Genomic DNA, 144,179 nt, shown 5'->3' with positions numbered 1-144,179 from the left:
CCTCCCCACCCTCCCCTACCGCTCCCCCCGCCCCTGCCCCCTCCCTTCCCTACACCACCCCTCCCCTACCCCCCTCCCCTGCCCCTCCCCCGTCCTCCCCTCCCTCCCCTACTGCTCCCCCGCCCCTACTTCTCCCCCTCCGCTGCTCCTCTCCACCCTCCCCTACCCTCCCCTTCCCCGCCCTCCCCTGCCCCTCCCCCGCTCTCCCCTTCTCTCCCCTGCCCCTCCAGGCCTCTGAGACTCGGAGACACGCCGCCTCCCCTTCTTGAGCAGCACCTGGGGAGACCCCGCACGCACACAGCCCTGGGTTCGCTGCAGTTCGGTTCGGTAAGGACGACGACCGTGTGACACTCGCCCACCTTTGAGTGTCTGAGCCCCAAGTCCCGCGCTCATCAGAGGGCTTCCTAGAAATACTTGGAAGGAAGGAACGACCGGAAGGCCGGGCGTGGGCTCCCGAGTCGCCCCGTGTTTCCACCTGGAGGAACCCGGCCTGGTCGCCTCCGCTCCTTCTAGGAAATGCACTCGTGCAAGCAACCGCAGGGGCGTTTCTGAAATCTTGCACCCTCATACACCCGGGGCCGGTTCAGCAAACGTATTCGTTTTCATCAGACTCCTTTTCCGCTTCAAAGCCATAGTTCATTCATTCATTCATTCATTCATTCATTCATTCATCATTCAACAAGTACTAGAGGGTGCCCACCACCTGCCAGGTGCTGTGCTGAACAAGATACAACGTCTCTGTTACGCGGAGCTTACATTTTAGGGACATCCGGCTGGCTGGGTTGGTAAACGCAAATCTAGATCTGGGGATTGTGGGTTCCAGCCCCATGTAGGGTGTACATATTACTTAAAAATAAAGTTTTTAAAGTTTACATTTTATTTTTACAGATTTTATTTATCCATGAGAGACACACAGAGAGGCCGAGACACAGGCAGAAGGAGAAGCAGGCTCCATGCGGGGAGCCAGATGGGGGGATTCGATCCTAGGACCCCGGGGTCACACCCTGGGCCGAAGGCAGACTCTCCACCGCTGAGCCACCCCGGGCTGCCCTAAATCTTACATTTTAGCAGGGAAACACAGAAACACCCCAGTGCACAGTGAATGCTTTCATGTTGATAAACCAGTTGAGAGTGTCTTGCAGAGGTGCATCAGGACCCAACGGCTTTTGCCTGCTGGAGAAGCTGTCCCAGAGATTGTTGCCTTTGGTTAGGAGTAACCTAAGCCCAAGGGAGGGGAGCTTTGCAAGTAGAGAGAGCAGTAGGAGATCCCGGGGTGCTCAGCAGTTTACTGCCTGCCTTCAGCCCAGGGCATGATCCTGTGGACCTGGGATAGAGTCCCACATCGGGACTCTATCCCGGAGCATGGAGCCTGCTTCTCCCTCGGCCTGTGTCTCTGTCTCTCTCTCTGTCTCTCATGAATAAATGAATAAAATCTTAAAAAAATACTGGGATTTGAGAAATGCTTTTGGACATATGGGTTTTTGTTAAATAGAATTATCAAAGCATTTTCCATGTTGAGCATCTAATAAGAGTAATTAACAATAGAAAGGAAAAGAGTTATCATCTGTGAACTCGCTACAAATTAAACCCATTTGTGGGCACCTGGGTGACTCAATCAGGCCAGTAACCCTTGATTTCGGTTCAGCTCATCTCCTAGGATCATAAGATTGAGCCCCCTGTGGGCTCCGTGCTCAGCAGGAAATCTGCTCTACCCTCCCCTTAAATAAATAAATAAATATTTTAAAAAACCAAAATGCTAAACCTATTTGTTCCCTTATTTGCTCAGTCATTGAGCATCCTTGGTGGAGTGCCGGGCAAGAGGCCTCTGCCTTCGTGGGCTTGTATTTTAGTGTGGGAAGCAACACGGAAACAATTACAATAATGTGTAGTGGCCACGTGTGATGCCAACCCGGCGTCCACACCCCCCTTCCGCTTTCAATCAGAATCGGGTGGTTGCTCAAGTGTCCACTACTCTTGTGCAGCCCGTGTGCCCCTACCTTCAACTTGGCTCTCTTCCCATTTCTCTGAGGTTCTTTTCCAGGGATTAGAAGAGACCATGTAATCTCAACAGGTCAGAGGCTTCTGGCTGGCCAGCAGTCCTGAGCTGCCATTGTAAGTGCTGGCCACAAAGGGGCACAAGCAGCTCAGTGAACATTCACCAGGGTGTCCAGAGCATGCTCAACACTAACTCACAAGTGCCTCCACATGAAAAAGAAAGAAACCACTGGGAGGTTTTCTTCTGAGTTATAGAAAACAAGAATATTCCAAGAGATGTGTGGTCCGGGGGAAGGGAAGAAGGGATAGTTTCTAAAGCTATTTATCGCTAAGATGACAAGATTAATTAAAGGTGTCTCAAAAAAAAAAGTCTCTAGAAACTGTACATATTTTTGTCAAAGAAGGAATTTAAACCAAACTTTCAGATTCTCAGAACTTACCAGTTTCTTTCTTTCGTTCTTTTTTTAACATTTTATTTATTTATTCGTGAGAGACACAGAGAAAGAGAGGCAGAGACACAGGCAGAGGGAGAGGCAGGCTCCCCAGGACCCCGCCCTGGGCTGAAGGCCACACTAAACTGCTGAGCCACCCGGGCTGCCCAGAACTTACCAGTTTCTACTAAAAATACACAATCTTAATAGTTAAAAATTGAGGACATGAAGCCACTTTGTTTACTTGTGGATTTTATATTTACATTTATAAATTGTATTTTGCAATAACCAGAGCGTGAATTTGTATCAGATGGAAATGTGTGTTTGACATGATTGGCACTAGAACTGTATACCAGCAATTTCTAAATGACGGAACAGGTTCAGGTCAGAATGTTAGCAGTCTCATTGAGTGAGGCCCCCATGCTTACTTCTTAAAACTAGACGTCAGTAGTTATACGGAGGTGAAAATTCCAAAGAGATTTGTCCACTTAAACTAGGCCTGAGTGACTAATACTTTTCCAGTTTCTTGAGAAATAAGCCAGTATACTGATGAAAAAGCCTCTTAGGAGAGAAATTGTTTTGCCCTGGTGAAATAATTTGATTGAGAACTCTTAAGATGGGAGATTTGCGATTTTGGAGAGTTTTTCAGTAACTGTGGATGCTCCAATGGGAAGTTTCTGAGTACATATATACTAAGGATTATAGCATTCAGTACCACTTGCTTGAGTGTTTTCTCCTATTGGCCACACTCCTGCTTGGTAAGGTGTCATTTAAAATCTTACCATTTCTCTATAGCACTTTCTAAGTACTTCCTTTTTTCTTTTTTTTAAAGATTTTATTTATTTATTCATGAGAGACAATGAGAGAGAGACAGAGACACAGGCAGAGGGAGTAGCAGACTCCATGCAAGGAGCCTGATGTGGGACTCGATCCCGGATCCTGGGATCACGCCCTGAGATGCACAACCGCTGAGCTACCCAGGTGTCCCTCTAAGTACTTCCTACATGTATCATCAACTATTACAATTACATATTTGTTTCTCAGTATTAAAGCTGGAAGCCCTGCGGTAGTAAAGATCTGTCTGCCTTGCTCACCATTCATTATATCCTGTGTCCAGAATAACGCCTAGAACATGGTAGATGTGAAATAAATGACCACCCCTCCAAATACCAACTCTCTTATGCCTTGATTTTCAATAAATCTTTTTTTCTTTTGTACAAACCTCTATTCTTTGAGCCTCCATCTGCTGTCAGCCCCCAACCCTATTTGCATAAATGTCCCTCCCTTGAATCATTTAGACTAAATTCCAATCTTGAGTGTGAAAGGTGAAGCTAACTCCATGAGGGTGGACAAAGAACAGCTGCTGAAGAAAGAACATTTACACGGGAGCTGTAATGGGGGCAATTCACCCCCATCCTGAGTCCATCTCTCAGCCTTCTCTTGGTCTCTCTCTCTATCCCCCCTACTTCTAGCTCCCTCACCCCTACCTTCCATCACCACCAGGTTTGGAATCCATATTGAGCATCTACAACACTCTTCTTTTACCAGCATCCGTTATTGTCTTATATCCTTATATTTCCACAGCATCATCACAGAACACCAACCTTCAAGTAAACTTCTGAAAAAGTTCTCTGAATTTTTGTAGATTCAGAGTCATCAGATTCGTTCTCAGGACACCCTGTAAGTTCCTTTTCTTTGCTGGCTTCAGCTTCCTTCCCTACCTTTTGATCACTATTAAACCTCCCGCAGTCTACTTCTGGTCCTACTTTGTGTTGTTCATAGTATTTCCTTATGAGCCTTTGTGTGTGTGCGTCTGTACTGATCATCCTCTTATTCTTTATATTGGTTATTATGTATTCTCTTTTTCTCTTGGTCAGTCTCTCTAGAGATTTGTCAATTTTATTTATATTTTTTTTCTAAGAATCACACTTGGTTAATTTTTCTCAATGATTTTCCAGTTCTCAATTTCATTGATTTCTACTCTGTTATTTCCTGCCTTCTGCTTGTGTGATTTTATTTTTTTATTTTTTTGCTTGTGTGATTTTAATTTGTTCTTAAGTTTCTTAATGTGGAAGCTTGGATTACTGATTTGAGGTCTTTATTCTTTTATAAGTATTTATAATAGCTGCATCCATTAATTTTAACACATGTATTTTCATTATATATATAATTTTTAATTATATAAATATATATTTTTCTTTATTATATATATTGTTTTTAAATTTCCCTTGAGGGGCAGCTGAGTGGCTCAGTGGTTTAGTGCCGCCTTGAGCCCAGGGCATGATCCTGGAGACCCAGGATCAAGTCCCTCATCGGGCTCCCTGCATGGAGTCTGCTTCTCTCTCTGCTTGTGTCTCTGCCTCTCTCTGTGTGTTTCTCTTGAATACATAAATAAAATCTTTAAAAATAATAATAATAAAAATAAATAAATTTCCCTTGAGACTTCCTCTCTTTTGACCCAACAGTTATTGTGGAAGGCAGAATAATGTTCCTCTTCTCTCTCTGCTTCTGGCCCCTAATTACTGGAATCTATGAATACGTTATATTTCACCAAAAAAGGGAATTAAAGTTGAAGATAGCATTAAAGTTGCTAATCATCTGACCTTAAAATAGTGAGGTTATGGTGGATTATCCAGGTGGGCCCACTATAATTACAATGATCCTAAAGAGTGGGAGCCAGAATCAGAAAAGGAGGTGTGATAACAAAAACAAGGGGAGAGTGATGTGCTCCAGGATTGCCAGCTCAAAAGATATAGGAAGGGAATCATGAACTAAGTAAGGTAGGCAGGTGGCCCCTGGAAGCTGGAAAAGGCAAATGGGGCCCCATGTTATATGTCTTACCTATAGAAATGTAAGATAATAAATTTATTTGGTTTTAAACCATGAAAATTGTGGCAACTTGTTACAGCAGCAATATCAAACTCATAGTTGCTTATAAATGCCATTTAATGTCCAAATATTTGAGGATTTGCCATATGTCTTTCTGCTTTGGATTTATAATTTAATTGTTATGGTTTGAGAACATCTATGGTATGATGTTTATTTAAATTTGTTTTAAATTATCTCGTGGTCGGGGATCCCCGGGTGGCTCAGTGGTTTGGCGCCTGCCTTTGGCCCAGGGTGTGATCCTGGAGACCTGGGATTGAGTCCCACATCGGGCTCCCGGCATGGAGCCTGCTTCTCCCTCTGCCTGTGTCTCTGCCTCTCTCTCTATGTCTATCATAAATAAATAAATATTTAAAAAAAATTATCTCGTGGTCAAGAATCTGGTCTTAGTGAACATTCTATGCATATTGAAAGGAATATACATTCTTTTGTTATTGGGACAAGTTTGTTTTTTTATAAATGTCAATTAGGGCAAGTGAATTGAATTATTCAGATCTTCTCTACATTGATTTTCTATCTAATACTTCTGTGATGAAGTCTCTAATTCCAGTTGTGGATTAGTCTAACTTCTCTGTTAAGCTCTATCAGTTTTTGTTTTATCTATTTTGAATCTCTGTTGTTAGGTGCATATACATTTACTACTGTTAAGTCTTCTTGGAGAATTAATCCTTTTATGATTATATAATACCCCTCACTATTCCTGATATTCTTTGTTTTGAAGTCTACTGTCTGATATTAATATAGCTATTGTAGGAGCACCTGGCTGGCTCAGTTGGTGGAGCAGGCGACTCTTGATCTGGGATTTTGAGTTTGAGCCCCAGGTTGGGTGTAGAGAATAATTAAAAATAAAAATCTTTAATATATATATGTATGTATATGTATATAGCTGTTGTAACACTCTTTTAAAATACTTTTTTTTAAAGATTTTATTTATTTATTCATGAGAGACACAGAGAGAGAGGCAGAGACACAGGCAGAGGGAGAAGCAGGCTCCATCCAGGGGTCCGGACATGGGGCTTGATCCCAGTTCTCCAGGATCACGCCCTGGGCTGAAGGCAGTGCTAAACCGCTGAGCCACCCGGGCTGCCTTCTTTTAAAATATTTTTGATTATTGTTTGGATGGTATATCTTTTTCTATCTTTCTACTTTTAATCTATGTGTATGGATTCCTTATAAACAGTATATAGTTGAATATCGTTTTTGTTTTGTTTTGTTTAAATCTGGTCTCACAAACTTTGGCTTTTAATTGGTATTCCCAGTCTTAATTAAACCCACAATAGGTACTCTCAGTAAATGACTGCTGAGATCACTAAAAAAACTAGGTCAACAAGTATATTCTTGCTCAACTTCCAACTCTCCTACCTAATAATAAAAGGAATAAAAAAATAAAAAAATAAAAATAAAAGGAATAGCTACAATTATATAGTCTTTTCCATGTATCACACTTCTATTTACATGTATTTACTAGTTTAATTCCAGTAACAACATTATGAGATCAGTACTACTAGTTTCACCCCCAGTGTACAGAGAAGAAAAACCAAGGCACAGACAGGTTAAGTAACTTGACTAAATCACATTAGAAACATTAGAGCCAACTTCCAAATGCAAACGATATGGTTCCAGATATTAATCTCACACTATATGATCTATCTTTCATTTCAAATTCATGTTATAAGTATGATGTCTTCATGCATTGTCTTCACTTTTTCAGTAAAAAGAACCATCCGTTTCCATAGCACTCTTCAGATATAATTAAAAATGACCTTTATATTGCAAAATCCAGTAGATATGTCCTAATTATACGTCTAGCTCTTTCTACTACATTTGACTTTATTAGCCACTCCTAGCTAAACTGGATTAGGTATCTCTTTTCTGTGCTCCCATAAGCTTTATATATATTCTTTTTTAAAAAAATTATTGAGGGCTTTTTGTTGTTAATACATAGTGTAATATTGATTTCAGGTATAGAATTTAGTGATTCATCGCTTACATATAACATCCAGTTCACTCTTTTACCCCACCCCCTGCCTACCTCCTTCCATCAACCCTCAGTTTATTTTTTTATTGTTAAGAATCTCTTACAGTTAAAAAAGAAATAAAGAAAAAAGAGTTTCTTATGGTTTGCCCCCCCCCCGCTCTGCCCTCGGTCTTTTTTTTTCCCTTTCCACATGTTCATTTGTTTTGTTTCCTGAATTTCACATGAGTTAAATTATATGGTATTTGTCTTTCTCTGACTGACTTATTTTGCTTAGCATTATACTCTGTAGGTCCATTCATTCTTTTTTATGGCTGGGTAGTACTCCATTGTATATATACACCACATCTTCCTTATCCATTCATCAGTTGATGGACACTTGGGTTCTTTCCACAGTTTGGCTATTGTTGATAATGCTGCTATAAACATTGGGATGCATGTACCCCCTTGAATCTGTATTTTTATATCCTCTGGGTAAATATCTAGTAGTGCAATTGCTGGATCATAAGATAGTTCTATTTTTATCTTTTTGAGGAACCTCCTTACTGTTCTCCAGGCTGCATTGGTTTGCATTGTCACCAACTGTGTAAGAGGGTTCTCTGCATTCTCACCAACATCTATTTTTTTCTTGTGTTGTTAATTTTATCCATTCTGACAGGTATGAGGTGGTATCTTATCATAGTTTTGATTTAAATTTCCATGATGACTGGTGATGCATCTGTTAGCCATCTGGATGTCATCTTTGCAAAAACGTCTATTTATGTCTTCTACCTATTTCTTAATTGGATTATTTATTTTTTGGTGTTGAGTTGATAAGTTCCTTTTTTTAAAGATTGTATTTATTTACTCATGGGAGACAGAGAGAGAGAGAGAGAGAGAGAGAGAGAGAGAGAGAGGCAGAGACACAGGCAGAGGGAGAAGCAGTCTCCATGAAGGGAGCCTGACGTGGGACTCGATCCCGGGACTCATGCCCTGGGCTGAAGGCAGGTGCTAAACCGCTAAGCAACCCAGGGATCCCCTGAGCTGATAAGTTCTTTATAGATTTTGGATACTAACTCTTTATCAGATATGTCATTTGCAAATATCTTTTCCCATTCCAGAGGAGGCTGCCTTTTAGTTTTACTGATTGTTTTCTTCACTGTGCAGAAGCTTCTTATCTTGATGAAGTCCTAATGGTTCATTTTTGCTTTTGTTTCCCTTGCCTGCAGCAATGTCTAGTAAGACGTTTCTACAGTTGAGGTCAAAGAGGTTGTCACCTGTGTTCTCCTCTAGGATTTTGATGATTTCCTGTCTCACACTTATTTATTTTTTTGCTTTTTTAATTTTATTATTATTATTATTTTGCTTTTTAAGATTTTATTTATTCAAGAAAGAGAGCATGCATGTGAGAGGGAACATGAACATGCGTGTGAGAGAAAGAGAACACAGGAGGGAAGGATAGAAGGAGAAACAGAAGCAGACTCCCTGCTGAACAGGGAGCCCAATGTGGGACTTGATCCCAGAACCCTGAGATCATGACCTGAGCCAAAGGCAGACACTTAACCCACTGAGCCACCCAGGTGCTCTCCTATCTCATATTTAGTTCTTTCGTTCATTTTTAATTTATTTTTGTGTGTGGTGTAAGAAAGCAGTCCAGTTTCATTCTTCTGTATGTTGCTGTCCAGTTTTTGCAACATCATTGGTAGAAGACTCTGTCTTTTTTCCATTGGATATTATTTCCTGCTTTGTCAAAGATGAGATGACCATATTGTTGTGGGTCTGTTTCGGGGTTCCCTATTCTATTCCATTGATCTGTGTGTCTGTTTTTGTGTGAGTACCACACTATCTTGAACACTAGAGCTAAAAGTCTGGAATTATGATGCCTCCTGCTTTGCATTTCTTTTTTTTTTTTTTCTGCTTTGCATTTCTTTCTCAGGATTGCTTTAGCTATTTGGGGTCTTTTGTGGTTCTATACGGATTTTAGGATTGTTTATTAGCTCTGTGAAAAATACTGGTGGACAGGATGCCTGAGTGGCTCAGTGGTTTAGCGCCGCCTTCAGCCCAGGGTATGGTCCTGGGGTCCGGGGATCAAGTCCCATGTCGGGCTCCCTGCATGGAGCCTGCTTCTCCCTCTGCCTGTGTCTCTGCCTCTCTCTCTCTGTGTCTCTCATGAATAAATAAATAAAATGTTTAAAAAGAAAAAAAATACTGGTGGTATTTTGATAGGGATTGCATTAAATGTGTAGGTTGCTTTAGTTAGTATAGATATTTTAACAGTGTTCTTCCAGTTCATGAGCATGGAATTTTTTTCATATTTCTTTGTGCCCTCTTCACTTTCTTTTGTCAGTGTTCTGTACTTTTCAGAGTACAGATCTTTTAGTTCTTTAGTTCAGTTCTTTCGTAAGTTTTCTGTCGTTTTCAGAGTATGGATCTTTATTATTATTTTTTTTAAGTATGCATCTTTTAGTTCTTTAGTTAGGTTTATTCCTGAATATCATATTGTTTTGGTGCAATTGTAAATGGGATTAATTCCTTGATTTCTTTTTCTACTGCTTCATTATTGGTAAAGAAATGCAACAGATAGCTGTACATTGATTTTATATCCTGTGACTTTTCTGAATTGGTATAGTAGTTCTAGCAATTTTTTGGTGGAGCCTTTTGGGTTTTTTACATGGAGTACTATGCTGTCTGGAAATAGTGAAAGTTTGACTTCTTCCTTGCTGATCTGGATGCCTTTTTTTTTTTTTTTTTTTTTTTTTTTGCTGTCTGATTACTGAGGCTAAGACTTCCAGTACTATGTTAAATAGTAACGGTAAGAGTCGACATCCTTATCTTATTCCTGACCATAGAGGAAAAGCTCTCAGTTCTTCCCCATTGAGGATGATATTAGCTGTGGGTCTTTCATATATGGCCTTCATGATGTTGAGGTGTGTTCCCTTCTATGCCTACTTTTGAGGATGTTTTTTATCAAGAAAGGATGCTGTATTTTGTCAAATGCTTTTTAAATATCTATTGAGAGGATCATATGGCTGTTATATTCCTTTTATGAATGTGATGTATCATGTTGATGGATACCACCTCTGCAGCCCAGTAGTAAATCCCACTTGAGTAATTTGTGGTAAATAATTCTTTTAGTGTACAGTTGGATTCGTTTTGCTAGTATCTCATTCAGAACTTTTTGCATCCATGTTTATCAGGGATGTTGACCTGTAATTCTCCTTTTTAATGGAGTCTTTGGTTTTGGAATCAAGGTAACGCCGCATAGAATGAGTTTGGAAGTTTTTCTTCTATTTCTGTTTTTTTTGAACAGTTTGAGAAGAATAGGTATTAATTCTTCTTTAAATGTCTAGTAGAGGGCAGCCCTGGTGGCGCAGCGGTTTAGTGCTGCCTGCAGCCTGGGGTGTGATCCTGGAGACCTGGGATCGGGTCCCACGTCGGGCTCGCTGCATGGAGCCTGCTTCTCCCTCTGCCTGTGTCTCTGCCTCTCTCTCTCTCTGTATCTCTCATGAATAAATAAATACAATTTTAAAAAAAATATATTTAAAAATAAATAAATAAAATAAATAAATGTCTAGTAGAGGGCAGCCCCGGTGGCTCAGCGGTTTGGTGCTGCCTTCGGCCCAGGGTATGATCCTGGAGACCTGGGATCGAGTTCCGCATCGGGCTCCCTGCGTGGAGCCTACTTCTCCCTCTGCCTGTGTCTCTGCCGCTCTCTCTCTGTGTCTCTTGTGAATAAATAAATAAAATCTTTTTTAAAAAAAAGTCTAGTAGAATACCTCTGGGAAGCCATCTGGCCCTGGACTTCTGTTTGTTGGGAGATATTTGATTGCTGATTCAATTTCTTTGCTGGTTGTTTGTTCAAATTTCCTATTTTTCCTGTTTCAGTTTTGGTAGTTTGTATGTTTCTATGAATTTGTGCATTTCTTCCAGATTGCCCAGTTTGTTGGCATATAATTTTTCATAATAGTCTCTTATAATTGTATTTCTTTGGGGTTGTTTGTGATCTCCCCTGTTTCATTCATTTTATTTATTTGGGTCCTTCGCCTTTCGTTTTTGGTAAGTTCAGATGAAATGGTCTGAATATATCTGTGAAGTCCATCTGGTCATTCAAAGTGTGTCATTCAAAGCCATTGTTTTTTCATTTTATTTATTTGGGTCCTTCGCCTTTCGTTTTTGGTAAGTTCAGATGAAATGGTCTGAATATATCTGTGAAGTCCATCTGGTCATTCAAAGTGTGTCATTCAAAGCCATTGTTTTCTTGCTGATTTTCTACTTGGATGATTTGTCTGTTGCTGTAAGTGGAGTGTCTATTGCTCTACTACAACTGTATTATCAGTGGATTTCTTTATGTTTATTATTAATTGACTTATATACTTAGGTACTCCCACATTGGGGGCATAAACATTTACAATTATTAGATCTTCTTGATAGACCTCTTAAATTATGATATGATGCCCTTCAACTCTTTTTACAGTCTTTGTTTTAAAATCTAGTTTGTCTAATATAAGTCTAGCTAATCCAGCTCTCTTTTGCTATCCATTAGCATGACAGATGGCTTTCCATCCTCACTTTCTTTGTTTTTTTTTTTTTTTTTTAAGATTTTATTTATTGGGCAGCCCCCATGGCGCAGTGGTTTAGTGCTGCCAGCAGCCTGGGGTGTGATCCTGGAGACCCGGAATCGGGTCCCATGTCAGACTCCCTGCAATGGGGCCTGCTTCTCCCTCGGCCTGTGTCTCTGCCTCTCTGTGTGTGGGTGTGTCTCTATGAATAAATAAATAAAATCTTTGAAAATTTATTTATTTATTTATTTATTCATGAGAGACACAGAGAGAGAGAGGCAGAGACACAGTCCGAGGGAGAAGCAGGCTCCCTGTGGGGACCGCAATGTGGGACTCGATCCTGGAACTCCAGGATCATGCCCTGAGCTGAAGGCAGATGCTCAATTGCTGAGCCACCCAGGTGTTCCTCCGTCCTCACTTTCAATCTGCAGATGTCTTTAGGTAAAAAATGAGTCTCTTATATACAGTATATAGATGGGTCTTGTTCTCTGTTGTTGTTGTTCTTTAATCCATTCTGATAACCTGTGTCTTTTCATTGGAGCATCAGTCCATTTACATTCAGAGTGATTATTGAAAGATGAATTTAGTGCCATTGTGTTCCCTGTAAACTTGGTGTTTCTGGTGATGTTCTCCATTCCTTTCTAGTCTTTATCGCTTTTGGTCTTTGTCTCCCACTCAAAGAGTCTCTTTTAGCATTTCTTGCAGGGCTGGTTTAGTGGTCATGAATTCCTTTAGTTTTTGTCTGGGAGCACTTTATCCCTCCTATTCTGAACGAGAGTCTTGCTGGATAAAGTGTTCTTGGCTGCATATTTTTCCCATTAAGCACATTGAACATATGCCACTGTCTTCTGGCATGTCAAGTTTCTGTAGACAGATCTGCTGCAAACATCATCTGTCTTTCCTCGTAGATTAAAAACTTTTTTCCCTTACTGCTTTCAGGATTCTTTCCTTGTCTTTGTATTTTGTGAATATGTCTTGGTGATCGCAACTTTGGTTGAATTTAATAGGAGTTCTCTGTGCTTCTTGGATTTCAATGTCTGTTTCCACCCCTAGATTAGGGAATTTTTTCAGTTATAATTTGCTCAAATAAACCTTCTCCTTTTTCTTTCTCTTTTTTTTTCTGAGACTCCTATGATACAAATGTTATTACACTTTAAGGAGTCGCTGAGTCCCTAAGTCTGCATTCATGATCTGATACCTTTCTTTCTTTCTTTCTTTCTTTTTTCACCTTTTTTTAAAAAAATATTTTTATTTATTTATTCATGAGAGACACAGAGAGAGAGGCAGAGACACAGGCAGAGAGAGAAGCAGGCTCCATGCAGGGAGCCCAATGCAGGACTCGATCCCAGGACTCCAGGATCACGTCCTGGGCTTAAACTGCTGAGCCACCCAGGGATCCCCTCTTTTCAGCTTTGTTATTTTCCATAGTTTTATCTCTTGTATCACTGATTTGTTCCTCTGATTCGTCTGTCCTCCTTGTCATTGGATCCATTTGGTTTTGCATCTTCATTACAGCATTTTTTTATTTCAGCCTGACTAGTTTCTAGTTCTTTTATCTCTAAGTAAGGGATTCTCTATTGTCTTTAGTGCTTTTTCCAAGCCCAGGTAGTATTCTTATGATTATTGTTTTAAATTCTGGTTTCAGGGACCCCTGGGTGGTGCAGCGGTTTAGCGCCTGCCTTTGGCCCAGGGCGCGATCCTGGAGACCCGGGATCGAATCCCACGTCGGACTCCCGGTGCATGGAGCCTGCTTCTTCCTCTGCCTATGTCTCTGCCTCTCTCTCTCTCTCTCACTGTGTGCCTATCATTAAAAAAAAAAAAAAAAAATTCTGGTTTCAGACATCTTACTTGTGTCTGTATATATTAAATCCCTGGCTGTGAATTCCTCTTGTTCTTTCTGTTGGGGTGAATTCTTGTCTTGTCATTATGTCTGGGTCACTGATTTCTGTGCCTGAGAGTATTGGCTGCATTAAGAAGAGATCCCCTACCAAACAAAGAAAAAGAAAGAAAGAAATGAAGATAGATCCTAGTTATGTTTTGGTCTGCTTTTTAAAATAAGTTAGAGGGGATCCCTGGGTGGTTCAGTGGTTTAGCGCCTGCCTTCGGCCCAGGGTGTGATCCTGGAGTCCTGAGATCCAGTCCCACATCAGGCTCCCTGCATGGAGCCTGCTTCTCCCTCTGCCTGTGTCTCTGCCTCTCTCTGTCTCTGTATCTTTCATGAATAAATAAATAAAATCTTTAAAAATAAATAAATAAAAGAAGTTAGATCATGGGATCCCTGGGTGGCTCAGCAGTTGGGCGTCTGCCTTCAGCCCAGGTCATGACCCCAGGGTCCCAGGATCAAGTTCTGCATCAGGCTCCCTGCCTGGAGCCAACTTCTCCCTCTGCCTGTGTCTCGGCCTCTCTCTCTCTGTGTCTCTCATGAATAAATTAATAAAATCTTAACAAATAAATAAATAGAAGAAGCTAGACCCTAAATAAATAAATAAATAAATAAATAAATAAATAAATAATAAGATAAAGTAAAAAATAAAATAAAATGAAGCTATGTCCTATTTCCCCTAGAGCTGAAGCTTTGTAGCACTCTATGGTCAGTAGGCTTGGTGAGTGGAGGGGTTTTATTCTGGTCTTCCTGGGGAACGCCTGCCCCTCTGATTATCAGGGGGGACTTGCCCTAATGGAGATGCACCTGCAGTGCCCAGGGTTGCGAGGCTTAGTGTAAGCAGCTCTGGCCTCCACTGAGTGGTATTCTTCTGCTCCCTGAAATTTGTCATTGCTGATGGGGGTGGAGGAAATAGTGTTTCCCCACTCTCTTGTCCCTGGAATGGGGAGCTTGTGCCCACTGTTGTCCAGGAAGCCCTCACAGAAGAGCAAACAATCACTTCTCTGTGTCCCCAGCTTTTGCCAGATCCTCACCTTCACCCTGCCTGTATCCAAGCTGTCCTGCTCAGCAGCACATTACTCTTGTTTAATCTCAGGCATGCAGCTGGTTTCCAAAACTCCACATTTTAGAGATCCACATGGTGTGGACCAGCACTACTACCCGGGGGGACGGTCTTGCTGCACCGTGGCCAGTGCTGGCTTGCCCCAGAAATTGGTTGTGTGACTGTGCAGCAGTTTGGAGTTTATGGTAAAGCACAGCTAAAAGCTGGCACCGAGGTTTGCTGCCCTCAGCCTGTGTCTTTGTTCCTGACTAGGGAATGGGGCAGCTCAGTGGTGCCCATGGGTCCTTTGTCCCCATGCCCCCACTCCCAAATGCACTCCAAGCAGGGGAACTGCTTTTCCCCATGCGACCCAGGGGATCCCCAGACCATGCTGCTGGCTCCCAGGTCTCCACCCTCCTTCCCCACTAGAATACCACTAAGGCCACCAGGTGTGACCCTGGTGACAGTGTTAACCTCTGAACTTTAGACTCTGTGCTTCACTGTTTCTAAAAACTTGGGATAGGGCAGCCAGGGTGGCTCAGCGGTTTGGTGCAGCCTTCAGCCCAGGGCCTGATCCTGGAGACCCGGGATCGAGTCCCACGTCAGGTTTCCTGCATGGACCCTGCTTCTCCTTCTGCCTGTGTCTCTGCCTCTTTCTCTATGTGTGTCTCAAATGAATAAATAAAATCTTTAAAAATATTTTTTAATTTAAAAATAAATAAATTAATTAATTAATTAATTAAAATCTTAAAAAAAAAAACTTGGGATATTTATCCCCTCTCCTTTTCCTAGTTAATGATTTTGAGGAGTTTTTCTTGTGCAATTCCCGCATGCCCTCTCTCTCTCTCTCTCTCTCTCTGATCAGGGCTCCCTCCCCTTCACAGCACAGGCAGCTCTTCTCTCCTCCATATCAACTCTCCACAGCTCCTACCTTCCAAATATGGTAGTTCTTTCAGTCTCTAGTTATGCAATCTTGCTCTCTCAGTCCTCAGATTAATTTCTTGTGTGTTCATAATAATTTGATATTTATCTAGGTGTTTTTGAGGGATGAGGCAAGCTAGGGTTCCCTTACTCCTCTGCCATCTTAATTCTTCCACTATATATATTATATATATAATATATTATATATTATATATAACATATATATTATTATTATTGCAATCATGTGCTACGTCGTAATGAAATGTTAAGGAGCTCATCTCACTATCTTTTAAGTCCCCTGACATCAGAGACTTACTTCTTATTTTTGTATGCCCAGTCCCTACTATAGTGCTTGGAACATTGTAGGCATTTAAAAATATTTTGTTAAATTAATGAGTCACTAAAAACCATTTACTGATAATGAGTATATTATTTGTTGTTATTTTTATGCAAGCAAACATAAAAACCTCTCAAAGGCACTTTTATGAGCCACATTATTTATCAAGATTGAATAGAAAGGAGGTGAAGCTTGGCTGAAACTCAACCATTCCTCTCTTTTCTGATGGAATCCCTTAGGCTTCTCTGTGGTAACAAGAAATTAACAAGATTTGTCTTCTTTATGTCCTATAATACTCCCCTAGTGTGGTTTTCATTAAAAACAACAACAACAACAACAACCTCTAGTGAACTAGGGACTTGACAGTATTAATAACATCCTTATTGCTTCGACCCTCATGTGTTTTCTCTGCATTTAGGAACAAAGGCCTTTTTAAAAAACAAAATTATTTATTTATTCATGAGAGACACAGAAAGAGAGACACAGAGAGAAAGAGAGGCAGAGACACAGGCAGAGGGAGATGCAGGCTCCATGTAGGGAGCCCGATGTAGGACTTGATCCTAGCACCCCAGGATCACGCCCTGGGCCGAAGGTGGCACTAAACCACTGAGCCACCCTGGCTGCCCAGGAACAAAGACATTTTTATCAACCATTTTCAGATGCTGTATCTGTTAAATTCAAGGATATCAGGGACTGCTACAGAGAATCTGTATGATTAGGTCAAGGCTAGATTTCTGTTGCTCTGACATTCCTCCTCTCTAACTATGAACTCCTAAAAAGTAGGGGCGGCGGGTGGGGAATGAAACCAATGGACACAAGAAGCACAGGACTGTGATCTTTGGGCGAAGGAGAAACTAGGTAAGCACTGGGATTGCCCTGGCTTTTTGCCTGAGGACAATTTTTGGTTACAATGCAGGAAGGTCTCTCAGTAAGGTGAGAAGATAGAGATTGAAGTTTGGGGATGCCAAGACAGCTAAAATCAGTGGGATGGGATAGGAGAGAAAGATTGAAATCAGTCTTGTGCATGAAGGGTGCAACTAGTCTTGTGCGTGAAGGGTGCTCTTTGCATGAGGCCAGGCAAAGAGCAACTGCTAAGGAAGGGACATTTGCAGAGGAGCCCTAATGCAGAAAATTCCTAGAGCTCACACAAGGTTTGGGATTATTCTAGCGCCCATCAAACAGGATGCAGAGATCTCATTGAGTAAACGGGTCATTCAGGAGATATCTCAGAGGTCCCACCTTAGTGGTGGAGCTAAACTGGTTCTACAAGAAAGACTGCATATGCACACACACCTAAAACACTTCAAATCAAACCTTGAAAAGATGAATGTGATCCAAAAGTGATTTAACTACCTGCCTGAGTGAAGTTCGACACTCTTTAACGAAACACTGTACAACTTTTAAAAGGAGTATTACCCCCAAAAGTTGGAAAGGCAGAAATCAGATTTCAGGGATGTTGAGGCTGCTAGAACTTATGAGACAGAGACCTGGAGAGTAGGGCGCTACACAGAGAGAGACGTCTGGAGAACATAGAGGGGCCCCCTCAAATAAATATATGACTAAGTATTGATATACACATAAGTGGGAGGAATCTTTAAAAAAAAAAAAAGTGGAAAAAAAAAGTGGGAGGAATCTTGGAAATAGCCAAGGAAAGGAGTAAGCAGGACAATTCCTGGAGTTCCCACAGGACAGGGAATAGTTTGTATTCCCACCAGTCATGGTAGAGAGAGATCTCATCCTACACAGGCATTGGGTACAGACAGCCCTCAGAAGAGCCAGGCCATAGTAGTAGGGATAAAAGTAACAGAATAAAGTCTTTGCTGGACCCAACCTACCATAATAAATCTTAATAATAAGCCTGAAATGGATCAAGCTGATCCTCAAGTAGATTTAACACAATCAATACTTTTTTTTTTTTCAATACTCTTTAAAAGGATAATCTTTGTGTACTGTTGGTGGGAATGCAAACTGGCACAACCATTATGGAAATCAGGATGCAGTTTCCTCAAAAAAATAAAAAAAAATTACAATATGATCCAGCAGTTCCACTTCTGTGTACATATTCAAACTAATTCAAGGCCAGATCTCAAAGAGGTATTTGCACAAATGGAAGTAACCTGAGTATCCATTGACAAGAAAAAAGATATAGTACATACATACAACGGGATATTATGCAGCTTTAAAGAAAGGATATCCTGTCACATACTTCAACTGGACAAACCCTGAAGACATTATGCTAAATAGGCTAGCTGCAGGACAAAGATGGGCAGCCTGGGTGGCTCAGTGGTTTAGCCCCGCCTTTGGCCCAGGGGTCCTGGGATCCCCCACGTTGGGCTCCCTGCTAGGAGCCTGCTACTCCCTCTGCCTGGGTCTCTGCCTCTCTGTGTGTGTGTGTCTCTCATGAATAAATAAAACTATTTTTTAAAAATCACAATTTAAAAAAAAAGGACAAAGACTGTATGATTCCACTCATATAGAGTTTCTAAAGTAGCCAAAATTACAGAGACAAAGTAGGAAGGTGGTTGTTAAGGGCTTCGAGGAGGGGAAATGTGTATAGTTTCAGTTTCACAAGCTGAGAGGTTCCAGAGATCTATTACCCAGCCAAGTGAACATACTTCACACTACTGAACTGTATACTTAAAAATAGTTAAGATGGTAAATTTAATGTTACATGCCTTTTAACACAAAATCTATCCTCTCCAGTTAATCTGGAGAGTCATATATTTATGATATATGATACATTAAATATATTTAGTATCATATATTCACATATGTAAAACAGTTTTTTTCTCTATTCTAATACTTCGACCTTTTTGTCTTTTTATAATAACATTGATTTGATAGAGTATTTGTATTAAGTGCTCAAAATGTAATAAGACAACTCTCGCTTCATTGTACTTAATTTCTCTCATAATTTTCTTGACTCTTCTGTAGAATTTAACCTTCCATATAAATGTTAGGTGTATTTTATCCAATTCTATAGTACATATAATTGGGGCTACAACTAATTAATATATTACTGGGGAACCTGGCTGGCTCAGTCGGTACAGCATGTGACTCTTGATTTTGGGGTCATGAGTTCAAGACCCACGTTGGGCATAGATTAAAACATTTTTAAAAATTAATATATTGGGCCACCTGGGTGGTTCAGCGGTTGAGCATCTGCCTGTGGCTTAGGGCGTGATCCCAGTTTAGGGATCAAGTCCCACATTAGGATCCCTGCAGGGAGCCTGCTTCTCCCCCCGCTTATGTCTCTACCTCTCTCTCTCTCTCTCTCTCTGTGTGTGTGTGACTATCATAAATAAAAAATAATAATAATAATAATAATAATAATATATTACTTTTGGGAGAAATATTTCTATGCTAACTTTGCATCTGAGCATATAGTGTGTCTTCCCATTTCTTCAGTCTAATGTTTTTATGTTACACTTATCAATAAAATTTTATAGATTTCTCTTTATATGTTTAACCAATTTATACCTAAGTATCTTATAGTTTTTCCACTATATGAATAAAATATAGAATATTTTATCATTTTTTTATTTCTAGATGCCTGTTGCCAGAAAATTGAAACTGAGAAACCTAATGAATCTAGTATATATATTCCTTTGATCCATGGCCACATTACTAATCTCTTATTAATTCTACCAGTATTTTGTTGAATACCTTAGGTATATAATGTCATTAGCAGAAAAAGAATATTTAAACTGTTCTTTTAAAATTTGTATCTTAGGGATCCCTGGGTGGCGCAGCGGTTTAGCGCCTGCCTTTGGCCCAGGGCGTGATCCTGGAGACCCGGGATCGAATCCAACGTCGGGCTCCCGGTGCATGGAGCCTGCTTCTCCCTCTGCCTGTGTCTCTGCCTCTCTCTCTCTCTCTGTGACTATCATAAATAAATAAAAATTAAAAAAATAATAATAAAATAAAATTTTTATCTTAAATAGGGTGATTCTATTTCTAGTTTCTGATTTTAATTTTTTACCTAGCTTGCCATTTTTTTTAAGATTTTATTTATTTATTCATGAGAGATACAGAGAGGCAGAGACACAGGCAGAGGGAGAAGCAGGCTCCATGCAGGGAGCCCAACGTGGGACTCGATCCCAGGACCCCGGGGTCACAGCCTGAGTCAAAGGGAGACGCTCAACCACTGAGCCGCCCAGGCGTCCCTAGCTTGCCATTTTGAATACTAGCTGTGCTATTTTTAGAGGGTTTTTTTTTTTAATTTCATTTTTAAGTAATCTCCACATCCAGTGAAGGGCTTGAACTCACAACCCTGAGATCAAGAGTCATATGCTCTACCAATTTAGCCAGCCAGGTGCACCTGTTTTTAAATAAATGGTCTTTGTTATATTTAGGTAGTTTCCTTCTATTGTTGGACCCTGGCTCATGGGTGCCAACGTGGCCCGATGGACGCCCCAGAGACTCAGACCCCAGACAGGCAGATGCAATCAGCAAGAGGGTTTATTGAATGTTTGCGCAAACGGGCTCTCCGCCTCAGAGGAGGAAAAGAGCCCCGATTAGCAATTACAGGTATTTTTTAAAAGGCAAAAGGAAAGAAACTGCCTAAAGACAAAAGAACCGTGGGAGTCGCATGGCATCCAGGTTGATTTCGGGGAGGGTCAACATGAACCTATTCAGGGACATTCCAATCAGGGTGTGTGTGGGGGAAATGGTTTTCTTATTGTAAACAGAATGCTTTTAGTTGCTAAAATTTCAGGAAGGCGCCTGGATGGGCTGCCTCTGGATTAGGGCTGGCCCTACTTACAAGGGGGGAGGTTTCTTCATTCCCTCCTCTTGTTTGGGCTGATTTTAACCTTAAAATCTTAGGGAACATTTATTTCTTCAGTTTGGAGGGCCCGACATTGCTGAGTTAATACCAGAGCTTGGGTAATAGACAATCTTTCTCAGATGAACTGGAGCAGCCGGTTGAGGACGCAGGGGCCGAAAGTTAGCAGCAGGAGCAGGATAACTAGAGGGCCCATAATGGTAGAGATTAGGGTGGTCAACCAGGGAGACTGATTAAACCAGCTTTCAAACCAGCCCTGCTGGGCCTCCCGGTCCCTTTGTCTTTTATTTGACCTTTCCCTGAGTTTGGCCATGGAGTCTCTGATGACTCCAGAATGGTCTGCATAGAAACAGCATTCCTCTCCCAGGGCCGCACACAGTCCTCCCTCTTTCAGGAATAGTCAATCCAAGCCTCTCCTGTTGTGAAGTGCTACTTCTGAAAGTGAGGTGAGGGACTGTTCTAACTTAGAAACGGACTGCGCTAGTGTCCGTAGATCCTCATCTACAGCTGTTTGGAGTTCTATATAACGTTGTGAGTCCTGGATCAGAGCAGCTGCGCCAGTACCCACCCCAGCAGCGACCCCTAGTCCCAACATAACGGCTAAGGTTAGGGAGACAGGTTCGCGCCGAAAACGGGTGGGATGTTTATCATACTGATTTTCTAGAGTTTCAGCAGGGTGATAGAACACCCTGGGTATGATCTGCACCATGACACAGAAGTCGTTTGAGCTATTTAGAACCTTAGCCGACACACAGGGGGTGAGGCCTTTGTTGCATGCCCACCAAGTTCCCGGCTGGGGCTCCAGGTAAGAATCAGTCCCCAAAATCGGGGTGGTAGTGTTGCAGAGTCTCTGGTAGCCCCGGGGGGGGGGTGTTCCTATGCAGGTTCCCTGTCCTGTAACTTCTGTAAGGGTGAATTGTGGTTGGGAGTCGGGTGTGCATCCCTGAGTGCTAGTGATCCCTGAAGTAGCAATTCCCTCATAATAAGGGGGAGGGGAAGCAAGGCAGAGCCAGCAGGATTTAGTTACATCGGGGCTGGTTCGATTAAGGGCCAGGAATGCCCCTATGATAAGATTAAACAGTCGTTGTCCCGTCTCGGGTGATGACCGAGGGGTTGGAGTGACCGCGAAGTTAGTGGGTGCGGCGCTCCCTGCGGCTAGGGCCGGGGCAGCTCTTTGTTCCCCGAGGACCGCGTTAGGCCCGATCGCCACGGGGTCTGGGGATTCTATTTTTAGTTTAATTCTGAATATAAAACCATCATCTGTTCTTTCTTTGTATAACCTGAGTCCCCACGTATATCCATTGGCCCAGTAAGTAGCCCTTTTTCCGGGCTCCGTGAAGGATATCCGTAGGGGATGACACCACCCTTGGCAGGGCCCATAATTAAGGGTTTTCCATTTGCTAAATGTCGGGTGAGTATAGTTAGCCTTGACAGTGATATAATCCCAGGAGGAGGAGGGCCTCCATTCTGTATCCCCAGTAGTTTCGCACCCCCAATTTTTACAATAGAAATATTCCCCTCCTCCACAGGTGGGATTTAGCCTGCGATCCCTGTGGTGCCCGGGACAGACATAAAAGGGAAGAGTGCTTAGCATGGCCCTTCTGTCAGGCGTGCCACATCCTCCCCATGGGTCTAATCCCAGTCACCCTGGAGGGCTTTCTTGGTTAGGGGCTCTAGAGGTGTCGAAGTATCCCTCTAGGTCCCATGGGCTAGGGGCCCCTATGGTTAGCTTGCATAGGTCAGGATATAGGTCAGGCCACCAGGTTCCCACGGGGGCGGTCTTAGTTATAGACCAGACCTCGTCACCCCCAGACGTTAGTACCTGCCAGGTTAACCTTTTGAGGGCATGAGGGTCACCTTTGGCGGAGGTGAAGAGCGCTAGGAGAGGTAGGAATATAACAACTGTCATTGAACAATTTTTGAAAGTCTTATCTTGAGCGGGTTTTGGGTGCGGTGGAGCTTCCTTTGGAGCGGCTCGTCCGGTCCGTCCTGGCTGGCGTCAGCGGTGCTCGTTGATGGGGCGCGCTGGACGTGTGAGGCGTGGACCCAAGCAGCAATGCCGTCTACCTTTAAGGCGGTTGGGGTGGTCAGTAGTACAGTATATGGGCCCTTCCAGCGGGGCTCAAGCGTCCTGGACTGATGTCTCCTGACTAGACGGAGTCACCGATCTGGAACGGGTGTGGGCCGGGTGTAGACAGCCGCAAGGGGTTTCCAGATCTGGTGCTGGATAATCTGGAGCGCCTTTAGCCTGTCCTGTAAACCGGGAGTGTTAGCAAGAGGGTCAATAGCAGAATCTAGTAAGTCCGTTAATGGTGGGGGACCTCCATAGAGAATCTCGTAAGGAGTTAGCCCATGGCACGCGGGAGTGTTCCGGACTCGGAACAGAACCATAGGGAGGTGTTGGACCCAGTCTCTAGTGCCAGTCTCCAATGTCAATTTAGTTAGGGTCTCTTTAATTGTTCTATTCATTCTTTCTACCTGACCTGAGCTCTGGGGTCTGTATGCACAATGTAATTTCCAATTTATCCCCAGTAATCTGGCCACCAACTGACTTACCTGGGAGACGAAGGCGGGGCCGTTGTCCGACCCTATTACCTTGGGCAGTCCAAACCGGGGGAAAATTTCTTCCAGGATTTTCTTGACAACCACCTGGGTGGTTTCTCGCTTGGTGGGGAATGCTTCTGTCCAGCCTGAAAAGGTATCTATAAACACTAGGAGGTACTTGTTACCATATTTACCTGGCTTGATTTCGGTGAAGTCTACTTCCCAGTTAGTTCCGAGTCTTTCTCCCCCATCCTGGTTCCCTCAGGCATCTTGAGGTGTTTGGTATTTACCTTAGCACAAGGTACACAAGCGTCGGTTACCTGTTGGATCAGGGAGGGGAGTTTGGGAATGTAATAGGTCTGACCTTCTCTCCGGAGGAGTGCTTTTAATTTGTGTGTCTGAGGTGAGTCCATCGGTGGAGGTGAGTCACCAGTTCTTTGGCCCTTTTCTGGGGCAGGACCGTCTTCCCTTGGTGTTTCCAGACCTTCATTTGCTCGTCATATTTTGCCCCTATTTGCTGGATGATATCTAGGTCGCTGTCTGAGTACTCGAGAGAGAGTTGCCCCGGTGTCCGGACAGCCTCTGGTACTTGTAGGGAGAGGGCCTGTGGGCCTAGTGCAGCGGCCCGTGCTGTCTCATCGGCCATCCTGTTCCCCTCTGCTACTGGGTCATTGCCTCGCTGATGCCCAGGACAGTGAATTATACTCAGTTTTCTCGGCAGAAAGAGGGAATGGAGAAGATCTTGTATTTCTTCTCTGTTTTTGATGTTTTTACCTGCTGAGGTTAGGAGACCCCTTCTACGGTATATTTCTCCATGAACATGGGCAGTTGCAAAAGCATATCTGCTGTCAGTATAAATGTTGACCTTTTTGTCCTTAGCCTTTCTTAGGGCCTGAGTTAGGGCTATAAGCTCTGCCCTTTGAGCTGAAGTCCCAGGCTCTAAGGCACTGGCCCAAATGACAGCTTTCCCATCTACCACGGCCGCCCCGGCTTTACGCTCACCATTTCGTAGAAAGCTACTCCCATCGGTGTACCAGGTTGCTTCAGCATCTGGCAAAGGCTGGTCCGTCAAGTCCCCTCTGGTGCTATGGACTTCAGCTAGGATCTGGTGGCAATCATGCATTACTAGGGAGGGGGACTCGGTTTCTGGAAGCAAGGTGGCCGGGTTTAGAGATGTAGCCGTTCCAAACCGTATCCGCTCAGAATTCAGTGACATGGCCTGATAATGGGTGACCCGGGCGTTTGAGAGCCATCGATCAGGGGGCTGGCGGATGACTGTCTCTATGGCGTGGGGGGCCACCACAGTGAGGGTTGGCCGAAAGACAACTTGTCTGAGTCTTTTACCAGGACTGCCACAGCCGCTATTATTCGGAGACATGGGGGCCATCCTGCAGCCACGCTGTCTAATTTTTTTGAAAAGTATGCCACGGGCCTTTTCCAGGGTCCCAGTTTTTGAGTTAGGACCCCTTTGGCTATTCCATTATGTTCATCAACATATAGTGTAAAAGGCTTGGTTACATCTGGGAGGCTCAGGGCAGGGGCGGTCAATAAGGTCCTTTTTATTTTGTCAAAAGCCAATTGCTGCTCCTTTCCCCAGTGGTAGGGGGTGTTGGATTTCGTGAGAGGATATAGGGGAGCCGCCATCTCCGCAAACCCGGGTATCCAGAGGCGGCAGAACCCAGCACTGCCGAGGAACTCTCGTAGTCCTTTGGCATTAGTGGGTGCTGGGATCAGGGCTACAGCCTTTTTGCGGCTCTCCGTCTGCCACCTCTGGCCTCCTTCCAGGAGATATCCCAGATAGGTCACTTGTCTCTGGCCTATTTGGGCCTTTTTGGCGGAGGCCCTATACCCCAGTTCTCCCAGTGTCTCAAGCAGGGCCCCCGTACCTTTTACACAATCCTGTTCTGTCCTAGCCGCCAGGAGCAAATCATCCACGTACTGCAGAAGGACGAGGTCCGGATGGCCAACTCGGAAATCTGCCAAATCCCGTTGCAAGGCCTCATCGAACAAAGTAGGGGAGTTTTTGAATCCCTGTGGCAGCCTTGTCCAAGTGAGTTGTCCTGAGAATCCCGTCTCAGGATCTTTCCATTCAAAAGCAAAAATAGGCTGGCTTTGAGAGCTTAACCTCAGGCAAAAGAATGCATCTTTTAGATCTAACACCGTATACCAGACATGGCTTGGGGGTAAGGTGCTGAGCAAGTTGTAGGGATTCGGCACCGTGGGATGTATGTCCTCTGTCCTCCAGTTAACCTCTCGTAAATCTTGTACCGGCCGGTAATCTCCTGTGCCGGGTTTTTTTACGGGTAATAGAGGAGTATTCCAGGGCGACTGGCAAGGTATTAAAATGCCCAATTGTAATAGTCTCTGTATATGTGGCCGAATGCCTTCTTTGGCCTCTTTGCTCATTGAATATTGCCGGATCGATATGGGGGTGGCCAAGGGTTTTAAGTTTATAATTATGGGCGGCTGGTTTACAGCTAGTCCCATTCCGGCCGTTTCCACCCAGGCCTGAGGGTAGTTAGTGAGCCATTCAGAATCTAGGGGCTGCACGGACGGTGGAGAGTCCTCGTGCAGCCGGTGTTCATCCTCTAGGCGCAAGGTCAGTACCTGGAGGGGCTGCCCTCCCGCGCCAGTAATAGTGGCCCCTTTTTGCTGAAAATGTATCTGGGCCCCTACTTTTGAAAGAAGGTCTCTGCCTAAGAGAGGGTAAGGGCAGTCTGGGACCAGTAAGAAGGAATGCGTTACTTGCCCAGTGCTCAGGTGGACCTTCCGTTCGGTTGTCCATCGATATAACTTGCCTCCAGTTGCCCCCTGAACCCAAGACGTTTTAGAGCTCAAGGGTCCTTTTGCCTCAGTTAAAACTGAATGTTGAGCTCCCGTATCGACCAGGAAGGTCACCGGCTGTCCCCCCACTTTAAGGGTTATCCGAGGCTCAGGGGGGGTTCCTGGCCCTGACACCCCTAATCTTCATCTTCTAGGGACAAAACAGGAATGGGCTTCTTTTTAGGTCCCTGCGTTTGGCCCTTCCTTGGGCAATCTTTAACCCAATGTCCTTCCTTTCCAGTAGGCACACTGGTCTCGTTCAACCCGTGGTCCTCTTTTGTCTCCCAGGTCCCTACTCTGTCCTGACTTACTCTGCCCTGAGCCCTGTACTACGGTGGCCAGTATCCTAGTCAGCTCTTTATTACGTCTTTTATCTCTCTTATCCTCCCGTTCCTCTTGCTCTTTACGGATCCTTTCCTCCCTTTCCTCTAGAGTTTCTCGCTTGTTAAAAACCTTCTCTGCCTCTTTCACTAAGTCCTGTAAGGTGTACCCCTGAAGTCCCTCCAACCGTTGTAACTTATTACGAATATCCGAGGCCGACTGTCCAATGAAGGACATAATTACATCTGGTTGGCGGTCTTCAGCCAAGGGGTCAAAGGGAGTATACATGCGGTAGCCTTCTATTAACCTCTCCAGAAAACCTGCCGGCGTCTCCTCTTTTCCCTGCACTATAGCACGTACCTTTGCCAAATTGGTGGGGCGACGCCCTGCCCCTTTGAGACCCGCTAGGAGTACCTGGCGATAGAGACGGAGCCGCTCCCTACCAGCAACAGTGTCGTAGTCCCAGGTCGGGCGAACCAAGGGGAAAACATCCTCAATCTCATTAGGATTGGGATGGGTCGGCCCATCCCAATGAGCTGGGTCGGCCATTAGGATTGGGATGGGTCGGCCCATCCCATTGAGCTGGGTCGGCCTCCCATCCGCCCCCGGGACGTTTTTCCGAACTTCGAGGTACACGCGCTGTCTCTCCTCCGTGGTGAGGAGAGTCTGCAGGAGCTGTTGGCGGTCATCCCGGGTCGGCTGGTGGGTCAACAGAATTGACTCAATTAATCCGGTTAGCGCCTGGGGGTCTTGGGAGAAGGAGGGGTTATGGGTTTTCCAGTTGTAAAGGTCAGAGGCAGAGAACGGCCAATATTGCATCTGGCCGCCTACTGACCGGAGGGGAAATGCCTGGGAGGTCCAGACGTCTTCCGACTCTCCCCCGCGCTCTCGCCGAAAGCGGAGGCGACTGGCGAGCGGGGGTGAAGCGAGGGGTTGCCCCTCTGCCCCCGTAGAGTCGGGGGACGGAGCTGAGGGAGCGGAGGGAGAGGTAGGGGCCTCCGAGCGGGGCGTTGGGGGTTGGGCATAAGGGGGAGGGGAGGAGTCCAAGAGAAGGAGACTGTCCTGGTCCCCTGGGAGCACAGGCGGCTCCTTAGGTTTTGATTCAGGAAATTTTAGGGGGCAAAGGGTGGAGGGAGAGGAGGGACGGGGAATTGGGGGAGTGTGGCAGGGAGGGAGTGAGGGTCTCGGGCTCGGTCCCCCTTGAGAAGGGATAAAGCATTTTATCCAGGGGGGTGGATTCTTAGCGAGATCCTCCCATACTATGATGTACGGCACCTGATCGAGGTGTCCATTGTGTCCTGGCTGGAAGACCAGGGCCTTCACCTGCAAGATAATGTCAATATTAAAAGTTCCGTTCCTGGGCCACCCGACGTTGAAAGCCGGCCACTCTGAGGAGCAGAAGGTGACCCATCTTCGTCTTCTGACCTCGACCGAAAGATTGTGTGCCCGGCCGGCGACTTCTTTCCAGTGACCTAGAGTGAGGCTTAAAGGGGTGGTTACAGTCTGCCCCATGGGTGTAGAGAAGGGGTGAGCGGTGAGGAGGAGGACAGGAAAGGAAGAAAAACACGGAACGAACAGACGCACACGAACGACAGGACTGGCGCGGCAGATTCAGACGGGAGCGGTCGCGAACCACGACCCTCCCCGAAGAGGAGGGAGTGCCGGGGCTCCGTTCCTCTTCCAGACCACTCCGGAGTCCGACTCCGGAGGGGGACCAGGGGTCTCGGGTACGTCTGCCTCCCCCGCTGGTCCAAATACAGAATACAGAGTACAGCGTCCTGCAGGCACAATACAGACCCGGCACAAAACAGACCCGGCCAGTCAGACAAATGGACGAGACAGATAGGACATTTAGCGAGCTCGGTCTTACCTCCTACCGGTCTTAGGATTGAGTCTGGGGCGTCTCAGATCCCGGACGAGCCCCCAAATGTTGGACCCTGGCTCACGGGTGCCAACGTGGCCCGGTGGACGCCCCAGAGACCCAGATCCCAGACAGGCAGATGCAGTTAGCAAGAGGGTTTATTGAACGTTTGCGCAAACGGGCTCTCCGCCTCCGAGGAGGAAAAGAGCCCGATTAGCAATTACAGGGATCTTTTAAAAGGCAAAAGGAAAGAAACTGCCTAAAGACAAAAGAACCGCGGGAGTCGCATGGCATCCAGGTTGATTTCAGGGAGGGTCAACGTGAACCTATTCAGGGACATTCCAATCAGGGTGTGTGTGTGGGGGGACGGTTTTCTTATTGTAAACAGAATGCTTTTAGTTGCTAAAATTTCAGGAAGAAGACTGGATGGGCTGCCTCTGGGTTAGGGCTGGCCCTACTTACAAGGGGTGAGGTTTCTTCAGTTCCAGGAATGCTCTGACTCCCTACCCTTTCTTTACCTGGCCATTGGTTAATATCACTTCTCGGAAAAATATTTCTTGATCTTCCAAAAAATCAGTCCCTCTAGGGCTCACTATTCACCAACACTGTAGTTTCCTTCATAGAACCTACCACAATGTATAATTATTTACTTGTGTGATTTATTGGCATAATGCCTAACTCCTAACTAGACTATAAGCTTTATGTTTATTTTGTTGTACTTTTTTTTTTTTTAGGTTTCTACTTCCATCTTAATGCCTTGTGGCTAATACTGTGTAATATACCCAAGAGCTCATAAATAAATTTTTAATAAATCAATAAATGAAAATTGTTAGTAGTTAATGTTGATCAGTGATTAGAAGATTGAAATTGATGGGTGCCTGGGTGACTCAGTTGGAAGAGTGTGTGACTCTTGATCTTGGGGTCATAAATTTGAGGCCACGTTGGGCCAGAGATCACATTTTAAAAAGAGAGAGAGAGAGAGATTGAAATTTAGTCCTGAAAGGGGTTTTTGATTATCTATTTCACATAGTTTGTGGTTTGAAGAAACTGATACTCAAGTGTGTAAATGACTTGCCCCAAATCATTCAGCGAATTAATGATGGATTAGGACTCAATCTCATTTTTTCCATTTCTAAGTCCGGTGAACTTTCAGGTACAGGTGATTTGCTGCTGCAGATATAAAACAAGAGGATCAAGAAAGTAATTTATAAGTGTGAAATGAACGAAGCTTTAATATACTCGTCATTCAGAAAAATGACTTTTCTGAATGATAATATAAAATGAATGTTAGAAGATACTGAAAACTGAACCTGAACTGAGTTTCAGTTTTCTGGTGAAAGCAGAAGTGAGTAAATAAAGGCTTAGTTTAACCATAGTGAAAGGTTGCTAATCCTTCATGCAGAATAGATCACTATTTGGAATATGCCTAGTTCCTCAGAAAAGTTTGCCATCAATGAATAATAAAGCAACCACTCATTAAATTCCTATACCATGCTAAGTGGTTTTCCTGCAAACCCCAAATCTCTTCAACTTTGCAAAGTAGGTATTATTATTCACAATGGGAAAATGAGGCTCATTATCACACAGTTCATAAATGGTTAACACTGAATCCACATTGGTGACTTCTGATTCTTATCTGACAGGTAAAGAGCTTGGAAGTTGTCACTGCCAAACTCACAACAAGAAAAAAGCTGAAAAAATTGAAATCAGCAACTGTTCTTAGACGTAGTAGAGAACTGAGGTCACAGGGCAAACTGGCTGCCCTGAAAACTGAGACCGACAGAGAATCACAGATAACAGGGAGCAGAAGCCTAGGAGCAAAAGCCAGCAGCTGGAGCCAGTATTAGTAAGAAAACTTTAAACCGTAACTAACAAATTGTTGGAAAATTCATTGCAGACTAGTTTGAGAGTTAAGAACTCCTAAGGGGCCCAGGATTAGGAAGGCCCTTACACTTCCTGAATATTACCTCTAACAGCTAAACCAAGTTTTCACTTTAAGGATCAAAGGGAAATTCCTCCAGGGGGAGGGGGAAATAATCATTTTTAAAGTGCTAAAGAGCTCTCAGTTCTCCTTAACAGAGTTCTCCCTCAAGGAAACCTATTACCAGAGCCTAACTGACTGGGTTTTTACCAAAGCCTAACCTACCAGGGGGAAGGGAAATACCTAACTCTAGCCTCCTCTAGCCTTTGACTTGGGGGGAAAGGAAATACCCAGCTCAAGCTCACTAAAAGACTGAGACTTATTATGGGATTATAGAACACTTCTCCCACACTTTGCCACCTCATCAGTAGGGCTCCTGCATAATAATAGGAGATTAAAGCTAAAAGAACTGAAATCCTCAAACTCTATTCTTAAATTCCTCTTCTAGGAATAATGAAAGACAATAAGGGAGACAAAAACAAGGACCCTAGGTGAAATTTTAGCCTCTGACACCAAAGCAAAGCAAACATTAAATATAGCCCAACTCCTAGCAGTAAACATAAAACCTCACAGTAAAGGTTTATACCTGGTATATCATGTCCAGCTTTCAACAAAAAATTACAAGGTTTGCTAACAGACAAAAACCAGCCTTAAGAGACAAAGCAAGCATTAGAACCAGATTCAGACATGGCAAAGATTTTGGAATTATGAGACAAGGAAGTTAAAATAGTAAATATACTAAGGGCTCTAAAGAAAAGAGTGGATAATATGGAAAAACTGATGAGTAATGTAAGCAAAGAGCTGGATATCCTAAGAAAGAATCAAAACAAAATGCGAGAAATAAAAAGCATAGTAATAGAAATGAAGAATGCTTTTGATGGGCTCATTAGTAGACTGGACCTTGCTGAAGGAAGAATTAGTGAGCTTCAAGATATGTGAGGCAAAAACTGAGAGAGCTGCAAGGAGAAAGAGATATATCTGCTATTAGAGTTTGAGACTTCAATACCTATCAGTACTTGACAGATGCAACAAGCAAAAAAATCAGTAAGGATAGAGTAGAATCAAAGAGCACCATCAATCAACTGAGTATAATCAACATTTTTAGCACACTTCATCCAACAACAGCTAAATACACATTCTTCTCAAGTTTACACGAAGCATTTGCCAAGATAGACCACATTCTGGGTCATAAAACACACCTTAACAAATTTAAAAGAATAGACATCATACAAAGTTTGCCCTTAGACCACAAGGTAATTAAACTAGAAATAACAAAGATTGCTGGAAAATCCCAACATATTTAGAGATTAAACAATATACTTCTAAATTGTACATGAGTCAAAGAGTAAGTCTCAAAAAGAATTTAAAAATATTTTAGGGGCGTCTGGCTGACTCATTTGGTAGAGCCTCCAAATCTTGATCTCAGGGTCATGATTTCAAGCCCTGTAGTGGGTGTAGAACTTACTTCATAATAAAAAAAATATTTAAAAAAATGTTTTATCATACGTAAAAATTAAAGTAAACTCAGCCAGAGTTGTGGGTTGCAGTGAAAGTAGTGGTTAGAGGAAAATTTATAGCATTGAAATGCATTTTAGAAAAAAAAAAAAAAAGTAGTCTGAGCTCTCAATTTAGGAGAGCTAGAAAAAGGACAAATTAAATCCAAAGCAATTTTTTTTTAAGGTAAGTAATTATTTATTCATGAGACACACACAGAGAGAGACAGAGAGAGAAAGAGAGAGGCAGAGACACAGGCAGAGGGAGAAGTAGGCTCCATGCAGGGAGCCCCACATGGGACTGAATCCCAGGACCCCAGGATCACGCCCTGGGCCAAAGGCAGATGCTCAACTGCTGAGCCACCCGGGCATCCCAAATCCAAAGCAAATTAAAGCAGAAGAAAGGAAATAATAAAAATTAGAACAGAAATCAATGAAACTGAAAACAGAAAAAAAGAGAAAATTAACAAAACAAGTTGGTTCTTTGGAAGATCAATAAAATTGAAAAACCTTTAGTCCGGCTAACCAAGAAGAAAGGACAGAAATTAAAAAGAGTAAAGAGAAAATACAAATTACTAATATCAGAAAGGAAAGAGATATCGTCACTACCAATCTAATGGACACTAAAAGGATGATAGGGGAATATTACAAACAACCATTCCCACAAATTTGATAACATATGAAAATCAATTCCTTGAAAGACACAGGATAGTAAAACTCACACAAAAAGAAATATCTGAGTAGGGCTACCTATTAAAGAAACTGAATTAGTAATAACTTTCCAAGACAGAAAGCACCAGGCACAGATGGTTTCACTGGTGAATTTTACCAACCATTTAAGTAACAGAAGTAACCAGTTCTCTACAATGTTATAAAAAATAGAAGCAAAGGTAACACTTCCTAACTCACACTTGAAGGCCGACATGACCTTAATACCAAATCGGACAAAGACATTATCAAGAAAGGAAAACTACAGATGGACGGACATCTGAGCACGGTGTCTACAGGTCAGGAATTCAGGAGCATGGTCCGGACTTAGAATCGCTCGTGAAGTCGCAGGCAAGGATGTGCCGGGTAGAAGACTTGGCAAGAGGATTTGTATCGCATGGTGCTGGTTGTTAACAGGAGGCCTCAGTTTCTCCCCACATGGGCTTCTCCCCTGGTGGCTTAATAAGTGTTTTCATGACCCGGAGGCTGGCTTTGCCCAGAATGAATGATCCAAAATAAAGCAAGGTAGAAACTATAATATCTTTTATGACCTAGCTTTGGGAGTCACACACGGTGGTTTCTTAAAAATCATTTTAAGATTTTTATTTATTTGAGTTAGAAACAGAACATGAGCATGAGCAGGGTTGGGGGGTGGTGGGGTGGCAGAGGGAGAGGAAGAAGCAGACTCCCCGCTCAGCAGGGAGCCTGAAGCAGGACTCGATCCCAGGACCTGAGCAGAAAGGCAGATGCTTAAGCCGATGCGCGACCCAGGCGCCCCTCAAAATCCTAGGGGGTCCCTGGGTGGCGCAGCGGTTTAGTGCCTGATTTTGGCCCAGGGCGCGATCCTGGAGTCCCGGGATCGAGTCCCACGTCGGGCTCCCGGCATGGGGCCTGCTTCCCTTGCCTGTGACACACTCTGCCTCTCTCTCTCTCACTCTATGTCTATCATAAATAAATAAATAATTATTATTTTTTTAAATCCTATTGGTAGCACAGACGAGCTCTATTCCATATGGAAGGGGATTGAATCAAGAGCCATCTTGGAGGTTGTTTATGACACTATACAACAGAATACTTTTTAGCAATGAGAAGAAATGATTTGGGCAGCCCCAGTGGCACAGTGGTTTAGTGCTGCCTGCAGCCTGGGGTGTGATCCTGGAGACCCGGCATCGAGTCCCACATCGGGCTTCCTGCGTGGGGCCTGCTTCTCCCTCTGCCTGTGTCTCTGCCTCTCTCTCGCTCTCTCTGAATGAATAAATAAATAAATCTTAAAAAAAAAGAGAAGAAATGATTTATATGCGCAACCATTTAGATGAAGCTCAGATATTATAATTTTTTTTAAAAAAAGCTCAATGGACAAGAGCACATATTGTTTTCTATTTATAGGGTGTTCTATAACAGCCCAAACTCATCTAGTCTGTGGTTAGTACCTCTGGGAAGTGGAGGGGATGAAAAGAAATGACACAAGGGAAGCTCTAGGGTGATGGAAATATTCTGTATCTTGACAGGGGTGCCCTTCACATGGGCGTGTCATTTGTCATTTGTACAATTAAAAATATTTGTGTGGGACGCCTAGGTGGCTCAGCGGTTGAGCATCTGCCTTCGGCTCAGGGGGTGACCCCGGGGTCCTGGGATCGAGTCCTGCATGGGCTCCTTGTGTGGAGCCCGCTTCTCCTCCCTCTGCCTGTGTCTCTGCCTCTCTCTGTGTGTGTCTCTCCTGAGTAAATAAATAAAATATTTTAAATAAATAAAAATAAATCCCCGTGTGTATGTCAGCGTGGAAACGTTTAGCTCAGGCACAGTACCCTGACAGATGCCTTGAGGCCTGGGAGTGAGGGGTGGTATGGATACACCCAGAGTGGCCGGGCGGCGCCCTGCTGTTGCTGAGGCCGGGTGGTGGCTCCATCGGGACCCACGGTCTTCTTTATTTTGCATGTGCTTGAATGTTCTCAAGTAAGTCAGAAAACTAAAACCAAGCTGCTTTGTGTAAAAAGTTTCTAATTCCTTTGCGTGAGAGTCTAGCTTTTCTTCTGCTCTACGATGCTGATTATGAGACCATTTGTGCCGGGGCAGGTTAGTGACCCTGATTACAATTAGGGACACGAAAATCTGGTGGTAGGAGGTGGGTAGTAAGAGGAGCTTCCAGCAGCACATGTTAACCTGTTTTTACTAATTATGTAAAAATTGGTGAAGCTGGGGCAACCCGGGTGGCTCAGAGGTTTAGTGCCTCCTTCAGCCCAGGGCCTGACCCCGGGGTCCTGGGATCGAGTCCCACGTCGGGCTCCCTACATGGAGCCTGCTTCTCCCTCTGCCTGTGTCTCTGCCTCTTCTGTCTGTGTGTGTGTGTCTCATGAATAAATAAATAAAATCTTAAAAAAAAAATAGGTGAAGCCCATCCAGCTCTTGGGGAAGTAGGCCAGCGGGCACGACCCTAAGATGGTTTAGACCACGTGTGCTCTCAAGGGAATCGGTTTTTCCTTTCTTGCCCCTGGGAAAAGTGGAGCAGGGACCTTGGTGATCTGGACGTTTACAAGCACCTCTTGCTTGTGGGGTCTCCTATTTCTTCCCTCGAAGGCACTAAGGGTATTTGGCTGTGGGTAGGGGTGGGAATTAAGGGAAAGAAGGGATTTATTGAGTGGATACATACCATTTTATCATACTCCTACCATTTAGGGATCTAATTATTTTTTTAAGCGTTTATTTTTTATTTATTTTTAAAGATTTTACTTATTTATTCATGAGAGACACAGCAGAGAGAGAGAGAGAGAGAGGCAGAGACACAGGCAGAGGGAGAAGCAGGCACCATGCAGGGAGCCCGACGCGGGACTCAATCCCGAGTCTCCAGGATCACATCCCGGGGCTGAAGGCAGCACTGAACTGCTGAACCTCAATACTGGGCTGCCCAGGTATTGTTTTCAGTGCCAAGATCCCACAGCCAATATTAAAGTTCTTCACCAGGGATCCCTGGGTGGCGCAACGATTTGGCGCCTGCCTTTGGCCCAGGGCGCGATCCTGGAGACCCGGGATCGAATCCCACGTCGGGCTCCTGGTGCATGGAGCCTGCTTCTCCCTCTGCCTGTGTCTCTGCCTCTCTCTCTCTCTCTCTCTCTCTCTCTCTCTCTGTGACTATCATAAATAAATAAATAAATAAATAAATAAATAAATAAATAATAAATAAATAAATAAAATAAAAAAAATAAAGTTCTTCACCAGGGGACCCCCACCTACCTCTTTGGCTTCGCATCATACAACTGTTCTCCACCTACTCACTAGTCACAGTGAACATTTTTTTTTCCCATCAGAAGGTCATACCCCTTCAAAACTCAAGTCTTTGGATGTGCTCCCTTCTGGAAGAGAGCATGTTGACTTGTCAAGCTTGTACTCCTCTCTTCATCTCTTCAAGTCCCCCTTACTGTTCCCTGCCAGGCCTTCCTCGGTCAGCTGAGCTGCTGGGGGCAGAGGGGTCATTGTGTTAGCTTGGCACCGACTCCAACTGCTGTTTTGCTGCACACGCTGAGCTGATAGACCTCAGGAAACTGAAGTGAGATACCACACGCAGCCTTCCACGACATTTTGCACATCTCCTGGGCTCCCGGGACCACGGTTAGTAAAGCGAGGTTGGAAGAGAAAGCTTCAGCAAGGAGGGTGGTGCCGAGTTCCTTTAAAGTAGGTGGTGGCTGAGCTGTGAATACCGTGGGGAGGGGACACCTGGTATACCCAGGGGGTTCCTTTGGCCACAGGGCGGTGACAGATGCCTGACTCATGCCTGAGAAAGCTAAGAATGCCCTACCAGCGATTCCAAAAAGCAAGCAAACGCCTGACTCACTCTTTGATGCTTTAGCCAGAGGTAGGCCGCTCCACTGAAATCGGCCAGCGCTTCCAGGCTTCCAGGGGTGGCGAAGGCAAGAGATTTTCCCCACGGAGCTTATGTAGGTCACCCGGTGAAACCCTAGCGTGAGGTTGGCTTGGTCCTATCCAGGAGGGCGACCTGAGAAATGAGAATGTCCCCGTAGAAAGAGGCTGGACAGCCGGGAGCCCCCGAGGCATCCCGCCTATCACCTTTCTCTCTGTCCTTCACGAAGAGGTGGAGTCCATTTCCCCGCCCCTTGAACTGTACTGGCCTTATGACATCAGGAGTCTTTGGAGGCAGGGGCCTTAAGAGAACTTGCAGCTGCCATTTTGCTTTCTTGCACCACTTGTGTCATGGCATAAAGACACGCAGGCTGGAGGAGGCCAGGGAGGTCACGTACGGGGGGTCACGTACCCTTCCAGCCAAGAGTAAGCATTGGGCGCCCATCCTAGAACCGAGGTCTTCCTGCCTAGTCCCCCACCGCAACCTTGAGTGGGCCCAGCTGACACATGGAATAGGATTTCCCAGCTGATCCCAACCCGATCGCCAACCACAGAACCATATGCAGCTAAATGGTCTGTGTTTTACCCCACTAAGTTTGGGGCGGTACACATCCACAGATAGTGAGGTGGGAAGGGAACCGGGGGTGCATCTGCTGGTGTAAGCACTGTGAAAGGGGGGCTCAGCGGGCAACTTCCGAAGAGCCCACAAAGGCGTCCCACAAGCTAACCCCAGCCTTAACCTTCTGTCCACCATACATTACTTTAAAATTAAGCAATAAAAAAAAAGGTTATTTCAAAATATATTTCTATATGTGCCTGGGTACAGGCTGTGTAACTGCAAGAAACGCTTGCTTTGTTAATCACGGAGGAAACACACTTGAGAATGGTTAGTGTCTGGACACAATTTAGTGCCCCACTGTATGGAAAAAAATTCAGGATTTATTTTTTTTAAGATTTTATTTATTTCTTCATGAGAGACAGAGAGAGAGAGAGAGGCAGAGACACAGGCAGAGGGAGAAGCAGGCTCCATGCAGGGAGCCCAATGGGGGACTCGATCCCGGGACCCTGGGGGTCACACCCTGGGCCCAAGGCAGATGCTCAACCGCTGAGCTACCCGGGCATCCCGAGGAATTAATGTTGTTCAATAATATATTAGTCATTACAAATATCAACTTTGGGATAAAATTTTATTAAAACTACAATTGAGTTATTAGGTGCAACATTACACAATCACAACAGAAATGTAGGGACCTACATGTACCACATCCAGTTCCAATGAGTTGGAATCTTAGTAATCTTATATGGTATCACCATTTAGTTTTTTTAAATTTTTTTAAAGATTTATTTATTTTTAAGATTTTATTTATTTATTCATGACAGACCCAGAGAGACAGGCAGACACAGGCAGAGGGAGAAGCAGGCTCCCTGCTGGGACCCCAATGTGGGACTGGATCCCAGGACCCTGGGGATCACACCCTGGGCTGAAGGCAGACGCTCAATGGCTGAGCCACCTGGGCATCCCTAAAGAGTTAATTATTTGAGAGACAGCAGCATGCAAGCAGAGAGAGGGAGAGGGAGGTCTACGTGTTAGAAAACACTGCTCTCACTCATTCGAGATGATATACTTATTTCTTAGCTTCAAGTCTGACCATTTGGCTGAGAATATTCCTTAAGGTTCTTTGTTTTAGAATACTATGACAACATGTTGAGAATTTTGTCAGAGGTGTTGTGTTTGCCCCGTATGTTTCCAAATGCAAACAGCTAAATAAGATCAGAAAAATTTGAAAAATTTACAAAAAAAAACCACTCAAAATATACTACACAGGTACAGAGATGTGTGATACTAATATTAAGTTTTGCAACAATCCAAAAGTGAAGGTACGAAGTATTGCTTTGAATGTTCACCGTTACTTTTCATTGTATTATGCTTAACTCCCATCTTATCCTTTTAATTGATTGCTAATAAGGAAGTTTATAAAGAAAAGGGCTACCATTTAAAACAGTGACAGGGAAGGGCAGATGGGGAAGAGGGGTAATTTCCAGAGATTATTTTGAGTATTTTCTGGATTGATAAAAGTACTACGTTTAATGGTAGAAATGACAGAAATAACACAGCAACTCCCCCACCCCTTTTTAAAAGATTTTATTTATTCATGAGAGACACAGAGAGAAAGAGAGGGGGGGGCAGAGACACAGGCAGAGGGAGAAGCAGGCTCTCTGCAGGGAGCTGGACATGGGGACATGGAATTCCATCCGGGGCCCCTGGGGTCGCACCCTGAACCAAAGGCGGTGTTAAACCACTGGGCCACCAGGGCTGCCGTAATATTCTAATATTTTAAAAAGAACAGATTCAGTGTAGGGGCACCTGGGTAGCTCACTTGGTTAAGTGTCTGACTTCAGCTCTGGCCATGATCTCAGGGTCCTCGGATCGAGCCCCACGTCTGGCTCCTCGCTGAGCAGGGAGTCTGCTTCTCCCTCTCCCTTTTTGCCTCCCCTGCTGGTTCTCTTTCTTTTATAAAAATAAATTTAAAAATCTTTAAAAAAATTAAAAGTAAAAGAACAGATTCAGTGTGTTACATAAGCAATTAAATATTTAAAAAAGAAGAAAAATCTGGGGCACATGGCTGGCTCAGTCAGTGGGGTATGAGACTCTTCATCCTGAGGTTGTGAGCTCAAGCCTTACATTGCGCGTAGAGATTACTTAAGAAAAATAAAAAATAAATGTAAAAAAACAAAAAGAAAAAAATCCAAACATAAAAAAGAGTTGCCACATATACAAAATACATTTTGAAAGGGGTGATGAATGAGAGTTAACATGTCTGGTCTTGGCAGAGAGAACAATTTAGGATCCTTGCCCTTACTATCATTTCCTGACTCAGTTCCAAAACCATTAATAGCGTGTCACACAATTGAGAAATGTTGGAATCATCACAGTGCTCAGAAATTCAGGTAGCCAAACTGGTTTATTTTTTATTTTCCTCCATAAAAATGTTCCTGATTATCAACTTTCAGTGACTCTTGTTGAAAACACTGATTACAGTCAAACAACTTGTATTTAACAAACATATACTGAACACCTGTATCTTTTTAAAATATTCAGGACCTTTTGGAATTACAGCAACAGCTACTCCATTAGATTAAACAAGTTAGCTGCATAATTGTGTTTTTATCTTTATTTTTTTTTATGTGTTTTTATCTTTAAAAGCTTGTAAATTCACCTGAAATTTGATGGCTAATGTGTTTTGTTTTGTTTTTTTTTTTTCATTGTGATGACATTAGAAAAGCAGATGAAACACCAGGGACATCAGATGATTGGGTTCCAGCGTACCCACTATGCATAACTGGGGGCAGCTGTCCATACTACAGGCACGAGGCAGTTTAGGATAGCTCACCTTGCATGATTTTTCTCCATACTGTCTTTATCTAATTGGGATAAGGCTGGCATTTCTGAAGCCAGCGTCCTGCATATACAGGAGTTAGAAATAAGACAGAGATATTTGCACCTTGTCTGAGGCATCCATAACCCAAGTAATGAGAAAGAATGGAGTGACTTATTGTAGCAATTCATTGTTCTCTGGTACGTCCCGATACATCATCAAATGCTACTCCTTCAAGTCTTCAGGTCTCCTTCAAAAGCTTCAAAAGCCTTAAGCCCCACACCTTCCTCTCCTCTACTGCATAACAGTATGTTAAGAAATGGTATGTACACCTTTGGGCTGCCTAGGTAGGCAGGACATACTGTTTTGTGAACTGTTACATGGAATTCTATGAAAGTATGGTTATTTAATAATTTTTTTTAAGATTTTATTTATTTATTCCTGAGAAACACAGTAAGAGGGAGAGAGGCAGAGACACAGGAGAGGAAGAAGCAGGCTGCATGCAGGGAGCCTGACATGGGACTTGATCCCGGGTCTCCAGGATCATGCCCTGGGCTGAAGGCAGGCACTAAACTGCTGAGCCACCCAGGGATCCCATAATTATTTATTTTTAAAAAAGATTTTATTTAAGAGAGAGTGAGAAAGTGCACATGGGAGAGAAAGAGAGAGAACATGAACAGGAGGGAGGGGCAGAGAGCGTGGGAGAAACAGGCTCCCCGCTGAGCAGAGAGCCCAAAGCAGGACTCAATCCCAGGACCCTGGGATCATGACCTGAGCCAAAGGCAGACGCTTAAGAGACTGAGCCACTCAGGCGCCCTGACAAAAGTGTATTTATTTTTGGTTTACTTTATTTTTTATAGATTTTACTTATTTGAGAGAGAGGGAGAACATGAGCAGGAGGGAGGGGCTGGATGAGAGATAGATAAGCAGATTCCCTGTCAAGCAGGGAGCCCAGTGCAGGGCTTGATCCCAGGACCCCAAGATCAGTCTGACCTGAGCTGAAGGTAGATGCTTAGCCGACTGAGCCACCCAGGTTCCCTGAAAGTGATTTTATTTTATTTATTTTATTTTTTAATTAATTAATTAATTAATTAATTAATTAATTAATTTATTTATTTATTTATTTAAAAGATTTTATTTATTTATTCATAGAGACAGAGAGAGAGGCAGAGGGAGAAGCAGGCTCCATGCAGAGTGCCCGACATGGGACTCGATCCAGGGTCTCCAGGATCACGCCCTGGGCTGCAGGCAGTGCTAAACTGCTGCGCCACCAGGGCTGCCCTATTTTATTTTTTTAAAATATTTTATTTATTTATTCATGAGAGACATAGAGAGAGAGGGGGGCAGACACACAGGCAGAGGGAGAAGCAGGCTCCATGCAGGGAGCCCGATGCGGGACTCGATCCCAGGTCTCCAGGATCACACCATGGGCTGCCCAAGTGTTTTTATTTTAAAAATAAAGTGACGTTTATTTTAAGCTTCACTCAGTAAAGGGGAAGAACAGATTGAACTAGTTAAATATCCAATACAAAGGATGCTACAATAAAATACATCTATGTTTAAGAAGAGTCACAATTCTTTGCTTGTAATTCTCATATCCAAAAAAGCTCTGAAAACAGTTTCTCCCTAAATTTGGTGACAAAACTGACCTGACCTTAGGCTCTTCATAGTCTTCATCATCACATGTAGTGGTGCGATTCATACATTCCATAGAAACAGCGTATTTGAGAATGGGGGCTACCATAGCCTCTTGCGGAAGTCTGAGTAAAATGTATCTCCTGTTATAGTTTTCTAAAATCTGAAAGTTGTGATTCCAAAACATAATTAGCCCTAGGTTTCTGAGGAAGGCTTGTCAAGCAGTGTTTCCCGAAATTGCTAATGATACGGTGATTTTACCAAACCCAAAATTAGTTGCAATAAATATTTTTATTCCATGGTTTGTCATGAAGCTGACTCACCAGGAAAAGAGAAAAAGCATGTTGGGACAGCTACAGGAATAAGCAGGCCGCATCACAAACTGACACAGCAATGATCTGTTACGTGATGTATAGGACACGGCATAATTACCAGAAGCTATTAATGCATCAAGACAGCATACAGCGCTGCTGCTAACAGTTGTCTGCATAAAAAGGAAAAACCCCACTCTTTTGAAGCTTCTTTTACAGAGTGCTTTAGGACATTCTGATTTAGTAGTTCTCAACCTGTTTAATTTTTTTTTTTATTTATGATAGTCACAGAGAGAGAGAGAGAGAGAGAGAGAGAGAGAGAGAGAGAGAGGCAGAGACACAGGCAGAGGGAGAAGCAGGCTCCATGCCCCGGGAGCCCGACGTGGGATTCGATCCCGGGTCTCCAGGATCGCGCCCTGGGCCAAAGGCAGGTGCCAAACCGCTGCGCCACCCAGGGATCCCCCTCAACCTGTTTAAAATTAGAATCTCCTAGAGAGCTTTCTAAAAATAACCTATGATGGGCCTTACCTTCAGATAGTCTGATTTACTTGGTCTAGAGGAGGCCTTGGCTAGTGTTTTTAAAAACACCCTGTACTTGGCTAGCTCAGTCCGAGAGCATGCAACTCTTGATCTTAGGGTTGTAAGCTCAAGCCCTTAAAAAGTCCTACTACCCAGGCTCTACCCCAGAACAGATAAACTGGAATCCTTGGAAGTGTAGCCCAGACACAAGTATTTCTTTGAAAAGATGCTCAGTGATTCCAATGTACACCCAAAAGTGAAAACCAATGATTAAGATCTCCTCTGTTGCCTGGGTTTAGGGTGTCAACTGCTCGCTTGCTGCTTGCTTGCTTGCTTTCTCTCTTTCAGAGGGAGATGTATGGAAACCACATAAGAAATATTTTCAAATACTTTCAGCAAAATAATCCATACCATATCAAACTCCTTTAGCATACAGTAGTAAATTATAGTGAAGGACAAAACAGAAAAGTAGAATTCATTTTAGTTGAGTCTGTATTGTACAGGAGAGCATAACTTAAGCTCAGAATAGAAGTCATAGCATCTTCCAATGAATTCTAGGCAGCAAACGAAAAAACTAATTACAATAGTTTTCCAGTGACTCTAACTATTCAGGATGCCAAAGTAAAACAGATTCCTATACAAATTTCAAAGAAAGCTAGAAAATACATTAACAAATATTGAATTCAGAATAATTTCTGCTCAGAAATCAACTGAAATGTAAGGTGCACTTTTTTAGATAGAAGATAAATCTCTTTCACTTTTACTTAAAAATAATTTTTTCGTGCATTCTAATGGTCATATGAAAAAGACATATACTTTATTTTCATTCTAACCCTGAGGAAGGAAAAACAAATGTGGAGTAGCATACTAAGAACTTAAAACTCCACACTTTTCACAACTGGAAATAGCAAGTAATGGAAGAAGTCCAGGACTACATTTATTCAGGCTTCCACACACATCAGTTTAAATTACCCAAAACTAAAATTTGGGCAACTGGTACTAGTGGCATTATACTTTTAGTCCCTACACTGGTTTAAACAAAACAAAATTTATATTTACCACGTAGGAACATTCAGCTCAGCAATATATAGGGACATTATAGTTTCATTGCTTAAGAAGCTCTATTCAGAAGAAAAATATGAATAAGGTCTATTCACACATCTTTCACTACAAAGAGGTCAGCTGTTACAGGGTAGTTAGTGAGAGGAAAAATGTGGAATTTCATCACAATGGAATATGGGAAGAGCTGGTATTTCCTCTTTGCCATTACAATTATTCTTCTTAGGATGAAACTTGGAATTGCAAATTTAGCTGACTTTACCACAGTTTTCAACCTTTGTAAAGGAAAAAAAAAGTTCACTCCATGGGCCAGAAACCCCAAGCAGCAGTTGGGAGTAAGAGGGCAATAACGACCGAAGAAAACAGGTTCACTGCATTGTTATCAAGAATGGGTTTCCCCGCTATGTACTTCACCTCATTCGCTGGGCTGTTGACCACCATGCCAGTGCTTTCGTCTAAACCTGGAGGGGAAAAGCAGCAAGTGAGGTGCAAAGTCCAAACGACTTGACTTAAAAACAGATTAGCTTTTCTCCTCTGAAGCATATAATCTTTGAAAGACTCTCAGGACCTATTAACTGACTTCAGTGGGTAATTATATGGTGAGATAGGGAACCCTTGATTACAAAGGACTTTTTTGAAATGTCCTTTTGAGTACACCTCGATACTGTTCTCTCAACACTACTGGAATTCCTTCACAGGAAGAAGGAAGGACATGAAAAGCAGAGAGAGCATGAAACTAGAATACTAGGCCTCTAAGACCAACCTGCAAGGTCCCTGGGAATAAGGGTTGCGTCTTCAGCCTCGGCAGTGGCGACCCAGGACCCAGCATGGGTCCAGCACAGGGGAGGCACACATCTTTCTCACAGCCAACATTTTTTCAACCCACTCAACATGATCAGAAACTTCCCCAGTTAGAGCCCAGTTTAGAATAAAACCTAGGCTTCTACAAAAATCAACCAACAAAAAACATAGGGAGAGAGAGTATGTGTGTGTGTGTGTGTGTGTGTGTGTGCAAGTGTGTCGTTAGTGACCTTAGCTTGAACTAAGATCAGACTGCTTCCTCCTTAGTATTTAGATAAGACAAATGAATCTGAGAGAACACTCTGATAGGTGGGGAGCAAAGCAGAAGGGCAAGTATATCATCTTGGCACATGAAGAGAACTGGAAGGACTGTACAAAGGCAAACTCCAAACTCCCAGCCTCTTCACTGTGAATCAAAGGAGGAAACACGGTTGGTCAGAGTGCGGAGGAAATACACACCTACCACAGTATGTCAGGACACTGAAGTGACAGGAGAGCCTCAGAAGCCAAGCCTAGAAAATTCTGGGGAAAACCAACTCTCCCACATATCTTGAGTTGGGCTAAAAATTCAGTGGGGACAGAAAGCATTATGTCACAGTAGAGAAACAGGTCGTATGTGAACAGAGTCGTATAATCATTCTCTCTCAAATGGGCTTGGAAAGCAAACGGAAGGTGGAGCATTAAAAATGATCTGGTCCCAAATGTTCTGCTTTCCCTGGGATTAGGTGAAGTCCCCAAAGCAAAAGCATCTGTTTCCTGAACAGCTTCTACTCATTGCTCAGTGGGACTAATTCTCTTTCAATTAATTTAACACAAGAAAAAAAAAAACAAAACCCTTAAAAATCAAAATTGTAGGAAAGACTCTATCCTGTCATTCCTGGCCTCTCAAGTTCCTGTCTTTGGGATTGTATTCATTGCCAAGGTTTTCTCCCCCATATTTCTTTCCCATTTAATACACCCATAACTCGTAATAATAAAGTTATGGTCTTACCAGTAAATTGCATTGTAGCTCCTAAATATGAGTCCACAACTGATCCTAGTAATCCAGCCAGACCCCCAAATGCAATAATTGGCCACTGGGGAGCAGAAATGTCTAAATCATTAACGAAGACCAACTGTGTGAGGAAGTAGGTGATGCCTACAAAGGTACCGCCAAGTAGACTGGAGACAAGGCCCACCACTGTGACCCCTCCATTGGTCCCTGAAAAAAATATATATACAGAAAATAATCTGGTTAACAATCAGCAAACACACGAAATCAAGGAAAGCAAAAAATTTTGGAACCTCTCTTATCAAGACTAATTCAAAGAAAAGGTTCTCTTTCATACAATCCAAAGGCCATAGTCTACTTAAGGGCAGGTGATGACGACGACAAAAAGTGTAACAGCAGCAGCAGCAGTTGTTGATAATAGTAACACAGAACTGAGGTATATGTTAAAGCACTAACTACGTAACAGGTCCTCAAGAAATACTCTCTCATTCTCTTCCTTTTCCTCTCCTACTGATAGGTCTTTGCATTTCTAGATTGTTTATCTAGGACTTGCTAACATTTTCTGTAAACACTATTTCTTATCACCAATTTAACAGCCGACAGCAGTTTTCCAATTAGGGAGACTGACTAAAATTCTTAAAAGGCTCTTAAGTAAGAAACACAATAAATCAGATTTTTTTCCCGTGCATTTTGTTTTTTAAAGAAACTTAAAGACTCACCAACTGGAACTTTTTCCCAGGTTGTTATTAGCCTCGGAGGGCTTTTACTCAGAACCGGGCCCACTTCTGAAGCCCAGGTGTCTCCAGCAGAGCAGGCCAGTGCAGCCAAGAGAGACAGACACATCCAGGAAGCGGTGTACTGCTTGGAAAAATCTATCGGGATCTCCCCGGGGCCATTTTCTATCATGTACAGCAGGGCCAGCTCTGTGGGCACAGCCCCATTGCAGAACACCTGAACCCAATTCCTCTGCCCACCTACATGTGAACAAATGGATAAAGAACACAAGAAATGTTTTCTCCTCAAAGGAAAATCATGCAGTTACATTACATTACACGAACGTATTTTAAAGGTTAAAGAAAGAAAAATGACTAAAATTTTAAAAATAACTAAAAGTTGGATGGTACTTTTGCTTACATTCTATATTGTTTAGAATGATAGATTTTAATGCTTCTAAAATTCTGCTTTACTTATTATTGTGGTGAAGTGATGATAAGCTAAATTAGGCTACTACTTAGTTATTCTTATATAAAATTTATCTGTTTCAACAGTCTAAACATGTTCCAATTATAAGCTTATAACGTCTTAGGATGAAATAAAGATTACTATTTTAAGTGATGTCAAACATGATTCAGTTTACCTTCTTTGTATTCTGAATCTAGACGCTTCTTTATTTCTCCCTTCCATTTAGTGAGTTTTGAAGAAGAAAGGAAAAACATCAGCAAAGAGGTAAAAAAGCTGAAATTTGCAATGGTTAGGATAAATCCAACCACAAGCCCTGAAAGAAACACATATATACACAAAATTATACTTAGTCCATACATCAACCCTGTGAAAAAAAAGAACGGGGAGAAAGAAAAGAATGGGATTTTTTTTTCAGTTATTGTTCACATTATAACCTGAAATGTACATCTCCAATACATTTTCATTTTTTACCAACTCAGATATTACCACACAGTAAACTAAATGTTGATTTGATTTAATTGAATTATTTTTACGTTTTACCCTCATAGCCTGGATCTTCTTTTTCTACCTAAAGGCTAGCTTTTTATACTTTTCAAAATTTTCACATGCTCTTTTGTTGAGCCTTATAAACTATGTCAGAAAGTGGAGATGGTGTTTCTCAGCTGTGTTTTACTATGTAAATCTAAGAAAATAATCCTGGATTTTATGTGGAATTAAAAAATGGAGTATTTTCTGTGAATGTGATTTTTTTAAAATAATTTAACACAAGGTTTTTTTTTTTAAGATTTATTTTATTTATTTATTTATTTATTTGTTTATTTATTTATTTATGAGAGAGAGAGAGAGAGAGAGAGAGAGAGAGAGAGAGGCAGAGACTCAGGCAGAGGGAGAAGCAGGCTCCATGCAGGGAGCCTGACGTGGGACTCGATCCCGGATCTCCAGGATCAGGCCCTGAGCTACAGGTGGTGCCAAACTGCTGAGCCATCCGGCCTGCCCTGTGAATGTGATTTTAAGATTAAAAAAAAAAAATAAAAGATTTTTTTTGACTTTTCATTTGTTTCTTTTACTTGGGCAAAGAAGAAAGGGAACATCCTTCATTTTTCTATGAGTGACCAATTTCAAGGAAGGCTTATAATACCTACAGTTCCATCAGGAGAACAAGTAAGAGGGAAGCTTACATTTCATGAAACATAAAAGCAAAAAAAAAAAGGAAGAATGTAATCTTGATATTATATTACTATGTAAAGAGGCCACTGAAATCACCTGCAAAATCAGTCAAACATGCTTGAGACCTAATTTGGTGTAGGTTGCTAAACTAAGACGTTCTAGAGCCTCTCTGTCTAGGTAATTATAAAGGTTATTTCTTTGTTAGAGAGAGTGCATGCATGTGCATGAGTACACGTGCAAGTAGGGGAGCGGCAGGGGAAGAGAGAAGGATGGAAGCAGACTTCCCCCTGAGCATGGAGCCTAGTACAGGCCTTGAGGTCACAACCTGAGCCAAACTCAGGAGTGGGATGCTCAACCAGCTGAGCCACCTGGGCGCCTCTCTCTAGGTAATCCTATAGAGAAAATGCACATCACTGGAATTAGCTTCTTAAATTACTCAGGGGCACCTGCGTGGCTCAGGTCATGATCTCTGCGTTGTTAGCTGAGCCCAGGTGTCGGGCTCTGTGCTAGGCATGGAGCCTGCTTGGGATTCTCTCCCTCTCTCTCTGCCCACCCTCTCCACCCTCCACCCCCCTTCCCGTGCCACAATTACTCAGAAAATCCTTAAAAGCCTTTGTTGCAAAATTTGAAAATGTTCTCAGGAGGGATCCCTGGGTGGCTCAGTGGTTTGGCACCTGCCTTCGGTCCAGGCATGATCCTGGAGTCCCAGGATCGAGTCCCACATCGGGCTCCCAGCATGGAGCCTGCTTCTCCCTCTGCCTGTGTCTCTGCCTCTCTCTCTCTCTCTCTCTCTCTCTCTCTCTCTGCTTGTCTATCATGAATAAATAAATAAAATCTTAAAAAAAAAAAAGAAAATGTTCTTATGAGTAAAACTTGGTGCTTGAAGAAACAGAGTACCCGTGTTTCTATTACCACAATGGTTAGTTAATCCTATAAAAATGACTGAGACTGAGGATTCTGGGAATACAGAAGAGTAGGGAGTGCTAGGAAATGTCTTCCCACCTAGACAACACCTGGGCTGGTGCATCTGTCTGACACAGCTGTTTGGAAACTCTGCAGTCTACTGAAGGCTTATGACTTTAAGGGAATGCTTGGAAGGGAAACGGCAGTTAATTTTGGCCAATTTTAGGTCTTAACGGTGCACCAGCCACCCATCTACCCTCCCAGCACCACGGCAGGCAGGCAAGAGTTGCAGGAGCAGCCTGCACACAGCTTACGGGAGCCAGTTCAGGGCAAGAAGGACTTCGTTTCCAAATATCAGGATTTATACTCTGATCGATTGCTGCTTCTGATTATGGAGCTATAGACACAGAGGCTGGCAGCTATTGTTGCACTCCACCGCCGCCTCCCCCGCTGTTGCAAGCCCTTTCTTGTCTGACTGGAGTTCCAAAGGATTTAAAGGCTCAATGCCAACCCCCCCTCATTTTTCTGTGTTTTCTCCTTTGGAGAGCCAGACATTAAAGTCTAGGACATTCAAAAGAAATTGCATTTGTAGAGAAAATCAGAAAGTCCCAGTGCATACCCAGGGAAAGGTGTAGGCTCAGAAAAGACTGTGAAGGTCTTAGGTTTACTCCTTAGGGTGATCCTTGGCACAGAGACCAGTGCAATAATCAAAAACAAGATAAAACAAAAAGAGCAAACCCTGGGGACAGAGGAAATTCTGATTTCCAGAGTTACCACATTATTAGACTTACTCATTTATTTTAAGATTTTATTTATTCATGAGAGACGCAGAAAGGGAGAGAGACACAGGCAGAGGGAGAAGCAGTCTTCCAGTGGGAGCCCGATGTGGGACTCAATCTGAGGATCCTGGGATCATGACCTGAGCCATAGGCAGATGCTCAACCACTGAGCCATCAAGGTGCCTCTGACATTATTAGATTTAAATATCCAGTTTTCAACAAAAATATCACGAGGCATACAAAGAAACAGGAAAGTATGGCCAATTCAAAGGGGGAAAAAAATCAATGGAGACTGTCACTAGAAGAGCAAGATGGTGGGCCTACTAAGCAAAGACTTCAACCGTTTTTAAACATGGTCAAATAACTAAAGACATGAAGTCAAGAGAACAATGTGGAAATATTAATAAAGAGAAACCTAAAGAGAAGCCGAAAGGGAATACTGGAGTTGGAAATAATTCAGTAGATATTCAAAGGCACATATAAGCAAGCACAAGAAAGAATCAATGAACTTAAAGACAAACAATGGAACTCATCCAGGAGGAGGAGCAAGACGTCGGAAGAGTAGGGTCCCCAAATCACCTGTCCCCACCAAATTACCTAGATAACCTTCAAACCATCCTGAAAATCTACGAATTCGGCCTGAGATGTAAAGAGAGACCAGCTGGAATGCTACAGTGAGAAGAGTTCGCGCTTCTATCAAGGTAGGAAGACGGGGAAAAAGAAATAAAGAACAAAAGGCCTCCGAGGGGGAGGGGCCCCGCGAGGAGCCGGGCTGAGGCCGGGGCGAGTGTCCCCAGGACAGGAGAGCCCCGTCCCAGAGAAGCAGGAGCTGCACCAACCTTCCCGGGCGGAAAGGGGCTCGCAGGGAGTTGGAGCAGGACCCAGGAGGGCGGGGATGCCCTCGGGCTCCCTGGGACACTAACAGACACCTGCGCCCCGGGAGAGTGCGCCGAGCTCCCTAAGGGCTGCAGCGCGCACGGCGGGACCCGGAGCAGCTCGGAGGGGCTCGGGCGGGCGGCTCCAGCGGAGGGAGGCTGCGGGGCGGGAGCGCGAATCCAACAGCGCAGGCCCCGGAGCACAGGGCGCCGGGACACAGCCCAGGATCCGGCCTCCCCCGGGACAGGCAGAGGCCGGGAGGGCCCAGGACAGCAAGGACGCTCCTGCCCCGAGCTGAGCAGATCAGCGGCCCCGCCCCGGAGCCTCCAGGCCCTGAGGATGGGACAGAGAGCCCCGTAGTTCCTGCGGAGGCTGAATCCAGGCTTCCAGAGCTGCCATAGCAACTGCTGCTGTTCCTCCTGGGGCCCACGGGGTAAACAACCCCCGCTGAGCCCTGCAGCAGGCAGGGGCAGAGCAGCTCCCCCAAGTGCTAACACCTGAGAATCAGCACAACAGGCCCCTCCCCCAGAAGACCAGCTGGACGGACCAGTTCCAGGGGAAGTCAAGGGACTTAAAGTATACAGAATCAGAAGATACTCCCCCGTGTTTTTTGTTATTGTTTTCTTTTTTTTTCTTTTTGATTTCTGATTGCTTCCCCCACCCCCCTTTTTTTTCACCTTTCTTTCTTTTTCTTTCTCTTTTTCTTCTCTTTTTTTTTTCTTCTTTTTCTTTTTTCTCTTTCTCTTTTCTTTCCTTCTCTCTCTTTCTCTCCTTTTCCCAATACAACTTGTTTTTGGCCACTCTGCACTGAGCAAAATGACTAGAAGGAAAACCTCACCTCAAAAGAAAGAATCAGAAACAGCCCTCTCTCCCACAGAGTTACAAAATCTGGATTACAATTCAATGTCAGAAAGCCAATTCAGAAGCACTATTATACAGCTACTGGTGGCTCTAGAAAAAAGCATTAAGGACTCACGAGACTTCATGACTGCAGAATTTAGATCCAATCAGGCAGAAATTAAAAATCAATTGAATGAGATGCAATCCAAACTAGAAGTCCTAACGACGAGGGTTAACGAGGTGGAAGAACGAGTGAGTGACATAGAAGACAAGTTAATGGCAAAGAGGGAAACTGAGGAAAAAAGAGACAGACAATTAAAAGACCATGAAGACAGATTAAGGGAAATAAATGACAGCCTAAGGAAGAAAAACCTACGTTTAATTGGGGTTCCCGAGGGTGCCGAAAGGGACAGAGGGCCAGAATATGTATTTGAACAAATCCTAGCTGAAAACTTTCCCAATCTGGGAAGGGAAACAGGCATTCAGATCCAGGAAATAGAGAGATCCCCCCCTAAAATCAATAAAAACCGTTCAACACCTCGACATCTAATAGTGAAGCTTGCAAATTCCAAAGATAAAGAGAAGATCCTTAAAGCAGCAAGAGACAAGAAGTCCCTGACTTTCATGGGGAGGAATATTAGGGTAACAGCAGACCTCTCCACAGAGACGTGGCAGGCCAGAAAGGGCTGGCAGGATATATTCAGGGTCCTAAATGAGAAGAACATGCAACCAAGAATACTTTATCCAGCAAGGCTCTCATTCAAAATGGAAGGAGAGATAAAGAGCTTCCAAGACAGGCAGGAACTGAAAGAATATGTGACCTCCAAACCAGCTCTGCAAGAAATTTTAAGGGGGACTCTTAAAACTCCCCTTTAAGAAGAAGTTCAGTGGAACAATCCACAAAAACAAGGACTAAATAGATATCATGATGACACTAAACTCATATCTGTCAATAGTAACTCTGAACGTGAATGGGCTTAATGACCCCATCAAAAGGCGCAGGGTTTCAGACTGGATAAAAAAGCAGGACCCATCTATTTGCTGTCTACAAGAGACTCATTTTAGACAGAAGGACACCTACAACCTGAAAATAAAAGGTTGGAGAACCATTTACCATTCAAATGGTTCTCAAAAGAAAGCAGGGGTAGCCATCCTTATATCAGATAAACTAAAATTTACCCCGAAGACTAGTAGTGAGAGACGAAGAGGGACACTATATCATACTTAAAGGATCTATCCAGCAAGAGGACTTAACAATCCTCAATATATATGCCCCGAATGTGGGAGCTGCCAAATACTTAAACGAATTATTAACCAAAGTGAAGAAATACTTAGATAATAATACACTTATACTTGGTGACTTCAATCTAGCTCTTTCTACCCTCGACAGGTCTTCTAAGCACAACATCTCCAAAGAAACGAGAGCTATAAATGATACACTGGACCAGATAGATTTCACAGATATCTACAGAACTTTACATCCAAACTCAACTGAATACACATTCTTCTCAAGTGCACATGGAACCTTCTCCAGAATAGACCACATACTGGGTCACAAATCGGGTCTGAACCGATACCAAAAGATTGGGATCGTCCCCTGCATATTCTCAGACCATAACGCCTTGAAATTAGAACTCAATCACAAGAAGAAGTTTGGAAGGACCTCAAACACGTGGAGGTTAAGGACCATCCTGCTAAAAGATAAAAGGGTCAACCAGGAAATTAAGGAAGAATTAAAAAGATTCATGGAAACTAATGAGAATGAAGATACAACTGTTCAAAATCTTTGGGATGCAGCAAAAGCAGTCCTGATGGGGAAATACATCGCAATACAAGCATCCATTCAAAAACTGGAAAGAACTCAAATACAAAAGCTAACCTTACACATAAAGGAGCTAGAGAAGAAGCAGCAAATCGACCCGACGCCCAGCAGAAGAAGAGAGTTAATTAAAATTCGAGCAGAACTCAACGAAACTGAGACCAGAAGAACTGTGGAACAGATCAATAGAACCAGGAGTTGGTTCTTTGAAAGAATTAATAAGATAGATAAACCATTAGCCAACCTTATTAAAAAGAAGAGAGAGAAGACTCAAATTAATAAAATCATGAATGAGAAAGCAGAGATCACTACCAACACCAAGGAAATACAAACGATTTTAAAAACATATTATGAACAGCTCTACGCCAATAAATTAGGCAATCTAGAAGAAATGGACGCATTCCTGGAAAGCCACAAACTACCAAAACTGGAGCAGGAAGAAATAGAAAACCTGAACAGGCCAATAACCAGGGAGGAAATTGAAGAAGTCATCAAAAACCTCCCAAGACACAAGAGTCCAGGGCCAGATGGCTTCCCAGGGGAATTCTATCAAACGTTTAAAGAAGAAATCATACCTATTCTACTAAAGCTGTTTGGAAAGATAGAAAGAGATGGAGTACTTCCAAATTCATTCTATGAGGCCAGCATCACCTTAATTCCAAAACCAGACAAAGACCCCACCAAAAAGGAGAATTATAGACCAATATCCCTGATGAACATGGATGCAAAAATTCTCAACAAGATACTAGCCAATAGGATCCAACAACACATTAAGAAAATTATTCACCATGACCAAGTAGGATTTATCCCCGGGACACAAGGCTGGTTCAACACTCGTAAAACAATCAATGTGATTCATCATATCAGCAAGAGAAAAACCAAGAACCATATGATCCTCTCATTAGATGCAGAGAAAGCATTTGACAAAATACAGCATCCATTCCTGATCAAAACTCTTCAGAGTGTAGGGATAGAGGGAACTTTCCTCGACATCTTAAAAGCCATCTACGAAAAGCCCACAGCAAATATCATTCTCAATGGGGAAGCACTGGGAGCCTTTCCCCTAAGATCAGGAACAAGACAGGGATGTCCACTCTCACCACTGCTATTCAACATAGTATTGGAAGTCCTAGCCTCAGCAATCAGACAACAAAAAGACATTAAAGGCATTCAAATTGGCAAAGAAGAAGTCAAACTCTCCCTCTTCGCCGATGACATGATACTCTACATAGAAAACCCAAAAGCCTCCACCCCAAGATTGCTAGAACTCATACAGCAATTTGGTAGCGTGGCAGGATACAAAATCAATGCCCAGAAATCAATGGCATTCCTATACACTAACAATGAGACTGAAGAAAGAGAAATTAAGGAGTCAATCCCATTTACAATTGCACCCAAAAGCATAAGATACCTAGGAATAAACCTAACCAAAGAGGTAAAGGATCTATACCCTAAAAACTATAGAACACTTCTGAAAGAAATTGAGGAAGACACAAAGAGATGGAAAAATATTCCATGCTCATGGATTGGCAGAATTAATATTGTGAAAATGTCAATGTTACCCAGGGCAATTTACACGTTTAATGCAATCCCTATCAAAATACCATGGACTTTCTTCAGAGAGTTAGAACAAATTATTTTAAGATTTGTGTGGAATCAGAAAAGACCCCGAATAGCCAGGGGAATTTTAAAAAAGAAAACCATATCTGGGGGCATCACAATGCCAGATTTCAGGTTGTACTACAAAGCTGTGGTCATCAAGACAGTGTGGTACTGGCACAAAAACAGACACATAGATCAATGGAACAGAATAGAGAACCAGAAGTGGACCCTGAACTTTATGGTCAAATAATATTCGATAAAGGAGGAAAGACTATCCACTGGAAGAAAGACAGTCTCTTCAATAAATGGTGCTGGGAAAATTGGACATCCACATGCAGAAGAATGAAACTAGACCACTCTCTTGCACCATACACAAAGATAAACTCAAAATGGATGAAAGATCTAAATGTGAGACAAGATTCCATCAAAATCCTAGAGGAGAACACAGGCAACACCCTTTTTGAACTTGGCCACAGTAACTTCTTGCAAGATACATCCACGAAAGCAAAAGAAACAAAAGCAAAAATGAACTATTGGGACTTCATCAAGATAAGAAGCTTTTGCACAGCAAAGGATACAGTCAACAAAACTCAAAGACAACCTACAGAATGGGAGAAGATATTTGCAAATAACATATCAGATAAAGGGCTAGTTTCCAAAATCTATAAAGAACTTATTAAACTCAACAGCAAAGAAACAAACAATCCAATCATGAAATGGGCAAAAGACATGAAGAGAAATCTCACAGAGGAAGACATAGACATGGCCAACATGCACATGAGAAAATGCTCTGCATCACTTGCCATCAGCGAAATACAAATCAAAACCACAATGAGATACCACCTCACACCAGTGAGAATGGGGAAAATTAACAAGGCAGGAAACCACAAATGTTGGAGAGGATGAGGGAAAAGGAACCCTCTTACACTGTGGGTGGGAATGTGAACTGGTGCAGCCACTCTGGAAAACTGTGTGGAGGTTCCTCAAAGAATTAAAAATAGACCTGCCCTACGACCCAGCAATTGCACTGTTAGGGATTTACCCCAAAGATTCAGATGCAATGAAACGCCGGGACACCTGCACCCCGATGTTTCTAGCAGCCATGTCCACAATAGCCAAACTGTGGAAGGAGCCTCGGTGCCCATCGAAAGATGAATGGATAAAGAAGATGTGGTTTATGTATACAATGGAATATTACTCAGCCATTAGAAACGACAAATACCCACCATTTGCTTCAATGTGGATGGAACTGGAGGGTATTATGCTGAGTGAAGTAAGTCAATCGGAGAAGGACAAACAGTGTATGTTCTCATTCATTTGGGGAATATGAATAATAGTGAAAGGGAATATAAAGGAAGGGAGAAGAAATGTGTGTGAAATATCAGAAAGGGAGACAGAGCATAAAGACTTCTAACTCTGGGAAATGAACTAGGGGTGGTGGAGGGGGAGGAGGGCGGGGGGTGGGGGTGAATGGGTGACGGGCACTGAGGGGGACACTTGACGGGATGAGCACTGGGTGTTATTCTGTATGTTGGTAAACTGAACACCAATAAAAATTAATTTATTAAATAAATAAATAAAGTGTTGTGGTGCGAAAATGCACAGCCAGCCCAAAAAAAAAAAAAAAAAATGGAACTCATCCAGTCTGAAAATAGGAAGAAAAAAGAATAAAGTGAACAGAGCCTGAGGGACATAAAGGACACCATCAAGGAGAAAACATCCACGTGGGGATCCCAGAAGGAGAAAAGAGAGGGGAAAGGGGGCAGAGAAATTATTTGAAGAAATAACAGCTGAAACCTTCCCAAGTTTTTTTTTTTTTTTTGAAAACACCCCAAGTTTGGTGAAAGACATACATATAAACATGCAAGAAAGAAGCTTAGCAAACTCCAAGTAGAATGAATTTAAAGAAAGTCACAATGAGACACAGGACAATCAAACTGTTCCAAGACAAAGACAATCTCAAAAGCAGAAAGAGGTAATAAGCAACTCATCACATATGAGGGATCCTCAAAAAGATTATCAACAGATTTCTTATCAGAAAGTTTGGAGGCCAGAAGGCATGGGGGTGATATATTCAAAGCGTGAAAAGGAAAGAAAAAAAAACCTGTCAAACAAGAAGCTTATACTCAGCAAACTATTTTTCAAAAGTAAAGGAAAGGGGCACCTGTGTGGCTCAGTTGGTTAAGCATCCAACTCTTGGTGTTACGTCAGGTCATGGTCTCAGTGTCTTAGGTCAGGTCATGGTCTCAGTGTCCTGGGATCAAGCCCTGTGTCGGGCCCGATGCTCAGCATGTTGTCTGCTTGAGAGTCTCTCTCCTTCTCCCTCTGCCCCTCCCATTCATGCTGTCTCTCTCTCTCTCAAATAAATAAAATCTTAAAAAAAAAAAAAGTAAGAGAGAAATTAAGAGTTTGTTATGGATGTTATGCTGGCAGAAATTCACATTAGAACATTGTAACTTTAGGATGTTAAATTGTCATTGTAATCACAAAGAAAATAGTTATACACAAAAGGAAATGAAAAAAGAATTCAAAAATTTCACTACAAAAAATTGAACACAAAAGAAGACATTAATACAAAAAGTGAGGAACAAAAAAGTGTAAGACCTAGAGAAACAAGTAGCAGAATGACAAATTTAAGCTTCTGGTTAGTAATTACTTTAATCCTAAGGGATTGCAAGTCTCCCCTTCCCTTCATCCAAGACCGAAGGAATATAGTTATTCCTATGCTACAAAAATGCTATGTTTGTAAATTTTCCTTTTTTTCCCTCCAGTGTGTTCACAGTACTGATTTAAAATACAATTGGGTTCATATGCTTTAGTTTGCATTCAGTTTTGGATTTCCCCTTTTCCCATCCTTACTATTTTATTTCCTAAATACACAGAACATTAGTATGCTCTCAAAAGTCAAACTTACACAGCATACTCAGAGAGGGGTCACTTTCTCCCAGGTCCCTTTGCCCCCCCCCCCCCCGTCTATTCTGTTCTCCCTCTATTCTTTGTAGATAACAAACTCTATTGTTTCTTAGTTTATCATTCCTGTGTTTCTTTTTGTAAAGAATATATAACGCCATGTTTCTTATTTCTTTACATAAAAGGCCACATTCTGTATGTGTTCTTTCCAACTTATGAGCACATTTTTTAAAAAAGTTAAGCTGTACGCCCAATGTGGGGCTTGAGCTCATGACCCCAAGAGCAAGAGTCACATGTTCTACTGATTGGGCCAGCCAGACACCCGTATAAAGCACCCTTTAAATAATAATTTTAGGGATCCCTGGGTGGCGCAGCGGTTTAGCGCCTGCCTTTGGCCCAGGGCATGATCCTGGAGACCCGGGATCGAGTCCCACGTCGGGCTCCTAGTGCATGGAGCCTGCTTCTCCCTCTGCCTATGTCTCTGCCTCTCTCTCTCTCTCTCTCTCTGTGACTATCATAAATAAATAAAAATAAAAATAAAAAATTAAAAAAAATAATAATAATTTTATAGTCCTCCTTTTGGGGAGAGAACATGCTAACTCTGCTGTTGAGCACTCAGATCAGTGGCACTAAGAAATTTTCATTCTTTGGTAATTAGTCTCTCTTGATTGTGGCTGCTTCAAGTCTAAATTTGCAGTTTAGGGTATGGGAGGTCTGAAAAAAATTCATCTGGCCCTTAGGGCTGGGGACTGATTTCCCAGACTGTGATAACCACATTGAGCCACTGTTATCTTGTGTGGCTCTGTCCAGGCTGCCTGCTTGTATTTTTTTTTTTTTTTTGCTTGTATTTCTAAGTACAAATTCTTCTATCCCTAACTTTATTAAGTTAGTTTTTTACTTTTCTTAACAATTTCCATTCTCCAGGTGCCTGGCTGGCTCAGTCGGTAGAGCATGCAACTCTTAATCTTAGGATCATGAGTTCAAACCCCCTGTTGAAGGTGGAAACTGGTTAAATTTAAAACAAATACAACAAAGAACTCTTTGTGTCTCTGTAACTCTTAAGATAAACATTCAATTTTGTTCTATAAAGATTTTTGTTAAAACATTAAACAAAATTATTAATAGAAGGTTAAACAGGTTTTTTTTTTTTAAGATTTTATTTATTTATTCATGAGAGACACAGAGAGAGAGAGAAAGGTAGAGACACAGGCAAAGGGAGAAGCAGGCTCCATGCAGGGAGCCTGACGTGGGACTCGATCCCGGGTCTCCAGGATCACGCCCTGGGCCGAAGGCGGTGCTAAATCCCTGAGCCACCAGGGCTGCCCGAAGTTAAACAGGTATTAACCATTAAATAGTATTTTCTTAAATAATAGAAGAGGGGACCAGATTTCTATTTCTGCAGAAACTCTTTCTGTTGGTTAGTTCAACATTCAGGTACCACTACTACTGATACATTTACTGACTGATCTATCCAGAGACACTCAAAATACTGGGATTTTACTCAAGTTTAGCACATTTTATTTTATTATTTTTATTTTTATTTATTTTTATTTATTGATGATAGTCACAAACAGAGAGAGAGAGAGGCAGAGACACAGGCAGAGGGAGAAGCAGGCTCCATGCAGGGAGCCTGACACAGGACTAGATCCCAGGTCTACAGGATCACGCCCTGGGCCAAAGGCAGGCACTAAACCGCTGAGCCACCCAGGGATCCCCAGTTTAGCACATTTTAATTGAAAGTGCAAGCAATAGGGTAATGCTGTATGAAATACTAATATACTGCTTCAGCTCTGGAGTTCAATCTTGGTTCCTTAATTTACCTCAGTTTGACTAAACGTTACCTAATCGTAAACCTCAATTTCTTGGTTCACTTGGGGGGCTCGGTGGGTTAAGTATCCGCCTTCTGCTCAGGTGGCAAACATGGGATCCTGGAACTGAGCCCCGCGTTGGGCTGGTGCTCAAGGAGGGCCTGCTTCTCCCTCTCCCTCTTCCTCTGCCCCTACCTCCACTCACGCTCGCTCTCTTGCTCTTCCTTTCTCTCTCAAATAAACAAATAAAGGGATCCCTGGGTGGCGCAGCGGTTTGGCGCCTGCCTTTGGCCCAGGGCGCGATCCTGGAGACCTGGGATCTAGTCCTGTGTCAGGCTCCCTGCATGGAGCCTGCTTCTCCCTCTGCCTGTGTCTCTGCCTCTCTCTCTCTCTGTATGACTATCGTAAATAAATTAAAAAAAAAAATTTTTTTTAAATAAACAAAATATTCAAAAAGAAAAAAGCCTCAATTTCTTATTGGTGAAATTAGATTAACAACAATTCCTACCTCGCTGGTTTGCTGTGAAAAGCAAAATGAGATAATTTTTACAGTACATTATATTAGCCAGATCTAGGAAGCCTTTCATAAATGTTTACTAATATCACTGATAATAATAGCAGCTCTGATAGTAAAACCTCAGCAACACTATTTTTGTAATTCTATACTATTATTGTAACAATATTAATGATAAATATGATTTGTTACCCAATGATCACTTCTTTTCAATTGGTTTTAAAGTATTACAAGAGTAGCACGTGACTACTGGAGGGGAAAGCCACAAACATGAAGTATACATAGTAAAAATCAAAATGTGTCTGTGCACCCCCACCCTCTCATCCCTTCTCTACAGATAGTCACTGTCAACAATTTGTTCCACTGTCTTTAAACAAACACAGGGTAGGATGGCCCTAAAACACCCTACACTGAAATGCTGCAAATCATCCTTTTTACTTTTTACATCTTTTTACTTCAGCTGCCTTAAAATACCACGTGAAGTGATCAGTGTTCCTGTTGACGAAAGGTTCAGAATGAGGAAGTAAACTGAAGGCAATGTACTGTGAAAGAATGATTTCTTTCATGTAGGCTAAAAATATCTTGGTTATTTTTTTGCAACTTCTTGCTATCTCTCAACTCTTAAATTAGTAACTGCTATCTCGAGTTCCTATCTATTCCATCTCCCCCAAACCACCTCTGGAGTCTAATGGTCACTGGTAAGAGCTGATATGCACAACAGGGTGCTCTCAAAGCACTTCAAGATTCAAGAATTATGGCTGTCTCCTGAGTTTTAAACAGGTAAATTCTGCACTTAACAGAGCCATATGCGGAAGTAAAACACAGTCTACAAATGTCTCTAATAGCAGGTGTAGAGTTATACCATAAATTTCAACTAAGGTGACCTAGGCATAATAACCCTGAGAATCAGAAAAGGGAAAGGCAGGACTAGAATTTTAAAATTTAATAAGTTCAAATCAAATCAAGTGTTATCACAGGTAATCTACCTACAGCAAGGCTGTGGGAATCAACACAAGGGTCATTAACCCAAAATACAGAACATGACGGCCAAAGAACCAGAAGTTGGCATAACTTGTTGAATCCTGTACAAGAGATGGGACCCTTTGACCTCAGTACTGGCAGTATGTGACACAGGAAACTGAAGGACTCCATAAACATCTGCTTCTGCTCCTTCTCCTTCTATTCTTGCTAGAACCTAAACTCCCACCTTATACGTGCCTCATAATGCAAACAGTGTATGCCTCTTTGTAAGGGACAGGAGTCAAGGATTTCTCTGGACTAGATAACTTCTAAGGAAGGACGAGGTGAGAATGACCCGAGGAAGCCATCACATGTATATTCTAGACCACCTGACATCTGACATCTGTGCCAAGACTCCCGACTCCAAGGAATAACACCTAGGCCCTCACCTTCGTTCTAACACACGATGGACCACAGTCCTCAGTAAAAACCTCTGGCCCCGAACAAAGATGTGACTCTCTTTTCTTGAGTCTCCCAGACACTGTACCAGCACTCTTTCTACATCTTCAATAAATTCTGCTTTCACCTCCTGCTGGCTCACCTTTGATTTCTATCCTGCAGCCAGGGACTCTGCTGGCTAGTCCGGTGGGACTCCTCCAGGTCCTAGACCTGGCCTGCCAGCAACATATTGACTGTTTCCCAGACTCAGTACTCACCAAAAAAATTTTATAGTTATAAGCTGACTTCTAATATGGCCTGACTTCAACAGGGCATGCAATGGACTAGTTCTATATATATTTTTAAAAGATATACTTCATTATTATCATTATTATTAAAGTACACCCCCTAAGCCCAATGTGGGGCTTGAACTCACGACCCTGAGATCAAGAATCACACACTCTACTGACAGCCAGCCAGGCACCATGACTAGTCTCTATTTTATCAGATGGACAAAGTGGCATTCTGACGCCTAAACCAGTGCCTGTGACAATGCGCAACATAAACTGGTTTTCTTAGGTCTTCGTCAACTGGGTTCCTGACAAAACAAGGCTTCTATTTCAGAAAGACTGAACACCAGATCTAACTATGGTGACCCAAAAGAGGTAAGGCCACTCTCGTGAGAATGAGGCACAACCACTGGGCTTTCTAGATAATTCTCTGTTTGCGTGCATTTTCACTACACTTACAGAATTTATTTATGGGGATTAAATGCCTCAAACCCATCTCTTTTATCATGTCTGTCCCCTAACTAAACCTGTAAGCTCTCTGATGGTGGGATTTTTATCCATTTTGTTTACTACGAAATCCTAAGTGCCCAGGACAGTGTGTGGCATACAGGAGACCCTAACTATACATTTGCTGAATGGATGGATGGATGGATGAATGAATGAATGAAAGAAAAAAATGGTAAGCCACTAAAAGTCTTCCTAAGTGGAATTATATTTAAATTTGTCAAGTCAAAAATCTGAGGGCAGATAATGAGTTCAAAGAACACAATGAAAGACTGTATGATACCTCCTTGGAGCAAATCATCTACACAGTGCTTTACGGTTTATAATCACTTTCCCATATATCCCCCCCATGTGATTCTCCTTATTCTAGAAATAATCTCTCAGAGACACCAGAGACTTTCACTTCAGCGCCCATCTGAGCACTGCCTCAAGCCCTGCCCCTTCTATCAACACTGAGGTACGTGTTTCTGTGTCACGGGGGGCTCCTTGAACACCCGTATCCTGAGGAAGTTTGGAAACTCTCTCCAACCCCAAGCACCTGAAGGCACGACACAGCAAACCATGGTGAGATGCCCAGGACTGTGAACAGAAGTCGTGGGAGGTGAACAATAACAGTGACATTCATAAAATGCTTCCGGGTGCCAGGTACTGTGCTAAACTTTTCACATGGAAACTCTTCACAGTAGGTCAATGCTGTAGATAAAATCATTCCTTCTCATTGTACGGATGGAAAAGTACAATGCTGAGAGCTTACGTGATTTGTAGTCCTACTACAGAAAGTACTCCCAAGGACTGTGTATAATATGAGTTAGCATCACAGTTTTTAGTCCTTAAGGGGGGAAAAAACGCTCTCAATAAAAGATACCAATATTCATGGAATGAAATGATCAATATACATATATTTCCTGAGCAGTTATTCAAAGCATGGGACACAGAAGCGGAAGATGCACTCCCTGTCTTCAAAGAGTTTATAACATGGTGAAAGCAGAATAAGTCACTAATGGCGAATGTTTATATAAAGCCTTACAGTGTAAAAAGATGTCCCATACATTATCCTGTTGGACCCTCACCAATAAGCCCTAAGAACTATTTCATAAGGGGTGAAGGGAACTCAGGATCCAAGGAGTCAGGAATGTTGTAGAGTTCACAGAGACAGCAAGTGGCAGTCCCAGGATTCAAAATACATACCTTCTCATTCTACATCAAGCTAGCCAGGAGAGACAGAGAGGGCTGGAAGGCAGCAAAGGAAATGGTGGCAGGAAAGAGACTCAAGTGGCAGAGTCCTGGGGTGTCCTGGGGTAGCTCAGGGGTTACGCAGGCCTGCGGCTGCCTCTGACTCAGGTCAGGATCTGGGAGTTCCTGGGCCCAGCCCCGGAGTGGTGGGGGAGCAGCTCAGCAGGGCGTCTGCTTTTCACTTTTCCCTCTCCCACTCCCCTTCCCCCTGCCTGTGCTCTCTCATTTGCTTGCTCAGCGTCTCAAATAACTAGAAAAGTAGAGATCAGAAAAGGAAGAGAAGCAGGGCAATATACAACACAGAAACCACAGGAAGACAGAATTTCAAGAAGGACTGGACCCTTCTTTCTACGGGTCAAGAACAATAAAAACCAAGGCAAGACTACCCGAGAAAGGACATTAAAAAATAAAACAAACATCTATTATTTATTTATTTATTTGAAAGAGAGAGAGCCAGCCTACAAGCAGGGGGGAGGGGTGGAGAGGGAGGGAGATGCAGATTCCCTGCTGGCAGGGAGCCCGAGGGCCAGGGGCTCCAGTCCAGGACTCAGAGACCTCAACCTGAGCCAAAGGCAGACGCATAACCAACTAAGCCACCCAGGTGCCCGGTGAAAGGCTATTTTTTTTATAAAGCATAACTCTGTATAATTATATTCAAATAGAGATGGTTCAAATTATTTGCTTTAAATGAGCGAATACTTTCAAAGTGCTAACAGCAGTGCCTGGTACACAGTATGCACAGCATGAACATTTGCTAAGTAGATAAATCATAACCATTCCTAGTATCCATTATATGGTAAGATAAGATGTAAGAATGTCAATATGTCGGTTAACTGCAATTCTCAACTATGCAGAAGGAAAAAAAGACCTTGAAAGATGTTTCTCAATTATGAAGAGAATTAGCATGTTTCTGAAGAACTGTACATAATAGTAACAAGCACCCAATAAATGTTGGCTATGTCTGTGCTCTGAGCTAAGAAGTTTTGTAAGATCTTATTTATTTATTTGAGAGAGAGAGAGAGGGAGAGCACCAAGTGTGGGGCGGGGGAGCAGAGGGACAGAGACAAGCAGACTCTGCGGGAAGCCCAATTCAGGGCTCAATCCCAGGACTCTGAGAATATGACCTGAGCTGAAATGAAGAGTCAGCATCCAATCCACTGAGCCACCCAGGTGCCCCTGAGCTAATAACTGTATACTGATCGCCTGATTTTATTCTTACTGCAACCTGTAAGAGGTAGGTCAAGGCTTTGAAGGGCCTGAAGTTTATAAATTAAAAAAAAAATTAAAAAATTTAAAAAAGAATACAAAATTATGTCCACCTTTGTAAAGTTTACAAAACCACAGGACCATGAGAGCACACTGCTAGGGCTCTTCCCAAGGCCTTGGAGGGTACCAACTGCAAGTAAAGATGCCATGGTTTCCCTCAGGTCATGATCTCAGGGTCCTGGGATCCAGCCCTGCGTTAAGGTCCTCACTTAGCGGGGAGTCAGCTTGGGATTCTCGCCTTCCCTCCGCCCCCCTGGCATGAGCTCTCCCCCAAACCAATGCACTCTCTGCTCTCCAAAATAAAGAAGTAAATCTTTTTTTTTTTAAAGATTTTATGTATTTATTCATGAGAGACACACATAGAGAAAGGCAGAGACACAGGCAGAGGGAGAAGCAGGCTCCACGCAGGGAGCCCAATGTGGGACTCCAGGATCAGGCCCTGGACTGAAGGCGGCGCTAAACCGCTGAGCCAACTGTGCTGCCCTAAAGAAGTAAATCTTAAAAAAAAACCACCTTAACTGTGTCCCGCTTAAGCCCCCTATTACCTGGTCCTTGCCTACATCTTTATTTTTTTCTCTATTTCCTTCCTTCCTTCCTTCCTTCCTTCCTTCCTTCCTTCCTTCCTTCCTCCCTCCCTCCCTTTCTCTCTCTCTCTCTATTCTTCTTCATTCATTCATTCATTCATTCATTCATTCATTTATTTATTTAACTATCTTCCAGTCAAAATGAGCCTTATTCTCACACCTGAACAGGCCAGGGTGTAGGTCAGGGTCGTTGCACACGTTATTCTGTTAGCCTGGAACACGCTTCTCTCAGACCTTCTCATTGCTGGCTTCTTCAGGTCTTGGGTTAAAACTACCTCCTTAGAGAAAAGGGTTATGCTTGACCCTATCTACAAAAGAACACCTGTATCCCCCAATACACACACTTTATTATCTTAATTTTTCTCATGAACTATTATCATTATATAACAAGTTTTATGTATTTTGTTATCTAGCTGTTCTAAAGAATAAAAGTTCCGTAAGAACTTGAAGCCTTGTCCTTATTCACAGCCACAACCCCAGTCTCTAGAAGAGCTCAATAAATATGTCCTGGGCAGCCCAGGTGGCTCAGCAGTTTAGTGCCACCTTCAGCCCAAGGCCTGATCCTGGAGACCCGGGATAGAGTCCCAAGTCAGGCTCCCTACATGGAGCCTGCTTCTCCTTCTGCCTGTGTCTCTGCCTCTCTCTCTCATGAATAAAATATTTTAATAAATAAATATGTCCTAAAATAACAAAAACTTGGCCTATTTCTAACTCACTTCTGAAAAATAAATCTAGGATATTTAGCTTGGACCACTTTGCTGGAGGCTTCTAATAGCAATTTCCAAGAATGACTCTTTCCAACAGCTTCTCTACTGTACACCTAACAGGAGTGCGCCCATGTTTCTGCTGCAGATAATATAACTAAAAGAACAGAATAATCAAGGAACTCAAAAAAAATGTATCCTATTAATCTACTTGTATCAATAACAAGGTTAAATCTGTACACTGCAGTGAGTATCAGTATCTGAAATTTTGACACAACAGGAATGCTGAGCAGTAAATAACTTTATTTTCGTCTAACATACATAACCGGTTTATGATCTTATATATTCAGAATTTAGAAAACATGAGTGTAAATTATAGAAGCAAACACTTATTATAGAAACATTCAAAAGAGAAACATACCTCCTAAGGCCCCACTGTGGTCTAGACTTTTTTTTTTAAAGCCATTGGAGACGATCAAAACAGGAACGACGACAGAGAACAGCCAACGCCAAGGAGAAATAGGCTGTAAATTGCCTAAAAAATTAGAACAGATTGTGTGAGGCCCACACAGGTGAGTTTTGGCTGTAAGCCTTGATAACTGCGTTCCCGATTAAGACACTGTGGTAAGCAGGGAAGCTGAGACAAAGTCACCAAAGCAAAAGGACTATGTTGAGACTTGCATGTTTACCAAAGAGACAGTCCTTCTGGGGAATGACCACGTAGGTTCCATCCAAGTTTCAGTATTTCCTACGTATCTGTAGCTCCCCATGGTTTGGGAAGAGGCATGTATTAAATCGCAAGAATTGTACAGAGCAAAGTACTTTCTTACTAGGATCCAGTGATCATTCTTTCTGTCTTTCAGAGAGATTTTATTTTTTTGAAGTATCACTCTTACAGGCTACGCACCTGCACTCAACAAATTAGGAACTGAGCTTTCCAAAGGTTGCATCCACCCCACAGAGGTTTTCTTCTGTTTGGCTAAGCATGATGTTTTCAAACCATCGGGAGTCAATATTTAAAGGTTAGGAGATTTCACATAAAAATCCAGAACCTTGACTTCTGCTTTATTTATTTTTAAATTTTATTTATTTTATTTTTTAAAGATTTTATTTATTCATGAGGGACATGAATAAGAGAGAGAGAGAGAGAGAGAGAGCTGCAGAGACACAGGCAGAGGGAGAAGCAGGCTCCATGCATCGGGAGCCTGACGTGGGACCCGATCCTGGGTCTCCAGGATCATGCCCTGGGCTGAAGGCAGGTGCTAAGCCGCTGAGCGACCCAGGGATCCCCCCCCCCTTTTTTTAAGATTTTATTTATTTATTCATGAGACACACAGAGAGAGAGGCAGAGACACAGGCAGAGGGAGAAGCAGGCTCCCTGCAGGGAGCCCGACGTGGGACGTATCCTAGACCTGGGGTCACGCGCTAGGCCGAAGGCAGGTGCTCCACCGTGAGCCCATCATGAGCCACCCAGGTGTCCCTAAAAATGTCCTTTGAAACAGGTTTAACTAGTATTACCAGAAGCAGCATTTATGAAAGGCTCTTTTGTTTGATTTTACTTATTAGAGGGAGCACAAGCTGGGGGTGCGGCGGGGTGCGGGGGGGGGGAAGCCGACCGATCCGGGGCCCGGGGTCAGGCCCTGGGGTGGGGGGAGGCGGCGCTGCACCGCCGAGCCCCGCAGGGCCGCATCCCGCGACCCGGGGTCACGCCCCGGCCCCCAGCCCCGCCGCAGCCCGGGGCGCCCGGGGCCCCGCTGCTCACCGTAGTAGGTGCTGGCGGTCAGAGACACGACCCAGAAGGCCAGGGAGATGCAGAGCGCGAGGCTCAGCAGCGCGACGTGGGCGATCATCCTCAGGCACCGCGTGCGCGCGCGGCCGGCGGCGTCCGACATGGGCTCGGGCCCCGGGGCCGACTCACCGGGCGGGGTCGCCGGCCCGGGGCTCGCGGGGGCGCCAAGGCCAGGCCCGCATCGCCCGCGGGGGGAGACGGCTGCGGGGAGGGGCTCGGCCGTCACATGAGCCTGCGCCCCGCGGCCCCGGGGTTGGCGCGCCGCCTCGGAGGCCGGAGGGCTTCCACGGGGCCCAGCGGCCGAGCACCGACACCCCGCGGCCGCCCCGCCCCGCCCCGCCCCGCCCCGCCCCGCCCGCGCCGCTCCAGCGCATGCGCCGGGGACGCCCAGGACGCCGCGCCGCTCACGTGAGCGCTGGAGGGCGGGGCGGGGCGGGGGCACGCGTGGGCACGCGGAGGAGGTGCCGGGGGAGCCCCGCCGCAGGGGGCGTCGGGGGCGCCCCGGGTCGGGGTAGGCGTCGGGGGCGTCGGGGGAGCCCCGGGTCGCGGCGGGCGTCGGGGGAGTCGGGGGCGCCCCGGGTCGGGGCGGGCGTCGGGGGTGTCGGGGGAGCCCTGGGTCCGGGCGGACACGGAAGGACTTCACCACCAGAGTGGAAATAGAAGAAAAGGAGCGCAGATGGATTTAGACCCTGTAGAGTCCACGTCGTGCATAATGGAGTACTTTTTTATCTTAAAAGAGTTCATGGCATGCAATGTTTTTTTACCCCCCCCCCCCAAAGATTTTTATTTATTCATGAGAGACTCAGAGAGAGAGAGGCAGAGACACAGGCAGAGGGAGAAGCAGGCTCCATGCGGGGACTCGATCCCAGGACCCCGGGGTCACACCCTAGGCCAAGGCGGCGCTAAACCGCTGAGCTCCCCGGGCTGCCCTGGATTTTTTTTTTTTTTTTTTCCCAAGTCTTATTTATTTATTGAGAGCACAGGCCGGGTCAGAGCGGCAGGGAGTCCCCCGCGGACTCGGGCGAGCCTGGAGTCCCAGGTGGGGCTCCCTCCCAGCATCCTGATGACGTCACGACCGGACCTGAAATCAAGAGGTCGAGGCTTCACTGAGGGCCCCAACGTGGACGTTTTAGAGCAAGGGGGGTATGTTGTGCGGAAGGAGCAATTTTACACCTGAGAAAACTTCAAACCAGCACAGCGTTGAGTTCTACAACGTGCTGGCTGCTGCAGCTGCTGCAGCTGCTGCAGCTGCTGCACCTGCGACCATGAGGCCCGACCCACTCCGGCCACTGGGTTCAACTTGTGCAAATCTGTTTCTGCACCCCTCACGCTTTCAGCAGAACATCTCGTTAGCATGTCGTATGAACCTGTGGCTTATTTCGCATTTTATTGGAAATGAACTTGTGTGCCCGGGTTAAAATGGATAAATGCAGCATATCTGAACTTTTTCAGTTGATGCTGACCATGTAAGGAGGAAAAGGAGTTTCCGATCCAGTTACTCAAATGTGTTCTAACCCAGAGCACTTTTACTTTGAAAAGTAATTCGTTGTTTTTTTTACCACTACTTTTTAAAAACACATGCTTCCACATTTAAATAACATGCCAAAACAACTTAACATCCTTTCCTCAATAAGACATCTAATTAGATGATTTTTTTTTTAAGATCTTATTTATTTATTCATGAGACACAGAGAGAGAGAGGCAGAGGGAGAAGCAGGCTCCATGTGGGGAGCCTGATGTGGGACTCGATCCCGGGTCTCCAGGATCACGGCCTGGGCTGAAGGCAGGCTCTAAACCACTGAGCCACCCAGGCGTCCCTAATTAGCTGATTAAGAACCAAATCTGTGAAGAAGAACTAAATAGTGTCCTTATTTCACTACATGTAAATACAGTCTTCCTGCAGAAATTTTGTGCGCACTTTTTTGTCTCACCGTGTTCACTACAGGTAAATAATTGGATTCTCACAGCAAGCTGGCCGGTATCAGTCACACCAGATAATGGGATAGAATTATTCACAGACTAAAAAATATTATTTTTGTGGCTTGCCTAATGACCTTTTTGTCTCTTGGACAAAATTATGGATTGATCTTGCTTTTTCTTCCCCATCATTTCATCAGTCACAGGGCAACCTTGTCTGATGTTGGTGTTTTATGAGAATTTTAATAGCCTTTAGTATGTCTGGTTTAGGTTTGCATGACCAGTATAGGCCAGTGCAGGGGCACGTGGGTGGCTCAGGGAGTGGTCCAACTCTTGATTTCGGTTCAGGTCATAAGCTCAGGTTCCTGGGATCCAGCCCTGTGTCCCTCTGCTTGGCCCTCTCCCTTTGCTCCCCCTCTCCTGTTAAGCTCCTGCTCTCTCTCTCTCAAATAAATAAAATCTTTTAAAAAACCCAAAAGATTAAAAAAAAACAGTGCAAATAAACTATAATGTATGCTTGGATATAATTTGAGCAATAAAAATTAAAATTCCTCTTCTAGGCTTTACATATCTTTATTTTGTTTACAATTTGCTTCAATCTAGGGGCAAGGACTTCTACAGAAGTATTTTAGGGGGTCCATTTAGGGGAAAGATTTCCCCAGAGATATTCATGTACATTTTTGTAAAATAATAGGAATGACAGTAATTTCCTCGTAAAAAATGTTTAATATCAACATACTCAGAATACAATATGTAATTGTTTAACATACGTTATAAAATCATCAATTTTAGAAATTTTCCAACTGTCTAAATACCTAAAGAAAACTATGTCCTGGCATAAAGATGAGCTATTTTCTCAATTATACCAAAATTAAAATGTACCCGTATTCTAATATTGAGAAATGAGATAAAATACAAACATTATAAAGTCTACCTAGAAAAGTTCTATACTGACTTCACAGACTATCTTAAGTATATACACATGTAAAAATTTTTTATTTTAGTTTTTTGAGACACATGATGTCCTACTTGATATTTTGGATAGGGGGCTATAACGTGGAGGGCAGAGCAGAGGATTTGAAGGCTGAACACCATTGTTCAATTTAAGGATTGAACTTCCTGGACTGCTGGCATTTCTATTCCTTGTGCCAATAAGCACACATTAAACGTCTAAGTAAATAAATAACGTTAACAAGGATTTCTTCATCTGTATATTGGAGATAATGCCACCCACCACAGAGTATTTGTAAAGGACAAGAGAGCTAATGCATACCATAGGGCTTTGTTAACTTTAAGACTCTGCACTGAATTATTTGTAAAAATCTGTTAGTAGATCGTTATTTTATAAAAACATCAAATGTCAAATAAATCTGGGTACTTGGGTTTGACACAGTATTTTATTCAGTTATGTTTTCCTGTTAACAAAGATACATTAACAACTAATTTGTTCAGTGTTCATTTTCAATGGGAAAAATTTACAACTCATGAAAACACTATTTAATTCAGGTTCCATACTGATGTCTTTCTATCTCCTTTGGTAAGTCATAAGAAAAATCTGTTTTGTTTCAAGGAAAAAAGTTTTTTTGGGAAAAAGGTCTAAAATTTATATACTTATTAAATTCTAACTCAACAGCATTTACCAAAGCACTTCACATATATTTTGTTTATGACATTTATCATACTGTATTACAAAGATATTTTTTTTCTCTCAGGAGACTCTTAAGGAATTTAAGGGCAGATAATCATGTCATCTTTATATAAAGTCATTAGCCTTTTGCTGGTTCTTTGTAGAGGTTAGTTCCTGGCAGGCATAGAATGAATAACAACAGAGAATGAACAGAGCATATGTGTTGGGTCCAGCAGATGAAAAAGAGCAGATGGTAGACGGTCAAAATGATAAGTTTATCAACTACTGAAAACAGGATTTAAAAAGATTTAGGTTTTTCTCTATGAATGAACCTAGTTTTAAGGTAGACAAGTATCTGTATGTTAATGAAACAATTTGATGCAGGGAGAATTTAAAACATGTTATCAGGACAGTAACCTGACAATGACATGGAGAAAACACCAAAAAAATTTACTTTAAAATTACTGAGTGGTAGTTTATTCAGTAGTCTCAAATAATAATGAAGTCTAAGTTAACTTTGTCAAAAGCTTGTATTTTATGGGATTTTTGGGTAATTTTTTAAATGTTACCTTAAGATACCAAGATACTATTGTAGATAGGAACTGACCTTCATTAATTAGTACTTTGTTTTATATTGGAGAGGGGTGATGAACTACATGAGAGTTTATTGTTGGAAAACAGTTTATGTTTAAAGGATTATTTGCCCAACTTATTTTGAGGTATAACATTATGGTAAGTGAAGAGATATTTGAAACCATAGTAGAAAAAAACACAATGACAATTCCAAGGAGTTATGTCCAATATTTAAAATAAAATGACTAACAAGGTTTACAATATTCACAAAAGGATTTTCATAAATATTTGTTGTAAGTGCCTGATGATAATAATACAGACTTTTCTTATCCCTGCCTTTGTGAAATCTAGTTGGTTGGGAGGCAATCCTTATTAAAAGAAAGAGTGCTAATGCTGGAAGGAGACTATTGCTAGGATCCAAGCAAATACCATCAAAAACAAAACTTTCACCCCAATAAAACCCCCAAATTTCTTTATAAAATAAGATAGCTATTACCTTAAAGGAAGAACTTTAGAGCAATTTTGGTTAGGTAGATGCATGCTACTTTCATATGGTAGTGTCAGAAGCCTGAACTAAGATTGAATAACTTGATTACACATTAATAAATTTAATGTGATTTTCCCAAAGCCGTTTGAAGGGAAGGATTCTTATTAAAATAAAAAATTTATGTGGTGAATTATGGTGAACCGCTTAATTAGTTCAAGTGGAAACTATCATAGTTCTATTTTGTAAAATAATTAGCATTTGCATAGCTTTTCAGACACATGTATTTATATAGAAAATACATTCCACTTCCCTTCTGCAGTACAGTTGCTCTATTAGACTCGCTAAAAAGGGAGATAAAAGCAAGCTGATATGTACAATAGATTGATTCCATTTTAAAGTGTAAGTTGTGAAGATATAATATGGTAAGTACCTTTCTGTGATTAAACCTAATGAGGGCTTATGGGGAAAAAACAGCATAAGAGTTTTGGTATCAACATATATGCAGGCAAGGGGGTATTCCTAACAGAACTTTGTATCATGTTGCCTAATTAATGTACCATCTTTGGAACTGAATATGAAATATTTTTATTATGAGGAAAAAATAATATGAATTTATCGCTTTATTTAAGGTAAAAGCTAGATCACAATGTCTAGAGTATTTCACGATTTATAATCGGCTACCTATTTTCACTAGTCTGAGGTTCTTGAGGCCTTACCTTGCTTGGATGATGCAAGAGTACTTCACTTTCAAAATATTATTTTCAAAATATTTTACAATCTATTTTATTTTATTTTTTTACAATCTATTTTAAAAGCCAATATTTTCATGAGGGAAGCCATGATTAGCTCACTTTTATTGGTGAGTAGATACAGAAAGTTTAACTAGATAACAGAATTTGCCTTATACCTCAGAATTTTTTCCTATAAAATTTCCAAATCCAGTGCCAATAATGATTCAATTAATACAAAACCCAGCAGTTTTAAAGTCATATTTAATGTTGGTTAACTCCTACTTAGCATCCTATTTAGAATGTAATATCCCAACACTGGTACAGGAAAAACAATTTTTTTCCAATATAAATTAAACATATCACAGTTCTTTAAAAGTAATTTTAAAAGACAAAAAAACAAACACCTTGCAAACATACAATTTCTTAGCAAAATTTTTAAGTACATAATTCTTAAGTAAGGCACTTCCATTCTTTTTCAAATAAAAGTTTCATAGAAAGTTTCCATTTTTTTTATAATCAAGTCTTCATAAATTATATAATGTTATTTTAAGTAAAACTTTATTAAATATCCAATTTGGTACAATTTCCTTAAATATCTTTACCTTTGAATAGAATGAAGGACGGGCCTCAAGTTCCTTGTAGGCCAATTAATCTTAAATGACTGTTTTATAGAATTGGTATTGTTTTATCTTGTGGATCTTGTTCAAGAATCTTGAAATCTTCCAAAGGAAGACTGCTTAAGGCAGTTGGTAAAATGTGTTCTGATGTGCCCTTAGGTGATATGTTATTTGCTTCCAGATTCTTCACCAAGCACGTGGCTTTGATCCATCTTCGTGTTGCTCTGCGTTCTTTTTGTAAGCAAGTTTTCATTTTCTTTCTTAAGCTTGCTATTTCCTTTTCCAGTTTAATTATCCTCTTTTTTGCCTCCATAGGATTCCTAAAAGCATAACTGTGTTCAAGTAGTACTTGCTGACTACTAATGTTTGGTTTTAAATTAGATGGTCCTTTTGGGGTACAATTGTTTTTTCTTCAAAAGATTCCTTGACTTGAGTTTCTAAGCCAAATAAAATTAGAGGGTTGAACATAAATTATGAAATATCACAAATAAGTAAATTTTGCCTAGTTTTGTGTAAAAGTAATTAAACTCCTCTTGTAAAAACTGATTTTAAAAGTATTACAGGCAACATCACCTGCCCGTCACATGTAATTGTGGATTTAAGTTTCTCAACTTGTTAAATTAACTCCAGCCACCTTATTTCTTTTTGTCTTTTCTCTCCAGAGGGATACAAACATTGTTTGAAAATAGACAATGGACTTCCAAGGTCTCTTTTAAGTTACTGAGTATGATTTTGTGGAGACTTTAAAAATATTTTGGAATTTCTAAGACCAATATAATGTATGTAAACATCTGGTTTTTCTGTGGTACTGATTTCTCTCTTTTTTAAGTAAATACTATTCTTTCAATTTGATATTTCAAAACTGAGGTTCTACTTAATAAAAAATTATTCCCAAGTATCAAGCTTCTGAGTAGATTTACTAAATGTTCACAGTTATATCTTCCATTCAAGGATTTAAAATCTGCCTAGGAACTTTCTACCCAAATCTAAGGACTCTTTTTTCCTTTATTTCTTTTACTCAATTAGTCATCGAGTTCAACTAATTCTACTTTTAAAATATCTCTATCATCAATCCTTTCTCTCCATCATTCTTAAGGCTATGGCCTACACCAAGCCTATATCACATATGGCTTGAATATACTAAAAAATTCTTTTTTTTTTAAAGATTGTATTTATTTATTCATGAGACACACAGAGAGAGAGAGAGGCAGAGACACAGGCAGAGAGAGAAGCAGACTCCCTGTGGGGAGCCCGACATGGGACTTGATCCCAGGACCCTGGGATCATGCCCTGAACCTAAGGCAGATGCTCAACTGCAGAGCCACCCGGGCGTCCCACTAAAAAATTCTTTAATGATGTCCACCTCATTCTGAACCTCATTCATATTCTGCTACCAAAATAATTTTTCTGACAGATTTGATGTTTCTGTAACTGGCTAAATTCCCCTTTGCCTCATTATCTAAAGACAAAAAAATCTTTACATGGCGAACTTACAATTTAGGATCTCACCCCATTTTGCCACTCACCGTCTTGATTTATACTCCCACAACTATTAAATCACTTTAAGTTCCCAGATTAGGTTATAACTTCATAAGTTTGTATCTTTTATTGATTCAACAAACATTTATTAACACAGAAATTCATTTGTGGACAAATACCTTTTCCTCTCTGATCAGATTTTCCCCAACTACATGAAATATTGTTTTAATACATTCATCATGTACCTTAATTCTATCCTTTCTTTTACATACCACTTACCTAACACTTAATTGTTTTCTACTTACCCCTCAACCCATTGGCTTTTGTTCTCATCATGTTACCGTAATTGTCCTGTGCAAGGTTAAGAACCTTCTCCTACTTTCCAAAGTTCAAGCCCAAACTCCAGCCTAAATGCCTGAGCACAGTGAAGTTTTCTGTGATGCCTTCTTCTGAACTTACACTCTCTGGTATAACTCTGGGATTCTTTGGGGAGTGGTATTCTTAAAGCTCTTCACATCCATTTTGAATGTTATCTTAAACATCAGAGCAGAATGATGCTGGAGGTTTCCTTATTTAGGATTTCTGTTTTACCATTGATTCAATCATTGATAATAATTGGAAGTAATGTAAAATTCCAATACAGTAAAAGTAGTTTGGATTGGGGAAAGAATATTGGAGTCAGGAGACCTGAGCAATAACTGCAGCCTGCACCTTTACTGCACAAGAGGAAGTTTTGTGACTTTCTTGAGGCATATCATTATATATGAACTTCATTATATTCTGAATTGTTTTACTTTGTAAAGAAAAAAGAATGGGTACCAAAAATGGTAAAAATGGGTAAAAGAAAAGTGATGTTACCTACCATAGACTTTAAATGGGTACAGAAATCAAAAATGGTTGGAACAGCATCCATTTTAAGTCGTCGAGTTTGTCCTGTTAAGTCAAAACAGGAGGCTTCAAAGTGCTTTGAACAAAGAAAAGTGTGTTTTCCTGGCACAAAATTTTTGCGCCTAAGCAGACGAATCCATTCTTTTCTTCTCTTAGGATCCAAAGGAAACCTTTTAAAAAAAGAAAAAAAAAAGGCAATTCAACTTCCAACAATCACACTTCTGGTTGTAATGGTTAAAAGGAATTTTAAATTTTAAGATGGATGATGATTTAAAGCGTCTTCCATTTACATACAAAATTTTAATATCCAGACATTGGAACAAAAACCAATTCATGCTATCTTTTACAAGTTGCAAAACAACTAATGAAAAACTGACTGGAGTGCTTTTATTTTTCAGGCCTTTAAAAAAGACCTTTCTTCCCAACCTAGTTCTTAACATTGGCAGTAAAAATAAAACTATATTGATCTAAATCAAGGTTATGTAGAACCATTATAAGTATTATTCACAATGCTGTGATCAGCTTGCTGCTGACATGTACATAGGACAAATCAAATATCTACAGATTAAATTTTATCAGGGAAAGCCTAGACAGATTCTGATATTCCTTCCTCTGTGTTCCTTCACTGTGACACACTTAACGCATTCTTATGTAATTTTTCCATTTTAATAAATTTCCAGTGAAATAAAAGTAGATTATAAGTTTCTTGAGGACATATTGATCATTATATCATCTATTTATCTTTAACACTTAGCACAGTGCCTTGCAAACAGTAGGGGCTCCACAAATGTTGGCATAACTGATGTAAAACAATATAAACTAACAATTCACTGTATTACTTCCATGTAAACTGCACATATTTTTAAAAAGTGGACTCTTAAGCTATATAGTACAGTAGGAAGCATGATTATTACAAAAAGTAAAATGCTGCTGACAAGCCCAGCAGGAATGTCATTCCTTTCATGGTTATTTTAAATACAAAATATACTGATATGTATGTACTAGTGTACACCTGTCAAGGAGAAAAATATGAGACTGCCCCAAAATTCTAGTGGTAAACTGTGCTGACTTGAGAACATGACAATCAAAATTTACATGTATTAAGTTTGAGTTGAGCTACTTTAAAGTAGTTTAAAGTTGACTACTTTATCCTTTAAGTATTAATTATAAACTGACTCGTGTTTAAAAAGAACCATTAAAATGATGTTAAAAGATGGGATCCCTGGGTGGCGCAGCGGTTTGGTGCCTGCCTTTGGCCCAGGGCGCGACCCTGGAGACCCGGGATCGAATCCCACGTTGGGCTCCCGGTGCATGGAGCCTGCTTCTCCCTCTGCCTATGTCTCTGCCTCTCTCTCTCTCTCTCTTTCTGTGTGTGACTATCATAAATAAATAAAAAAAATTTTAAAAAAAATGATGTTAAAAGATCATGTGGCTCAAAAACCCCCAAATGAAGCTTTCCTAGGTAGCAACAACTTTGGCTCGATCAGATATAGTAGGTTTGCTCAAATCACCAGCAGTGAGGGACTCAGACAGATGAAAACCCAGACTAACTGGTAAGCACCCTCCCACCTCCTGTCCCTCCCACCCCGCCCACACATACCCTAATCTGAAAATATTAACATTTGTATGTCACTTTACAGTTCATGTTTTCATGTATGTAGGCTTTTAGAAAAATCATTAGAAACCTGTGATAGTAAAAAGAAAGAAAAAAAGAAAGAAAGAAAGAAAGAAAGAAAGAAAGAAAGAAAGAAAGAAAGAAAGAAAGAAAGAAACCTGTGATGGAGGATTTATCTACTCCGCCTAGCCCTCACCTGTTACTAATAATGTATTCTCATTTCAAAGATTTCTGTTCCAATACTTAAGGGTTTGGAAATGTTTCCTATAGCCTCAGGTAAAAGTCAAACTTTAGTTTACAAGCACATTTCTTGTTTGGGCCTCAATAAAGATGCAGAACAAATAAGTATCATTGTATTATCATTGCTAGAATATTCTTCAGATGTATGAAGAGTGTTTTTCAGATATTATTTTTCAGCCTTTTAATTTTTTAGCTCTTTGTAGAAGACTTTTTTTTTTTTTTTAATAGGCTCCACACCCAACATGGGGCTTGAACACAAGACCCCGAGATCGGGGATCCCTGGGTGGCGCAGCAGTTTAGCGCCTGTCTTTGGCCCAGGGCGCGATCCTGGAGACCCGGGATCGAGTCCTGCGTCCGGCTCCCGGTGCATGGAGCCTGCTTCTCCCTCTGCCTATGTCTCTGCCTCTCTCTCTCTCTCTGTGACTATCATAAAAAAAAAAAAAAAAAAAAAAAAAGACCCCGAGATCGAGTCACATGCTCTACCAATTGAGGCAGCTAGGCGTCTCTAGGTCTCTAGCTCTTTATAAAACTAGTTCCCTGGGATGCCTGGGTGGCTCAGTGGTTGAGCATCTGCCTTTGGCTCAGGGTGTGATCCTGGAGACCCATGATCGAGTCCCACGTCGGGTTCCCTGCATGGAGCCTGCTTCTCCCTCTGCCTGTGTCTCTGCCTCTCTCTCTGTGTGTCTCTCATGAATAAATAAATAAAGTCTTAAAAAAAAAAAAAGCCAACTAGCTCCCTGATTATGAAACTGATGCCTAATTGAACTTTAACTTGAGTTAGTTTTCCTTCCTTAAGATTCAATTTAGGAATCCCATATTCCTAAGGAAATTTTTCATGGACTGGGTTAGATGTTCCTATATATCATATAGAATATCATTTGTATTCTAATGGTTTGCTTTTCTACTTCCACTCCTATATCCTAAGTATCTCATGGTTGGAGCTATGCTTTTCACTATATCCGGTTAAGTAAGCACTCAATGAACTGTCTCAGTGAATCAAAGAATGAACAAACTAAGGGGATTATTCATCATTACTAAATAATGTTTAGTTATCTGTGTTGAAATAGAAAAATAAAAATAATCAGCAATTTTATATTTGATTTTGGACAATATTTATATACAGCATTAACCTTAATCATGTTTTTCATGTGTCTGGATTTTTCTCAGCATTTTCGAAGGGTGGGAGATATAGCCCATAAGCTTAATTTAAGTCATAATAAATCCTGTTGTAAATACTAAAAAATTAACATGGTGGTAACTGCTGGATATATTCTTGTCTACCAGTAATAGAACCAAACTTTCAGAAACTTTAGATGTTTTGGAAAAGTCAGTGTTTTAAACAATGCTACTTTGCTTGGGTCTTTAATAATAGCTGAATGCCTTTTATATTCCAAGACTGTCGTAGGCACTGAGGACATAGTGGTAGACAAAACCGACCTAACCTTTATGGTATCTACCCTTTATGTGAGGGTATATTGTAATGGGAAGGGTAGAAATCAAATGGCTTGACGCAGGAAAAAGGAGTGGCTGAGAATGTTGTCTCTGGTGTCAAATCGAGGTGCAGATCCTGGTTCCTTCAGTGTGATACCTGAGTGACACCAGACAAATTCTCGAGCCTTTTTAGGCTTCAGTTTTATCACCTATACAGTGGAGTAATAATGGTACTTACTATGGTTCCAGGGATTAAATGAGAAAATGTGAGTAAATGCTTTGCCCAGTGTGCAGTACACAGTAAATACTAAATAAAAGCTATTTATTAATAAAAGTAATTACAAGTTCATGAGTGTTATAAAGGGATAAGTACAGGGTGGCATGGAGCCATAAAACAGGAAGAGCTAATCTAGTCAGGAGACTTTTTTTTTTTTAAGATTTTGTTTATTTATTCATGATAGGCATAGAGAGAGAGAGGCAGAGATACATGCAGAGGGAGAAGCAGGCTCCATGCCAGGAGCCTGACGTGGGACCTGATCCTGGGACTCCAGGATCACACCCTGGGCCCAAGGCAGGCGCTAAACCGCTGAGCCACCCAGGGATCCCCTGGTCAGGAGGCTTTAAGAGAGTAGGAGTTAGTAGTACCCAGAGAAAGTAGGGTAGGAGTAGTGTAGTGTTATGACATGAAATGATGCTGGAGAGTCTTCTAAGTTAAGAGTAATTTTGAAGTCATATCCAAAATAGCATTGGTAGGCCATTAAAAGGCCTAATTTAGAGGGTAATTATTAACCTAAAATGTTTTAGCTGGCTATTAAATACAGCCATTATTAAAAATTATATAAGTTTGCAATTAAATGAAGAACAAAGGTAGTAAACACTGAAACCCATAATTTCTTTATTACTTTACTATTGCCTATATTCTTAAAATTGTTTGTGTCTGTTATAACTGTGTGATATAAATGCTATAGAACAGAGTGGTACTGCACATTTCTTCCCAACTCTGTGATCAGTGATTTCATATTGGTAGCTTGAAACCAGCCATGGGAATTGGGCAAACACCACAAATCAGTGCTTTCCCCTTTCCCTGAAGATCCCGATCCTGTTGTTAAACCTTTAGCAACACACCATTGATTATAGAAGAGAGGTCAGGAGTGCGTGAATGGAAGCAGTGAACCAGGTAAGAGGCTATTGTAACAATCCAATCAAGAGGGAATGGGGAGAAGTCAAGGGAGGATATCCTCTCACTTTCGGGGTGGACGGTGTTTTCGTTTACTGAGAAAGGGAGTACGGGACGTGGTGTAGTTTTAGGGGAAGAGCAAGCTCATTAGTACAGTTTTGACATATTGAACCCGAGGAACTGAAGAGAGACCAGGGAAATACCGAGACACTTGGCCTATATAGGTCTGGAACTCATTAGAAAGATTGGACTGGAGATGTTGATTTCCGAGGCTTCGGCGAGTTAACTGAGTCCACAGGAACAGTTGAAATCATTTTGATAAGAGTGGAAAGACCTAGGTCGGGGGCAGAGAAAGGAAGGGGCTGGCCGAGAAAACTGAAGGTAGGTCCCAGATGAAAATCACAAAATCAGTATCAAATAATTCAAAAGTAGAGTATTTCAAGGAGGAAATGAAGACATGCCATGAAAAAGAAATACAAGAGCGATAACTTATCTTAGCAAGAGCAGTTTCAGGAGACTGTTGGGGGGACTTAGACTGGAGTGGGCTAACAGATAAGAAAAACAGGACAATGAGCATAGGCAACCTAAGTTGTACACTGGGATAAACCTATCAACACCCTAGGAAAAAAGTTGGTCAAAACTGTATTTATGAAATAGGAATGTAATTTATTATATAATGTTAAGATCTGAATTTCCATGAACACATTAATCTCATAGAAGACAAATCATCAAATATGCATGTTACTGTATCACTGTGTATCTCTCAAACATTCAAGATGATGGGTGCCTCAGACTCCTCCCTCTCCCTCATCTTCCACATCAAATTACCAAATACACTGGTTTCTACTTTTTTTTTTTTTAAGATTTTATTTCAGACAAACAGAGTGCACATGGGGGGGGGGTAGGGAGAACAGAAGGAGAGGGAGAAGCAGAGAAGCAGACTCTCCACTAAACAGGGAGTCCGGCATGGGGCTCCATCCCAGGGCCCCAAGATCATGACCTGAACTGAAGGCAGGTACTCAACCCACTGAGCCGCCCAGGCGCCTCCTACTCACACATTTCTTAAGTCTATCTACTTCTTTCCCCTTCTGTCAGTAGTTACTGGCCTAGGTTACTGGTGGGCTCTCCCTTGTTTTCCTGCAAGTTCCTCTTTCTTCTCAACTCTCACCTCTTCTAATCTAGTGCTGGTTGTGCCTGCATTGAGGTACCTTGTGTAGCTCAGTTGATACTGTATGAGAGTTCCCTGTGAAAGAAAGAGTGGGCGAATTAATGTTGAATAAGCTCGTTTCTCATCAAATTCTTCTCTTGATGATGCTTGACCAGCACTTTAACACCATAAATTGTCCACACTGCAGCCAGAGGGCTTCCTAACATGCAAATCTCATCATGCTATTCTTTTAAGAAACCCTCAGGTCTTCTCGAATGCTCACTGAATAAAAGAGAAAATCTGTAGGGTAGCATACAGGACTAAATCTACGTCATCCTTTGGTTATCATCTGAAATTTCACATCCTGTAAGAAGTGTTCTTTGACTTTGCAAGGCTAAGTTAGACATCCCTGAATGTCTCTTCTGCGGCACTTAACTATATTTATTTATGTTTTTCTCACTACTTACTAAACTAAAGGAGTATAAAGAACTTTCTGGGGGTGGGGAAGGTGCCAGCCAGGCTCTGTAGGTGAAGCCCTGGACTCCTGATTGTAACTCAGGTCACTATCTCAGGATCAGGAGATGCAGCCCCCCGCCCCGGGGGGGGGGGTCCCTGCTTGGCTGGGAGACTGCTATCTCCCTCTCTCTCTGCCCCTCCATCCACTCACACCAGCTCTAACAAATAAAACTTAAAAAAAAAAAAAAAGAACTTTCTGGATTGCTAGCACAATGTCAGGCACAAGAATCCTGTACACGTTCGATGAATGAATGAATGAAGTGCTACATTCCCATGAAATATCTGAAAAACAGAAACATCACAAGGACTTTTTTTAAAGTAGCAGTTATTTTATTTTATTATTATTTTTAAAGATTATTTATTCAGAGAGAGAGAGAGAGAGAGGCAGAGACACAGGCAGAGGGAGAAGCAGGCTCCTTGCAGGAAGCCCGATGTGGGACTCGATCCCAGGTCTCCAGGATCACACCCCCCCGCTGCAGGCGGCGCTAAACTGCTGTGCCACCAGGGCTGCCCAAAGTAGCAGTTTTTAGTAAGAGAGCATTTAGTGATAATTAGGTAAGGAAAGGGTCAAGGATATAATCTTCCACATTCTAAGATTGTACTAAGTTGTGAGATACATAAAATCAGAACTATTGGGGATGCCCGGGTGGCTCAGCGGTGGAGCGGCTGCCTTTCGTTCAGGTCGTGACCTCGGGGTCCTGGGATCGAGTCCCAGGTCAGGCTCCCTGCATGGAGCCTGCTTCTCCCTCTGCCTGTGTTTCTGCCTCTCATCAATCAATCAATAAAATCTTTAATAATAATAATAATAAATAATAAAAACATAAAACATAGGGGCACCTGGGTGGCTCAGTGGCTGAGCATCTGCCTTGGGCCCAGGGCGTGATCCTGGGGTCCCGGGATCGAGTCCCAGGTCGGGCTCCCTGCATGGAGCCTGCTTCTCCATCTGTCTGTGTCTCTTCCTCTCTCTCTCTGTGTCTCTCATCAATCAATCAATACAATCTTTAATAATAATAAGAATAATAAATAAAAAATAAAAACATAAAACATAGGGGCACCCGGTGGCTCAGTGGTTGAGCATCTGCCTTGGGCCCAGGGTGTGATCCTGGGGTCCTGGGATCGAGTCCCAGGTCGGGCTCCTGCATGAAGCCTGCTTCTCTGTCTGCCTCTCTCTCTGTCTCTCATCAATCAATCAATCAATCAATCAAATCTTTAATAATAATAATCATAAATAAAAAATAAAAACATAAAACATAGGGGCACCCATGTGGCTCAGTGGTTGAGCATCTGCCTTGGGCCCAGAGCGTGACCCCGAGGTCCTGGGATGGAGTCCTGTGTCTGACTCCCTGCTTCTCCCTCTGCCTGTGTGTATCTTCTGGCCCTCTCTCTCTGTGTCTCTCATGAATAAATAAAATCTTAAAAAAATAATAAATCGGAACTATTGGCACAGAACTTTTTTTTTCAAGGCTGCTTTTCTGCTGGCACTTGCCGGGAAGGTAAGCATTTATGGAGTACTTACTGTATTTCACGCAGCCTTCAAAATGTTCTCAAGGGCTCCGGTTAGACAGAAGGAAAGACTGTGGATTGCTCCTGCAGCCATCGGAGGAGCCACACCTAAGGTCAGCACCGTAGTGAGGAGGAAAGCCGGGCTCAGCACTGACAGCTCAGTTCTGCGCTTACCCACCTGCGCGGGGCTGTTAGGCACCTAAATGCTTCCCACGCCAACCTGGCTAGTGATCGCTTCCCGGTTGCTGTTGTTGTTGTTGTTTTTTAATTTTATTTATTCCTGAGAGACACAGAGAGAGGGGCAGAGACCCAGGCCAAGGAGCAGCAGGCTCCCTGCAGGGAGCCCGATGGAGACTCGACCGCGCGACCCGGGGTCACGCAGGTGCTGCCCCGGGGGTGGGGGTGGGGCGCCCCTGGCTTCCCGATCTGGACGGCAGCAGGAGGTTTCGCTTGCTTGGAAGGCACCATTCCCGTGCAGACCCAGGCCCATGCATCGCGGAGCACGAAATCACGGGATGCTCCTTTTACTTTTCCCCCCAAGGAGTAAGCACAGGGCGGGACTCGGATTTCCCTTTCAAAGTGAGTTAATCTTTCCCGGAGGGCGGGGAGAAAAAGGAAAAAAAAAAAGAAGAAGAAGGAAGAAGAAGGAAGAAGGAAGAAGGAAGAAGGAAGAAGAAGAAGAAAAAGAAGAAGAAAAAGAAAAAAGGGGAAGGGTGGGGGGACAGAGGCGGGGAAGGGCAGCGCAAAGGACAGAAGTGCTGCTTCCTGGGCACGAGCCCGGCGGTGGGGTCGGCGGCTGAGCCCCGGCTGCGCCCGCAGCGGCGACCCTGCACCTGAGGGCCCGCGTCCCTAACCCGCGCCGCGCTTACCTGTGGAAGCTGATGTTAATGTGCTTGTCGTAGGTAGTGGCGCAGCCCGCCGCGGCGCAGTTGGTCGGCATGTCCCCGTCGCCGTCATCCGGTCCTGCGGCGCTGGCGGGGGTGCAGGTGCAGGTGCGGGTGCGGGTGCAGGTGCGGGTGCAGGTGTAGCTGCAGGTGCGGGCGGGGGCGTCAGCCTCCTCGGGGTCTCTAGTAGCACGGCGGCCTGGAGCCCGCGCAGCAGACGGCCCCGGAGCCGCGCTCGCCTTCGTTAGCCTCCCCCTTAAGGCGCCCCCCTAAAACGGAGCGGGATCACTGCGCCCCCTCGGTCGAGGCGCTCGCGGCCATTACAACGCTCCCGGCATCACTCAGGAGCCTCCGGGGCCGTCCACGTCAGCGGCTAGCCCGGGCGGGGCGCGAGCGCTGCGCGGGAAGCACAAACCCGAAAACCCGAAAACCCGAAAACCCGAACCCCTCTCCCTGCCCCGGAGGCTCGCCCCGCAAGGCGGGACTACACATCCCGGCGACCACCGCGGCGTCCCGCGAGACGACGCGGGAGCTGCGCGGCTGGCTTCCTGCGCGCCGCCGGAAGTGACGTCGTGGGCCGAGCCCCGGGCAGAGCCCCCTTTCTCGCGAGGCGGAAGAGCCGGGGGGCGCTGGGCGAGGGGAAGCGGGCCGCGGCGGCCCGGCGAGAGGCGCCGGGGTGCGGGGCAGGCGGGGAGCGGAGCGCGTCGGCGGAGCGAGCAGCCGCCGCGGGAGGCCGGCGTTCGAGGCGGGGAGCCGAGGCGGCGGAGGGCGCTGTCGGGCGGGGCGGCGGCGCGGATGGCGGCCGCCGAGGTTCCGGCGCCGGCGCCCAGCGGCCTGTCGCCCAAGGAGGAGGGCGAGCTGGAGGACGGGGAGATCAGCGACGACGACAACCACAGCGACGCGCGGAGCCGGAGCAGCAGCAGCAGCGGGGGCGGCGGCGGCGGCGGCGGCGGCGGGGCCGGGGGGCTGCTGCCCTACGCGCGGCGGAGGCCTCCCCCTGCGGCCCGCGGCGGCGCGTCCGGCGGCGGCTCGTCGTCGTCGTCGTCCCAGCAGCAGCTGCGGAGCCTCTGCCGCCCGCGCCACGCGGCGGAGCGGGGCCACCTCCGGGGACACGCCGGCTACCGGCCCAAGGAGCCGTTCCGCTCGCACCCGCCGCCCGCCCGCCTGCCGCCCGGGCCGCTGTCGGAGGGCAGCCCGCGGCCGTCCTTCTGGGAGCGCAGCCACATCGCGCTGGACCGGCTCCGCTTCCGGGGCAGGCCGTACCGCGGCGGCAGCCGCTGGAGCCGGGGCCGCGGCGGCGGCGAGCGGGGAGGCAAGCCCGGCGGCCGGCCCGCCGCGGCCGGAGCGGCGGGCTCGGGGTTCGGTGGCGGACAGAGCTGGCGGGAGCCCTCGCCGCCTCGGAAGAGCTGTATCCTTCACCTGCCCGTCCGCGCCCCGGTGGCCCTGCGTCCCTCCCTCCTTGGGTCCCTCCCTGGGTCTCTCCCTGGGTCCCTCCATGCGTCCGTCCGTCCCCGGGTGCGTCCCTGGGTCCCTCCATGCGTCCGTCCGCCCCCGGTGCGTCCCTGGGTCCCTCGGTGCGCCCCTGGGTCCCTCCATGCGTCCGTTCCTCCGTCCGTCCCTGCGTCCCTCCCTGCATTGTCCATCCCCTCGTCTGTCCCTCCGTCCCTCCCTGGGTCCCTCCTTGCGTCCGTCCGTCCGTCCGTCTCTGCATTCGTCCTTGGGTCCATCCCTCTGTCTGTTCCTCCGTCCCTCCCTGGGTCCGTGTCTGCGTCCTGCCCTGGGTCCGTCCCTGGGACCCTTCCTGGCTTCGTCCCTGCGTTTGTCCCTGGGTCCATCCCTCTGTCCGTCCCTCCGTCCATCCCTGCGCTTCCCAGCAAGCAGGTGGCTCCTCGGTGGGTCGCCGCCCGGCGCAGGGGCTTGTGTCTCTGGATTTGCTTTTTATTATTATTATTTTTTTATGCAAGCTAACGTATCACGCTTCCGGGGGCCAAACCGGCGAAAGTGATCCCCGGGAAGTCTGAAACGAGATTTCCTCCTAGTCGGTCCGCAGCCCAGGTGCCCCGAGCTCAGGTCGACGCGCCCTCCCTCGCTGCGGCGGGAACTTTTGTCTGTGTGCCAGGTTGACTTACGAGTGCTACAGGGAGGAGGAGGGAAATAAAAAATAAATAAATAAAAAGGGATGCACAGTTTAGGGCCTGATCCGGTTGCTTGCACCGTATCGAACCTTGACGTGGAAAATTGTGAGGTTCCATCCTGCACGGTTCCGCCCTTTAAGGTTCTTCTCGGCCTGTTCTTACACACGCGGCCTTTTTTTTTTTTTTTTTAAGTGGGGGCGGGGGGTGGGTGCGTGTGAAACACCTCGTACCTTCCGCAAGTCCAAGTCACAGGTGGTGCCTTCAAGCGACTCTCTGTTAAAACGACTCCTCCTCCTCCTCCTATGTTTCGTTGTGGGGCATTCTGTGCTTTCGTGCCCGCCCCGGCAGCACATACACGAAAGTTTTGGGACCTTCTATGACCCAGCGCTGACCCATGTAGGTTAGAGAGAGAAAGACAGTGTTCTGATTTTAGCGTATTGAACGCCATGCGGTGTGCGCGTGAGACAGTGGAGATTATGGGGAGGTGGAAAATAGCAAAATACCTGATGTGTTGTTCCCTCTGATACCATTATCTTTAAGATTCTTGAATGTACTGAAGGTTTATATTGGGGCGTCAGCCACCTGAAGGGTTTGTAGAACTAGGTTTTCCTGATGACTGCATAAAGATGATTTGCCACGTGCAGTGATCACCGGTTGTAGTTGCTAAGGTACAATGTTTTTTTTTTTTTTTAAACGCACTCTATATGAAACTTACACGTGATGAAGTTTGTTTGGAAGACCCTCAAGGGTGTTTTTGTAGAATTCTCAAGATCAAATGGTCTTTCCCAGATGTCAGCATGTAAAGGGGCAAGAAATAAGAATCTAGGTACACAGCAGCTTCTGGGGCTAAGGCCCTGAAAACACTTGATTCTGCAACCACAAGTTAGGCGAGGTACACCTAGGATTGTTTCAAAGAAAATCATAGAAGGATTTGACTTTTAAAAAAGATAGAAGATGTTCTTTCAAAAAAAAGGAAAGAAAAACTGTGCCCAAGATAACTTTTTTTTTTTTTTTAAGATTTTATATTTTTATTCATGAGAGACACAAGGAGAAAGGCAGAGACACAGGCAGAGAGAGAAGCAGGCCCCATGCAGGGAGCCCACCATAGGACTCCATCCCGGGTCCCCAGGATCATGCCCTGGGCCGAAGGCGGCGCTAAATCACTGAGCCACCCAGGCTACCCCCAAGCTAACTTTTTAAGGAAGTTTTTGTTAGTTGATTCTGAATCTAAAAACAGGCTGTTAAAGCACATACGTGTGTGTGTGTGTGTGTGTTTTAAATTTATTCATGAGAGACACAGAGAGGCAGAGACACAGGCAGAGGGAGAAGCAGGCTCCATGCAGGGAGCCCGATGCGCGACTTGATCCCAGGTCTCCAGGATCGCGCCCTGGGCCGCAGGTGGCACCAAACCGCTGCGCCACCGGGGCTGCCCTACATGTGTGTGTTTTAAGAATGCAAAAGAGGAAACTTAGAATTTGTGTTGGAGAGACCGATGTGAATAAATAGAGTTTTAATGTAAAAAGTTCTTATTGAGGGATCCCTGGGTGGCGCAGCAGTTTGGCGCCTGCCTTTGGCCCAGGGCGCGATCCTGGAGACCTGGGATCGAATCCCACATCGGGCTCCCGGTGCATGGAGCCTGCTTCTCCCTCTGCCTATGTCTCTGCGCCTCTCTCTCTCTCTCTGTGACTATCATAAATAAATAAAAAAAACTTAAAAAAAAAAAAAGTTCTTATTGAGATGTGTAAATAGTACTGTGGGGGCACAGAGCTTTTTCTTCATTTAAACTGTGTTAGAGAAGGTGGTGATGAGGGGGCTTGCCCAGCTCCTGCCCTTGCCTTTTTTCTGTCCAATCTTTCAATACCAATTTGGCCTTTATTTATATAATTTATACCTTTATTATTTAGCTTATATGTTTTTATTAGAAACAAGCATACAGTGTGGAAAAAATTACAGGAATATATCAAGTCTGATTTCTGTAGTAATTTAGCAGAAATGAGCTGTATTGCTGTTTTTCTTTTCACAGATGCTGCACTTAAGGAAAAGGATGCTTGTTTTGATCTTCTGCTCATTGTTTTCCTCGTGAAGTATCATTAATCCATCCTAGAGGTGGTATTCTTTGTAAGATTTTGTGAAGGAAAACATAGTGTTCAGCTACTTTTATATAATGTGAACAAACTTTGTAATACAAAATTTTATTAATTCAGGTTCCTTAATACCAAGATTATATTCAGGTTTATTCATCTATCCACTGTGCACTTAGAGTAATGACATTTTTATTTTACTAATAATTACATTAAAAAAGACTTAGGGTGTTGGGGCACCTGGCTGGCTCAGTCAGTAGAGCATGTGACCCTTGATCTTGGGATTGTAAGTTCAAGCCTCATGTTGGGGGTAGAGTTTCCCCCCCGCCAAAAAAAAAAAAAAAAGGAGAAAGAAAGAATAGGGAATGTACTGTGGCTCAATTTCATCATCTAGAAGTGAAGTAGCAGGAGTACAAGTATTTTTTTTTTTAACATTTTTATGTAATGATCAAGGCATGGTAGGTGCAGCTTTAATGAAATATAATAAGCAGATTCTAATGTGGCACTTATTTTCAGTTTTATTCATTTAAATTTTTTCTGAATGATAGACATTTCGTCAGTCCCGCTTAGCATGTTTCCTTTGGATGACTGCTGTTTTAAACTTTCTAATCTGATGAGAGCTAACATAATTAGGCCAGTGTCTCTCATCAGTAGAAAGTCATTTCATTTTCCACCTACAGTTGAAAAGCAGTTCTTTTTTTTTTACAAAACATTTCGGTTAGAAATTGCAACTTAACTAGTTTAAAATTAAATCTTTTCAGTGTTGGTGTCATCTTTGTCCTGTATTAGAAATTGGAGATTTCATTTAGCCTTGACAGAGATTATAGTTGTAACTCAATTGCTTTTCCTCATTTTCCTGTTGTTAGTGTATTGAATCTTTTCCCTCTACAAATCTTTCCAAGATCTTCAGTTTTGTCTTTATTTTATTTCTTCATTTTTATCTTTAGATGGCTCCATTGAAAAGTAAGGTGTAGCTGCAGGTAATTCGAGAATATGTACAAAGAGTATATAATGGTGGGAGAGGAAACAAGTAATGTTCTGGGTTCACATAGATGACATTTCAGTTTTGAATTGGGGTCAGTTTGAAGAACAGAGAAACCTAACTACAAAACGATGTGTATGGGGATCCCTGGGTGGCTCAGCGGTTTAGCGCCTGCCTTTGGCCCAGGGCGCGATCCTGGGGACCCGGGATTGAGTCCCACGTCGGGCTCCCGGCATGGAGCCTGCCTCTCTCTCCCTCTGCCTGTCTCTCTCTCTCTCTCTCTCTCTCTCTCTGCCTATCATAAAAAAAAAAAAAATCTTTAAAACAAAACGATACGTACGTTGTGATGAACAAGGAAATTGTAAGATGGGAAAGGAAGTACAGGTCAGATCATGAAGGCTTTATATACTATTGTGAGTATTTTGAACTCTTTTTTAAAATAAATTTATGTATTTATTCATGAGAGACACACAGAGGCAGAGACATAGGTAGAGGGGGAAGCTGGTGCCTCACCAGGAGCCTGATGTGGGACTCCATCCCAGGACCCTGGGATCACGACCTTAGCCAAAGGCAGACACTCAGCCACTGAGCCACCCAGGTGTCCTTTGAACTCTGTTCTTAATGAGATTTAAACAAGGGGACAGATCTGATCAGATTTGTGTTCTAGAAAGATTAGTCCAGCAACAGAATAGGGCTGGCTTGTGGAAGATAAAACCCCAAATATTTATCACGAAGCCAGACCTCCTCTCTTGTATTACGTACACATACGGTAGTGCATTAGAATGCTCAAAAGGAAAAGTGAAAGAGGCTAAATAGAGCTTACTGGAAAGCACCGTTATTGCAGGAGTTAGGTCACGAAGGCATAAAGGGGAAAAGAAGGTAGGGAAATCAGGATAGTGTAGTTAGGGAAGCCAAGAAGAGTGGTTTGCAGTGTCCAAAGCTGCAGAGAGGCCAGGTAAAATAAAGTTTGAAAACATGATGGATAAACCAACTCAGCCAGCTGATGGCAGATTGGTCAAAGAAGAAGACAGGTTATGAGAAACTAGTATTTCAAGAACCTTGGGTCTGAAGAGCTTAGATCACAAAACCAAGATTTACTAAAACAGTTCAGATTTTGAGTTGTTTTTTTTTTAATTTTTATTTTATTTTTATTATATTTTTCAGATTTTGAGTTGTAATGCTGGTTTAGTTTCTAAAATTATTGGTAGTAGGGGATCCCTGGGTGGCGCAGTGGTTTAGCGCCGGTCTTTGGCCCAGGGCGCAATCCTGGAGACCCGGAATCGAATCCCACGTCAGGCTCCCGGTGCATGGAGCCTGCTTCTCCCTCTGCCTGTGTCTCTGCCTCTCTCTCTCTCTGTGACTGTCATAAAAAATAAAATAAAATAAAATTATTGGTAGTAAAAAAAAATATTCGGTGGTGATTCTCATTCTTGTATTGGTCATTAGGGAAATTTAAAAATACGTGGAGATTGATTCTCCTGTAAGTTGTTAAACATTATAGTTTCCATCTTTAGGGGACTATAGTGTTACATCCTAGCCAGTTGAAATGATCTGTGAATGACATACTGTATTAAAACCCCCTTAAAGTACTTGTCTTTAAATCTTGTTAATTTCTAGGCTGGAGAAGTGGGGTGTAACACTTTTTACCTGTGTGAATTATTTTGAGTAAAAATTATAGTTTGGAATTTTGTAGCCATTTCCAAGCCATTTACATGTTCTGTGTATCACTGTGTTAGGAGAAAATTCTTTTGGTAGAGTTATTCTTATCTTCAGAGACAAATGAGTTTATAAGATACATTTTGAATACTATAGAAGGTTTTATTTTTATAACATAATTGCCTTCCTTGTTTTAGTTGTGCAGATGTTAGATAGTAAGATTGTTATGTATTGGATTTTTAAGAAAATGCTTCCTGTTTATAAACTAGTTTTAACTAGTAGTTGTCAGTGTTCTTTATCTCCTTGTTTTTTTTTTTTTGTTGTTTGTTTTTAATCTGAGACATGGGAAGAAACTAATTAAAAAGAAGAAATGTTTCCTCCTATCGGAAGTGTAAATTATCCACATCTGTGACAAACTATTTGGTTTCTCCTCTCTTCAGAAAGGAATCTTTAACATCCAGCTTATTGTGGCTTTTCTGATTACTACAGAAGGAATGCTGCTATAACCTAAGTAGGTGGGATACCTAGAGGTACTGTGGGGAAAATAACTGACACCAGTGATTTTCTAAATGGACTATTTTGTATGGTTACTGGTTAAATTTGAAACATGGGCACATTATGAAAGTGGGCATTAGCACATATGTTAAATGTAATTTAAAATACTAATTCACCTTTTTTTTTGAAAAGTTAAAGGGGAGACAATTTATAACTTAATGTGTTTTTGTTAAACTTACTGGAAAAATTTTGGAAACTGGTTTCCTTAATGTGCTGTTCAGCCAAAAGTTTTGGAAGATCTCCATCAAGAAAACAAAATTATTCGTCAAAAAGTGAAAACTGTGGGGAAGAAACTTTCGAAGACTTACTTTTGAAGTATAAGCAAATACAGTTGGAACTAGAATGCATCAATAAGGATGAAAAACTAGCTTTGAGTAGCAAAGAAGAGAATGTGCAGGAAGATCCTAAAACTTTGAACTTTGAGGACCAAACAAGCACTGATAATGTCAGTATTACAAAGGACCCAAGTAAAGAAGTAGCTCCCGAGGAAAAAACACAGGTCAAAACTTTTCAGGCGTTTGAATTGAAACCACTCAGGCAAAAATTGACTTTACCAGGGGATAAGAACCGGTTGAAAAAAGTTAAAGATGGAACAAAACAGCTCTCCCTGAAATCTGACACTACTGAACCTAGTCAAGGTAATTGAATTAAGATTTTCAATTAGTACTAAGATGATTCTTCATTCGCTGTGGGGTAACTGGTTTTTTTTGGTGGTGTGCTTCATTGACATGATTTTAATATTTCTCTGTGAATTCTTTTTGCACTCTCTACATAGGCATATTATTCAATAATGATAGGTTTAGTTTCATTCTGACCTTTCTTTTTTTGGCCTTACCTGCTGGTTGGGACTTTTTTTTTTTTTAATTTTTTAAAAGATTTTATTTATTTATTCATAAGAGACAGAGAGAGAGAGGCACAGACACAGGCAGAGGGAGAAGCAGGCTCCACGCAGGGAGCCCGACCTGGGACTCAATCCCGGGTCTCCAGGATCACACCCCAGGCTGAAGGTGGCGCTAAACCGCTGAGCCACCGGGGCTGCCCCTGGTTGGGACTTGTAATGCAATTTTTATCATAAGTCTATCAGTGGACATCTCTGTTTCCTAACTTGAGTACTTTTGGATGTTTGTTTTTAACATGATGTTAGCTTCTTTTTTTTTTTTTAATAAATATCCATTTTTATTCTTTTTTATTTATTTTTTTTTCAAATTTATTTATTTATGATAGTCACAGAGAGAGAGAGAGAGAGGCAGAGACACAGGCAGAGGGAGAAGCAGGCTCCATGCACCGGGAGCCCGATGTGGGATTCGATCCCGGGTCTCCAGGATCGCGCCCTGGGCCAAAGGCAGGCGCCAAACCACTGCGCCACCCAGGGATCCCCTGATGTTAGCTTCTTTTGGAGGTTTCCTATATTGGGTAAAAAGTTTTTTTCCTCCCAATTCTTTGAGTAGTCAGCATGAATGGATGTTGAAGTTTATAACACTTTTTCCTTCATTATTGAGAAGAACATTTTTCTCCTTTATTAGTGTAATGGATTATATTAATTAATTTTATAGTGTTAAACCACTCTTTAATATTTGGGATAAATCCAGCCAGTTCATGATACGTCATTTTTGTACATCATGGATTTGATTTGTTCATTTTTTCCTTTTGGTCTTTTTATGAAGGAATAACTTAATATGCAGTAAAATTTACCCTTTTTAGGGCATAGCTCTTTAAGTTTTGACAAATGCAGGCAGTTGGGTAACCATTGCCAGGCACCACAATTAAGATACAAAACAAAACAAACAAACAAAAAATAAAATACAAAACAGTTTCTCCTCAACTCTCAGTCTCTCATGCTCCTCCCCCAACTCTCAGCCCAGCAGGTAACTACTGTTTTCTATAGTTTGGTCCTCTCCAGAATGTCATATAAGTGGAATCATGCAGTATATTGCCTTTTGCATCTATCTTCTTTCAGTTAAGTGGCATAGTGTGTTTGAGATTCATCAATATGTTTGTGTATATGATTAGTTCATTCTTGTTGCTGAATGTGCCTTTGTAGGGTAATGGTACATTTATCCATTTCCATTTGAGGGATATTTGGGTTCTTCCAATTTGGGCAATTAAAAAGTCTTCGGAAATAATGATTTACTAATGTTTTATTTAGAACTTTATAGCCTATAATTTTTTCCCTTTATTTTTCCCTGCCAAGTTCTAGTATAAGGTTATGATATGCTCAAAATGAGTTGAGAAGTGGTTCCTTCTTTTTTTTTTTTTTTATCTTATTTTTTATTTATGATAGTCACAGAGAGAGAGAGAGAGAGAGAGAGAGAGAGGCAGAGACATAGGCAGAGGGAGAAGCAGGCTCCATGCACCGGGAGCCCGACGTGGGATTCGATCCCGGGTCTCCAGGATCGCGCCCTGGGCCAAAGGCAGGCGCCAAACCGCTGCGCCACCCAGGGATCCCCTGGTTCCTTCTTTATTCTCAGGACTAAATTAAGATTGAATTGTTTCTAGGTTGTCTAGTAGGTATTATTGGTAGAAGTATCTGGGCCTGAATGGAATCTTTTGAGGGAAGGTTTTATACTGTTGATTGTTCTTGCTTTCTGTTTCTGTTTAAGGCGGTTTAGGTAATGTCGCCATTTCCTGTAAGTTGTAAAGTTTATAAAAAATTGTGCCTAAGAATCTCATTTTTGGGGGTTGCCTGGGTGGCTCATTCAGTTAAGCATCTGCCTTCAGCGCAGGTCAGGATCCCCGAGCCCTGGCATAGAGCCTGGCTTGCATTCCCTGCTCAGCAGGGAGTCTGCTTCTCCCACTCCCTCTGCCCCTCCCCCTCTCTTTTTCTCTTTCTCAAAAAAGTAAAATCTAAAAAAAAAAAAAAAGTGTCTCACTTTTCTATTACTTGTAGCATTTATAAGTTTTTAAATTTCCCAAGAAATAAGTCCATAGTTTTTAAAACTTACGAGTTTTCAGATCTTCTATTGAGATCAATTTAGGTTATGAAATTTCTACTTTAGCTCTTTGTGATATATATTTTTTTCCCACTTATTTCTAAATATTTTCTAGTTTTTGTTTTTTCTTTGACCTTTATAGGCTATTTGGAAGTGTGTTTCTTAACTTGCAAACATGAAGGTTCTTATTATTTTTTGTTACTGATTCCTAATATTGTCAGAATGAGATATTGTCAGAATAAGATATTGTCAGAATGAGATATTATTAGTTTTTTTTTTAAGATTTCATTTATTTATTCATAGAAACACACACACACGAGAGAGAGAGAGAGAGAGAGAGAGAGAGAGAGGCAGAGACACAGGCAGAGGGAGAAGCAGGCTCCATGCAGGGAGCCCGACGTGGGACTCATCCGGGGTCTCCAGGATCACGCCCCGGGCTGCAGGCAGCGCTAAACCGCTGCGCCACCAGGGCTGCCCTATTATTGTGTTTTAAATATTTTATTTCATGAGAGAGGCAGAGACATAGGCACAGGGAGAAGCAGACTCCCTGTAGGGAGCCTGAATCGGGAGTCGATCCCAGGACCTCAGGATCACCACCTGAGCCAAAGGCAGATGCTCAACCACTGAGCCACCCAGGGGCCCCAGAATAAGATATTAAAGAAAGAATGAAAATGTAGGTACTGTCATATTTATTTGTAGAGACTTGCTTTATTGTATGTGATTTTTTTAAATAACTGTTTTGTGTGTGCTTGAAAGGAATGTATGGATCAAGCTTTTGATCTTCCTTCATTTTTTGATCTGCTTGATTAATTATTGAGAGATTTGTTAAAATCAGCCACTGTGGTGGTGGATTTATGGTTTTTGTTTCAAATACCTTGAGGCTGAGAAATTGACTCCTTACTCTCTTTATTATGTAGTAGCCTTCTTTATCTCTAGTAATGTTTCTGCCTGAAAGACTTCTCTTATGCTAATAGTCACACTTCCTTTCTTTTGATAAGTATATATACCTTGTATATTATTTTCTATTCTTTCAGTCTTTCCATATTCTCATGCCTCAAATGTCAATTGTACCTAGAATAGAACTGGATTTCTTTTTTTTTTTTTTTTTAGGATTTTATTTATTTATTCATAGAGGCAGAGACACAGGCAGAGGGAGAAGCAGGCATCATACAGAGAGCCTGACATGGGACTTGATCCAGAGTCTCCAGGATCATGCTCTGGGCTGCAGGCGGTGCTAAACCACTGCGCCACCGGGGCTTCCCAGTTCTTGGGAAGTTCTTGGGAAGAACTGGATTTCTTTTGTAACTTAGTCGACAGTCTTTGTCCTTTGCTAGAATACATAGTCCATTTGCATTTTTCATGATTACTGATATTTGGTTTTTTGTTCTTTTTTTCTTGACTCTTTTTGTTTTGTTTTTTCCCCCAATACAATTTTTTTTTCCTTTTACAAGTTTGGAAGTTAGATATTAAGTTTCCTTTATTTATTTATTTATTTATTTATGATAGTCACACACGAGAGAGAGAGAGAGGCAGAGACACAGGCAGAGAGAGAAGCAGGCTCCATGCACTGGAAGCCCGACGTGGGACTCGAGCCCGGGTCTCCAGGATCACGCCCTGGGCCAAAGGCAGGCGCCAAACCTCTGCGCCACCCAGGGATCCCAGATATTAAGTTTCTTGTCTCATATTGGTTTCTCTAGGAATTGTAACATGAATTCTTATCAGTGTTTAAAATTAATCAAGGTCTTTACTCTCTCCACATACAAAAAGCCAGTATTTGCCAAGCTTTGCTCATATATTTAACACTTTCTTAGCTCACTCTTTGTCTAGAATCATTTATGCTCGATATACATTTTTTAGAATTTGGATGTGTCTGCTGGATAGGAAACTTATTACTCTTTGCCCCCCCCCTTTTTTAAGATTTGTTTATTTATTTGTGAGAGAGACAGAGACAGAGAGAGACAGAGACACAGGCGGAAGGAGAAGCAGGCTCCTTGCTGGGAGCCCAATGTGGGACTTGATCCCAGATCCCAGGAATCACGCCCTGAGTCACGCCTGAGCTGAAGGCAGACTCTCACCAGCTGACCCGTCCCCCCCTCTACCCCCCCCCCAGGCATCCCCTCTTTGCCCTTTTTTTTTTTTTAATTTTTTTATTTATTTATGATAGTCACAGAGAGAGAGAGAGAGAGAGAGAGAGGCAGAGACACAGGCAGAGGGAGAAGCAGGCTCCATGCACCGGGAGCCTGACGTGGGATTCGATCCAGGGTCTCCAGGATCGCGCCCTGGGCCAAAGGCAGGCGCTAAACTGCTGCGCCACCCAGGGATCCCCTCTTTGCCCTTTTTTAAAGATAATTTTCTAGGTTTGGAGTTCTAGATTGGCTAATTACATCCTCAACATATTGAAGATACTTTCTGGCTTCCATTATTGATTTTGAAAAGTCAGCCATCAGTCTTAATAGTTTCTAATTTGAAGGTAATTTATCTTCTTTCTCTGCTTGCCTTAAAAACCCTGTTTTTTTTTTTTTTTTTGTCTTTAATATTCTGGAGTTTAACTATAATGAATTGATTGCTATTTTTATTCAGCTTGGGATTTGTGCCTCTTGTTTTCATTGATTCTGAAAAATTGTCATTATCTTAAAATATTTTCCCATTCTCTTTCTATTTTGGAATTTTGTATATCTGTTATATCAGATGATCTCACTTTATCTTCCATTTCTCTAATTTCTTTTAAGTTTCCATCTCTTTGTAAATCTGTGCTACATTCTGGAAAATTTCTTCTGATGTGTCTCTCAGTTCCTGGATTCTCTCTTTAGCTTTGTCTGATTTGCCTTAATAAACTCACCTATTGACTTTTAAATGTCAGTTACAGTTTTTATTTTATTATTTCATTTTTATTTTATTTTTAAAATTACTTTGGTCTTTTTAGATTTTTTTGCTTATTTTTTTCAAATTTATCTTTATTTAAGTGTGTTAACCATAGGTTTGCTCTGGTTTGTTTTTTCCTTTGCTAATTTCTAATATCTGACGTTTTTATGGGTCTCATTTCTGGTTCCCATTTTTGGTACCTCTTCTTGACAGTTTAGTGATTTTTTTTCTTCTTTTTCTCTTCTTTCCTTTTTGTTTTTTAAAGTGCTCACTTTTGTTTCTTTTTACTTATTTATTTTTTTGGTGGTAATTTTCTGAGGCCTGGGACAAAGATGGGACTTCTGAGAGAGGGTTTGCTTTTGCATTTGCCACTGCCAGGCACCTGAGTAGACTATTTAGCACAATGATTCCAGGCAGGCAGTTTTGAAAAGTATAACTCTGTAGGATAAAAAAATATATACATGCAAGTAACTATCACAGAGTGTAGTAAGAGTTATGTATGAAAGCCTGCAGTAATACAGGGGAAGGATCAAATATGTCCACCTGGGTTTAGAAGGTTTTCATAGTAATGGAAATGTTTGATATGTGTCTCAAAAAATGAGTCTTTCTGACTTGGGAAGTAAGAAGGAACCAAATGATCAGATAAAGCATAGAGAACTTTTAAAGAATAATGGAGTTTGATCTAAAATGAGTGCAGTGTGGGGAACAGTTGCATATAAATATAAAAAGGGTGGATTGAAATCAGGTTACAGAGGGCCTTGAATGTCTTGGCTAAGGAATTTAGATTTTCTTAAACGTCAGGTGGGCCAGCAAATATTTTTAAACAGGAAAATGATGTTATCAGGTGTATGTTTTAGAAAAGTAACTTGCAGCAGTGTGGAAGAGAAATTGGAGGAAAACCAAAAAAGCTAAAATTTATCCGAATAAATTGTATTGGTTAGTTTCTTCATATGCATCCTCCCCCCCCCCCCCACTGCAGCCCTGCCCTCAGCCTTGAGGAAGACTCAGCTCTGCCATTAAGCTTTTAAGTTGTTGGTGATCAGCTGCTTTTCCATTTCTTTCAACAACTCTTCTAAACCTTTATTTATTTATTTATTTATTATTTATTTATTTATTATTTAGGCCTCTTACTCAACTTTATTCCTTGTTTAACTTTATCAGGTTATCTCACTTAAGTTTCAACTTTTCACTTTCTTTTTTTTTTAAGATTTTATTCATTTATTCATGAGAGACACAGAGGGAGAGGCAGAGGGAGATGCTTTTCACTTTCTGATCGTAAACTTACATCCTTATTGATTTTCACTTCATTTCATTTTTGTTTATGGCCACCTTGTTTTAACCTGTGTTCCTGGCTCTTCTATCTTCTTTGGAACCTTACTCCATCTGTTGTTTGCTTTGATTCATCTTTAACCACTTTCTCTTAAGGGGTTCTTAGTATAAACATATTTGGGTTTTCCTCCCAAAATGTAATCACTCTCTCCTCCCCATTCTATATTCTTCCTTAACTTCTGTCTTTTCATCCAGACTTCTTGAAAGGCTAGCCTGTGCTGACTCTCTCCACTTTACCTCTCATTCCCTTTTAATCCAGTGCAATCTGCTTTTCTATTCCTTACCGAAACTAATCAGGGCAGAGTTATTTTGATGGAATTGCAAAATTAATTTTAATTTTCCATCATTTTTTATTTCATTCTTCCATTCATTCAGAAATTGAGCACTTTATTCCAGGCTCTTGGCAGTATATCCATGAACAAAATAGACAGTCATTTATGCCTTCATGGATTTGCGTTTTAGAAGGGGGAAACAAATATGATGAGTAAAGAACAGTTATGGAAAAATTATAGCAGGGTTAAGTAGGGGGATAGTAACTGTGGGTTGCAGTATTAATAAGTGATCAGGGGAAGCCTGAATTTGAAGGTGAGATTTAAAGTCTTTGAAGACAGTGAGGGAATAGCCAAATGAATGTCTGAAGGAAGAGCTTTCTAGGCAGATAATAAAGAGCTAGAGCAATGATTTTCTAACTTTGGTCCTTGGACCAGCATTACCTAGGAACTTGATAGAAATGCAAATGCCTAGGGCCTATCCTAGATATACTGAATTGGAAACTCTGGAAATGGGGCCCAACATTCTAAATTTAACAAGCCTTCTTGTTGATTCTAGTACCTGGTAAAGTTTGAGAATCTGCGAACTAAAATAACTACTGTTAAGGCAGAAGGATACCTGGCATATTTGGAGAATAAAAGGGAGGAGGCCTGTGCCACTAAAGAAAGGAGAGTGGGGGTGCTGAATAGTAGGAGAGAGGAGGTCAGAGGTGATAGATTGGGATAGATCATGTAGAGGTTTATAAGAACTTTGTTGTGGAGACACCTGGGTGGCTCAGTTGGTTAAGCGTCTGCCTTAGGCTCAGGTCATGATCCCAGGGTTCTAGGATTGAGCCCTACATCGGGCTTCCTGCTTAGTGCACAGTCTGCTTCTCCCTCTGACCCTCTTCCCTACTTGTGCTCTCTTTCTGTCAAATAAATAAATAAAATTAAAAAAAAAACACCTTTGTTTTTTACTCTGAATGAAATTGCTATGAGAGCTCGATCAAAGACTGATATAATTTGTTTTATGTTCTCAAAGGACCTGTTAGGCCACAATGTTGAGAATATTCTATAGGGCGTAGACATAACTACTATATTCAGTAATGTGTTTCTTCATAAACTTGAAATTTTGGGGTTTTGGTAATACTATACATATCTGGAATTTTTTATAATTTCTGATTTTCTTCTTTTTTTAAAAAAATAGTTTTCCTTTGAAATTTCTTAACTGTTGATGTCCTCTGTGTTGCATTCTCCAGGGGTGTTCTTAATTATATGCTTTTAACTACCATCTATATCCTGATGATTGTCTTTAGCTCAGTTTAGAATTCCAGATAATAATTTTAAAAACACTACATGACTGCACAAAACCAATTTTCTTTTCTTTTCTTTTTTTTTTTTTACAAAACCAATTTTCATCTTGGAAGTATTGAGTCAAAAATGAAATAATTTTATTGTAGAGACCCATAACAGTGGTAGGACAATGCCAAACTACATAGTTGATGAACTAAACAATTACCTGGTTTTATAAGCTTTGTGTAAAGTTAGATTTATAGTTTGAAATTTGTGGTTCGTACTTGTTTTTAAGATAATGTTGTGCTCATAAGGTACTGCCAGCTTAATGTAAATTCTGTTAATGGAATGATTACTTTCAGTTCATAAGTCATTTTATCAAAATACAGTTTTAACTTATTTAATATTTTGAATCATTTTGCGTTATAACTTTCAGAAATGAGGCTAGTATGAAAAGTTTGGTCAGATTTTCATTCTAACAGCATTCTTCTCTTTTTGTCCAGAGATTGTGAAAATGAGAGACCCCTTAAAATAAGTACTATTAAATATACAGCATTTTATTTTAAATTGGTGTTAGCTGTTTTTTAGAGTATTCAAAATATGCTGTTTTATTTTAAAGGGTTAGAAGATAAAGAACAAAATTTAACAAGAAGAATTAGTGCCTCAGACATTCTCTCTGAAAAGGTAAGATACTGTTTTTTGGAATTGGGTGTCTCTCTAAGACTGATTCTTATACTGCACTGCTCTGTTCTTTTGAAAGAAGATTCTTCTTGTTTCCACTTACTTTCTTTACATCATTTCTTTCATCATTACCTCCATTTGGACATAAGCCTTAAAGGTAAAATCTGGAGAGATGTCCTGGAGTATCTTTGCGTTGGGTTCAGTTAAATTGATTAATTGATGGTTTTGTTTGTTTGTTTGTTTTTGTTTTTATACATATCCATAGATGATCTTTTGGTTTGTTAGTTTTTTGAAACTTAATTTTTACCCAGAGATTTTGTTTTCCTGCTTTAGGGGGATTATCCCGTGTGGGGGAAATCCTTGGAGTTAGATCTCGATCTGCTATTCAGGTCTAGCTTCCTCTTACTAGCTCAGTGATCTTGTGTAAGCTTTTTGCCTTTGCTTGCCTCTATTTTCTTTTCTACAAAATGAGTTCAGTGTCATCTGTTCTCTGGATTGTGGTGAAGTTCAGCAGGATAATGTATAGAAGCACCAAGCACTGCGTTTAATATGTAAGAGCTCTCAATAGCCCAAGCCTTTTCTTTGTTGAATTAGAGATCTGAAATACCTTCAGTTCCTTCTTTTAAGATTTCAGTTAGTTTTTATGAGTAAATTAAAATGATGCAAGGAGTCTAGAAGCTTTAGGAAAGAGATGATCCTGAATTTAAGACTGATAATGTAATAGATACATATGTACACATACACATATGCATGTGTATGTGTTTTTTTAATATCCTTAACAATAACCTTATAAATTAAGCTGACATTATCTGTTTTCCAGATGATGTAAGATTCATATGGGTAGATTAAGTGACTCGCCTAAAGTGAGTAAGTGTCAGAGCAAGGAGTTAAATGAAGTTCAGTGCTCTTGGCTGACCAGGTCGCTGCTTTAAGTTAACATACAATTGTATGACAGAATCAGTAACCTTTTTTTTTTTTCTTCCCCGAGAAGGCTTTATTATTACAGGGGTGGGGAGGGGGTCAGTCCTTCTTGGCGGCTGCTTTCCGCATGGCCGCCAGCACGTTGCTCAGCTCCTCTCTCTTCCTCTTGGCGGATGTGCGTCCCAACCCACTTCTTGATGAACTTGAGGGCGCGCTTGTCCTTGGACACCTTGAGCAGCTCCATGGCTTGCCTCTCGTACAGGGCGAAACCACACACCTCCCGGATTATGTCCCGCATGAACTTGGTGTGCTTGGTGAGGTGCCCGTGGCGGTGGCTGTGCCTCGGCTTGCTCACGTTCTCCATCACCTTGTGGCCCTTGTTGAGGCCCATGGCCATGGGGTAGCACAGAGCCATGGCTGCAGACGGCTGCTGCTGCTCGATGCTCCGGTGGCTGAAGGCCAGAATCAGTAACTTTTATGTTTTATTCCAAAAGGAGTAGTTGCAGAAAGTAATCAGAGACTTTTAAGTGATGATAGCTTCATTTTAAACACTCTAGATCAGCACTATCCAATAAAATTTTCTACAATAATGGAAATGTTATTATTCGCATTTTCCAATATGGTAGCTATTAATCACTTGTGGCTTTAAAGCACTAGAAATGTGATTAGTGTGGCTGAAGAACGAAATTTCTTATTCAGTTTTAGTTAATTTAAATTTAAGTAGCCACATGGGGCTCATGGCCACCACACTGGATAGCCCAGCTCTAGACTGTCAGGACCAAGCAGTAGAATTTGGTATGTTTAAGTGACTTAGAGTTTAAAAAAAAAAAAAGGTTAATTTTTCAACTCATTTGTAACAGTATTTCCTAACAGTGGAAAGGGTATCTATATCCTGGCTTGGATAAACTGAAGTACTGAAATGCATAGAGACAATTCAGTTATACATTTATAATAAATAGTTCATGGTAAAATGAAACCAGTAGGAGGGACCCAATATTTTCTTTATGCATAGGAGTTAAATAGTTTAATCAGAGACAAAATGTGATTATAATTCACCTCTAAGTAAAAGTTATTTATTAGGTAAGTGGGCCTTAACCTTTTTTGAGTTTTAATATTTTTTGCTTCCCTCCTTCTTTATATATATACATAAAGGAAAAACATAGATGGTTTTGCATTTAATTTCAAAGAATGGAGAGGCCAGAGGAGTCCCAATATGTTTCTCTCCACCAAATCCATCTACTCCATTTGAGAATCTTTGCTTGTTAGTTTGCCTCACATTTTCAACTAATTTTAACTGATATGTAGAGAATAAATTTTTAAAATTATCTTTAAAAAGGTAGAGTGAAAAAATTAATATTGCAATTGGAAAAAAAGCTTTCAAATATTTGCTCTTAACCTATTTTTCTGTTATAGCATCCCTAAAGAAAAGTCTTGGGTGTTCAAAATATGTATTATATATATTTATATATATATATAAATTATTTTTTTTAATTTTTTTTTAATTATTTATGATAGTCACAGAGAGAGAGAGAGAGAGAGGCGCAGAGACACAGGCAGAGGGAGAAGCAGGCTCCATGCACCGGGAGCCCGACGTGGGACTCGATCCTGGGTCTCCAGGATCATGCCCTGGGCCAAAGGCAGGCGCCAAACCGCTGCGCCACCCAGGGATCCCTATAAATTATTTATAAAAAGGTTTTATTTATTTATTCACGGGAGACACAGAGAGAGGCAGAGACATAGGCAGAGGGAGAAGCAGGTTCCCTGCAGGGAGCCTGATGTGGGACTTGGTCCCAGGACCTTGGGATCACAACCCCAGCCAAAGGCAGACCCTCAACTGCTGAGCCACCCACCTGCCCCTCAAAATATTTTAAATATTCAGGTAAGTATCTGTAGTTTTAGAACAAGTAATATTCAAATATAAGTAAATCTCATTTAAAGAATTATAAAATGTGTATTTTTTTTAAAGTTCACAAATTTCAGTCTTGACATTCAGTGTACCTGTTCTGTGTATTACTTGTAAGACTAGTAAATCACATGACTATGGAACTGCTTCATTCTTCATTCTTGACCTCTCCTGCTTCCATTTCTTCTTGGATTCACTGTCATCAGATTTTTATTTTCTGGGGCACCTGGCTGGCTCAGGCGGGTAAATGTCTGCCTTCAGCTCAGGTCATGATACCCAGGGTCCTGGGATCAAGCTTCATGTTGGATCCCCTGCTTAGCAGGGAGCCTGTTTCTCTCTCACTGCCTCCTATTTGTGCTTTGCGCTCTCTCTCTCTCTCTCTCTCTCTCTCTCTCTCTCAAATAAATAAAATTAAAAAAAAACAAAGATTTTTACTTTCTTATTTGGGAAACTCAGTTAAATGCTGATCTCTGACCCTTAATTTTCCTTTTTTGTATCATCCTTTTCCATCAGTTATGCTCACCCCCTCTAACCCTTCAGCTTGCACACACACCCCTTCCACAGATTGATTTTCTGTCTGTATATAATAGAAACTGGATTAGGGTGTAGGGATGTGGTAAGTAGTTTAGGTTCCCTGCTTGACTTAAATTGCCTTTTAAATATTTGCTTTACAACTAATGCTAAATTCTGATCTTGGGAAAGGTTTGGGTTGGTGAAATGTTTAAGGTCAAATAATAGAACTAAACAATTGCAACTTTTTTTTTTTTTTTTTTTTTTTTTAAAGAAACTTGGTGAAGATGAAGAGGAACTGTCTGAACTACAACTTCGTCTTTTGGCTCTTCAGTCAGCCAGTAAAAAATGGCAACAAAAAGAACAGCAGGTGATGAAAGAAAGCAAAGAAAAGTTGACTAAAACGAAAAGTGTACAACAAAAAGTTAAAACCAGTACAAAAACACATTCGGCCAAAAAAGTTAGCACTACAGGTGATCATTTCTGTTAAATTATTTTAACTGACTTCATATATCAATATAGTTTTAATTAAGATTTTAATTCAGAAAAGTTTGAGTTTAGGGAATTATAGGTCCCTGAATGGGGGACACAGTTTTATATAAACAGAACTTGGACAAGCAGCTACATAGTTAATGAAAATAAATTATAAAGTTCTTGTTTTATCTAGAAAATTCTAACTCTAATAGATACTGATGTTTCTGTATTTTTATTTAAAGCTAAACAAGCATTAAGAAAGCAGCAAACAAAGGCATGGAAGAAGCTACAACAACAAAAAGAACAGGAAAGACAGAAAGAAGAGGATCAGCGGAAACAAGCTGAAGAAGAAGAGAGAAGGAAAAGAGAAGAAGAAATCAGAAAAATTCGAGATCTCTCAAATCAGGAAGAGCAGTACAATCGATTCATGAAATTGGTTGGTGGAAAGAGGAGATCAAGAAGTAAGGTAAAGATAAAATCAAAATATTATTCAAATTTAAGGGTCCTAAAAAAAAAAAAAACAAATTTAAGGGTCCTTATTGTCCTACTTCATAAATTCAGTCAGCTATGAAAAAGTATAGAGTTCTTGTGTTTGATGGAACTTGTTATAACTTTGGGAGAGAAGGGAAGGTTGGTTATAATTTGAGAATAAGTTTCCTGTAGTTGTGGATATTAGAAATAGAAGAAATGAAAGCCAAAAATTATGGTTAGCAAAGTCTGCTTTGATTTTTTTATCTTTCTCTATTTAGAAGAAAGTAGGATTACTAACTTGTGAGGATTTATACTAAAAATGGCCATACCCTAAGCATATTATAGGCAGAATTTCATTTAGTTTTTTTTAAGCATTTGTTTAGTTTTGCAGAATTGAAAGTGTATCATGACCAATTGGTATGGATTATTTTAAAGAATGTTGACTCCTAATAGTCTTGGTTCTGTGGCTACTTTAGTTACTTAGCATTTGTGAACCTTTACTAAGTAAAGTCATTGATAATGATTGTCATTATTTTTTATGGATGGTGTCAGGCAGTAAACTGGAGATTTAATATTAATTTAGTGGTATATTTGAAATTATACTTGTGAATGAACTATTGAAGAAGACAGGGATGTTAAGTAAGAGCTCTTTAATTGTAGAGAGTCAAGTTAGGTTTGCTTAAGGAAGGAATTTATAAATATACTTTGAACTTCTAAAAAGTACCTTGATAGACTTTTTTTTTTTTGTTTTTTAAGATTTTATTTATTTATTCATGAGAGAGGTAGAGAAAGGCAGAGACACAGACAGAGGGAGAAGTAGGCTCCCTGCGGGGAACCCAGTGCAGGACTCATCCAGGATCCCAGAATCATGCTCTGAGCCAAAGGCAGACACTCAACCACTGAGCCACCCAGGTGTCCCTTGATAGAATATTTTTTAAGAGAAAAGTACCATATTTGTTTTCACATAACTCTTTTGTCAATCTGGGTAGGTTTTGTTAGTTTTTAGTTATGAACTGTCTTTGTGAGTGAAACATTGTAAGAAATACAAAATGAAAACCACATAAGGGGATCCCTGAGTGGCTCAGTAGTTTAGCGCCTGCCTTTGGCCCAGGGCGCAATCCTAGAGACCCGGGATCGAGTCCCACGTTGGGTTCCCAGCATGGAGCCTGCCTCTCCCTCTGCCTCTGTCTCTGCCTCTCTCTCTCCCTATGTCTATCATAAATAAATAAAATCTTTAAAAAAAAGAAAAAAAAAAAGAAAACGACATAAGCCCACTACTTAAGAGTTTCTAATTTTCAGCTGTCATCATTGTGTTCATAACTAAGATGTTACTGGATTTTTTCAGAAAGCTCTAAAATATAGTCCTTTTTTTAAAAAAAAGATTAAGAGAAAGAAAATGAGTGTGGGGGAGAGAGAGAGAGAGAGAGAGAATCTGATGCCGACTCTGCAGAGCACAGAGCCCAATGCAATGGCTCTCTCCCACAACCAGGATATTCATGACCTAAGCCAAAACCAAGAGTTGGACACTCAACCAACTAAGCCACCCAGGTGCCCCTAAAATACACTCTTTTGATGACCTGAAACTTGAATTTATTCATCTAGTTTCTCATACAGGGAGAGTCCATAAGTGTTCAAAAACTTCGTGTCATCTTATTTATAGAGGAATATGATTTTTGATACTGTTCTTTAGATCACTGTCATTTGTTTCATAATTTGTAGCCTAAGAATAGACTAAGACAGAAAATGCTTTGAAATTGAAAAAAATCTTGTGTTCTTAGTCTTCAGATCCTGACCTAAGGCGATCCCTAGATAAGCAACCTACTGATAGTGGAGGAGGTATTTATCAATATGATAACTATGAAGAAGTTGCTATGGATACAGATAGTGAAACCAATTCTCCAGGTATGAGCCAAAGCTTAAAACATTCTCATATTCACAAATTTTCATAAATGGAAAATGATCATAAAACCAACCAAAACCTTGAAAGAAATGTGTAATGAAAGTGACTTTTGCTGGTGAATTGTGTAATGATAAATGTTTAATGGTGTACTTTGAGAGCAAACCTCACGTTTCTTATATTAACCTTTTTTTTTTTTTCAGATTTTTCTTTCTAGATAGTATTTAAATAAAAGACAGTGTTTAAACTCTGCTATTAACTATTTGATCTAAAAAATGAGGATTGTGGGAAAGATGAGAGCAGTGCTTTTATTATTATTATTATTTTTATTTTTAAAGATTTTATTTTTTTATTTATGAGAGACACAGAGAGAGAGGCAGAGATACAGGCAAACGGAGAAGCAGGCTCCATGCAGGGAGCCTGCCGTGGGACTCGATCCCGGGTCTCCAGGATCACGCCCTGGGCTGAAGGCGTTGCTAAACTGCTGAGCCACCTGGGCTTCCCTAGAGCAGTGCTTTTAAATAAAAATAACCACAGTAAACTTTTGATCTCTTAAGTTACCTTTATATCATAATTTCTGCTTTAGTCATAAAAACCTTTATTGTTTTTGGGCTTCCTTTCTCCTTCCAGTGATGTTACTTTGTAGGAATTTGGAGATGGTAAGTGGTATTACTAGTGGCTTAGGAGAGGCTAGTTAGAACTGATCAGGGAAGTACTTCATTTAGATTGCATACTCTAAGATGTGACTATTCTTGAGGGCTGGAGATTTTAGTTGATATTCAGGGCTGATTCTGTGGGAGACGTATTTTCTCACTAATTAAAACACACAAGATAGGCAGATAACTGAATGCAGTTGGCATTCTAGGAACTGGAATACTTACTTGAAAGATTGTGTGATCAGTGTACTTCTCCCTGTGGTCACATTGTCAAAACACATCAACACTGGAATCTTACTTGAGTGTGTGTAGATAGAGACAAAGAAAAATCTATATGATTTGGGTATGTTTACCAAAAGTGCTTATTTTTTGGTTATTGTTTTTAGGCTATGTTTGATTATTTCATATTATGTTCTGACTTCAAAATTTAACTCTCTTTGATCAGAGTTAAGTTTTCTTATTTCTGGGTTTGTCAAGATAATTTATTAAATTCCCAAGTACTGGCAATATTAATACATTTTACTTCTATAAAACAACTTTGCGAACTATACTTTGAAAAGAATTTTGTAAAAAATTAATAGAGAATGTACTCTTCACTCAGCTTTGTCAAATTCTAGCTCTTTGCTGTATTCACTACAGGTATTTATTTTTAAGAATAAAATATTCTAAAGGCTGATGTATTTTCAAATGGTATATTTTGGATACAGGTTAACTATATAAATCATATGGGTAATAGCCATATTGACTTGTGATACAGCTGGGATAAAAAGTAGTATTATATATACTACTGAGTTTTTTCCCTGAGTTTATATATAGTTTATTGGGTAGCAAAAGTAGTCTGAATCTGCCATATTTCACTAAGAAACCACTGAAGATAAAATGCACAATTATTTTTATCTGCTAGTAGCAGGGAAGGGAAGAAAAATGGAAGGGAAGAAAAATGCATTGATTCTATTTCAGAATTATTAAATGTGACAAAGTATACATATGTAACTTTTTTTTTTTTAAAGATTTTATTTATTCATGATAGAGAGAGAGAGGCAGAGACACAGGCAGAGGGAGAAGCAGGCTCCATGCAGGGATCCCGACGTGGGATTCGATCCCTGGTCTCCAGGATCTTGCCCTGGGCCAAAGGCAGGCGCTAAACCGCTGCGCCACCCAGGGATCCCCATTTAACTTCTTAATGCATTAAGAAGGTGGTTCTTTTCATTCCTACTCCTGTTTGCTGTCTATACAATTTAAATAGCTCATTTTTTCATTCCATACAAAGGGAAGAATGAAGTTACCACATTACTTGTTTTTTGGTTAGGGTAGTTCAGTAGATTCAGGGGAATTTTTTATTTTGTTATTCCTTAAAAAATATGTTTGTAAAAAAGAAAAAATATGTTTCTTATCTTTTCCTGCTCTATTGCCTGTTACCTGCTCTATTGTCTTTCCTGCACTGTTTCCTGTTTCCATTATTAGGTGAAAAGTGGAACAGAAGGAGAGAGTTTTAAGACACTAATTGTCAACTTAGGTTGGAAGGCTGACTTTATGATGATAAGGGACAAAACTGAATTGGTGGAAAGGTCTCATGGAGGTTAAAGATATTAATTTGCACATCTACTTAGATGTATTTATATTTCTTCAAGCATATCATAAGTTTGGGATCCCTGGGTGGCGCAGCAGTTTGGCGCTTGCCTTTGGCTCAGGGCGCGATCCTGGAGACCCGGGATCGAGTCCCATATCGGGCTCCCGGTGCATGGAGCCTGCTTCTCCCTCTGCCTATGTCTCTGCCTCTCTCTCTCTCTCTCTGTGACTATCATAAATAAAAAAAAAAAATCATAAGTTTATTAGTTTATTCCTTTCAAAGTATATTTGTTAAAAAAAAAACAAAAACAAAACAAAGTATATTTGTTTGTAAACTCCTCTAACAAAAAATTGTTTTACAGCCCCTTCACCGGTGCAACCACCATTCTTCTCTGAATGTTCACTGGGGTATTTTTCTCCAGCACCATCTATTTCTCTGCCTCCACCACCTCAGGTTTCTGTAAGTGAGAATTGATGTGATTTTTAAGAAAATTATTCCGTTGTTTTGTGTCTTTTCTAATTTTTTTTTGAAAAACTGACATGTAACTAAAAGTTAATATTTGAAGAGATCTTAATTTAGAATTGTTCACCAGAATTAATAACTATGAAACCTACAGAATAAATAGTTAATTATGTATTGGCAGGCTGTCCATTTGGTAGATTTTTTCCGTAGCTAATTTTTAATCTCCTGTGTACTTTCTTTCAATACTTACTAGCATGTTTCCTTTTTTCCTTCTCAGCTAGTAGCTACTCCAAAAATTTATTCCAAAACAGAGTAAGATTATATACTGTTTGGGATTATCTTCTTTGGCAGTTGGGGTTTAAGTGCTTTAGGATACTTCTAGAAATAAACTCTCTCCTTTCTACTCTTTTGATGAATACAGTTATTTTTAATTTGAAATTTCAGCAAAGGAAGAGCATTGTATATAGAAGTTAATTTCTTTTCCCCCACCTACCCTTCCTTTTAAAAGAAGTGCCAGGCCCTCATTAAAAAAAAAAAAAAAAAAGGGAAAAGAAAAAAGGAAGTAGGGGAATCCTAAAGAAAAGTTCTAAAGTTATTTCTAGATTGAAAGAACCTACAGATCAAGTTGGAGCTCTCTCAGTAGGTTAGCGGGAACTTTGCCATTTCACAGTCATTGGGTGGACATCTGATGTCCTCTTAGGAAGCCTAAAGTCAGAGGGATATTTTTTTTTATTTTTTATTTTTTGGAGAGGGATATTTTAGAGCACTGAGTGAGAGAAAACTTTTTTCTTCTTCCTTTAAATGTTTCCTTTTGGGAAATGGAGAATGGATGAATTAAATGCTGAGAGAAATACTGGAAGGTCTTTGAAACAAAAATATATCCAAACTCAGAGATTTGTATAAATTTAGTTTTCTTTATAAATAATTTCTAAGAAGCCACTGTGCAGGGATTTAAGAGATTTTTCTTGACACAGTTATTGAGATACTCGGTACTATTCTTAGAATCTCTTTGGTGCCTAATTTTTGTTTTTTACTTAAATAACCTGTGTTCTTGGTTTTTAGTATCTTCACTTGTTTTCAGGTAGTATCTAGAAGAAAGACCTCATAAAATTTGATTTCTGTCTTTTGGAATGCTGAATGAAAATAAAGGGAATGGAGAAGTGTATATAGTTAATTACCTGGAAGTTCACAAATTAAATGTTTCAAATATTGTTGATTTTTTTATTCCAAAAATTACATGTTTTTCATGGTTGAATATTGAATTTGGTTTAGTTTAAAGATGTATAGGACACTTTGTTCACTTATGCTTACAACTAAAATAATAACCTAAAGTTTATCTGTTTAAATTTATTGTTGCTCCAGATTTAAATATTTGGAATTTGTAAAATTTTCATTGTAATTGTTATTTCTTCTCTTTTAAAAATAACTAGTCTATGCCACCTTTGAGCCAGCCTTATGTGGAAGGCTTGTGTGTTTCTCTTGAACCTCTACCTCCTCTACCACCTTTACCACCTCTCCCACCTGAAGATCCAGAACAGCCTCCAAAACCACCTTTTGCAGATGAAGAAGAGGAGGAAGAAATGCTGCTTCGAGAAGAGCTACTTAAATCTCTTGCAAATAAAAGAGCTTTTAAGCCAGAGGTAATTTAGGTGCTTGAACCTCTAGGTGGTGCTCTTGACTCTTGTTTTAGCTTTGCTTTTCTCTGGAATTCACTGGGCGTTTCAGTAAAGTAGTGTAAGTCTGAAACTGATTTACTCGAGATTTTTCAAGATGACAGAACTTTCTTTTTGTTTAAAAATATTTCATATTTCTCTTTTCCTTATTCAGGAAACATCCAGTAATAGTGACCCACCTTCACCTCCAGTTCTGAACAATTCACAGCCTGTGCCAAGAAGCAATCTATCAATAGTCAGTATTAATACAGTATCTCAGCCTAGGATACAGAATCCAAAGTTTCACAGAGGACCTCGTCTTCCACGAACTGTCATCTCGGTAAGAACAAGCAAAGTATTGAATCCTACTGTTAAATAGTTTATGAGAAATTTTTATGAAATTGTGCTGTCTTACTCCCTAACTCCTAGTTTATATATGTACATATATTCACATATAAGTAAAAATTTATTATTTTTTATTAATAGTGAAATGGGAGTGGCTTCTTCACTTGAAAACTAGTATAGTTCAGTGATAATTTTGGGGGGGAAGCATTATTTTCATCATTTCCTCTGCCATTTTTTTTCACTTCACTTCATTTTTTCTATATAAATTGGTCCACTGGGATCCCTGGGTGGCGCAGTGGTTTGGCGCCTGCCTTTGGCCCAGGGCACGATCCTGGAGACCCGGGATCGAATCCCACGTCGGGCTCCCGGTGCATGGAGCCTGCTTCTCCCTCTGCCTGTGTCTCTGCCTCTCTCTCTCTCTCTCTCTCTGTGACTATCATAAATAAATAAAAATTTAAAAAAAAAATAAATAAATTGGTCCATTTATATTTTTTTGTTCTAGAGTTGCTTTTAGCAAATTGTATGTGTATTTTTTATTTCTCCCATCTTAATTTATGTTCTCATATTTTTTCCAGTTAATGACTGTACCATAATGACAGAATTCATTTATGATATTTACTGATGTCCATTAAAGAACTTGAAATGACAGTTTCTTTTTACCTTGTTTCCAATGGCTTTGAAATAAAATAACCGAAGTAAAGCCAAGTGGAAATCTTGCCTCTGTTAGGTAAACCAATTTTGGCCACTTTCTCTATATAACCACAAAAGCCAAAAAGTTTTGTCAAATAACTATGTAGAATTATTAATTTTTTGGTTGTAAAGAGTTATTAATTTAGGTGGCATTATGGTTCTTTATATAGAAAGTTGGAGAAAATGGGGCACTTGGATGGCTCAGTTGATTAAAGCATCTGACTCTTGGTTTTGGCTCAGGGTCGTGGGATTGAGCCCCTGCTCAAGATTCTTTTTCCCTCAGCCTCTGTCCCTCCCCATCTCCAAAATAAAGAAAAAAAAGAAAGAAAGTTGGAGAAAATAAAACTTAATGAGACAGGTGATCATACTAGTATCTAGAAAGATATTTCCATATCTGAAAATAGAGAATATTTTTTGTGGCCGACAAATAACCAGTCTTGGTGAAATGGAACAAAGTTAGTTATGCAACATAACCATAAGAAACCATAGACTATCTACTTGGAATTTATTATTTTTAAGAATTGAAATTCAAGACTTATTCAAGGCCACTTTAGTTGGGGTAAAGTCAAGAAAAGAATACTTTGGTCATCAAAAGTAACTTGTTATCTTTGCAGCTTCCAAAGCATAAATCAGTGGTTGTAACACTGAATGATTCAGATGACAGTGAGTCTGATGGAGAGGCTTCCAAGTCAACAAATAGTGTTTTTGGTGGATTGGAGTCTATGATTAAAGAAGCAAGAAGAACTGCTGAGGTAAGTGCAATAATGAAAGATGAAATGAAAGATGATGTCTTAGTAATCATTAAAGTTTTTATTTTCCTGAAAATTAGACCTTAGAGGTCTAGATTTCTAATATATTGAATTGTGGAAATATTTTAAGTATTTGTGTTATCGAGGATTTTATATAATGAAGAATGTATAATTTAGTTAGATTTAACTATTAAAAACCCACTTAATTTTTTTTAAATTGACTAATTGACTAATCCTTTTTTCAAAATAGTAAAACTTGAGTGGATAATTGTCTCTGTACTAAGGAAACTTACGATTTGAAATTGTATCGTATTACCAGAAGGAAACTTACTGATTTAAAATTGTATCGTATTACCAGAAGACTGTTTTTTTTGTTTTCTTTTTTTAAAGATTTTATTTATTTATTTATGAGAGACACACAGAGAGAGGCAGAGACACAGGCAGAGGGAGAAGCAGGCTTCCTGCAGGGAGCCTGACATGGGACTCCAGGATCAGGCCCTGGGCTCAAGGTGGCGCTAAACCATTGAGCCACCCAGGCTGCCCAGAAGACAGTTTTTATTAAATTTATAATCTAAACTAATTAATCTAAACTTTTACCCTCATTCTTATTATTACATATGTTGGTTACTATGATTTAGTTCAATTATTTTAAAACTGTAGGGCTTACTAGGTCTTAAAATTAAGTTGTGGTTAGTAGAGTAGGCTGCATTGTTAAAAGAAGTAGGAAATAATTATGAATTACTCCTCTATTTCTAAATATGTAAATGTACAGTGGGTTACAATGTAAAGTGCAAATCTTAGTGTGGGATTATTAAAAGCGGTTGATCTGGTGGACTTCAACTGTTTTCTAGCAAGCGTCAAAACCAAAAGTACCTCCAAAATCTGAAAAAGAAAATGATCCCATGCGGACACCTGAAGCCTTGCCTGAAGAAAAGAAGATTGAGTATAGATTGTTAAAGGAAGAAATTGCCAAGTAAGTGGCATTTCTTGTAATTAACTTTAAAAGTATGTGCTATTTCAGTACTTAGTCTTTACACAATTTTTTTGTCATGAGTGATGCTGATTTTATCCAAGATAACTCACAGGTGATCATTTATAGACTTGAATACAGTGGCACACTGAGATATAAACAGCTTGGAAAAAGATGAAAGTTGTAATAAAGGAGAACTATGAACTTTTTTATACTTTCAATAATTTTGTCACTTTTACCTTAGTAAAGCTGAAAAAATACTTAGTAGAATCAGCAGTATTTTTCTCTTTTTAAATTAAAGTGTAGTTGACACACAGTGTTGTACCAATTTTAGGTGTACAACATAGTGATTTGACAACTTTATACCATGCAGACTTTCAGCTTTGAATGGCATCTTTGTCATGGGTATTGATCATCATCGTTATTAGCCAATATGACTAATATTTTTATTTTATGAAATAGAATAGATGTTTAAGGATAAATAATTTCAGTTTATGCTTTGGTATAATTCATCTACTTTTATTGTCTTAGTCGAGAGAAACAGCGTTTGATTAAATCAGATCAGCTGAAGACAAGTTCGTCATCCCCAGCAAACTCTGATGTGGAAATTGATGGAATTGGCCGAATAGCGATGGTTACTAAGCAGGTTACAGATGCAGAAGCAAAACTTAAAAAACATAGGTGAGCCTCTTTATCTCATTAAATATTGGCATATTTTTAAATGTTATATATTGGAATAATATATTTTTGTGGTGTATGTCAACAAGTATACTGCTAAAACTAATAAGCTGTCATTTTGTTGAATTACACATTTACATAAAGTAATAGTATTAATGTTTAGAAATATCAAGATTTGAAAGATTTGTTTCCCTGCAGATATATACATGGCTTATTCATTGCTAAAAACATTTATGAAATTCCTTGTTTTGGATTTTTTTTAAAACTTTGATTATCTTTTTGAAATACCTTCATTGGAACCATATGTTGTTAAAGGTGGGCTTGATTGTTGTAAATAGTCATTACCCAGTCTGTTGAGTAAGACACATAGTCAAATACGGCATTATTATAAATGTTATAAGTGTGTGAATATTAATTTATGATCCTAAACTTACATGTTTTGTGAAATCAATGTATTGTTTGGTGTTTCAGAATTTTGAAAATGTATAACCTCACAGGATGAACATAATCATAGAATTCATTGGCATATTTAGGCAAGTTAAATTATTTTATTGAGGTTTAATGGACATATATTAGTTTCAGATGTACACCATAATGGTTTGGTATACGTGTATATTAGGAAATGGTCACTAAAGTAAGTTTTGTGACATCTATCCCCATATATATGGTTACAAATTTTTTGGTGTGTGATGAGGACCATTAGCATATGTTTGATAGAAATGATTATATTCGATATGGCGATACATCTTTTTCATTCCATACACCTTGAAATCATTAGTTGATGAAGAACAAAATGGCTTTTGTTAACATCAGCATTTAATGAATTTTGTTCTGTTAGTCCCCCTGTAAGTTTACACATGTAACAGGGAGGTTCTATTCAAGAATGGTAAGACATTCCTTACTCTGTTTTTAATAACTAATTCATAAACTCCAAGCTTGACCGTAAAAATTGATCTTAGTGAGGAATTAACTCTTAATGTTAAAAATCATTAACAATGTGTAAATAATTTAATGGTTTTTAAAATTAAAGCAAGCTTCAAAAGTTCACCACCCATAGTTACTTAATGAAAGGAAAAAGGTAGAAATTTACAACCACCTTATCTTTTTTAAATCATGAAAAAACAATGTAACTTGGAGTATTTTGGTAAGGCACCATAGATCCTTCAAGGAGTTAATGACTATGTAAATTTTTTATAAGTAAACAAAAGTATGTTCTGTTCTCCATTTCTGAACAAGACATTGGAGATTAAGTATTCTGAACAAAATGAAATACATTTTAAAATAGTGTTTATAAACATCTTCAACTTTGAATATTTGTCTTCGTGCTATCATATTTTATTACTTCTAAAGCATGCCATTATCTTATGCACTAAGAAAGAAAACCTGCTCCTGGCCAAACTGTGATATACAGTAATGCTTAAGACATTACTGATATTAGAGATCTGAAAAATGTGCTCCATAAATGAAATGTTGTGGTGACCATAGATCTCTTAAATTATGAATAAGAAATGGTATTTTGTATGTTTTAAAGGAGATTAAAATAAATTCATTTAGGTTCCATTTATTTAATAGCTAATAAAAAGTGAAAAGGTTTTAAAAAATTCTTTTATCTTTCTATTCCCCATTCTATCACATATTCTCTATATGATTCTTTCTAGATGTCAATTTTCGTAACTGTTGAAATATAGTATCTCCTGGGAAAGATACTTAATATTTTTAACTATAATATTCAGTAGTTGAGAAAATGAAAATTTATATCCGTACATTTATTTTTTGTCCTGTTTTTATTCTTAGTTCCAAACTTTACATCTGTATATTGTTTAAAAATTCAGACTTCCTTTTCCTTGCTTTATGAGTTAGAGATTTGTAAGTGTGCTTTTGATTATGCTTATTAGATGCTTGTTTATGTATTAAGAGTATTATAAATGATGTTAAAGCAGTTTTTGTCTTAAGTCCTCATCTTTCAGGGGTTATATAGGGTCAGATTCAGTCACATCTACTAGTAGTAGTTTTTTAACTGTAATTCACATTGTTCAGACCTATAGTTCCTTTCATAAAATGTAATAATATATTTGAATACCTCTGTGATTAGTGAATATGAAAGTAGTCATTCTTTTAATTCTTTTTTTTTTAAGATTTAGAATTTTTTTTAAAAGATTTTATTTATTATTCATGAGAGACAGAGAGAGAGAGAGAGAGAGAGAGGCAGAGACACAGGCAGAAGGAGAAGCAGGCTCCATGCAGGGAGCCCGACGTGGGACTGGACCCTGGGTCTCCAGGATCACATCCCAGGCTGAAGGCGGCACTAAACCGCTGAGCCACGGGGCTGCCCAATCATCCTTTTAATTCTTATCTGTGTGTTATCAATATATATGTATTTTTAAGATTTATTTATTTGAGAGCATGCATGCACTGCAGGTGGGAGGAGGAGAGGTAGAGAGAGTCTTAGGCAGACTCCCCACCTTGCTCAGAGTTGGTTGTGGGGGCTCAGTCTTACCACCTCACAGCTTGAAATCAAGAGTCGGATTCTTAACCCACTGCAGTATATTTTGTAAAATGAGCTACTGCTTTGTAAATATTTTATTCTGATGGTGTTAGTCCACTAGTTTAAAAACATATGAATTTTATTATTTCCCAATTAGGATTCTCTTGATGAAAGATGAATCTGTTTTAAAGAATCTCGTACAGCAAGAAGCTAAGAAGAAAGAATCTGTTCGAAATGCTGAAACAAAGATTACAAAACTTACAGAACAGCTTCAGGCAACAGAGAAAATTCTCAGTGTCAACAGAATGTTTTTAAAGAAGCTTCAGGAACAAGTAATGTTCTTTTTTAAATTAAGCTATTGTAGTCTCATGTTTACTGCACATTTTTATGGGCCAAATTTTTTGTAAAACAAAACCATAAATCACAACCATCAAAATATAGAACCTTTGTATTGTTTTCCATTGTGACATGATACTGGAATATTTTTATTTTCAGGTGAATACCCTAAAGCTGCTGTGTTAAAGAAGGTATTTCCTCTCCTAAGGTTTACATTTATATTTCCAGAATTATCCTATATTTTCAGATTCACAAAGTTCAACAACGTGTTACCATTAAGAAAGCTTTGACTCTAAAGTATGGAGAAGAGCTTGCTCGGGCAAAGGCAGTGGCCAGTAAAGAAATAGGAAAACGTAAACTGGAACAAGATCGCCTTGGAGTAAGTTGTTTGTAGGAATATTTTCTTTTTGGAAAGGGGAAAGTTTTCATGATACTTTTGAGGGTAAGATATATATAAAATAACTTTTTATCTGCATATTCAGAAAGATTAAAGCTTTGTTTTTAAATGACATCCACAATTTGAAAGTCTTATTTTATAGTTACTGTTTTGACTCTTGTTTTTTGTTTTCCATAGATTATGCCAGATTAACTGGCATAACTTTTGGGGACTTTTTATATTTTACTCTCATCAGTGATTTAGTTTTATAATGTTGGACTTATGTTGTAGGGATAACACATTTATCTTACCAAAAATTGTTTATGAAATCATAGCCATGTAAAATATGTGTATCACTTTCTTCCCCCAGCCAAACAAAATGATGAGACTGGACAATTCTCCAATATCAAGTCCCAGAAAGCATTCAGCAGAACTGATTGCTATGGAAAAAAGACGATTACAAAAGCTAGAATATGAATATGCCCTGAAAATTCAGAAACTAAAAGAAGCGCGGGCCCTTAAAGCAAAGGAACAACAGAATATTGCTCCAGTTGTGGAAGAGGAACCTGAATTTTCTTTACCTCAACCGTCGCTTCACGATCTGACTCAAGATAAATTAAGTCTGGACACTGAGGAAAATGATGTTGATGATGAGATTTTGTCTGGTTCAAACAGGGAACGAAGAAGATCATTTTTAGAGTCTAATTCTTTTACTAAACCTAACCTTAAGCACACTGATACACCTAACAAAGAATGCATAAACAAACCTACTAAGAATACAGTGGAAAAACCAGAACTTTTTCTGGGGTTAAAAATTGGTGAATTACAGAAATTATATTCAAAAGCTGATAGCTTAAAACAGTTGATTTTAAAAACCACTACAGGCATTACAGAAAAGGCTTTACATGGTCAGGTAACTGGACATTTCATATGCTTTATAAAATCTAGGATTAATTTTAGCCTTATTTGGTTTATGTAATGGCTGTTTTCTTTCGTAGGAGATTTCTGTGGATGTGGATTTTGTGACAGCGCAGAGTAAAACAACAGAAGTGAAGCCGTGTCCTTTTAGACCCTACCATAGTCCTCTTCTAGTTTTTAAGTCCTACAGGTATAAAAGAAACATTCAATGAGCTGGAATTTCAGAACTGCTCCTTGATCTTAATGACAGTATAATCTTGGATATTTTATGATAATGAAATAATGAAAAAAATAATTGTGTCATGGTGACTAAAAATGAACTTGGTCGTTTAGGGAAAATAAAATAGCCTTATTGTCAGATTTGAACCATATCAGGAAGGTTTAGCTCATACGGTTTATTCTTACCAAGTTACTGGGAGAATTGTGGAGAATCTGGATTACTGTCTGTTAGGGATTTTAGGAAAAATGACTAGAATCAAATGAGAATTTATAAATTTTAAAAAGAAGTTTACTGTTCTCTAAGGAATGCATTGGCCAGCTTTCATAAAATTTATTTAGACATTCTCAGATGATTAACTTCGTGGGGGTTGTCTCTTTAAAAAGACTTCCAGAAGTTGTGAGACTGTTAAGTGGGTAGGATTTAATTATCATAAAGCACCTATCAGGTGGTGGACTCTTCCCCTAGTTTTTTTGTTGCCTGGTAACATGTGCAAGGAATATGAATGTTACATACCATTTTATTATATGATAAGAAAACAGTACTTTTAAAGATTTTATTTGAGCATGAGGAGGTGCAGAGGGAGAGGGAGAGAATTTCAGACAGACTCCCTGATGAGCACAGAGCCTGCTTCAGGGCTTGATCTCAGGACCCTAAGATCATGACCTGAGCCAAGATCTAGAGTCGAACTCAACCAATGAGCCACCCAGGCAGCCTGGAAAACACTACTTTTAAAATACAGGGCTTTTTGTTGTTTTATGTTTTAGATTTTTTTGTGTTCTAGGTATAAAAATAGTCCCTACCAGTTGATAATGTTTTTTTTTAGAGTTCATTTTGGCTCTACGTTAGTAGATAATAGTAAGCTCAAAGTATAGAAATTTTAATTGAGAAAAATGAAAAATTTCATTTTCTGGGGAATGTGTATGGAGTATAATGTACCCCCTCCTTTTGTCTCCTTAGATTTAGTCCATACTATCGAACCAAGGAAAAACTTCCCTTAAGCTCAGTATCATACAGTAACATGATTGAACCGGATCAGTGTTTCTGCCGTTTTGATTTAACAGGAACATGTAATGATGATGATTGTCAGTGGTGAGTAGTTTTTATTTGTGAATATTTTATGATCTAAAAGGCAACCTTGGTTATTTGGCTTTGATATATACACGATTATCTTTTCTGTGTTGTCATTTTATTTTAGGCAGCATACACAGGATTACACACTTAGCCGAAAGCAGCTGTTCCAGGACATTCTGTCGTATAATCTGTCTCTGATTGGTTGTTCAGAGACAAGCACTGATGAAGAAATTGCTGCTGCAGCAGGTATTTAAAGACCTCTTGTTCACCCAAGTGAAAATTTGAATGAAGGCAATTAAAAAATGTTATGTTCAGTTGTTGATGTCTTTTGTTGCAGTAATTCATTCACCTATAGCATTTTATCCAGATTTGCTCTAATATTGTAGTCATTAGCCATATCCTGCTATTCAAGTATAAATTAACTAAAATTTCTTCCTGAGTTGCAGTAGCCACATTTCAAGTGTTTGATAGCTACTTTTGAGCTCAATAGTTCATTGGTGGTAAGTGCCTACCAATAGGATATTGCACACATTCCATCATTGCGGGAAGTGCTTTGGACAGAGCTTATCTATAGGTTCAATTTATTTAGAAGAATATGTTAACATATTTGTATAGCAATTTTATTAATGATTTTAAGACAGACCTCTGTTTTTATTTATCATTTTAAAAATAGAGGATTAGAAATTAAGATGAATGTGGTTTCAAATTCTACAAAGAAATAAAAAGGGCTTTATACACTTTGATATTGTAGGAAGCGTAGATTAATGTCAAACATTGTGAATAAATACTATTAAGATTGTCTCCAGATTTATTGCTAAATATTAAACCTTACTGCAAGTGTTTTGGAAGTAAATGAATTGGTGATTATTAAACTTAGTGTTAACCACAACACAGGGTAATTATAAAGTCACTGAATCTATGTAATCATTCTCAGTTTGGGACTTTAATTTTCACTTCTTTATAGTTTGTTTCAAGAAATACTTTGTTTTTGGAACCCAATTTGGGTGTGTGATGTAAGATTTGCCATAGTAGTTAAGGTAATGGAGGCCTTGCCTTCCAGGAGGCATATGTGTTTTTGACTAGTAATGTATGCTTCCTTTTAATTTTTAAATTACTCTTCACTATATACTCTTTAATTAATCTTGTCTCTGTAATCCATGTTTTTTATACTTTTTGTAAGTGAGGATAACATTCCTCTAATTTCAGAAAAATATGTTGAGAAACTTTTTGGAATAAATAAAGATCGAATGTCAATGGACCAGATGGCTGTTCTCCTTGTTAGCAATATCAATGAAAGTAAAGGCCATAGTGAGTATCTCTCTCTCTCTCTCTCTCTCTCTCTCTCTCTCTCTCTCTCTCTCACACACACACACACACACACACACACACACATACACACATACACACACACACACATGCACACACAAGGACCTTGTAATTTATGAGAGCAAATTTTTCCGAATTATATACGGATGGCATTATGTTCTCTAAAATACATATGTATATGTATATATGTATGTAACATGCTTATAGGGTAGAACAAACATCTTTTTCTAGGGTAGAAAATACATATGTATGTCATTTCTGACTAACAATAATTTTAGCTCTTTCTGAATACTGTTTGGGTAGCCTTTAAAACTATAAAAAACAAGTTATATCAACTAATAATCTTCTCCTGTCTACTTTAGCACCACCATTTACAACCTATAAAGATAAAAGAAAGTGGAAGCCAAAATTTTGGAGGAAACCTATTTCAGAGAATAGCTTCAGTAGTGATGAGGAACAGTCTACAGGACCAATTAAGTATGGTAAGAAGTAATTTAAGACCCTGAATCATTAAATTCTGATGTTCCATCTTTTTCTAACACTTTACTTATGTTTGGTGTATCTAGTAGCTTGGCTTTTTGTTTCTTCTATTTTTTTTTTTAGGATTATTTATTTATTCATGAGAGACACACAGAGAGAGGCAGAGACACAGGCAGAGGGAGAAGCAGGCTTTCTGCAGGGAGCCCGATATGGGACTTGATCCCAGGACTCCAGGTCATGCCCTGAGCCGAAGGCAGATGCTCAACCACTGAGCCACCCAGGCATCCCCTTTTCTATTTTTTTTTTTTTTTTTTTAAGAACAGTGATGGCATTTAGCATTTAATACAGTTCTTCATTGTGTGGGATTGCCTACTGCCTGGTCTGTGTCCTTGTGGGCAGGTGTAGTATTTTGTTTAGTTTTCAAGCCTGTGCTTTCTTATATGCAGTAGGCTCACACAAAGAATAAATAAATGAATGAAAAAAGCAAATATGAAGAAGTGCTATATTGTCAAGCACATACTAAGTTTGCATTCTTATTAAAGTTCACATAATTTGTTTACTATTTGTGGATTAGCAGATATCTAATAGGTACATGCTCTCATGTGCTTATTTACGCTAATGTACTTTTTTTTCTAAATGTAGGATAAATCACCTTCATAAATAATAACTTTTTTTTTTTTTTTTTTTTTTTTACTGTTTAGTGAATGTGAATTATCAAGTTATGCCACTTACCTTTAAAGTAGAGACCAGGGATCCCTGGGTGGCGCAGCGGTTTGGCGCCTGCCTTTGGCCCAGGGTGCGATCCTGGAGACCCGGGATCGAATCCCACATCGGGCTCCCGGTGCATGGAGCCTGCTTCTCCCTCTGCCTGTGTCTCTGCCTCTCTCTCTCTCTCTGTGACTATCATAAATAAATTAAAAAAAAAATTAAAAAAAAAAAAGAGACCATACTTCTGGTTTGCCCAGCAGAATCCTAGTTTATACCTGTTATCCTGGTGTAGTTTTTAATAACACCCCTTTCACTTTTAGAAGTGTTCTGGTTTGTAAAAAAATTTTCTAAAAGATTTTATTTATTTATTTATTCATGATAGACCTAGAGGGGCAGAGACACAGGCAGAGGGAGAAGCAGGCTCCATGCCAGGAGCCTGATGCGGGACTTGATCCTGGGACTCCAGGATCACGCCCTGGGTCAAAGGCAGGCGCTAAACTGCTGAGCCACCCAGGGATCCCTGAGCCACCCACGGATCCCCCTGGTTTGTAAATTATAAGACATTCTACCTTAAAGTGAGCTACTGCATATATTTTGAATCTTTAGATTTTTAGACTATTTTAAAGATGAGGCCAGTTGTTTTCTTGGTCTGTGGATAAGAGAAAGTGTAAAGCTAATGATACTTTTCCTTCCAGCCTTCCAGCCAGAGAACCGGATAAATGTTCCGGCTTTAGATACAGTTGTCACCCCAGATGACGTGAGATACTTTACAAATGAAACTGATGACATCGCTAATTTAGAAGCAAGTGTGCTTGAAAATCCTTCTCATGTACAGCTTTGGCTCAAGCTTGCGTACAAGTACTTGAATCAGAATGATGGGTGGGTCCACTTCTAATCTTTGTGTCAACTGTTGCACGTTTATATTTTTGTGTTTGAAGTTTATTTCATCTATGGTAATCATATTTCCATCATGGTATCAATGAAGTCTTGTTTTTGACAAAGCCAAAAGCACTCTATTGTTTAAAAGCTATGAGAGAAAAAAAATAAATTAAAAGCCATTAGAAAAACTTTAAGATAAGATCTTGAGTTCTGTTCATGGCTCAGTGTAGGTAATAAATTAGCCCCAGTTTTTAACTCTATGAGGTAGGCTCTTTTTTCAGAGTAGGATTAGTTAATACAGTAAATTCTGAGTGGTATAAGGTTTGATTGTTTTTAAGACATGTGGTGGTGATAGGAACCTTTTTTTTTTTTTTTAAGATTTATTTGTTCTTAGAGGTAGAGGGGGAAATTGTGCATGTACGAGTACACCCGGGAGAGGAGCAGAGAGAGAGAGTCCCAAGCAGACTCTACACTGAGCACAGAGCGCCATGCAGGACTTGTTTTCACAACCCCAAGATCATGACCTCAGCTAAAGCCGAGTCAGCTGTGCAACCAACTTCGCCACCCAGGCACCCCCAGTAGTGATAGTCTTAAAATTATGTTGGTACAATAGAACAAGTTAAATTTTATGTTAATTTTTATTTAGAGATTTAAAGCTTCTGTAGGAACACCTAAATTCTGATGAATTGACATTTTTTCTATGGGTGGTGTTATGTGTCTTTGTATAAGGTAAATAAGTGATTTTTCTCACTAACCTATTGTATTTTCTATTTCCTACTTTTTGATAGTATTAGCAGGAATGGTCTTTTATTATTGTGATTTTAAATCATTATAATTTAATTTTTTAAAAAAGCTATTCTGAATGTCCGTCAAACAACTTGACATAAAAGCTTTTTCAGTAAGGCAGCTTTAGAGTGCTAATATATCACACATACCTGAATACGGTGCTTATTTAACTTAACTTGCCTTGTGTGTCATCTCCATGTTAATGGGATAAGTTAGTGTTTTCTTTTCTGACTCATTTACTGAGTGAAGGCCAAAAGAACTGTACATTATTTTATGAATAGAATCATGAGAGACAGTTATCTTCTTCAAGAGATAGCAAGCCTTTGACCTTTGAAAAGAACTGTTACATTGAAAGCTTTGATATTTTGTGCTGACAGTAGCTGGCCTTGAGGGGGATTGTTTTCCCATTCCCAGAAGACTGTAACTCATAAAAGGTATTGCTGAATATGGACATAAAGTACATTTGAAGTTGATAATCTAGGATTTTTTTTGTTTTGTTTTTCTAGGGGTTTTATAACATTGTATTTTTATCTGTAAATGCTCCCTGAATATCAACTTAAAAAGGAATCGTTAGGTCTGTGGGAAATTAGGACCTTTTTTGGACTAGTGTGATTTAAAATCCTAATCTAACTCTCTTAGGTGATTCTAACTTCTTGGTAGGTTCCTAGAACTTTAAAATGGACTCATTAGATGAGCCTGATTTAAGAGTATTTTGAAGCATTTAAAAAAAAAAAACTTCTTGTTTCTTTTAAACACGTAGGCTATGTTCAGAGTCCTTGGATTCTGCTTTAAATGTTCTGGCTCGAGCTTTGGAAAACAATAAAGACAATCCAGAAATTTGGTGCCATTACCTCAGATTGTTCTCCAAAAGAGGAACCAAGGAAGAAGTGCAGGAAATGTGTGAAACAGCTGTTGAATATGCTCCTGATTATCAGAGTTTTTGGACTGTGAGTAGAAAAAGATAATAGTTCTCTGTGTGTGTCTGTGTGTGTGTATCTGTGTGTTTATAATTCTTTGGATCATCTTAAAAATTGATACGTAGCTTAATAAAGTCATATGCTTTATCTGCATGTAGATATCATAACTTTTCATTGTCCCATAACCTCAGAACTACTCCTGGGTCAGGTTTAAATTTAGAATAAACAAGAGGAAAATATTTAGTGAAGAAGTAAATTTTCTTGTTGTTTACTAAATCGGTAAGGAAAAAATACACATTTTTTCCTTAATATTTTATTTATTTATTCATGAGAAAAATAGGCAGAGGGAGAAACAGGCTTCATGTAGGGAGCCTGATGTGGGACTCCATCCTGGGTCTCCAGGATCATGCCCTGGGCTGAAGGTGGCGCTAAACCGCTGAGCCACCTGGGCTGCCCAAAATACACACATTTTAAAACATTTACACTTAGCTATTCATAGGCAGTTTTAATTTAGGCAAAAGTTATGTGAAAAAAAAAATTTTTTTTTTTTTTGCAAAGCACCTGAAAAACAATTTTAAAAAATTTCTTCTACTTATGTAACATTTTCATGAATGCCAAGAAACATTTTGATATTTGTATTATCTGTCCTCATTACTTACGAAAATAATCTTAATCTATAATTCATGGTAATAGTGAACTTTGCCAAGATACAAAGATTTAGTGAGAAAATGGTTTCTTTATTTTCTGAGTCAATGAGATGTTTCCTACCCATGCTTAAAATTTTGATGAATCCACTTGTAAAATATTCATTAATATCTGAACTTTTGCCAGCTGGATTCAGCAGTCATAAGATTTTGCAATCTGTTACTGTCAGATCTGTCACTTACTTGCTAACTGAAATTCAGAACAGATCCATCTGGATGACATGGTATTCCTTACTGAATGAACTTGGCCACTCTTACTCCTAACTTAGGTACTGAAGTGAAAGATGCTTGATTTTTGACCTGGAGTCTTGTGCCAAAGTTTATGCTACGGATCATCATAAGATTTTTATAGGGTGTGATATTTTTCCTTAGAGTTATTTGGTCTTTAAAGGGCCTCTTGGGATCCCTGGGTGGCGCAGCGGTTTGGCGCCTGCCTTTGGTCCAGGGCGCGATCCTGGAGACCCGGATCGAATCCCACGTCGGGCTCCCGGCGCGTGGAGCCTGCTTTTCCCTCTGTCTGTGTCTCTGCCTCTCTCTCTCTCTCTGTGTGACTATCATAAATAAAAATAAATAAAAAAATAAAGGGCCTCTTAATTTCTTTTTAATTATTTCGCCACATATGTATGATAATGAATGCTGTTCTCAAAATTTGTATACAGTCATAAACCTTTAGCAAATTGTACGTGACCAAAGACCTGAACTTTTGTAATCTTTTTTTTAATAATAAATTTATTTTTTATTGGTGTTCAACTTGCCAACATATAGAATAACACCCAGTGCTCATCCTGTCAAGTGCCCCCCTCAATGCCCGTCACCCATTCACCCCCACCCCCCGCCCTCCTCCCCTTCCATCACCCCTACTTCGTTTCCCAGAGTTAGGAGTCTTTATGTTCTGTCTCCCTTTCTGATATTTCCCACACATTTCTTCTTTTCCCTTATATTCCCTTTCACTATTATTTATATTCCCCGAATGAATGAGAACATACCATGTTTGTCCTTCTCCGATTGACTTACTTCACTCAGCATAATACTCTCCAGTTCCATCCACGTTGAAGCAAATGGTGGGTATTTGTCGTTTCTAATGGCTGAGTAATATTCCACTGTATACATAAACCACATCTTCTTTATCCATTCATCTTTCGATGGGCACCGAGGCTCCTTCCACAGTTTGGCTATTGTGGACATTGCTGCTAGAAACATCGGGGTGCAGGTGTCCCGGCGTTTCATTGCATCTGAATCTTTGGGGTAAATCCCCAACAGTGCAATTGCTGGGTCGTAGGACAGGTCTATTTTTAACTCTTTGAGGAACCTCCACACAGTTTTCCAGAGTGGCTGCACCAGTTCACATTCCCACCAACGGTGTAAGAGGGTTCCCTTTTCTCCGCATCCTCTCCAACATTTGTTGTTTCCTGCCTTGTTAATTTTCCCCATTCTCACTGGTGTGAGGTGGTATCTCATTGTGGTTTTGATTTGTATTTCCCTGATGGCAAGTGATGCAGAGCATTTTCTCATGTGCATGTTGGCCATGTCTATGTCTTCCTCTGTGAGATTTCTCTTCATGTCTTTTGCCCATTTCATGATTGGATTGTTTGTTTCTTTGGTGTTGAGTTTAAGAAGTTCTTTATAGATCTTGGAAACTAGCCCTTTATCTGATACATCATTTGCAAATATCTTCTCCCATTCTGTAGGTTGTCTTTTAGTTTTGTTGACTGTATCCTTTGCTGTGCAAAAGCTTCTTATCTTGATGACGTCCCAATAGTTCATTTTTGCTTTTGTTTCTTTTGCCTTCGTGGATGTATCTTGCAAGAAGTTACTGTGGCTGAGTTCAAAAAGGGTGTTGCCTGTGTTCTCCTCTAGGATTTTGATGGAATCTTGTCTCACATTTAGATCTTTCATCCATTTTGAGTTTATCTTTGTGTATGGTGCAAGAGAGTGGTCTAGTTTCATTCTTCTGCATGTGGATGTCCAATTTTCCCAGTACCATTTATTGAAGAGACTGTCTTTCTTCCAGTGGATAGTCTTTCCTCCTTTATCGAATATGAGTTGACCATAAAGTTCAGGGTCTACTTCTGGGTTCTCTATTCTGTTCACTGATCTATGTGTCTGTTTTTGTGCCAGTACCACACTGTCTTGATGACCACAGCTTTGTAGTACAACCTGAAATCTGGCATTGTGATGCCCCCAGCTATGGTTTTCTTTTTTAAAATTCCCCTGGCTATTCGGGGTCTTTTCTGATTCCACACAAATCTTAAAATAATTTGTTCTAAGTCTCTGAAGAAAGTCCATGGTATTTTGATAGGGATTGCATTAAACGTGTACATTGCCCTGCGTAACATTGACATTTTCACAATATTAATTCTGCCAATCCATGAGCATGGAATATTTTTCCATCTCTTTGTGTCTTCCTCAATTTCTTTCAGAAGTGTTCTATAGTTTTTAGGGTATAGGTCCTTTACCTCTTTGGTTAGGTTTATTCCTAGGTATCTTATGCTTTTGGGTGCAATTGTAAATGGGATTGACTCCTTAATTTCTCTTTCTTCAGTCTCATTGTTAGTGTATAGAAATGCCATTGATTTCTGGGCATTGATTTTGTATCCTGCCACGCTGCCAAATTGCTGTTTGAGTTCTAGCAATCTTGGGGTGGAGGCTTTTGGGTTTTCTATGTAGAGTATCATGTCTTCGGCGAAGAGGGAGAGTTTGACTTCTTCTTTGCCAATTTGAATGCCTTTAATGTCTTTTTGTTGTCTGATTGCTGAGGCTAGGACTTCCAGTACTATGTTGAATAGCAGTGGTGAGAGTGGACATCCCTGTCTTGTTCCTGATCTTAGGGTAAAGGCTCCCAGTGCTTCCCCATTGAGAATGATATTTGCTGTGGGCTTTTCATAGATGGCTTTTAAGATGTTGAGGAATGTTCCCTCTATCCCTACGCTCTGAAGAGTTTTGATCAGGAATGGATGCTGTATTTTGTCAAATGCTTGAACTTTTGTAATCTATCATGGTCTTACTGCCTTTTATTTGTTGATTCAAGGAAAGGAGAGATGAAGTTAATTCAGTGGTGATTCTAAGAGTACATCTGTATTGTTTTAGTTTTCATTTGATTGCACTTTGCAATTTGTAGAAAGGGAAATCTAGATTATAATACTGGAAGTTGGGGGGGCTGTTCTGTTTTTTTCTTGTTTTATTTTAAGTGAGCTCTGTACCCATCGTGGGGTTTGAACTCAGGATCCCAAGATGAGTTGCAAGGTCTACTGACTGAGCCAGACAGATGCCCCAGGAAGATGGGTTTATATATATTTATAATTAATCCATTTTGCAGAAATTGAAGATTTAATATAACATCTTATGAAATGTAGAAAATCTGTAGCTTTACAGTTTTGTTTTGTTTTACAAAATATAATTATATGAAACCTCTTTGGGTAGTTTCTGCACCTAGAAAGCACATTTGAAGAAAAGGATTATGTATGTGAAAGGATGGTGGAGTTCCTCATGGGAGCAGCCAAGCAGGAAGCATCAGATGTTCTGTCCTTTCAGCTCTTAGAGGCTCTCTTGTTTAGAGTTCAGCTGCACATATTTACTGGAAGATGCCAGAGTGCACTTGCAGTTTTACAGGTAAACATTTATTACAGCTTTTAGTTATACTTTATAGAGAATTTTTTAAAGGTCTAAAACATTATAGGTTAGCATTATTTCATAAGAACACAGACTTTAGATTTGAATCCTGGTTTTGCCACTTACTAGTAAGTTGTGTAATGACTGTTGCCTCATTTGCTTAGTGGGGATAATGCCTTTTTAAGAGTGCTAATGAGGTTTAAATGAAAATAATGTATGCTAAGTACCTATCAGAATAAAACTTCAATATTCAGACAAAAAGGAGGAAAAAAATTAGTCCATAGTGAAAATCTCCTCTATGGGTTTGGTGGGGTTTCTTTGTTGTTTAGTTTTCTTTTTATCTTACTAGACCATGAATGTCAAGACACTTAAAATGTACAAATAAAATTGAATATTTTTTCATAAATTATAAACCTTAGCACAGTAAAAATCTGGTATTAATATTTTGCTTTATTTTCATTAAAAAAAATGGTGACTATCAATATTTTGACTTAGGTATTTAAGAACTACTCCAAAGAAATATGACACTTGTATACTTCTTTGACTTTACATTTGAATCTTAATAGGAATAGGAGTTATTATTTTAAAAAACACAGATAATTTTTTCATTTTACCTAGAATGCTTTGAAATCAGCTAATGGTGGAATAGTAGCTGAATACCTTAAAACAGGCGATCGATGTTTGGCATGGCTGGCCTACATACATCTTATTGAGTTCAACGTCCTCCCTTCAAAATTTTATGATCCATCTAATGCCAATCCTTCAAGAATTGTTAACACAGAATCATTTGTAATGCCATGGCAAGCAGTTCAAGATGTAAAGACTAATCCTGACATGTTACTAGCAGTTTTTGAAGGTAAGATAAATGTTTATAAGTTATATAGAACGTCAGCTTATCCCTTTATAAGTCTTCATATTTAATAGGAACAAATTTGTATGTATATGTTGTAAGTTGTAGTTTCACACTTTGTTATATTAATGCTTAGAAGATTATGCATTGAAAAAAAAAAGATGGTTAGGAATTGAATCGCGTAAGAAAGACCTTTGGCATATATGAAAGCCAGGAACTGCATTACATAATTTTTCTGATTATAGCAAAAGAGATTAGCTAAATATGTATATAATAGAGATTATATAGGTTTATTGAGTTGACTGAATTAGAGAACCAGGTAATTTTTTTAAAGTAGTCCATCAAGGTGAAAGAAGAGAGTATCTTTTCAGGTAACTATGGAAAACAGTAGGGTATAAAAGCCTGTTTCCTCCTGGTAGGAAGTATATAGCATAATCAGAAGATAAAATCTATGCATTTGATATCATTACTAAATATATGAGGCCATGTAACTGTGTATTGGTATGTAGTCTAAATTCTGTGCTTACAGAAGAGACAAAGGTCTGTGATTTATAGAATTATACTGTACAGGTCATAAACCCAAAGCAAAGAGATTATTGTAGGTTGGCATGATGAAAGAAGTCTTCATAGAAGAATTAGGACTTGGAGCTGGCCTTTGATGCTTGACTCTGATGTGACATAGTTGGCTTCCTCAAAGATGTGACCCTTGTCTTATCTCTGTATTTCCCAAGGACATATAATGTCTGGCAGCTTACTAAGTGCTTATTAAATATTTATTGAATAGGGATCCCTGGGTGGCGCAGCGGTTTAGCGCCTGCCTTTGGCCCAGGGCGCGATCCTGGAGACCCAGGATCGAATCCCACGTCGGGCTCCCGGTGCATGGAGCCTGCTTCTCCCTCTGCCTGTGTCTCTGCCTCTCTCTCTCTCTCTCACTGTGTGCCTATCATAAATAAATTAAAAAAAAAATAAAAAAAAAATAATAAATATTTATTGAATAAACCAGCAAAGAAAGGGAGGAAAAGGAGGATATTCCTGTTAAGGGAGCTAAGTAAACAAAAAGCAACATAGCAATTGGTGCAACAATGGATTTGAAGGGAGCATCCTTATCATAGCGAGGGTTTATGTTGTAGAAGAGTAAGAATTAAGCTCGGTAAGTGGAATAATACCACATTTTCAAGAACTTTGTAAGTGTGGTAGAGTTGATGACAGTGGTTCTTGAAGAAAGGAAGCATGTGCTGCAGAGGAATGATCCCAAAGGTACAAAAATAACGAGAACTGATGGCCAAAAGTGAAGCACAAAAAAAGTAACCTGGGAAAGAGGGAATATTAATTAGCAACATTTGAACTCACATAGAGATGTGGGGGACAGATTAAATGTCAGGGAAGAAGAGAAGAAATAGTCCAAGATGATTGAAAATGTATTGATAAATATAGGTAAATTTGGGAAGACTGATTTTGGTAGTAGGAATAGTATTTGTGAATGGTAGGTAATTGGTGGGACACTTGGGAGGCTCAGCGGTTAAGCACCTGCCTTCAGCCCAGGGCATGATCCTAGGGTCCTGGGATCGAGCCCCACATTGGGCTCCCTGCATGGAGCCTGCTTCTCCCTCTGCCTGTGTCTCTGCGTCTCTCTGTGTCTCTCACGAATAAATAAATAAAATCTTTTTTAAAAAAAGAGTAGGTAATTGGTGGTCCAAGTGGAGATGCTTGTTGGCAGAAGGAAATAAGGAAGTGGACCTTAAATGAATGATTATGGATAGAAAAATAGATTTGAAAGTTATTAACATAGGAGCTATTGTGGTGCTTTACAGTTTGTAATATGCTTTTGCTGTAAATTATTTCATAGTTGAAGGAGTGAGATATTTTCTCTGTGGAAATGGACATTTAAGAGTATAGCAGGGGCAGCCTGGGTGGCTCAGCAGTTAAGCACTGCCTTCAGCCTGGGGTGTGATCCTGGAGACCTGGGATTGAGTCCCACAAAGGGCTTCCTGCATGGAGCCTGCTTCTCCCTCTGCCTGTGTCTCTGCCTCTCTCTCTCTCTCTCTCTCTCTGTCTCATGAATAAATAAATAAAATCTTTAAAAAAAAAAAAGAGTATAGCAGTAAGGAGTGAAAGAATAGTCCATGAATGAGACCAAGAAGACATGTAAATAAAGAAGAAATTGAAAAGAAGAAGAACATTATCAAATGCTAATCAAATAAAACAAATGGAGAGATCGGCTTTTATGTTTATTTAGATGATTTTTATAAATGAACTTCAGAAGTGCATTTTCGGAATGACATTCACTTATAAACTGTAAATCCAGGATCTCTTGCTACCACTGAGCAAGGAGGAAATGGGTGACAGCTGTGCAAAGTAAAACAGTGACCCACTCTCTGAGACAGAGTGGGGACTACAAGGGGAAAAGACCTGTTTTGAAGGAGTAAAGAAAGGATCTGGTGTAGGGGGAGACATTTAAATGGTTGTAGAACAGAGAGCAGCAGGGCCTGTTGAATTGTGTCAAGAAAGATGAAAAGATAATTAAAAAGATAATTCGTTCTTTGATTTTTTTTTTTTAGATGAGTTTTAAGGAATTTAGATAAATGCAGACATAGTTTTTTAAGTGAAAACATTGAGATGTGTGAGAGCTCGTATCTAACGAATAGTTTTATTACCAGGAATATGAAGGTAAGAGATTGAGTTTTATGGAGTTTGGAGATATCTGAAAATACCTCCTTTAGGTAGTAATAAGCCAGGATTTCAGTAAAGGATAAGACGATGGTCCAACAAAAGAGTAAGCTGCCGTGTTTCGATGGCATCTCTCTCAGAATTTAAATAACAATCCATTCATTTTATGTTTGATTTCTGTTACTGTGATATTTTTGGATAGATGCCGTGAAAGCTTGCACAGATGAGAACCTTACGGTTGAGGAGAGAGTAGAGGTCTGTGTTCCACTTTACACAAACATGATTGCTCTGCACCAGCTTCTGGAGAGGTAAAACTTGATTGACAACCAGCAGTTAACCTTGTGTTAAAAATTGATTTTTTTCATATGTTTAGACATGTTTTTTTCTTATTAAGGTATGAGGCTGCAGTGGAGCTTTGTAAATGTTTATTGGAAACATGTCCCATGAACTGCCAATTGTTGGAAGCCCTTGTTGCTTTATATTTGCAAACAGATCAGCATGACAAAGCCAGGGGAGTATGGCTTACTGCATTTGAAAAAAATCCTCAGAACGCAGAGGTTTTTTATCATATGTGCAAATTCTTCATCTTACAAGTAAGAAAAAAAGCCTCATAATTCTTAAAGGTGTTTTTGTGTTTCACATTTTCTTTTTTACTTTTTTTACATTTTCTTATTCTTTAAGATGTTTTAGGCATCAGCCTCTCCAGGAAGCTTTTCCTGGTCTTTTTCCCTTTGCAAACTGTGTTAGGTATTCTTTCTCTTTGCTAGAAATACTCTGTATAGTTCTATCAAGCAATATTATTATATTGCTTTGTAGTTTTGTTTCTTGCTGCTTTATATACTATACTAAGGACTCTTTGAGGGCAAGGACCATGTCTTAATCAGATTTAGAGCCCCCAACACACTTAGTACCAGTGCTAAACATGTAATAGAAGTTTATTGGACAGTTGGTAGTCGTGGTATATTGGGTGTTAAGCTGTTTAATGGTTGGTTGGATTTAATTGGAGATCAGAATATAGAAGTTATCTCTACCCCCACCTACTCAAAAAACTTAATGTAATCGGTGGGGGCGGTTAAGGGCTTTTTTTCCTTCCTTGACAGATTTAATTAAACATTGTAAGTCTAATGTGTATCCTTCCTTCCTCTTTTAAAAATAGAATCAAGGAGATAATCTTCTTCCATTTTTGGGGAAATTTATCGCATCCTTCTTTAAACCTGGGTTTGAGAAGTATAATAACTTGGATCTGTTTCGGTAAGTTTGTTGAACCCTTGATTTTATAGAAGAAAAAGATAATTTAGTGGAAAGATGACAGATTTTTTTTTTGTGTGGGTTAATTACATTTTAGACTAATTGAAAAAAATCCTTGAACACTTTTACATAACTGTTATGAGGGCAGCAGAATTGAATAAAAACAAAAGATGTAATATACTTTGCATTCTTTGTATGAAAGACTAACAAAGGAAGGTTTGTATTAATAGTGACTCATTTTGCTTTTAATTCATTGTTATTGTTAACTTAGCACTTAATACTATAGCAACTATAGTACTTCATACTATCTGAGATTGCCTCAGATAATTCTCATACGTTTTGAAAAAAATGAATTTTAATTTATTTGATTGGTGATCTCAAATGGATATAAATAATAAACCTTTTACTTTAAGTCTAAAGAGAACTGCTCTAACCTCTGAAGTACAGAGTGAAAAGTTTTTGAAGTCTTTTCTCAAGCATCACTTTCTCAGTAACTTACGTAGAGCTCTGTATTTACTGCAAGAGGCTGCAGGAAATTATAAGGAATTATTTTGGCCTGGCGAGGTGGAGGGGGGGCCTGTCTTCCCTCCTTCCTCCTCATCTCTCTCTAGGGATCAGCAAACTTTCAGTTAAGGGCCATATAGTAAATGTTTTAGGCTTGCAAGTCATGTGGTCTATCACTACTCATCACCTGTGCTGTTTCAGGGAAAAAGTAGTCATAGACAACATGTAAATGAATGAGCACGGCTGTATTCTAATAAAACCTAATTTACAAAAGTAGGTATAATCTCCTGATCCCAAGTAAAACAGCATGAAAGGAAAATACTTTTATTTTTTGTTATGAAGAACTGAGAGAAGGAAGGCCTGAGATACCTGGGTGGCTCATTCAGTTAAACATCTGCTTTCAGCTCCGGTCCGGATCCCAGAGTTCCAGGATTGAGCCCCGCTTCGGGCTCCCTGCTGCTTCTCCCTCTACTCCTCCCCGACTTGTGTTCGCTCTCTCGCTCACTCACTCCCTTTCTCTCTCAAATAAATAAATTAATTAAATATTCTTAAAAAAGTAAAAACATTTTAAGAAAGGAAGGAAGGTCTGTAAGGTGAAAATCTCCTAAAATTTTTTTGTTGTAGACAATAGCACAGATAAGATTTTGGTTTTACATATGCAAGTCTAATGCTTACATATATTTTTCTTAGGTGCTCTCTGCCTACCCTACAGTGTAGCTGTAGCAGTATTATATAAAAACATATTTTTTAAAAACCATATTTTTAAAAAGTAACCCATGTTTTGTTAATTTGGTGGTCCGTCTACCCTAGAATATTTTGTGAACATTCCAGTCTTATTTGAGATTTGGCAAAAGTTGGGGTCACTATTCTTTCCTAGACTTGAGTCTGTATGTCTGCTTTATGGTAACCAGTTTATTGACATAGTGATTTTAGTAATTTCTGAAATTCTTTCTGCTGTTACATCTAGAATAATACCTTACAGTTATAAAAGAATTATTTAAAATACAAATTAATGGAGAAGAATTAAACTATTCTATAAGAACTTAGAGATTGTTCAGCTTTCCCATGCTTTTTTTTTTTTTTAAAGATTTATTTTATTTATTCATGATAGACATAGAGAAAGAGAGAGAGAGAGAAGCAGAGACAGAGGAGGAGGGAGAAGCAGGCTCCATGCAGGGAGCCTGATACGGGACTCGATCCCGGGACTTCAGGATCGCACCCTGGGCCAAAAGCAGGCGCTAAACCGCTGAGCCCCCCAGGGATCCCCGCTTTGTCCATGTTTAAGTTAGAGTTTTTTAATGTCTCAAATTTGTGCGTAGGACAGACCCTATACTGAACTTTTTACAGATTTGCTGGCTCTGGTCTTCCCTTGGGCATGGAGGTACTTGGTTTAGTTGCCAGTTTCTAGTGGTAGCTAACCAAAGATCTTCAGATCTTCTTGATGTCAGCTTTAAATGAAGCAGACTAAAAAAAAAAATAAATAAAAAAATAAAAAATAAATGAAGCAGACTAACTGTCGATAAACATTTTGAAATGGGTTGCCTCTAAATAATCTTCCCAGTGTTTACTAAGTCCCCTTGCTTTTTCAAATTTTCCATGGGAATAGTCATAATTCACAGTACACCAAGATTTACAAGAAAAGAGTATCTTGTGCTTAGTTTATTTAAACTGAAGACCTTATTTACACAGAGTATACATTTTCTGTTAATTTAAGAAATCTTTTTAAAGTCAATTATTAGGAAGATGGCAGTAGGTGAGAGAATTTAAATTTATAAATGTAGCCAGATCATCAATGGGATAAGTCAGTGCTCTTGCTAGGTTCAAATTTTTTTTTTCCACTTTATGAGTAGAAACTGTAAAGCAAAATGCTTAGAATATCCTATATATTATAATATTTACCTAGAGTTGGATCCTGTCATTTCCCTTTCTATGTAACATTTACTATAAAGACAGAGGGCACGTGTGGGGGCTCAGTTGGCTGAGCATCTGGCTCTTCATTTCAGCTCACTTCATGTTCTCAGGGTTGTGAGATCAGGCTCTGCATTGGGCTCCGTGCTCAGCGGGGAGTCTGCTGCTCTCCCTTTCCCTCTGCTGTCTCCCCCTCACTCCCCCCCTAAATAAAAAATAATTTTTTTTTTTTTAAGAAAGAACTAGGTAAGGTAATTTTCATGCATTTCAAGTCAATTTGAAGATTAGTACATAGCCACAAAAGTTAACTTGGGGATTTCATTTTACTGAAGTTAACCTAGGGATGGAGTCTCACACAGATTACATTTGAAGTGATCTCTTCTTACATCAGCTTTCAGTTGACAAATCTAACATCTTTAGAAGTTAAGTGATTATCTCATGGTAATATAGCTAGTTATAGCCAAGTCTGCAAGGTGATAACCTGACTTCTAGATGTCCCATTTCTTCCCTTGCTTATGGTTCCTCCTGCCCTCTGCTACCATACAGCTTCTCTAATCCATTAAAACCTAGTTCCTTGAAATAATTTTTAGATCCAAGAGATCAGTATGTTTCCTTTAAACACATTGTCCCTGCAGATGTGTGTTGTACACACAAATTCAGATATATTGGGGGAGAAACCTCAATTAGTGAGAAGCAAATAGATTCTTCACTGATTGACTTCAGTACAGCCTTTAATATCCTATTAAATATCCTACTGTGGCTTTTTAAGAGAGGGCTGTAAATTTCAGTATTTCCCAGTCTTATTTGCTCACAGACCTCTTTTGACAAGTGCCATATGGACCATTTGTTACAGAATACACTTTGATATCCTATCTAAAATGAAACCTGCAATAGTACATTATTTGTATGTATATGAGAAAGAGACTGTTTTCAGATGTCAAGTTTTGTAATTCATAGAATTTTTTTTTTTTTTTTTTTTTTTACAAAAAGTATAGATTTTGTGGGAGAATTTTAGAGACGTGGTAATCCCGTTTGTCCTGTTTTTCATTAGATTTAATTAGATGATTAATTTGGGGGCTAGAATAAATTCATTTTAAAGAGGAGTTACTCATGTGGGTATAAAATAGACTATGTAAATTCTAGAGATGTGACCAAACCAGTATGGTATACATGTGAAAATAAAGTTTCAAGACTACAAAAATACTTCAAAGAGAGTTAAGTTGAAGCAGAAGTGTTTTTGTTTTGTTTTGATTTGGTTTGGTTTCTTGAGTATTAGTAATCCATGTGTGCATAGGCATAATTTCAAACAGAGGTTTGTTGGTTTCTTATTTTTTTCAGGTATCTTTTAAATATCCCAGGACCACTTGACATTCCAGCCCGTTTATGTAAAGGGAATTTTGATGATGAGATGTTTAACTACCAAGTTCCTTATTTGTGGCTGATTTACTGGTGAGACATTAGAGAGAAATATTGCATATTAGACTTGCCTTTGTTATTACTGAATTACACTGTATTAAAATTAATTTGGTGTTAAAGTCATTGAAGCAAAAATTGAAGGGATGCTAAGGTCTATACATTATTAAAGAAGAAACATCAAAAGAAGGATTCCATTGTAATAATATCTGTAATGTTTAAAATAATACTTTTTCATTCCTTTACCTAATCTAATTGAGCTGTAGACATACAATGTTTTCCTTCATTTTTTAAACAGCCTTTGTCATCCTCTTCAATCAAGTATTAAAGAGACAGTGGAGGCATATGAGGCAGCATTAGGGGTGGCCATGAGATCTGATATAGTGCAGAAGATTTGGATGGAGTAAGTTTAGTTCATCTTAATAAGAATGGGATTTGGAATAAGGGGATATGGTGGGGAAAGGGGTGATCAGTTTTCTCAGTGAGAGAAACACTGCCTTAATTATAATATTTTTCTTTTGGCAGTTATCTTGTCTTTGCCAATAATAGAGCTGCTGGATCCAGAAACAAAGTCCAAGAATTCAAATTTTTTACTGATTTAGTGAATAGATGTTTGGTTACAGTCCCTGCCCGATACCCCATTCCTTTTAGCAGTGCTGATTACTGGTCCAACTATGAATTTCATAATAGGGTAAGAACTTAAAACTTTTTTTCTTTAGCTATTTGTATAAAAGAAGGGGGCTTAAAAAAATGACAGCAAATCTCTTGTTTGATGTCAGTAGAGCTTTTCTTAGGATCACTTTTCTAACATTTAGTGTTATTCTTGACCATGTTTCCTTCTTATGTCTTAAATCTAGGAACAGAGCCCTTTAAGATAAAATGTGCATATTGATATATTTAAGAAAATCTAACATTGAAGAGATGTTAAGGTTTAATACATATTAAAGAAGAAAGATTAAAAGAAGTAATTATAATGATACCTGTAATGTTTGCTTGATTAGTTGGAAATTTTACTGAATGAAAAATACCATAATATACAGTGTACCTACTGTTTTTAGTTACTATTTGTCAAGTGAATATTAGCTATAAGTAGAGCATAAAAAAGGTGAAATTACATGCTGTTTAGAATTTTAATAGTAGAATGACTAATGATATATTTATAAGGTTATTATAGGAAAGGAAGCAGAGGTTTGTTTTAGTTTATTTTTCAGAGACTCCTTTCATTCAGTACAATGTGGTCTAAAAGCTCCTATTAAAGCTCCATGTAGACTAAAACATATATGTATTTTTATTTTTTGGTGGGATGGTTTTGTTGCTAATCGGGATAACCAATTATTATGCTTTGTACTTCTATGCCATTCTTTATCCCAGGATCTCAAACCACTTTATGGACATTAAGTCATTTACACACGGGCATTCCATGAGCAAGATGTGGCAGGTATTATTAGTCCTATGACTTGCCCAGCTATACAGCAAGTAAAGGTAGACTCAGGAATGTAAACCCGGACTCCTGGCTTCTTGTCAGTGTTCTCAGTCCATGGCTGTCATCACTAGATCATATTTCCTAATTCATATTTGGAAAGTCACTAATATAATTAATGGTAGGAACTGTAACTCACAGCATCATACATTATTATAATTTATACATTCATGTCTTAAAGACCATTTTGGTTTTCTCATTAAAACACATAGGTAATTGGATTTCACATTTTGTTGCATTCATTTTCCCCCCTCAACCTTTACAGGTTATTTTCTTTTATTTGAGCTGTGTTCCAAAGACTCAGCATTCCAAAACCTTGGAACGGTTTTGCTCAATTATGCCAACTAATTCTGGACTTGCACTGAGGTAAGAAAAAATAAAATTATTTTTTGTCTCAGCTTAATAGTATATAGCTCTTCATATAAAATTATTAAAAACTTGATAAGAATAGTCTTTATTTTCTCATTGATACTTAATTTCAGAATTGTTAAGCAATATACAGCTATTCATGTAAAAGTCAGTGTAAAAATCTGGTCACTTTAGAAAACTACAGGTTATAAGAGGCATACAATTCAAGTAAAGTTCATCTGTGTTCCCTCAGCACATGCCATCTGTCCTTAGCACATGCATTAATAGCAAGAAGCGTGTTTTACACAGCAAAGGAATATTACTTAAAAGGTTTGTAAAGTGTTAACAGAGATAGCAGCCAACTATATATATTTTGGTTACTATGACTTGTTTTCATGTAGGTCAGTTGCTTTCAGCTAATAGCATGCATCAGAGTCTCCTGGGATGCTTATTTAAAATGTAGATTCCTGGGGGTACCTGGCTGGCTCAGTCAGTAGAGCATGTGACTCTTGATCCTCAGGGTTGTGAGTTGGGCATAGAGCCTACTTTAAAAATAAGTACTTTAAAAATAAATACTAAATAAAATGCAGATTCCTGAGCTGGAGCCCTCAAATCACATTTGAGAAACATTTATCTAGGGATTTTGAATGAGAGGGAGATTTCTGAGCATTTCTTTGTAGTTTCCCTGCTCTAACAGAGTAAACCTCTTCTCACCCCCAAGAATTGTGCATTTTAATTCAAAACAGTACCCTCCATGCTAATATTTTGGCTTCTTCTTGTGCAGTCACTCCCACTGCATCAGTTGTCTTATGTTTCTAAGTTTGTTTTGTGGATCAATAAGGTACCTAAAATACCAAATATTATGTTTACTTATATTCCACTTAACCATGTATGTGGGAAAATGGTTTGAGATTGAAAAAAATGTAAAGGCCTAAGGCTATGACAAAAATCGTGTTTCATAATAAAAGTTCTTAGTAAGCGTCCCAGTCTACAGAAACTAATACAGAAATTTCTATTATAAAACATCACCTTTGGGGCACCTGGGTGGCTCAGTCTAGTTAAGTGTCTACCTTTGGCTCAGTTCATGATCCCAGGGTGGTGGGATCGAGCGCCTCATCTGACTCCCTGCTACTTCTGTCCCCCCCTGCCCCTCACCCTGTTCATATGTATATATAATAAAACCTTTTTTTAAAAAAATAAAGCATTATCTTTGGTAAAACATGAAAAATAGAAAATGTTATATTTTGACTAGTTTCTATTAGGATAGGCTTCTAGGAATACAGATAGGGTAATTGTTGGTTTTAATGGTTAAAGCTCCACTTGTTTTGGTAATTTCCTTGTGGTTATCCTCCCCCCCACCCCCCGAATAGAGAACTTAATAATTAGTCACTGTACTTACATTTTAATCCAATAAACATTCATATTTATATTTACTCTTTAATTAAAAAATTACAAGGAAATTACATTAATATGTCAAGTCATTTTCAAAAATTTTGAGGAGAGAGCACGTGGAGTGAGTGCTTTATTAGGACTACGTAGGCCTATTTTGTTTGTTGAATATGGTAGGGGTCTTGACTGGGCATCTTGCTAGTTTGCCTATTCCTGTTCCAGGGCAATTTTTGTAAGAGACATTCTATAGTCACTTGCTGAGTAGCCTTGAGGGATTATAACTGATCAAAAATTATACCTCATCAAATATTCTGCTCATAGAGCACATTTGGGGTTCCCTACACTTGCAATGCTTTTGTTCATTTTCCTGAATGTACTTTGCAGGCTACTTCAACATGAATGGGAAGAAAGCAATGTTCAGATTCTGAAACTTCAAGCCAAGATGTTTACATATAATATTCCAACATGCCTGGCCACCTGGAAAATGTAATGCAGCAATCATGTACATGTTTTTATAGCTATTGCTTTTATTTGTAAGGTTTGCTCCAGACAGGTAAATCTGAAATGACATCTTTTTTTTTTTTTTTTTCTTGGACAGATCTCTGCTCTAATTTAGATTTATTTTGGTACTTGCTGAGGTTTTCTACGGAGAGTAAGGGAGTTTTTATTAACCATTGCTTCTAAAAGCAAAGTAGATGGAATTATTTTTTTTTTTTTTTGAAGCAGAACATTTAGATAACAGTACTGCTATAAAACAAATCTGTTACACATATTTTAAGACCATCTTTTTTTAAACGTGGGGTTTCCCCGTATTATAGTCTGGTGTCATCTTTCTTTTAAAGGTATTATTAGTGCCAGGTGTTTCTACTATAATTACGAGTATTTTTAACGAACGTTATTTATGTTCAAAACACTGGTCTGCTTAATTCTTGTAAAGTTGATAAAAATTGTTGAATTTTTCTTTTCACTATAGGTTACCCTCCTTGGAAGTTTAGCCTGTTACTTTCAGGAAGTTTTGTACTCAGATTCATTCCCACAGTCAGCTTTCTGCCAGTGGTAGTGTCTCATCTCGTTCAAAAATATATAAATTTTTCTTTTCCCTTTTCTATATTCCTTTTTTTTTCCCTTAGAGCCATTGCTGCTGAGATTGTTCTAAAGGGACAGAGAGAGGTAAGCTATGATCGACTTATCAGATGGGTCACTTTGTTTTTAAGCTGTTCGGCCCCTTTTGTTGTGTCCTCAGTTTAAAAGGATTAAAACCTAAACATTCACGTGCTAAGAGCTCTAAACGTTGGGAAACTTGAAACCCAATGTAACCATTTTGTATATGATGAGGTCCCAGTGAAATAACTAGGATTATGAAGGTGTTTTTCATCATGTTTCCTGATGGAATTGTGTATATATCTATCTTATAGGTCCACCGTTTATATCAGAGAGCCTTACAGAAGTTACCTCTTTGTGCATCACTGTGGAAAGATGTAATGCTTTTTATCTTTTATTTCATCTTGAAGTTTTCCTATAAATTTTCTGCATGTGCCATATCCATTGATGTGGTGATGCTCAAAATCTAGCTAAGTCTTACTTCTGTGCTTCCCTGTCTTTTACAGCAACTCTTGTTTGAAGCATCAGAAGGAGGTAAAACTGATAACCTGAGAAAACTAGTTTCCAAGTGCCAAGAGATTGGAGTCAGCCTAAATGAGCTCTTAAATTTAAACAGTTACAAAACAGAAAGCAAGAATCACTGAACACTGGGTGCAGTCAGTTCTAAGTCCTTATAATAATTGCCAAAATTATTTGAATGATCCTTCAAGATTAGGCTGATCCCTGGCTAAGGTCTGCGTAAGGCAGACAAGCATTACTGATCATATCAAGTCCCCTACAATATCTATCCTCAAAACCGGAAGCAATGAACATGACCCTCTTCGGTTGGATAAATGAACTTCCTGTTTGGCCTACTTCTGGGCCCTGCCAGATTCTCATAACATCATGTACGTAAGTATAGTTCCTCAAAGTGACTGACATTTATTTTAATTTTGCTTTGTTTTTGTTTTTATTTTTTACTGCCCCCCCCCCCCTTCTTTATGTTGTGCTATTCCTGATTCACTTGACACTCTCTGATGCCTGAGAGATTCTTGTTTGGGATTTAATTTCCAGGGCTGTGTTTACAGTAAAAAGCAGGCAGTCCCTTTTAGTTCTTCTTCTTTAAACCTTTTGAGATTCTTCATTTCAGGATTTAAAACTTAAGCAGTCCACCTTAAGGAAAGTGTAACTGCCATGGCCACAAGTCTGCTAGTTGCACTTGAATGCTCTAACAGGGTTGTTTATTGCCCTTTCTACGTTCTGGACTCCTTGCCGAGACTGTTTAACTTGAAGATTAAAGAAACTATTGCAAATGCCAGTGCATCAGAACCTAAGAGTGGTCAAATATTATGTGCAATTTTTTTGTAAAGAAATTTTAATTTATAATAAAGTTTAACAGTTTAAAGAACAGTTAATATTTGAACTGCTTTGTACTGAAATACTACTTTGTAGTATTAAAATTGTTTATAAACAAAATATTTTTAATATAAGTTAACTTTTTAAAAAATGTTGCTGTCTTTATTCACTTTTCACACTGTGGTGGGAAAGGGTTGAAGTAGGAGATACGGATTTTTCACCGTAACTGTAGCCTAACCTGCTTTCCCATAAAAACATTCCAGTGATTTTTTTAATTTACCACAAGGTAGATTTTCTTTTGTTTTCAAGGCAGCGAACACATAGGTTTGCATTACCATTAAATTCCTCATTCTGACGACCTGATGTTTAGAAAGTATCTCCCAACTGTAGTTTGCTTAGTGCCATGCTTATG

General features: G+C 40.4%; 4 protein-coding genes and 1 pseudogene across 4 annotated transcripts; 1 reads left to right on the top strand and 4 right to left on the bottom strand.

Annotated features, from left to right (window-relative positions):
- Window positions 1-20,450: 20,450 nt before the first annotated feature.
- LOC129512024 (uncharacterized) lies at window positions 20,451-31,877 on the bottom strand. The gene is given in 8 exon segments (XM_055329270.1): window positions 20,451-22,946; window positions 22,949-22,977; window positions 22,979-23,585; window positions 23,588-23,737; window positions 23,740-24,648; window positions 24,651-26,276; window positions 26,279-26,394; window positions 26,396-31,877. Coding segments are annotated over 8 exon segments (5,283 nt in total). The 5' UTR covers window positions 27,994-31,877; the 3' UTR covers window positions 20,451-22,698.
- Window positions 31,878-39,260: 7,383 nt separating this feature from the next.
- TMEM19 (transmembrane protein 19) lies at window positions 39,261-67,505 on the bottom strand. The gene is made up of 6 exons (XM_055328601.1): window positions 67,151-67,505; window positions 65,810-65,923; window positions 46,367-46,504; window positions 45,729-45,983; window positions 45,010-45,219; window positions 39,261-43,678 (listed from the first exon to the last, which is right to left on the bottom strand). Exons 1-6 carry the CDS (start codon window positions 67,278-67,280, stop codon window positions 43,515-43,517), a joined length of 1,011 nt encoding a protein of 336 aa, XP_055184576.1. The 5' UTR covers window positions 67,281-67,505; the 3' UTR covers window positions 39,261-43,514.
- Window positions 67,506-69,706: 2,201 nt separating this feature from the next.
- On the bottom strand, window positions 69,707-84,467 carry THAP2 (THAP domain containing 2). The gene is given in 4 exon segments (XM_055329396.1): window positions 69,707-73,536; window positions 73,538-73,566; window positions 75,471-75,666; window positions 83,995-84,467. Coding segments are annotated over 4 exon segments (654 nt in total). The 5' UTR covers window positions 84,066-84,467; the 3' UTR covers window positions 69,707-73,178.
- A 271-nt stretch (window positions 84,468-84,738) lies between these two features.
- On the top strand, window positions 84,739-143,819 carry ZFC3H1 (zinc finger C3H1-type containing). Its single transcript, XM_055328208.1, has 35 exons — window positions 84,739-85,417; window positions 91,640-92,056; window positions 100,700-100,764; window positions 104,370-104,568; window positions 104,812-105,035; window positions 106,819-106,942; window positions 109,525-109,622; window positions 111,056-111,265; window positions 111,453-111,617; window positions 112,927-113,064; window positions 113,913-114,034; window positions 114,563-114,712; window positions 117,352-117,526; window positions 117,778-117,909; window positions 118,277-118,819; window positions 118,905-119,014; window positions 120,002-120,133; window positions 120,240-120,361; window positions 121,322-121,423; window positions 121,804-121,923; window positions 123,325-123,508; window positions 125,055-125,241; window positions 129,336-129,524; window positions 130,143-130,380; window positions 133,244-133,349; window positions 133,436-133,634; window positions 134,198-134,292; window positions 138,040-138,150; window positions 138,413-138,517; window positions 138,640-138,805; window positions 139,860-139,960; window positions 141,716-141,817; window positions 142,462-142,501; window positions 142,747-142,809; window positions 142,939-143,819. Exons 1-35 carry the CDS (start codon window positions 84,805-84,807, stop codon window positions 143,074-143,076), a joined length of 5,985 nt encoding a protein of 1,994 aa, XP_055184183.1. The 5' UTR covers window positions 84,739-84,804; the 3' UTR covers window positions 143,077-143,819.
- Window positions 101,782-102,452, bottom strand: LOC129511480 (60S ribosomal protein L36-like; annotated as a pseudogene).
- Window positions 143,820-144,179: the final 360 nt, after the last annotated feature.

This window comes from Nyctereutes procyonoides, unplaced genomic scaffold, assembly GCF_905146905.1.
Source record: "Nyctereutes procyonoides isolate TBG_1078 unplaced genomic scaffold, NYPRO_anot_genome, whole genome shotgun sequence".
Taxonomy (NCBI): Eukaryota; Metazoa; Chordata; class Mammalia; order Carnivora; family Canidae; genus Nyctereutes; species Nyctereutes procyonoides.
Note: the sequence above shows the minus strand (reverse complement) of the source record. Positions and strands in the feature narration are given on the sequence as shown.

Bases quoted from the DNA above. Each gene is read 5' to 3' on its own strand.
- TMEM19 (XM_055328601.1), bottom strand. From the start codon at position 67,280: ATGTCGGACGCCGCCGGCCGCGCGCGCACGCGGTGCCTGAGGATGATC. The intron at 45,984-46,366 runs GTAAACTGAATC...GTTCACATGTAG, and splicing joins AGATTCAGAATACAAAGAAG to GTGGGCAGAGGAATTGGGTT. The intron at 45,220-45,728 runs GTGAGTCTTTAA...TATTTTTTTCAG, and splicing joins CTGGGAAAAAGTTCCAGTTG to GGACCAATGGAGGGGTCACA.
- ZFC3H1 (XM_055328208.1), top strand. From the start codon at position 84,805: ATGGCGGCCGCCGAGGTTCCGGCGCCGGCGCCCAGCGGCCTGTCGCCC. The intron at 106,943-109,524 runs GTATGAGCCAAA...ATTGTTTTACAG, and splicing joins TAGTGAAACCAATTCTCCAG to CCCCTTCACCGGTGCAACCA. The intron at 113,065-113,912 runs GTAAGTGCAATA...ACTGTTTTCTAG, and splicing joins AAGCAAGAAGAACTGCTGAG to CAAGCGTCAAAACCAAAAGT.